Genomic DNA, 144,179 nt, shown 5'->3' with positions numbered 1-144,179 from the left:
TTCTCTATCTCTTCCCACTTCTTTCTTTCCTCTTCTTCTTCTTCCTTCCTACATTCCAAAAAACATAACAACAAATGTGAACTTAGATTTAGTCCAATTTAATTGATCTTCAATCTCTGCATGACCTTCTTATACATGGTTGTCCTTTCCAATTCATTTCTCCATCTCTCAAGAGAGTGTACTCCCTGATCCAGAGACTATATGGAAGGTTATTCCATCTCCTTTGGAATGCTTGTTTTCTCTTAGTCCCAAAAAATATTAAAGTGTTCTAAAACTAGGAGATGACCTATTCTTGGGTAGCCAGGTATCTTGGTGTAAGTTGAGCATCATTGGAAATGATGTTGTGGTTACTTATAACATCCATGGAATTTATTTGTTTTGTTCTGATGTAGAGGGGCTATCTTTCCTCTTTTTCTACTATTCCCTTCACCTCCTTAGCCATGGCCTCCTCATGAGTCATCCATGATGCAAGGACCATCAGCTGCAAGTCCCCCAACTTCGCATTGAGGTCCCACACATTCAAGTCTCTCAAGGTAAGATTGTCTCGGTAGAATTTAGATAATTTATCCTTGACTTCAAGGGTGCTATTGTTACATAGCTAGATGAATTTCCTATAATCTTGGAATAGGATGGTCCCATGGTGTGTGAATGTATTAATTTGAAATTGCATCCATTTATCTTTGAGGTATAGTGCATATGATTTGGGTGGAAGACTACATTGAAGTGCCTCTAGGGAGAGGCTTGCCATGGTGGCTAACCAGTTCTATTTTTCTTGCAACTTCCCCCTCAGCCATGTGCTTCCTACCTACAATTGTGTTCTCATGGTGCTCTCCCTATCTCTCAATTCACTAAACTCTCTGCCCATCTCTAGGTTTTTTTCTTCCATATATCCCACATCTTCTACTTTCTTTGACTTAGAAACTTGCATCCATCGATGTGTACTTCCTATTTATTTCTCAAGTTCAAAGAAGAGAGGGATTGCAAATTTCTATGGTATCACTCTGCCTCCCTCAATAAACTTGTAGTAGGAGCTTAGAGATGGTTTAGGGCTAGGCTCTTGTAACTCTGGAAAATATCCCTCAAATTTCTTTGGAGAAGTTGCACCCTCCTATACCTGTGGTGTTGCTCCATTGCCTTCTTTTTTCCCTTGTTGCTCTTCCTCTGGTCTTTCTGTCTTTCCTGTAGCACTTCTAGTGTTTCCTGTAGCATTGTTTGGGGATCTTGTATCATGCCTTTTCCTTTTTGTTGGAGGGTTACAGGTGCCTTGGTTTTCATAGATGACGTTGAATTGGTGAGAGGCTTCCTGACATAAGTAATGGTAGTTTTTGGGGTTGCTTCTAGTGATGTGACTTTCGCAACCTTCATACCCATGGACTCTACCTCCTCCTACTTTCTTGGTGACTCTTCAATTATTATGGGGGTGTTTGTTTGTGTTTGTTGCCTCCCCTACTTAATCCTAATGCTTCTTCTTGTTTTGAAATATAGGGGAGTGTTCCTCTACATTTTCCTCTTGGACTTGATGGGCGTGCTCAAGGAAACTAAGGCAGAAACTTCCTCCTTTTGATTGGTTTCAGGAGATAGTCTTAGGGATATCTCCTCTTATTCAAGTGAAATATTTTTCTTAGTGTTGTTTTATGCCTTTTGCTCATCCTCTCCTTCTTTCTTTTTCTTCTTCCTCTATTTTTTGTGCCTCTACTTCTTATTCTTCTTCTTCCTCCTCTTCTCCTTCATCTTCTTGTCCTTCCTCTTCCTCATCTTCATCTTCATCACTAGAATTTGGGGTCCCACTATGTTCAATGGCTCAAGTTTCAAAGAATGCTTATCTTTCCATGTCCCTAAATGTGGACCAGAGTATAGGAATGTTCAATTGCCTTAAGGCATGTCCCATTATTAGCTTGATGAGACCATGGTGTGCTAATAGTTGGTGTTTCCCCTCTTTCACCTTCTCACTTGTGTCTATAATGTATTGTAAAGGGAAATAAGGCATAGTGAGCCTTTGGTTTATGGGTACTTAGGCTCTGAATCTCAACTCATGGAGGATTTTGAATTGGTAGCCATGGACTACACTTAGTCTCCCTTCACAATAAATGTACTAAAGGATTTAGTTGTCCACCTCATCCCATGGATAGGGAAAGATCTCCCTTCTAATCCCATTTTTGTGTTCAATTCGATTTTCATCATTTAGGAAGTATTGTTTCTTAGCAAAGGTGTTGTTGGCCTTGTCCTCCTTTATCTATTGAAACCCTAGAGGAAGTGTTGTCACTTTGTTGATCACATCAGGGTTGATGGTAATGGGGAACCCTCTCACCATAGTGATAGCATTTGTTCTTTCTTGAGGTTTTAGTGCCATGACAAACTCATAGGTTATGGCATCATCATATCCCTTGATAAACTCAAGGAAGCCTAATCATTGACACCTCCTGAAGATATCTACCACATGGGTATGAAGGTAAGTTCTTGATGTATCTGTGGGTTCTCCTCTATTGAATCCCCATCCAATTTTCTTCTTTGGTTTTAGCTAAGTGCGGAAGGTTTCGTATGATAATTTATTATGGATTTTAGGGTGGCTGAGAGCTTAACCTTTTTAGTGGATGACTATAATTTATACAATTCCTTATAGCCACAAAGTTTTTGTTATATAGCCCCAAAATCTGTCCAATTCCCAGGCTTAATTTAATTACTAAACAAGTGTAGAATTGATAAGTTATTAAATCATGGAGAAAGGATAGATGGGCCACTCAATTCTCACTATAATTATTGTGATCATCCCAATTGATGACCGAGTTTACCCTAGGCATCCCCTTGCAGACTTCCTATGGAGTTATAGTGCCTTCTATGGTTTCTTGTAGGATTCAGAGTTTCCTATATTTGTTTCCTATAGTTGTCTCTGATAGGATGGCCAAAGCATGGTTTGAATATTTGGTGGATTCCCGACCCTGTCCCTATATATTTGACCTCAAAATGAGAAAAAAAAGGTGAAAGTGGAAGTGGTATGAGATTTTCTAATTGGGAACATTCGCCCACCATTAGTGATCATTCACTTACTCCTCGTAATCATCACCCATTCCCCCTTAACTGATTCGGCCACCTTTTTAATTGATTCCCATTGATGTGACACTCTAACGTGGCATGCTAACTGGGACATCACTTTTTGGCCATAAGCTAAGGGTGGAAAAGTTAACTGACCACCTCCAGCTTATAAAAAGACCTTTCTTCGACATTTATACATTTTCCATTATATCGTACTTATGGAAGAGTTGGATAAGTTTCCATACATGTGCCTACATTTTGTTGATAGATGCATGTTGGAATATTTTGGTTTTGTGTTGCTACTCGGGGAAATTCTCCTTTGCTCTCTTCCTGTGTATTTATTCTTGTTTGTATAGCTAATTGTTTTTTTGTTCATGTGTGCAGGTGCTTGGTATCTCTTTGTTGTTGTTGCTGCTCTAGAACCTGGCTAAGAGAAACAATGTATTCAAAAGTCATGGTACTCCTCCTTGGTCTGGATGGGAAGAAAAATGGAGTCTCAAGCTGGTTGTAGTAATGGAACAGGCTACGACAGGAGATCATGTAGCCGCTAGAGGAGATCCTATAGCTACTATAGGAGATCTTGTAGGTGCCTCCTTTATTCTTTTTACAACTATTTTTTTTCTCAGGGGGATGTTGGGTAGGGGTGTAGGGGTTGGAGGATGATGGAAGAGATATGATGGAGTAGTGAATGGTTGAGGCAAGGGAAAACGTGTCCTCTGATTTTTTCATTATATTTTGGACTTTTTCCCGTGTTTTTTCTTGAATGAGACAGAGCTAAGCATGGGTATAGGGATTTGGACTAGGGATGCATGGCTGATGGGTGAGTTTTTTGATGAAGTGTGAGGTCCCTGATCAACCTAGAATAGGAATGCATGATTATTTTGTTATTGGTTCCCCTTTCCTATAGCATTTCAGGACATCCTATAGTGCTACGAGATCTTCTTGTAGCAGCTACACAGTATCCTGTAGCAAGCCAAAAAATGAAAAAAATGATTTTTGATACCTACAAATGGATATGAGGGGTAGGGACATGGTTTGAATGGATGAGATGGAGTTTATGGAGGGAGAAATGGAATGAAACTTGAAATGTTGTGCCTGTAGCTCCACATATTTTACTACCTTCAAAACCTGCAAAATCACAATATTTATTAATGGACAAGTTTGAGTTCCCTGTCATGGTATCCTTTTTCTTTCTTTTTTTCTTCTTTTCACTCTTTTTTTTTAAAGACACACAAGCTTCCTCAACAGAGGATTTCAACCTACCTGCCTAGCATGGGCACCTAAAGGGATGTCTTCACCTAGGGATTTTTTTATTTTTCTTTTTTTTTTCAACTCTTGGGATGCTTGAAGGATATTTTCAAACCAAGAGTTGGCCTCAGATGCCTCATATAGGATTTCATCAAGCCCTCTTATTTATTTTTTATTTTTTTCAAAAATATAGTTTTTAAGAATTGTGTGACTTGGAATCTAGGACACTTCCAATCGCATTTACCTCCATATTAATGGTGTTGATTACCTCCTCCTTGGACAAAGGTCTTTCGTAAGCTTTCAATCGGTATCCTTTGACAAGAAAGGGAATACATTCCTCATCAATGGTCCTCATTTGAACAACTCCATTGTCATAGAACTTCTCTATCAAGAATGCACCCAACCACCTTTTCATCAATTTTCCTTTGAAGTTCTTGAACCTAGAGTCATATAGAAGAGCCTAATCCCCTTCTTGAAAAACCATGTCCTTGATTTTCTTGTCATGCCAAACCTTCCTTTGTACTCGGATAACTTCAATGTGTAGGACGGCCTACATCTTGAATTCATCCAGACCATTCAGGTGGAGTAGCCTCTCATGGTGTGCCTTTGTAACATCCAAATCCAGTTGTGCTACCATTCTCAAGGTGTTGTACTCAAACTCAATGGAGAGAAAATCCTTCATTCCATAGACCAAGTCATAAGGGGTGAAACCAATGGTTATCTTCCAAGTTGTATTGGACAACCAAGTGGCCTCCACTAGTCTATTAGCCCAATATTTTTTGTTGTTGCTCACAACCTTGGTGAGGATTCCTTCCAATGCTCGATTGGTGACCTATGCTTGTCCATTTGCTTGATTATGGTAGGAATTTGACTTCTTTTGTTTTATCCCATGCTGCCTCAACAAACTTTCAATCAGATGTGATGTGAATTTAGCTCCTTGATCGGTGACTAGTTGTCTAGGGTACCCAAACTTGTAGAATGCATTCTCCCTTAAGAACTCAACCACTTTCTCCTCTGTTTCTACCTTGAGAGCCTTAGTCTCATCCCACTTTGTCAAATAATATCTAATTATGTACATTTATCTCCCTAATGGTGGATCAATGGGCCTAATGAAATCCATGACCCACTTGTCAAATGGGTCTAGATTCAACTGAGGCTACAAGAGAATTTAATCCTTGCGAGTAGGTTTTGCCATCCTTTAGCACTGATCACATTGACTGGTGTATATTTCTTCATATTGGTGGAGAGTGGGCCAATAGTATCCAGCTTGCAATACCTTGAATGTTTTCCTCTTGGCTGCAAAGTGACCTCCACAAGGCCCATCATGACAGGCTAGAAGGATGTCAATGAATTCCTCCTCCCTAAAAAACCTCCTAAAAATATTATCTGGGCCCAGCTTGAAGAGATTTCCCCCAATCCAAGTGAATGGGGCACTCTTCCTTATAATTATTCTCTTCTCCCTGGATGATAGATATGGAGGGAACTTTGAAGAAACTAGGTAGTTGGCTATGTGAGAAAACCATGGAGAGAGAACTGAAATAGAGAATAAATGATCATCTAGAAGCTGATCATCAACATTTCCTTCCTCGCCTACAGGCAAAGCAAGTATAGAGAAAAAAATTGCAACTACATTTTCTCTACTTGGCTTATCAATGATAGCTAAATCCAACTGTTGTAATAAAAGAAACAATTTAGTGATTATATCATTCAAATTAGGATTGTTCAGTAAGTATTTGATAGAAGCATGGTCATTATGCACAAATGTTTGATAACCAATGATGTAGTGTCTAAATTTGTTCGAGTGGACAACAACTAGGAGTTCCTTTTCAGTCATAGTGTAGTTCAATTCAGCCTTAGAAATATTTTTCCTAATGAACCAAATGGAATAAGGAAAATTGTCATCGATCTATCCTAGAGATTCTCCTATAGATTTGTCAGATGCATTAGCATGGATGTGGAAAGGAAGAGACCAATTTGGGCCTCTACATATGGGAGCAATAGTCAACTTGTCTTTCAATATTTCTAGCACCTCTTGGCAACCTTATGACTAGAAAAATTCAAAGCCCTTGGACAACATTCCAGTCAATGGTGAGGCTAATTTGCTGAATTATTTGATAAACTTCCTATAATATCTAGCAACAATGTAAACTTTGAAATGGGAACTATAAACTCAAAACACGAACTCTGGCCAAAAAAACCCGAAAAAACATCAAAAACAATGCTAAAAATTAAATATGTGTATACTGGAACTATGGTTTTTTTTTTAGTGTCAATTTTGAACATGTTTTAAAAAGCAGTGAGAACAAAATCTTTGTGCAAAAACCACCCTGAAGATGAAAAGTGTTGGTACTGGAACGGTGGTTTTTTTTTAGGCTCAATTTTCAACCTTTTTAAAAAATGTTAGTAAAACTGATTTTTTATGTGCAAAAAACCAACTCTCTATGACGACAAAAACACATTAATGTTTTTGGTAGAATAACATTTTTCTTTCCTACGTATAAATTCAACATGTTTTAGTAATGACAATAAAGATAAAATAATGGGATCTGAAATACATTAGAATTCTATTACCCCAGAATCGCCCTGCCACCCCAACGGGCCGTTGGGACACTAAGGTTGGGCGGAGGGCTGTTTGGAATCACCTCGCCACCCTCGTGGGCCGTTGGGCTACTCGAGTGGGGCGGAGGGATGTGGACATCCTCCACCCCACCCAGGCGGCCCAACTCCCAGCGAGGGTGACGGGGCGATTCCGAGAATCACCCTGCCAACCCCGCAGGCTGTTGGGTTTCTAGGGTGGGGAGGAGGGTTGTAGAGAGCCTTCGCCCCACCCCGGCAGCACAACAGCCCACCGGGGTGGCTAGGTGATTCTAGGAATCACCCCATGAGCCGTTGGGCTGCCGGGGTGGGGCGGAGGGTTGCGAACAGCCTTCGCCCCACCCTTGTAGCCTAACAGCCCAGCAGATGGTAGGCTGATTCCGGGAATAACCCCACCCTCTGCCACACCCTAGCATCCCATGGGCCCACAGGAGTGGCGAGGCGATCCTAGGAATCACCCCCAACCGTGGCGGGCCGTTGGGCTACCAGGGTGGGGCGGAAGGCTGCAAATAGCCTCCGCCCCACCGTGGTGGCCCAATGGCCTGCAAGGGTGGCAGGGTGATTCCGGGAATCACCCCACCACCACCGCGAGCCATTGGGCTACCGGGCTGGGGTAGAGGGCTGCAGACAACGTCTGCCCCACTCCGGTGGCCCAACAACCTGTGGGGGTGGCTAGGTGATTCCAGGAATAAACCCGCCACCCCCGTGAGCTGATTGACCATTAGGGTTGGGCAGAGGGCTGTGGTGAGCCTTTGCCTCACCCCGACAGCCCAATGGCCTACAGATTCCATGCCTCTGGGCCATCAGGTTGTCGGGGTGGGGCGGAGGTCTGTAGATAGCCTCTGCACCACCCTAGCGGCCCAACAGCCCGCGGGGTGGTGGGGTGATTCCAGGAATCATCCTGCCCTCCACCCTACCACGGTAGCCCAACGACCCGTGGGGGTGGTGGGATGATTTCGCGAGTCACCCCACCCTCCGCCATGCCCCGATGACACAATGGCTGACGGGGGTGGTTGGGTGATTCCGGGCCATTGGAACACCGAGTTTGGGTAGAGGTTATTCGTAGCCCTCCACCCAGCCCACCCTGGCGGCCCAACAGCTTGAGGGGGTGGTGGAGTGATTCTGGGAATCACCGTACCCTCTACCGAACCCTAATGGCACAATGGTCTCCGGGGGTGGCGGGGTGATTCCAGGAATCACCCCACCCTCCACCACACCCCTACAACCCAATGGTTTGTGGGGGTGGCACCGTGATTCCAGGAATCACCACGCCCTCCGTCCCACCCTGATGGCCCAACAGCCCACGGGGGTGGCAGAGTGATTTTGGGAATTACCTCGCCCTCCGCCCCACCCTAGTTGCCCAATGGCCTGCAGGGGTGGTAGGGTGATTCCTCTGCCCCACCACGGTGGCCCAATGGCTCGTAGGGGTGGCTCAATGATTCTTGGAATCATGCCGCCCTCCGTCCCACCCCAGTGGCCCAATTACCCATGGGGGTGGCGGGATGATTTCGTGAATCACCCCGCCCTCCACCCCACCCCAGTGACCTAATGGCTCGTGGTGGTGGTGGGGTGATTACGGGAATCACCCCACCCTCTGCACCACCCCTCGTGCCCCAATGGCCCATGGGGGTGGCAGGGTGATTCCGGGAATCACCCCGCCCTCCATGCCACCCTGGTAGCCCAACGGCTCGCGAGGGTGGTAGGGTGATTCTGGGAATCATCACACCTTCTGGTAGGTGATTCATACAATCACCCTTCCCTTTGTCCCACCCTGGTGACCCAATGACCCGTGGGGGTGGCGAGGTGATTCCGGGAACCATCCCCCCTCCACCCCACCCATTGACGCAACAGCCTGCGGGGGTGGCAGGGTGATTCTGGGAATCACCCTGCCCTCCGCCCCACATTGGCAGCCCAATGGCTCGCGAGGGTGGCAGGTTGATTCTGGGAATCACTCTGGCCTTTGCCCTCCACCTTCTGCGAAATTCCCCTACCTAATTACAGGGCTTCCTATAGATTTTTTGTATAACATCTATATATATCCAACCACGTTATCTAGTTCCATGGTATGCGCTTTGTGAAAATAGAAAGAATACCAGTTCTTTGTTACAACCAAATTATCATCATTATCTTCTTTCTATAACACTATAATTTTCCATGCTCGATTCTCTGGGGTTCCTTTAATTCATGCCTGATATGCTCAAAAAATGTGGTTGATAGCCCAAGGCTCTAGTGGACTCCATGGACTTCTAGGAGTTGAAACAATTCCACGAAGAAGAAACAAAGTGGATTTTATTACAATTAGACAAACATTTAGAAGACGAAGAATGCACCCCTATTGAGGAACTCGTAGAGGAATTCATGAGAAGCACCAAGGAAGAGATTGTAGTGAAATATTCCACTTCTAATCTCTCATACTCTAGGAATAATTCGTTGTGTTATGATATTTCAACAAGCTACAAAGGCCAAATCCTAGCTTTGAACATGGAGGTCAATCTTTCATATGGTCTAAAGGATATAGATGATGACCTAGGCATTCCACTGAACCTTGTTCTAGACATTAAGGATGTTGCTTGTGTATCTACAAAGGAAACATTTGAGGTTTTTTGAGAGAAGCAAGGTCCTAAATCCCATGGGGAAAACTGGATTTTTGAGGATGAATTTCAAAACTGACAACAACTTGCACTACATCAAGATGCCTGGGATGCGAGGCACCTGTAGGATTATATATAAAAATATTTTTTCAACCAATACATGTTTTTTGTTGTGATTTTTGTGCGCCATGGATTTTGGGAATTAGTGTAAAGGGGCTCTATAGGACTGTATTAGAATTTATATCTTGTCATTCTTTACCTACAACATAAAAGTTGAGTTTGTTCAAAAGGAGTTTTAGTAGTAGGATAAAGGCTTAGTTTGTACAAAGAATCTATACCTGTAGCATACAAACTCACTTGAAAATAAATTATTCTTTCAATTGTCTCCTATACAATATTATTTTGGTTAGTTTTTTTTTGTACCCACATATGACAATGTAAATGCAATTTATTTAACAAGATATTTTTGAATAGCCTTTTCTCATATGACTATTTCCTAAATGTGTTTGCAGCGAAGAAAATCATTTCCTAGCCCAAATCAACTCTATTCCCTTGGGGTAGCATGTTCGTCAATTAAATGGTCCAATTTTCATTGTTAAATTTAATAGTTAAAATGGTTATTACCATAGATTCATTTTAATTTTGGATAATTAAATATTAAAAAATCAAATTGATCAGAATATAAATTAGTTTTTGAATGAAAAACTTGAGTAAAGAGTTGCATTTATTCAAAATAGATTTATATAGGTTCTATATAATAGTATTAATATTATATATAAATTTCACATCTTTATATATATAGTAGCTAGTAAAATATTAAGCTTTAAAGGCTATTAATTAAAACAGAATCCTCAGATCTTTGATAGAAAATATGGCTACAAACTGAGCCAATTTTTGAAGCCCCCATTCATCATATAAATCTTTTCAAAGAGATTTTATAACCTCCACTCTCTCTGTTTCTTTTCTATTATTTTGTTTTTCTTAAACCTTTTTTATCATCCCCTTCCTCTTTTTCTTTATCCCTTGGCCTCTCATAATCAATCTAACTCCCTAAGGTATCAACATTTCTTTTTTTGGGTACATTTTATCTTTATAAGATCTTCATCTTGTGTTTCTTGATACTTTACGTTATAAAAATATTAGGAGTAAATATAGTGCTAGCGAAAATAATCATCATAACAACAATACATAACACACGAGTTTTCTTCCTCTGCAGAACCTAAAACCTAAAGAAACCTTCTAGTAGATATATTATTATCTTATGTATTAAACCCAACCATGCCTTGATTTAAAAGCAATCAACCCCACGAATATCCCATGTAATCCATGGGATCTAATACTTGGGTCCATAAAAACTATGTGCATATTTGAATATTTCAATAATCCAACTTTACTATGAAATTCCACCTTTAAACTTGGCTACAGAAATTTGTATGATGTCCTCCTCTATGACCTAGCTCTACTTTGAGGCTTTAATAATAAGGTTATGCATGCCCAAAAAGGTATTCCAAGATCCATATGAAAATACCTTTTTTATTTTGTTTTGGGAGGTATGCCACCATTTTCTCATGTCTGTATACTTGGCCATACTAGGTGCTCTTATCACCACACTACATCTCACTGTGTTTCACTTGGAAACCTTCATGTATGTTATTCAAATCTTATTCAAAATTTTCTATGTTAGCTTAAACCTCAGCATAGAAAGTGATAGCATTTGAAACGACGACCTCCTTATACATCCAACAATCCCTTAGCATTGATAGAACTCTAAAAAATAAACAGAGTGAAAGAGAAAATAATCATAGTAACAAAAACACATAAAACACGTGAGTTTTATCTTGGAAAAAGTAGAAATATAGATCTATCATTCTAAGTTTGTTTTCTACAAGGGTTTCGAGGATAAAACGTTATGCTTGTATGTGACTATGATGTGCTTATTTCTCTCTACTTAATGTTTATGTAAATAAGCATTTATATTTTGGAATTGGGCTTCCAGACCTTTAATTTAATTATCAATAATTATTAGATACATGGTAGGGATTTAACATCCATAGAATATTATAAAATATTCTTAGTAGCTTACATAAATCAAAGGTTGAGATTTATTTTTGTTGTCGCTATGCCTTTTTTCCCTTTTATTTCATTTCATTAAATAAAAAAATATCACAGAAGCTTAAATTCAAAAAAAAAAAAATATCATATGAATGAGTTTCATATGCAATGAATCTGGAATTTTTGCCATGTGGCATTGATAAGCCATAATATTGGCCCAATTTATTATAATAAAGCCTATTACATAATAAGAATATTCATCATATAGTGGGGTAAGGTTGAATCTACATGCTAAAGAATCTTGTACATGCTTTTTTTTCAAATATATATATATATATATATATATATATATATATATATATATATATATATATATATATATATATATCTTATATATTGCTTTGTTATAAATAATAAGTATAATTATTTCAAATAAGGTTATAAATTAATTAATTCTTTTGATTTTTTTTTTAGTTTTAGTAAACTGAATATAGTTTATTGATTTAGGGGTTGGAATGATGGTTCTATAGTTTGAGAGTTTTCCTTTTTTCATTGAGTTCTAGGTGGAGAAGTTTTGATTAGAATTCTACGAAGGTGGTAACCCTTTTGAGGTACTGAAAGATGGCCATGAGTTCCTCAAGATGAAGGGAGTTGCGAAAATCCCTCTGTAGAGCTGTAACAAGGGTCTCTTTCACCTCTATTTATGCTACATTAATAAGTCAATCCGGGAATGCTTTGTTATTGCAAAGAGTAACTCAATCCGAGGCTATTCGTCAGAGTAATGCTTAGTAGTACAGTGTCTAGAAAATACAAGAGTAAACAGCTGCTAAACCTATGACTAAATTGCTTTTAAAAAGAATAAAAACACACAACGCAATTTATCAGTCAAGGGTACGGAAGCGATAACCCATCCCTCTAGAAACTGATGGAAAGGAAATTAGAGCATGGACCATAGGTCTGGGAGCTAGGCAGCGACTTGCTGAGGCTCACTACAGCCTTAGACCTTCTCTCACACCAAAACAGTAAATGCAAGTAACTGGAACGACAGAAAGTAAAATGGAACAACAAACAGAAAATGGAACAGCAAATCTGAAATGGAACAGCAATAAATGGAACAACAAGAAATGGAACAGCAATCCAATAAACTAAATCTCGCGAGTCAGACTACGCTTGCTCTATTGAATTAAACTCACATCCTGCAATCAAATAGCAATCTTCTCTCTAAAGCAACTTCAATGAATTATACTTTATGGAACAATATTCACAAATGAATTATGGAACAACAATCATCAAACGTATATACACAACACACTTACTATAGCAATCTGATGATTAAAGAGAATATGACTATGTTTCCAAATAGAATAATATTACTTCCGGATTCCAATAACTGAGATTTCAAATGAATCTAATACAACAATGTTCAATATGAAGGCTCTGTAACAGAAACAGTTGGCTTAGTCTGCAAACATGCAATCAACTCCGAAGAGATTCACTCACGCAATACAGAGTCACGACATAATTCTTCTTGAAAGAAACCATTAATGAATTAATTGTAATAGAGCATGGAATAGCATATGAAAGACATATCAGATTACTGAACTGTAAAGATAAACAAATCACACAGAAACCAAATTATAATGATACAAAAGCAAGTGTCCTTCGGAGCCGGGTCCTTAGCTTCCAACGACACACTGCCTTAGGTTACTCCAGACGCAGAGATGAAATAAACACCAAGTCTTTTGTATTAAAACATCAACAAATGTACAGCAAAACGAGTCTTAGTGAGAGTCGATGATCAAAGTTGAATCTGGAATTCACAGTTACATATATGAACAACCAGTCCTCTTACCTAACACTGATGTCCCTTTTTATAAGAGTAACGACGGAGGTATCTAGGTAACAAAAATAAGCAAAACAGTGATCCCTCAGGATCAAAGATCCTGAGGGATTCGCCAAGCCGTTAATCCTTTACTTTTCTTCCCCTGCTCCACCGAGTCGATAATCCTTCTTCCTTTCCAGGGTCATCTTGCTTCGATCTGTTCGATCTTGTTCGCATCCGGTTCCCTCCTAAAGGGACATCAGTTATTGCTTCTTTGTCTTTTCCTTTCGAATGGCAATCCTTCGTTTCCACCGTTTCCTGCATGGAAAAATAACAATTATCAGCGATTAAGTTTTCCATGCTAATTCTCACACATTCTATTAAAATTCTTTATTTCTTTAAGCTTATTATGCAGAAAGGGTTACAATTGTTACTGAAAAGTCACTAAATTGTTCGTCGAAAACATACCTTTCCAGTGCTCCACACACCCCCTTGCTTACCCTGTTTCATGCCCTCATGAAAACATTATAGTTGACATGCAAAGCGGTAAGAGAATAGGCTAGAGAGGGAACTCCGTGTGGAGGCCTACAACCGTGATGAGCAACTAGATCATCAAAGAACTGATCTGTTTGACCTTCAGGCATTTCATACAAGGCCTGATATCCGGGTGCAAGGTGCCAAATAATTGGACTACGAAATCGATACCCTAACCAGGATGGCCCTGATTGCAAAATACGCTCGCCATAAAGGTTCAATCGGCTGGCAGCTAGCTCAAAATTTTCATATCTGAATGGTTCCCTGAGCTGGATGTTTGGGTTCGAAGTCTGGTATCGAAATTTTGTAGCATCGATGGCAAGGTCTTTAATAGTCATAAAATATTCCAGATTTTGTCGGATTAGGTCCTCGTGCATGGGTCCTAATGTCTCCATAACACCCGGGGTTCTCATAAGGTTCCTATGTGCTCTCCATAACAGTACTGGGTCTCTAGGCTCGGTTCTTACCCACAAGTCTAGGCTATTTTCCTGTCTCTGAAAATTGTTATAAGCCCTGAGCCATTTTAGCTGATTAACCCCGAAGGAAACGAAGGCTTGCAATTGGATGTCCCCAACAAAAGGGCCAGGATTTAAATCAGTTTCCTGGTCTAGCACGAGGTTATGCAAGTAAAATTCACATAATAACCTTTGAACCTTAACTCCATAATGCTTGCAACAATCTATGAAATCATTAATAGTATTGATTTGTATAGGGGCACCTGCCCTGACAGCTTTTATCTTTAATCGTAAATATTGTTCAAGAAAAAATAAAGCATAGTTTTTAGCAGGGGCCCTACAGGCCAGAACGTCATTATATAAAGAACACACAGTGTCCATCTTCCTAACAACAATATCTAATCGATGAGTTACCTTTGCAACCTTCTCTTGCTCCTTTTGCCAGCCTTCGAAGGCCTGGCTCTCGGACTAACTAATATCCCGAAGTTGCTGTTGCAATTCTTCATATTTCTCCCAGGGGACTGTTTATTCCTTCAACTGTTCAGCTTCTTGCTGAGCTTGCTTCATCATCTTGTGCAAGGTTCGTGTTTTTGGATCCTTTTTCCATAGGGCCGTAGAGGCCGGGAGTTTTACCTGAACCTTTTTATTATGCTGTGTGGAGTTCAGAACCCAGATCACCCCTGAGGGCGGTGCCTCTGTTTGGATCTCCTTATTCTCCTTTTCTTTCTTAACTCGAACGAAAGGTTGTTGTGGTTCCTCTGTTAATGGAACATCATCCTGTCCCTCTGCCCCAAATGGAACGACAGTCTGTTCTTCATTATCAATTGGAACGACAGTCTGTTCCTCATCATCAATTGGAACAACAGTCTGTCCCTCAGCGTCATTTGGAACAACAGTCTGTTCTTCTGTGACAATTGGAACAACAGTTTGTTCCTCAGTGTCATTTGGAACAGCAACAGATCTTCCAATCGGGTTTCGACCAACAGTGTGACTGTAAGTCCTTCGTCTTCTTGTTTTGCGGGATTTTGTTGCAGTGGTCCTCTTTCTTTTCCTTGTGGTCCTTTGTATCCTCAGATTGGCTTTCAAAATCCGAATTTGCTGTCAGAGCGAGGCTATAGTGTTCAGCAGCCTTTGCTGTTTAGTCCTTAATTTCTTGATTTCCCTTGCTTCAGCAGAGGGTTTTCGACTGGCCCTTAAATCTGCTCCTATTCTATCTAGAGTTTCTTCTGGTGCCTTGGGAGCAGATTGTTCTCGGTTGGTTTCCCTTATTTCTTCCTCATGAATGGGTGGGTTTTCTTCTCCTTCCTTTTCTGCATGTGAACCCTCAGGTATGTCTTCCTCTGGAGGGTCATCGGGAGGACCTGTTGGGCTGGAGTGTTGGCCATATTCCCCCAAACTGGCCAGGATTGCGGCCAATTCTTCTTCGCCCATAGGGTCTCGCAGTGGGCTGCTTTCTGGCTGTATTACTTCCTCCTCCCGATTGTCCTGTTCAGTGACTGCCTTAGGGCGTTCAGCTTCCGTTTCTGTTTCAGAGTGCACTTCTCTCTCCTCACCTCCTCCTCTGGCTTGCTCAGCTTCGCCCCCAGATTGCCCAGCATTTTCTTCAGAAGGTACTCCTTCTGGTTCTGGAGGTTCGTCTATGATCTCAATTGGTTGGCTGGTGCTTTCTCGAATCTTTTCCAGCCTCCCTCGAATTCGAGCTAGCCGGATTGATTTTCTTGGTTTCTCTGGTTGTTCAGGTGTGCAAGCAACAGGTTTTTCTGCTATCACTTCTCTGCGTTTTTCTGGTCGCTCCGGTATACTTGAAGAATGCTTTCATTTTGGAGCAACACGTTTTCCTGCTGCCAATTCTCTGCGTTTCTCTGATCGTTCCGGTGTGCTAGAGGAAGTTTTAGGTGTTGGGGATGGTGCAGCCAATTTCCCTTCAATCAATGCAACGAGCTCCTCCCAGCTGCTCTGCTGTTGAGTGAGACTATCGCTCACTATCAATCGAATCAGTCTATGGTGGCTAACAACTTCTTCTACGTGCTGTGCCATTTTCAGGCTTCGGGCCGCATCATGCAACAGTGAATTTAAAAGTGTAGGCATATTTACAGAACATTTCTCTTTCAAAAGAGCTAAAAGTTTAAGATGGCGTGGTCTTACCACGTCCCTCCTTCCTTCGCACGTAATGTAGCTCTGTATTATCCTTGCTAGTTCGGTCCAGGGTTCTCCTAACGTTGCTGGCAGAACTCCCTTCCCCTTTACTGTCAAGCTTTGGCCTTCGTCCTGAAAAATCTCCATAATCTTGTGCAATCTTTCTTTCTTCAGCGTCCATACAGGTCCGGTGGTTGGTAGGCCTGAGACTTCTGCAATTACATCGTCAGTGACCGCTATCTGCCTTTCTCTTACTATGGAGTGGTCCTCCTACAAGTTTTGCAAAAATTCCAACGCCACTGTCTCGTTTGATTCTTGTAGGCGACTAAAATAATTCAGCCATCCAGCCTTTTCCAGGATCTCCCGGGCAGCAGCAGAGACTATCAATTCTTGAGGTTCGCTTGGTACTGCCTTTGCTCCCATGGTTCTACTAAGGATTTTCAATGGAACAGCAACTGCCTGTGCTATTTTGGGATGCAGAGAAGGTGATCGTCGCAGAAAAAAACAGAGTATGCAGCAAAAATGGATTGCGGATGGCAACTTTTTGTAAAATAGAATTATCATACCGTTAAACCATGTCATACTTTCGTACACTATCTACCCCGAATGGTGTGCTGACACGTAACTCATGGAGTAATGAGATTACCTTCCCCCCCACGATATGATAGGCTGCCCCAGCCGTCAAATAGAGGAGCAGCAGCCATCGTGTAACCAGTCATAAAAGAACAGCATATAGAATTACGCCATGTTTTAGATGGACAACGAAATACTGAAATCGAGGCAAAAAGGTGGATCACGTTTTACATAAGAGCCTGCGTAATATGATGCGAGGCCGGGGGATGGGACGTCTGTCAATCATATGAAATCCCCTGAAGTCATTGTCAGTTCCCTTGCCATGATTGGTAGTAATGAGTGTTCGTGCGATATGTTCATCGGGAAATAAAATATGAATTATTCATAGGATAGAAGAGTCGAATTATCATCCCTATTGGTGTAACTATTATGACTTCGATACCATTAACAGAGCTCTGCTGCCGACAGGTGTTCATAACCTTGGCAGAGTTGTTTATTTCACCCGTGGAACCATGATCCTGTATGTGTATAAAAAGTGTTTTGTCAAAACGCAGGCCATTATCCTGGCTTGGTAACTAGGTAGCCATAATGCCATTCACAAGGAGGGTGTGAATCGTGGGCAGGCCGGCTCGTGATAAGACCCCCTGTTCCAAGGTCTATTTATTTAGTGTACCTTTTGGACCATATCCCTGGTGTGGTGGCCATGTAACAGCGCCAAAATGTAGAGTTGTAACAAGGGTCTCTTTCACCTCTAGTTATGCTACATTAATAAGTCAATCCGGGAACATTTTGTTATTGCAAAGAGTAACTCAATCCGAGGCTATTCGTCAGAGTAATGCTTAGTAGTACAGTGTCTAGAAAATACAAGAGTAAACGGCTGCTAAACCTATGACTAAATTGCTTTTAAAAAGAATAAAATCACACAATGCAGTTTATCAGTCAAGGGTACGGAAGCGATAACCCATCCCTCTAGAAACTGATGGAAAGGAAATTAGAGAATGGAGCATAGGTCTGGGAGCTAGGCAGCGACTTGCTGAGGCTCACTACAGCCTTAGACCTTCTCTCACACCAAAATAGTAAATGCAAGTAACTGGAACGGCAGAAAGTAAAATGGAACAACAAACAGAAAATGGAACAAAAAATCTAAAATGGAACAGCAATAAATGGAACAGCAAGAAATGGAACAACAATCCAATAAACTAAATCTCGCGAGTCAGAATACGCTTGCTCTATTGAATTAAACTCACATCCTGTAATCAAATAGCAATCTTCTCTCTAAAGCAACTTCAATGAATTATACTTTATGGAACAATATTCACAAATGAATTATGGAACAGCAATCATCAAACATATATAAACAACACACTTACTATAGCAATCTCATGATTAAAGAGAATATGACTATGATTCCAAATAGAATAATATTACTTCCGGATTCCAATAACTGAGATTTCAAATGAATCCAATACAGCAATGTTCAATATGAAGGCTCTGTAACAGAAACAGTTCGCTTAGTCTGCAAACATGCAATCAACTCCGAAGAGATTCACTCACGCAATACAGAGTCACGACATAAATCTTCTCGAAAGAAACCATTAATGAATTAATTGTAACAGAGCATGGGATAGCATATGAAAAACATATCAGATTACCGAACTGTAAAGATAAATAAATCACACAGAAACCAAATTATAATGATACAAAAGCAAGTGTCCTTCGGAGTCGGGCCCTTAGCTTCCAACGGCACACTGCCTTAGGTTACTCCAGACGCAAAGATGAAATAAACACCAAGTATTTTGTATTAAAACATCAACAAATGTACAACAAAATGAGTCTTAGTGAGAGTCGATGATCAAAGTTGAATCTGTAATTCACAGTTACATATATGAACAACCAGTCCTCTTGCCTAACACTGCTGTCCCTTTTTATAAGAGTAACGGCGGAGGTATCTAGGTAACAAAAATAAGCAAAACAGCGATCCCTCAGGATCAAAGATCCTGAGGGATTCGCCAAGCCGTTAATCCTTTACTTTTCTTCCCCTGCTCCACTGAGTCGATAATCCTTCTTCCTTTCCAGGGTCGTCTTGCTTCGATCTGTTTGATCTTGTTCGCATCTGGTTCCCTCCTAAAGGGACAGCAGTTATTGCTTCTTTGTCTTTTCCTTTCGAATGGCAATCCTTCGTTTCCACCCTTTCCTACATGGAAAAATAATAATTATCAGCGATTAAGTTTTCCATGCCAATTCTCACACATTCTATTAAAATTCTTTATTTCTTTAAGCTCATTATGCAGAAAGGGTTACAATTGTTACTGAAAAGTCACTAAATTGTTCGTCGAAAACATACCTTTCCAGTGCTCCACACCCTCCTATAAAAATGTGGTGAATGAAAACCGACAAAGGAGTTTTGGTAATCTAGGGGGTAGTTGGACCACCAAGGAAAGCCCAATTTTAGGAGTTCCATGTCAATCAACACTAAGAGGAAGATGCATTGCCAAGGCAGCAAAAAACCCAAAATTTATAATCCCCCCAAATAGTTTGGAGGAGCTCTAAAAGATGATGAAGGACCATTCTTTTATATGAAACTTCATGGGAGGGTGGCTAATGGAAAAGGAAATTGAGAAAAGGATTCAACACAAGTGGCATCCAAAAGGGAGGTTGATAGAAGGCTACATATGAAACAATTCTTTATAATTATTTTTTCTAACCTAGAGGTTAAAAATAGGGTGTTTGAGGGACGACCCTATTTTCTTAACAATGTGGCCTCGTACATGAGACACTAGGAAGAGCATTTCAACCTAGATAAGGAGAAATTTTTGAATTCCCCACTATGGGTCAAGCTTTACTCTTTTTCGACATACCTTTACATTCTGTTAATTCTAGAGGGTATTGAGAACTCCATAAGGAATTTTGTGAAAGAATCGGAAATAAAAAAAGGGAGAAATATGTCACATGCTAGTATTTGAGTGTATATGAAAATCTTTAAGCCCCTCTTGGAATACATTGATTTAGATAGTAGGATAAAGTGCGGGCACAACCTTTAGACTATAATCATGTCCCATTTAGATGTCATCAACGCCACGAACATGGACATATGTTCAAGGATTTTGCACTAAGGGAAAAATAGCTACATGAGATGGGGCCAAAGATATTATAGATGGTATTGCCATAGCGATGATGATGTGTAGGAAACTTGGATTATAGAAACTTGAGGCAAAGAAGAAGAAAATGGAGGTAGAAAATGCTTTTACGATTCTCGAATATATTACCAAAGATTTCTCATTGGTAGAGGATATCACTATGATGGAAACTAATTTGGAATCCCCAAGTGATAAGAAATCCCTAAATATAAATACTTTGGAAGAGGATCCATAGCCAAAATGCTTCTTCGAATTACAAGGGAGTGGTGAAGTCATGTATTTGATTGGGGGGGCTTCAAATCTCTTACGGAGGAAGAGAAATTTTAGGTGGACATCATTAACATATGGTTGTAATAGGACTTGTCAGAGCTTCCACCAAATTAGAAGGATTTATATGCACATGTTTATATACACTCGAAAATTCAAGGAGATTCACACAAAGTTGGAGGTAGCTATGCATGCATTTTAAAGGATGCAAAAGATAAAGGTAAAGAAATAATGGTAAGGGAGGTCAAAAGGATAGGAAGAAGGACGAAAAGAGAATAACTACAAAAGATAAGTGAACAATTGGTCAATTTTGGACAATTAACGATCATCTAAGAGATCTATCCCTCTTCCCAAAATCCAACTCAATGAAATTATATTGTGGAATATAAGTGGGATTAATAAAAAAGGGAAGCAAAGATACTTCATAGAAAGGATTAGCATGGAGAAACAAGAATTGGTTATTTTTTAGGAAACTAAGGTTTCAATGGATAAAATCTAGGAGATATGAAGTAAATGTTAGAAGGATTGCAAAGTTATGAATCGGGATGCTAGGGGTAGTGCAGGTGGGTTAGTGGTCTTGTGGAATCCTCTAGAATTAGAACTATAGGACAAGACGGCTAGTAATAGGATTTTGTCCATAATTTTTATATATATTGGCTTGAAGGAGGATGATAATTTTATGGCCCCCATGTCTCTAGATAGAAGGAGGCATTATTGGAAAAAATGATGTCCCATTAGAGGTTTACCCTAGACTTGTTATGGAACAGTGGAGGAGGTTTTAACTTAACTAGGTCATTAGAAGAAAAAAGGGAGGCATATGGAGATTGGTCCTAGATTCTAATTCCTTTGTGGAGTCTATTCAAAATCTATGTTTAGTTGACAATCAAACTATCAATGAAATGTTCACCTAAAATAATCACAAGGGTGGTAAAAACTAAGTCACCATTATATTAGACATATTATTAGTTTCAAAGGAGGAAATGGAAAATGATATTTTTTTGAAGCCGCAATCCTTCCTTGTCTCAACTCATACCATTCACTTGTAAGTCTTGAGATATACTTAAAGGAATCCCCAAAGAACATTCCCTTTAGATTCGAACTTGTTTGGCTTCAAGATCAATATTTTGTGGCAAATGTAAGATCATGGAGGGAGGAAATCGAGGTTAAATGTAGAAAAAAAAATCCACACCTTACAAATAAAATTAAAAGATATAAAATCTAATATTATGTTGTGGAATAAAGATGAATTTGGGAATTTCCTAGAATAAAAACAAACCTTGGAAAGAAAGGTGTAGGAAATCCAATAGAGAATGATCATAGAAAGGAGGCTGAAGCACCTAGTGTTAGAGGAGCATATCAGTTTGAAAAAACTAGAATAGAGAAGGAAACAAGAAGAGTTGTTGTGGAGACAAAAATATAGAATTAGAAGGTTGGGGGAAGGAGAAAACAATACAGGCTTTTCCATAAGATTATGATTACAAATATTCATCCCAACAAAATATTCTCACTTTCAAGAAGAGATGGCTAGAAGAAGCTCCTTCACGAGGAGATTGAAGAGGAGCTGGTGGATTTTTATAAGAATGTTGTTTCTGAACCATCTCAAAATAGGAAATAGGCTATCAATAGGGCTAAATAGTGCATCCCTGGGTTAGCCAGTAATGAAAAAAATAAAGATATGATCAAGGAGGTTTTGTTGGAGGTGAAGGATGTAGCATTAGCCATGCCTAGAAAAAAAGCTCCGGGCCTAGGTGGATATACTTCAATTTTTTTCAAAGCATGTTGGAGTTTCTTATGTGAGGAATTTCATGTTGTAGTGGAGGAATTGAAGAAAATCCAAAATGTCTAAACAAGGATTAATTCCACATTCCTTAAATTAATCCACAAAACTGGAAAAACAAAAGATTTGTGTGGCTCCAAACTCATTCCATTATGAAATCATTTATAAGATAATTTCATTAGTAATTGTGAATCAATTAAATCCCTTCTTAAAGTACATTATTGCGCTTGAACAAATAAGATTCATGGAAGGTTGATATATCACTAATGGAATAATAATAACTCATGAAGTTATATATACTCTTAAGGCTCACAAGAAGCTAGGTATACTGATTAAACTCAATTGTTCAAAAGCTTTTGATACACTGAGTTGGGGCTTCTTTTCATATTGACTAGATGTGTTCAACTTCTCCCATCACTGCATTTTGTCGATCATATTTCTCATATATTCCCCCTTATTTTCCATTTTTATTAAAATATCTTTATCATGTACTTTTAATGCGTTTAGAGCCCTGAGACAAGGATATGCCCTATATCCATTTTTTTCTTTTTATTTTAGCAGGAGAGGGGTTGGGAAGATTAATGAAAAGTGCATACTCTAGGGGAGAGTTTAAAGGTTTACAATTTTTTTGTAATGATCTCCCTATGACACGCAAATATTTTTTTATGAAATTGGTTTGTTTACATATACAAAGCTCACAGAATATACAAATATCCATTCACTCTTGTTGGTATTTGTGGAAGCGTCAAGTACTATTATAAAAAGGTCACAATTTATTTTCCCTTTTTAATTGCAAGGAGCCGATCTAACATCATTTGATTAATTCAATGGAGTTTTAGATAGCTAGTCTCCCCTTGAACTATCTCAGGTGCCCCTAGTCTTAAATCCAAATAGATATCCTTGTTGGTAGGAGGTTTTAAAGAAAATCTCTAATAAAGTTAATAATTAGGAATTAAGATCTCTAAATTTGGCAGGAAGAGTTGATTTAACAAAATTAGTGGTTCAAGCTATTCTATTATATCAAATAGAAATTATACCTTTGCCAAAATTGATTTCTAAGGAGATCACCACCAAATGAAGAGATTTTTTATTTTGAGGAGAAAATAAGGCGAAGGAACAATCATTTGTGGCATGGGAGATACTCTTCCTTCCCAAGTTGGAAGGGGGTTTTGGATTGAGGGATCCAGGAATCCTTATTGGAGCTCTAGGAACCAAATTTTGGTGGAGATGGGTTCTTAGAGAAAATGGGTTCTAAAATTAAATTTGGAAAAGGAAATATGCCCCCCTGGGATCTCAACCGAATTACCTCCATGATAAATCAAGCATTCCAGAGTGGGCCATTTGGATGTGGGAATATGGGAATAGAAACATAGTGAAAGAGAACAATTTTTGGAAATAAGGTGAGGAGACACTGCTTTATTATTTAAGGATGCTTCAAAGAAAACTCCCAATATTGAAGGATAAATATAAGCTGAAGGAGATCAAAAACTTGACCATAGGATTGGGATGTTATAGGGTGCAATACTTTTGGAAAGAATATCAAGGATTGACTCTATGGATATCTTGGAAATCTGTGGATTGGATACAAAATCAACAAGATCTACCTTAGGAATGTTTGAAAGAGGACTTACTATAAAGGAGAATTTAGATAGCTTAAAACCTTGATGAGATAAGATGGGGGCAAAATACCATTGCTATGTTTACCTTAAGGTAAGTGTTTTACTGCTTGAAAGCCATAAGGATTTAGAGAAAGATTCAATTTGGAAAATAATCATGATTAGTAAGCTTTAGCCTAAAGTTACGCACTTTCTCTTCCTAGTAGGGAGGAGGAATATTTTAACTTGGAACCAAATTAGGAGGAAATAATGTGGAGTATCTCATTGTCCATCATAGTATAAGAGCGAGAAATAAGGTGGTGAATTTGATGGCCAGCATGGGTTGAACAAATAAAGAATTCGATAGTTATTCTAGGTGGCCCACTCCACAACTTAGCTAAGAAAAGTCTTTGAAGTTTATGTTGGAGAACAACAAGACGACCTCCAATGGGTGTGTAAATTAGGTTGATATTGGGGTGACCCTTGCAGGTTATACCCTCCACCCTTAGGACATTATGGGAATTTAAGGAGTGGGGATGTGGTCTTTGCTCACATGCATTTTCATGCAACTCTCCATTTAGATATTTTAATAAAAAATGGTCTTATGGAGGTATTAGGTCGACCTAGTTGTGGTTTGAGTGGAGGCAAGGGTTATTTCATGACCTCCCGCTACATGCACTTTGCTCAAGCTATGTTGGAGAGGAACCATGTGTTGAGTTTTGTTTCTATAATTAAAGAATTTATTATTTCTAGTGTTGGTCTACATGAGAGGTGGATTAAATAATGGATATTTATGATCCCCCTTGTCCATGCATGGCTACTTGGATTACGAAACTATGATGGGTTTGTGAGGGCATCAATTGCTTCTTTAAGCATATTTTTCCAAGTTGTTCTCTTACTGTGTTTGATTTATTTCTTTTGTTGTATCATTGTGTCTGGGCCTAAGATGTTAGGTTTATATGGTTGTGTCCATAATTTTAATCTCATTCAGTGGTTCACCATCTGGTCTATCACTAATAATTTTTGGCTTATTAAATTGGTTTAAGATTAGTCATTCAGGTTTTTTCTAGTTTAAGTTCTTTGCGCATTGGTATGTGAGGCAATTTTAATGGTTGACAAAAACCCTATGGGATGAATACTATTGATGGTTGTGTCCCACATGTGTCGGTGGCATTCAATTTTATTGGTCCTTGCTCTTTTTCTTAATGGTATCGAAGAGTGACTTCTTGGTCAAGACTACCTTGCCCTTTATCTATTTAACTGGGTCTTCTTTTAAGCTTGAGTTTTGTGTTTGGAGTTTTAGTGATGATATTGTGGGTTGGTACCCTATTCTACTAGAATGTGGGTATGGTATTTTTTTCTTTTTTTATTTCCAGGTAAAGGTATTCACAATAGTTTATCGAGGTGTACCCCTAGGTCTTAACTATGTCACTAAACACAGTCACATAGGAGTGAGACCCTTTGTCCACGCTTAGACCAGCACTTACTTTAATGTTGTTCCACATGATACAAAGAAGGAAATCCCATTGAAAATATAAGATTATGGAGGACATGCCAGTATGGGCTCTTGACCCTAGGCACACTAGGGGTGGGAAGAAGAAATATTAGAATTTAGTGGCTTTGCACTAGAAACTGAAGGCCCTATTGGGTTTCCAATCAATATTTTAACTTTCAAAATAATAATTTTTCTTTTTCAAACTATATACGCTATTTTACAGAAACCAAACTATGTATCTCTGTGACTATAATGAATGGAACCAGCATATATATAATAAAATTTTAAGAGAACTAAATCATTATCTATTGAACTTAAATCAGAGTGTGATGCATTCACTAAGAAGTAAACAGATGCAGTCAAAATAGAATAAATCAACACACTTAATAAGAACACATGAAAACGAGGATTTTTTATTTGGAAAACCAATGTGGGAAAAAAGCCACTGCTATCATCGTCTCAGTATTTAATCTTCTTATTATAAAAAGTGTTTACAAGTCTTGTATTGGTTAGACCTTTTTTAGTACACAGGAATCTACCCGCAAAAGGCTAAAACCTTCTCTCATTCTCCAGCTTCTACTAGAAGGGAGCTCCAACCCTCTAGCTCTTGTACTAGCTGATATGTTTACCAGTACGTAGGAGCCTACCTATAGAAGGCTACTACCTTCACTCTTCTTCCACAGACCACATTTCATAAATTCTTAGATTGGATAGTCCTGGTACACAACAACACAATATGTAGGCCACGTTCCATCAAATTTTCACACTGGAGCCATCAATAATGTTGAAGCTCAAAATCAATCACCACTGCAATATAACCATCAAATACAACTACATCTACCAACAATCAGTCAATCTGAACAATCAGATCATTGTCACCAGAACACAGAGTTGAACCCAAATCACTGCATCAACAACTAGAACCAACCGCAACCTCAAAAATCATATGTCACAGTGTATATTCTACTTCAATGAAGCCAGCATGCATGTATATGCTACTTTCTGTAACCCAACCTGCGTATACATCTAAAGATACTGAATCATAAAACCTTTGAACCAAAAATTGTACCAACCAATGACATTCTAAAGATCTAGTGTCATATTATAGAGTTCTAAGTAGACAGCAGCACATATCACCCTTCTTACTCAATCAATCAATCAACCAGACTCAATCTCCTTATACAATCAGGTTTACTTTTAGATCTAATGAAGATATTATTGAAAAATAGTAATAAAATAGCAGCATTGATCAGATAGATCAATCATCTCTAAACAAGAAGCCCTTCCTCTACATACGTGACTTGGAAGTGTCAAACCTTCATGTATATGTGCTTTAATCAAGGAAAACTAGCGTATAGATCTATAAATAATGACTTATAACTTCGCATATTTTCAAGACTTCCGATATATCGAGATGATGTATAAAGGATAAAACATGAGTTAACAATCAGATATAGTCTATCCATTATCAGATCATACAATGATACATCATTTCAAGTCTCATGATCCTGATCCAACATTATATCCGAGGGTGCATAAGATATTTTAGATCTATATCATAACCATAGCCCTTACAACATAAAATATACCTCAAATAGAAGTATTCATGAAAAAACCTTTTTACTTGCACACTTAGCCCTTTGATCTTCTCCTTCTGATAGACTAGAGCCTTTGTCAATACATGCATAAAAGCCACACTTAGAACCTATTGTATTCTTAGACAGGATCAAGTAGTTGTTATTACATTCAATATTGTGGGCTAATACCATGGTATGGACTCTTGGTATTTTTAAACTTAATTTTTCATCGCATACGCGCTTTTCTTTCTGTGAAACTGTGTGCATACGTATACGCTCCTTTTATGTTGTGTACCCACGTGTATACACTACATGGGCTAGGCTAAATAGAGTGTACAACTTAAACCATTCTGTTTCCTTAATTTCTTGATTTTGATCTGTAATCCTTTGTCCCATCATCTTGTTCTTCTATATCATTACGTTGTTACCTCTGAATAAACCTGTTACAATGTGAGTTTCCTTTCATCAATTCTAAACTAACGTGTATGTGGGTTTCCACCAAGGACAACACATGTATCATAATGCCAGCAATCTCCCCCTTTTGACTTGATCACAACCATATTTTTGTTGATCACTTCAAGCTGTAGAACTTGTTAGATATATCAAGAAACATGAATATACTCTCCCCCTTTGACATTAAGGGCAAAGGGCGGACCAAGATATTCTCCCCCTTAGTACATGGTAAGATGCACTATACTGTCCATGCTCCCCCTAAGCACATGCAGAGTCTACAGAAATATTTTTCAAAGGAATAACATGACTCTATAACTCAACTATGTGAGTATTACCTTACTATCACCAATCACTCATGTATACACCAATCGCCCAACCCACTGGGGATACAGCAAATGTGACTGAAAACTACAATTATTACATCATCCTTCACATGGCAAAAAACAATCTAAGGCCACCCGGCAAAGAAGATCATCCATCAGATGTAGTGTATGTGATAAACCCAACCATTTAGTGGATGAATGTTGTGACCTGGGTAATTTCAATGACATCTTCCACATAGTTGTAAAAATTCCACACAAGCATCTCTCAAATCAAGACAAAATCACACGTTTCTATTGTTGTATTTGCACTCAATTACACCATAAAAGGAATTGTCAGTACCTTTCACGTTTTTGCATAGTAGGAGCAACGCTAAGGCTAAACCACACGAGGAAGGCATGTCACACCAATACTAAGGTCTAGAGATGGATACCACCATAGGATATTCCATCTCTTGACGTCAATGGGTCGTAAACATCTTATACTATGAGCAGTACAACCTCCCATACTATAAACTTGGTTATTTCTCATCTGGTATGTGGTATTTGTACCAATACCTCTCATAGCACTGAGGCATGCCCTATTTTACACACATTTTGGGAGCTTAGGATTCAACGTCAACATCCTATCGAGGAAGCTACTTTTTCCCCTTTTACACCTACAAGAGTGTGAGAACTTCTTCCCGCACAGCCTCAATCCACCATAACCAAAACTCTGCCACCACCAAATGTTAATGACACAAAACATCATATATTATTCATTTCCTCATCCATAGGAACCATGAACATAGTTACCGATCAAATGGGAACTATTACCTAAAAACGGGTACTCGAGCACAAAAACCCCCAAAAAAAAGAAAAAGAACCAAAAAAAAAAAAAGTGTTAATTCTGCATCACCAATTTTCTTTTTTAGAGTAAATTTTCAATTTATTTTTTTAAATAACAGTAAAAAACAATAAAACTCATTTAGTTTGGTGCGAAAACACATTGAAATCGAAAAGTGTTGATGCCGGAATAACGCCTTTTTTTCAAGGTACATTTTCATCACTTTTTAATAATGGCGTTAAAAATAAAATATCATGACTTTAAAAAACTTTAAATTTCGAACGATTTTCAAGCATGACATTAAAGATAAAATATCACATCTTTCAAAATCCTTAAAATTCCAATGATTTTTAAACGTGCAATTAAACATAAAATGTCGCTTCTTTGAAAAACCTTAAAATTCCAACAATTTTCAGGCATGGTGCTAAGAAAAAATACTTATAATTGTTTTCAATCATAGCATTAAAGATAAAATATCACGACTTATAAAAACATTAAAATCTTGACAATTTTTCAACCATGGAAATAAAACCAAAGATTATGACTACAAAACAATCTTAAGCTTTCAAAATATTTCAAGCATGACATTATGGAAATATTTATGACTAAAAAAACATTAAAAATAAACACCTGAATGAAAGAGTTATTATACCAAGAGTAATTTTTTTTAAATGCTAAATGTGTAGCGATTTTAAAATCTTAACCTAAGACAACTTGATACATTGCAAAAGCAATATAAAAATCAACTATCAAATTGACACATAGTGTGGGTAAGCTCAACTTGTAGTAATAAAAACTCAAAGACCAACCATGAAATTAACACATCATTGGGAAAACTCAATTCATTATAATGAAAGATTTAAAATCAACTATGAAGTTGCACATAATGGGATCGGGTTGCTAGACAAGCATCGACACAGAGCCTACAACATATATATATATATATATATATATATATATATATATATATATATATATATATATATATATATATATATATATATATACATGTGTGTGTGTGTGTGTGATACATAAGAAAACAAAAATTCAAATATTGAATAAAAAAAATTAAAAAATAACAATAAGTAATAAAATATAAAAAACATGACAAAAAAACCAAATATAAAAAATATATAGAAATGACGTAAAAAAAATATGAGATGTAAAAAACATTAACCATATGTTGTAAAATTTAACAAAAATGGAAAAGAAAAAAAAAAGAGTAAAATAAAATTAAAACAAAAAAAGAATAAAAAAATAAGAAAAATTAAAAAAAGTTACAAAAATAAAATAAAACATTGAAAGAAATAATTAAAAACAAATTTAAATTTCCCTCGCCACCCCAGGCCCAACTGGGGGTGGCAAGGGGATGATTCGTGACAAAAAATAAATCATATATATATATATATATATATATATATATATATATACATATACATACATACACACACACACACACATATACATATATATAAAAGACAATAAAAATGTTAAAAATAAAATAAAAGTAACCTCTATTAATGAAAATTTTAAATAAAAAACAAATAAATAAAAGAAAAAAAATAAAATAGAATAAGAAATATATATATAATTTAAGAAAATAAAATAAAATAAACTAAAAAAACAATCTTTTAAGTTAAAAATAAAAATAAAAAATAAAATCTGCATTTAAAAAAAAAGAGTAAATAATTACCAAAAGAAAATTTAAATAAAAATTCAATTAAAAAAAAAATCAAAACAATTAAAAAAAACAATATATATATATATATATATATATATATATATATATATATATTTTAAAGTTAAAAAAAATAAATTATAAAATTTAAGTGAAAAAAAAATAAAAATATTAAAAAAAAAAAAAAAAAACATTAGAAATTTATTTCTTTTAAAAATATATATATATATTAATTTTTTTTTGTAAAAAATGACACCCCAATGTCACCCCTCAGCCCCACACCACCCCACCGCTGCCCCTCCCCACATCGCCTTGCACCCTCTCCCTCCCCTTCACCCCACCCCGCCCCATCCCTCTCCCACGCCCACCTTCTCCCCCACACCCCTCCATCCCCCAGCCTTCCCTCTCTCCCCACCTGACCCTCCCGGCCTACCCGCCCATTCCCCCAACCAACGGCCAGAGGGTCACGGGCCGATTCCCAGAATCAGCATGTGACCCTTTGGCCATTGGCTGGGGGCTTGGCTGGGCAAGGGATGTTGCGCACAACCCACCCTGCCAGGTCGACCCACTAAGCAACAACAATAGGGTCACAAGACGATTCCCAGAATCAGCTTGCGACTCTTTGGCCACTGGTTGGGGGCCCAATCTAGCGGGGGAGGCTGTGCACAACCTGCCTGGGTCCCCAGCTAGTGGTCAAAGGGCCGCAGGCCGATTCTAGGAATTGGCTTGTGGGGCCGCTGGATAGGTGCCTGGTGGGGCGGGGCGGGTTGTGCGTAGCGTCCCCCTCCCAGCTGAGGCCCAAGCTAGTGGCGAAACAGCCGCAAGATGATTCCGAGAATCGGCCTTTGGCCCTCGGCCGTCTAGCCACTAGCCCAGGTGGGTGGGGCAGGGTGGGAAGGGGATGGAGGGGAGGGAAGGGGGAAGGCGAGGATGGGGTGGGGTGTGGATTGTAAGGGGTGGGGGAGGGGGAGAGAGGGAGGAGTGGTGCCATGCCTCTACCCTAGAGGTAGTCTTTCGACCGCATGAAGGGGGGTGCGACACCACCACCCATTTTCTTTTTAATAGTACTTACAAGTGTGGACTACGCCTAACATTCCATACTTAGTTTATTTTATACTTTTCAAGTATATCTTTTGAAAGCACAATGGAAGACAGTCGTTCGGAGGCACCCCTCGACTCGTCAGTTATGTTCGACCAACTTGTCTCACTATTCCGCTACTTGCCAACTTGTGCCAACTCGTTGGTTAAATGCGCTTACCCAACGCACTTGAATTGCCAACTTTGCAATGATGACTCATGGGCTTTACATCCTCCCCTGCCTAAATTCATTGTCGTCCTCAGCAATTCTCCATCCCAGTAACCGCCCATCGCTAAGATCATCAAACCACACAAACTGTGTATGGGCAATCCAAATCTGTCCACCTTTCGACCTACTTCACACCATAGATATGCCACTGCTCTCCAAGAAATCATGTGCTGGTACCCCTCATGTCGATGATTAGTTGGGTAGCTAATCCAACCATGTATCGCCTCCATAAGAACTCATGCTCCTACACCATCATGACTCTCCGTTGCATGTGGTGAGCTCTAGTATTGCAGCAATAATGCTACAACTCCTGGGACTCTGTTCTTTACTTTTATCAACTCGGTAGTTCGTAACAAACTTGGAAACGACGGTGCTATATGCACAACTATTAGCTCTTGCCGCAGCTGTCACTTGGTCAGCTACCACAAGTCCACTTGGGCTTAAGCCAACTTCTATGAGCTCTGAGAAGAAGCTTTTAAACTGATGGAAGAAACCTAACTCAAAGAAGGTTGTTCTACTTGCAGAAAGAAACTGGAAAGAAAAAAGGAAATGTAAACCCTAGCAAACCCTAATTTTACCAGCTATCCCTACCGATGCAAGAAAGAGGATGCAAGCTACTGAAAGAAATGCCATTGACTTCTAGGAAGGTAAATACATGTATCTAAGCTACTTCTAGAGTAACATCTGAAAATAACATCTTTTTGTATTTTTGAATAAGTTGCCAGAATTATCATGCATGCGATTTGACTGTGGAAAGGTGGATTGGCGAGAGGAAATGCTTAGATGAGGTCGAGAAGGTTCAGAGAGGGCCTAAGGGGTCCCTAAGACCCTTCCAGAGAGTTTGGCTATCAAGAAACCTCATTCGTGAGCTTCTACAGGAAGTTTGCAGGGGTTCTACAGGATGTCTGTGATTTTCTACAGGATGTTCTGTAACTTTCTACAGGATGTTCAGAAATGGGATTTTGGAGGATGGATGGATGGAGAAAGATGAAGGAGTGGGTATGGAGGTAGGATAAGGGTTGGAGGTGGTCCAGGACTTGGTGGATGGAGTTGAGGATAGATGTAGATGGTTGGATTTGTTCAAGGAGGACTGAAACAATGATGCACAAAAAACTAGGGTTATGTGAGCAAATGGAAAACGTGAGGCTAGAAGCTAAGCTGAGGAATGGAGCAGATGGGTTTGATGGGGTATGGGCAGGTAGAGAAGTGGTACAGGTGCTTTGCAAGTTGTTTTTCGAACTGAAGCAACGAAAACTTGAAAAAATCAAAGACCTAGTTACGTTGACCTAATCTGATCTAGCTGTCTGTAAGGAAAATGAACAAAAGTTGAACTGCAATGAAACCATGTATTCTAACTCATGCAACTAAGCAAGCAAATGTCTGAACTTATAACCAACTTCTATACATGAAAATCAAACATTAGTGATTACATGGAAAAGCAAAATCAGTGCTTTTGTGGGCAGCAAGGTCATCCTGATCACAACTCCTGATCCCACTGAGGGAGAGGTGAAACCAGTGATGTTTGATGTCCCTTTTTTGGGGTTTTTCCCTGTTAACAACCTATCAACTAAATCTAAGCATCAAAAAGTCTTTCTAACCATTAACAGTGACCTAGTTAATCATCACGATTTAATCTACTTAAGAGAAATAATTTTGCAAATACATGAAGAACAAATAATCAATACATAAAGGAGGCCTTAGCACTCAGGTTGGGCCCAACCCCAAGAGCTGCAGGCTTTTATAAAGAACTTAGATCTGATGCCAAGTAAAACTGCTTCTCATTACTCAAAAATAATAATCACAATTGTACAGCAGTAGCGAAGAAAAACGAGCTGAAGAAGGGAGAGCACTATAGTGCAAATACCAATAGTTCCAAAAGTAAACTATGAAGGCTGAGGCCTTCTTATTTATACAATACGAGGGGGCTAGCAACCCTCCTAGATTCAAGCGACTCGGCTGTTCCAACTGATAGTAGACATTCACTCTTCCCAAAGCTGCTTGGCTGCCTTTAGAACTCGTTTTGGTGGCCTGTTGAGCTCGGAGCTGAGGGTGGCGATTTCGAGGAAGGGCAATTTAATGCCACAGACAACCTCCCTACGAATCCTCACCTCAAGCTTGGCTGTCACCTGGGCCATAATTGCTTGGTTTTTCTCCAAAATTTGTCCAAAAAACCTGAAATGACCACGTATTAGCCTCCTTGGTATAGTGACCTCCTTTATTCGTTCAGATAACATAAACATACTAGAAAAACATGCATAATCTATGAAAAAATGGAGGATTGAACAAGGACAATTAGGTAAAATGAGCCCAATAAGTTACCCAATTCGGGGCTCATCATCACCCCCGTACTAAATGGGTTGCTCATCCTCTGAGAAACTGGTCCAGCTCATCATCCTTTATGGCTTTGATCGCCTCCCTCACGTTCCAAGCCTCTGCTGTGATATCCTCTTCCGGGTCGTGGAATCCTGCCTTCCTCTCCACTTCCTCTCATTGTCTACCTTCCTCCTCTTCCTTCACTCCTTCTAGCAATCCCAAAAGTAAAGGAGGACTGAATTTCAAGCCAATCCAATGGCCCTGCAAGTTCTGCATCAACTATTTGTAGAGGGGTACCCTTGCCAAGGCTTCCCTCATCCTGGTGGGAGAGTGGTATTCTTTTATCTTCAGGCTATGGGGCACTGTGTTCCACCGCCTTATGCAGGCATGCATGCAGTTTTCTCCCAACAGTCTCTCCATGTCCTCAAAATGGGCAATGGCTTGAGCCTATTGCTCAATGTATTTCGGTATATCCTGAGGACTGTTGGCCAAGTGTTGGTGGGCGCTTATAACTACTGATGGGTCATCCAGCTCTGCTCTGATCATGAGAGGCTCACTGAGCTCTCTACCTATGATATTGCGGACCTCTGCTGCTCTCTTCTCCTCATGGCTCATCCAAGAGGCCATGGCCATAAGCTGGACATCTCCTATCACCATGTTGGGATCCCATGCATTCATGTCCGGAAGGGAAAAGTTGTGCAAGTAGAACTATGATAATTTGGCCCTATCCTCAGATGAACTACTGCCACATAGAGTTGCAAACTGGTGATAATTTTGGAATGGGGTGATGCCCCTTTGAGCCAAGGTATTGATCTAAAACTGTAACCACTGATCTTTGAGGTATAGGGCATAGGATTTGGCAGGCTACCTACACTGCAGAGCTTCCGTTGCCTAGCTGGCCATGCAAGCCAGTTGGGCCTCCTTTTCTTGAATCTGCTATTTCAGAGACTATGTCTGCAATTCTTTTTCCTGTAGCTGCCGATTCAGTATCTCAATTTCAGTCTACATCCCTTCCTTTCTCTGCTGTTCATTAGGGGTATCTTTGGCTGTTGTGGGCTCCTCCTGTTGTTGTTGTTCTCCCAAGATATGAGGCATGTCTTCCTTCCTCTGTCCCTATAATTGTAGCTGCTGTTTAAGCAACTCATTTTCTTCCCGTAGCTTGACCCGTTGGCTGCTCTCCACATGCCGTACTAGAGCCAATTCCCTTCTTGCCTCTTTGATTTGTTCCTCCAGAGGACCTATATCCGCCACACCCTTGAACTTAGCGATTTTCATCCAAGTGTGGGTCCTCACTCTCTCTTCTTCTAGTGCAAGGAAAAGTGGCACTGTCAATTTTTAGGAATGATCTTTCTGGCCTCCAAGAAGTTATAGTAGGAGCCCAAGATGGGCTGGGGGCTAGGTTCCACAATGTTCTCCACCTTTTCTTCCTCCTGTGGTGATTTAGCTGCCTCACCTTCCATTGTTTCGGCCTCCTTCAGCCTAGCCAGTGTTTCCTGTAGAATAATCTCAGCATCCTGTAGAGAGTCCTTTGTGTCCAACATTTTCATTCTCTCCCTCTAGGTGGATGTCTTCTGGATTCCCCATTCATAAGTGATAGATGCCTTGGAGGGGGACCTCTCCTTTTGTGTGGTAGGGGTGTCTACAATTGTGATTGGCTCTTTTGACGGAGGCTAGGGTCTGCCAGTCTTAATCCTCACACTCCTTCTTGCCTTAAAATATAGGGGAGGCTCCCTCTTTCACTTTTCCTTCTGCTTGGGAGATGTGCTTAGGGTGGCCAGCACAGCTGCTACCTCCCTAGCTAACATTTTCGATGATTTTTCCCTATGTTGCTCTGTCTTCAGACTTCCTGTAGAAAGTCCTATGCTGACTATTTTCTGTCTTCCTGTAGAAGCAGTTTTCACTGTTTTGGCCTGCTTGGTTGCAGGTGTCTTCTTCTTCAATTTTGCTATGGTTTCCTTGGATGTGCCCTCACTTGCTTGGACCTTTTTAGTCCTTTTTTCCCTGATTTGCAACCGTTTCTCCCTTGGCGTTTGTGCTTTTATTTCACCCACAGCTTTGGCCTCAGTAGCTTGACCTTTTTCTTGTTTCTATTTTTGCTTTTCCTGTGGTGGTCTATCCTGGGTTTTCTTACCCTTAATTTCCTTACCCATAGTTTGCTTCTCTGCCTCAATATGCTCCTTTTCCTCACTGCTGGATGAAGTGAGTTCTTTGGCCAGAATCCGGATATCATCATCCTTGGTCATATTGCGAAAAATCTCCCAGGAGAGAGGGACAATATAAGTATGGAGGGCATCTTCTACTAGAAGCTTGATATGCCCATGATGGGCCAGCTGGTCTGGTGTCCCTTCCTTTAGTTTTGTGCCACACTCAATCAATGACTATAGGAAGAAGTAGGGGATGCTTAGCTTTTGTTCTGTGGGTAAATCCATCTTATGCTTGAGCTCAGTTAACAACTGGAAGACGTAACCATATGCAATACTGAATCACCCCTCACAGGTAATGTATTTCATAATCTGAAGACTGACCTCGCTCCAAAATGGATGTAGGCTAGCTCTCTGGACCCCATTTTTATCCTCTAAAAACTGTTCTTCTGGTAGGAAGAATTCCTTTTTGGCCTTCTGGCCCAATTTCCTTTCCTCTTTATCCCAGGGTATCCCCAATGGTAAGTCAGTGACCTGACTAATGAGTTGTGGGGTGAGTCTTAAGGTCAATCCCTAGAAATTTACAATGGCCAGTATCTTGGATTTGGGCTGCAGGGACCTTAGGAACTCCTATGTTATTTCATCATCGTGACCTTGAATTTTGTCCCAGAAGGTCATCCAATTTGCACGGGTAAATAGGTCTACCACCTCACGAGTTTCTCTCAACTTCTTGGAATCCGAGGGTTCCTTTCTGATAAACCCTCCTGGCATGGTGAAAAATACTCAAATACTCTGTTTTGGCTTGTGCTCTGATCAGAAAGGGAATTCTGTTTAAGGTTTCCTCCTTTGATTCTCAGGACAGGGTTTCTCAGATGTTTGTATCTCCCCTTTCACCAATTCCCTAGTTATAATATTGCTGCTGCCCCAAAACTTGACTGTCAAAAGGAAATTAGGCTCTCACAGACAGGGTGTAGAGCTTAATTTTCACACCAACCATATACAAGTCACATTTTTTAATGCACAGATCAGTCCTTATAGAGGTTTATCATTTCTACAGGAGGAATTCGTTAACCAGCACCATGGAGGAGAATGTAACACATAACCATTTGAAAGAAATTTCGTGTATCATACAAGCAAACCACGATTCTTGACCCATAGGCAGACTTGTTTTAACTTTCCCTACTCCAAACAGTTTAATTTACCACCTTTTGAAATTTCATGCACAGGTATGTCGTTTTTCGAGCCTACCTCTCTTCCAAACTCCAATTCTGATGCAGAAGATCCAGATTTCTCTGCTCCGGGAGGCTATGCTATGCTTCCTGTAGAGAGCTTTGCCAGCTTCTGGACGACGTCACGGTACTTCTGAGCAAGCCTGGGATGCGGGAGAACCTCAGGCTAACGAACTGCAGACGAGGAGGATGCGTACGTTGCTGAACAGTTTACAATAGTAAATGGCAGTGGTTAATGTGAGTGTTATGGCCAAAGAATATTGAATTATGACGCAATTCATGGCGGGGGGGTGAGGTGTGCAGGCTGATCCGTTGGCTAACGTCACGGCCATCATTCTCCGGCGCGTCTCTGACCGCCATTTTTCTATCTCTGGCATTACCCGTCGTCATCACTGCCCATCCACCGATTTCACTGCAAATCCATAGATTTTCCTCGTTTGGACACTTCACACGTGTCGACTTCACGGCCCTTTGGCAGATTTGAGCATAACCGAGCTCGTTCGAATCCCACGAGGCCATCCGACTAACTGTGGGTGGCCAGTTGATTGGCCACCGAATTTTTTCAACCCGCACCATTCACAGACATGCAAGTTTTGTAGTATAGTTCATGAAATTTGACAAAATAAGGTTAGGCACTTACATGTGTGGCTGTGGACATGCTCTGCAGGTTTCTGGATGTGGAATGATGGCTCTGCTCATTGCTGCTTCATGCAGAGGTGCTGGAATTCCTTCGTTCATTGGCTGATGCTACATGCAGGCTTCAAAATTCGATCCACTGGTGGGGAAAGTTGCATGCACAACTCTGCCTTTTCTCAGCTATCAAGGAGGTGTTCACATTCAAACAGAGTTGGTTACATGCCTCTTGCGCTGATTTCAACTGCTATTGACTCAATAGTGTGTATTCCGGGTGGATCAGCTGCTACAGGATTCCTGTAGGACATCTTGTAGCTGCTTATCCTCCTGGGCTACATGCTGAAACGAGTAGGGTTGCATTCACGATTCAGGGTCCTGATGAAGCTTTAACAGGTAGAGTGTGCAGGCCTTCATGTACTTGATTTGTCCCTTTGAAAAAAAATGGCAATATGAAGAAAACAGGACTCTTTGCATGACTGTGCAGGAATGCAGGACCAAATTGTGGTAATGGCGGTGGAAAGAGATGAAACAGGTGATGGATGGGAAAAAGGGGTGGCTGCATGCCTCATCAACAGATTTCAAGCTTTAAAACCCTCTTCAGAATAGATTTTGGCTTGACCAAAGGTTCTACAGGATGTTTCCTATAGAAATGCAGAACTTCTTGTAGAAAGCCTTGAAACATGATGTAGGACGTCGAATCTTGACTCGAATGTGTCCAAATCCTAGAAAACATGAGTGGCCATGGAGGGAGTGTCTGTGAGGATGTCTGGTGACTTGTTACAGACCCTTGTCCTTGTTTTGCGTGACCTTCTTTTATCTGCACTGTATTCCCTGCAACGTGCAATAATTATTCAGAGATTAGACCTGTTTCTTTTCTTCTTTTGTTCTCTTTCCTCTTTTTCTTTTCCTCTCTTTTTTTTTTTGAAAGACAGCAAGGGCGCCTTCATGAGGTTTTCGCCCCCACTATCTACCCTGGGCACCTCAAAGAGGTTTTCACCCAAGGATCTTTTTATTCAAATTCTTTATTTTCTGAGAGACAATAGGGGTGCCTCCCTGAGGTTTTCACCCTCACTGCCTGGTCGCCTCAGAGAGTTTTTCGTCCAAGGATAATTTTAGGGGCGAATGTTCCCCCTTTGGGGGAATTAAGGGGTTTTAAATTTTTAGTGGGGGAATATTTTGTATCATAGTACATTTTTACAAATCACCTCAAATAGCCCACCTTATTTTAAGGGAGAGGGTAAAAAAGGTAAATTTAGCCCTTGATATTAGGAGTTACAACCTTCCATTCGCCCATTTTCAAGAATAGGTTTTATTTAAGTGAATCTATTCGGCCATTTTCAAGAATAGGTTTTATTTAATTGAATCCTATGGGCCAAATACCATATTTATAAAAGAGGTATGGTAAATTAATAAAAATATAAATAAATGAGAGGTATGGTAAATGAATAAAACATTTTTTATATTTACTCCATAAGTCACGTGGTGTAAACAAATAAAAATATAAGTAAAGTGGAGGTACGGTAAATAAATAAAACGTATTTTTATACTTACTCAAAAGGTATGGTAAATAAATAAAAATATAAATAAACTAGACGTATGGTAAATAAATAAAACCTCTTTTTATATTTAGTCCATAACCCTCGTTCTATTTATGAAGGCTCAAGAAAGAGGTTTTATTTGAGTGAATCCTACGACCCAAATACCATATTTGTAACAGAGGTATGGTAAATTAATAAAAATATAAATAAACTAGAGGTATGGTAAACAAATAAAACATTTTTTTATATTTACTCCATAATTCACCTTATATTTACGAACAGTCAAGAAATGGGTTATATTTAGGTGAAACCTATGGGAAAATACTATGGGACAAATACAATGGACTAGATTGCTATTAATACCATGCAAAAAACCATTATTAACCATAATATTAGAATTATTAAAAATAAAAATGGCACATGGTATTGACCCATGGTATTCACCAAAATGGCACATGGTATTGACCCATGGTATTCACCTGGAATGTGGCCTATTTAAATGGGGGGATTAAACCAACATAGATCCATTTTTACTCTTCTCTAAGAGTTCACAATGCTAAGATTCACTAGGACTTTACAAAGTTTTATTATTTAGTTAAAGACTCGCCAAGATCTTACAAGATTTTACAATTGAGTGAAATATTCGCCATGCCTGGTGAGAGATTCGCCAAAAAATTATATATACATATTATATTATTGATAAAATCGCCTTCCATTTTTCCTATATACCATGGAGATTCTCCCATTTATTATATTTATAAATTTAGGGGGGGTTCTTAAAATTTTCCCTGTTTTCGTCTAGGGATCTTTTTATTTCCTTTTTTTTTTTTCATGATCAAGGTGTGGCCGGAACAGAGGCAGAACCCTGCTCTATTACCAACACTAATTTTTCCAAAGTTTTAATGAACTCCTGCCTTGAAAGGGGTTTCTTGTAGATTTTCAATCGATGCCAATTGACAAGCATGGGAATGGCTTCTTCATCAATGGTCTTGATAAGGACTGAACAATTGTCATTGCATTTCTCCACTGTATACGGTCCTAACCATCTTGTCCTCAACTTTCCTTTGGAATCCTTGTACCTTGATTCATACAACAGCGCCCAATCTCCCGGCTGGAATTGCTTTTCATTAAGGTGTCGGTCATGCCATATCTTCCTCTGGAGTTGAACTACTTCTGATTTGAGGAGCGCTTGCATTATTTTCTCATCTAATCCATTCAACTACAATAATCTTTCACATTGAGCATGGCTGAGATATAGGTCCAGCTGAGCTGCCACCCTTAATGTATTGTACTCGTACTCTATGGACAACAAAGATTTTTTCCATAGACCAGCTCATAAGGAGTGAAATTGGTTGTAGTCTTCCAAGTGGTGTTGTAGGGCCAGGTGGCCTCAACACGGCGATCTGCACAATCCTTTCTGATGCTGCTCACAACCTTAGTCAAAATCCCTTCCAATGCTCTATTAGTGACTTCCACCTGCCCATTTTCTTGAGGATGATAGGGGGTGGAAGTCTTGTGCTTGATCTTGTGATGAGCGAGAAAATCTTCAATCAGGTTTGAGGTGAACTGGCTTCCTTGATCTGTGACTAACTCTCTTGGGTAGCCATACTTGTAGAAGATATTTTCCCTCAGAAACTCAACCACCTTTTCTTTTGTTGTTGCTTTGATTGCCTTTGTTTCTGCCCACTTGGTCAGATAGTCGGTGCACACAATGATGTAAGACTGTTGCTTTGAAGGAGGGTTGATAGGACCCACAAAATCCATGCCCCACTTCTCAAATGGCTTGAAGGTCACTTGAGGTTGGAGAGGCATTTCATCCCTTGGATTCGGTTGTCCCATCCTCTGACATTGGTCACACTGGCTGATGTATCTTCTCACATCTTGATGAAGAGTAGGCCAATAGTAGCCTACGTGTAGAATTTTGAAGGCAGTCCTTTTGGCTGCAAAGTGGCCTCCACAAGGTCCATCATGATAGGTTTGGAGGATGTCAAAGACTTCCTCCTCCCTAACACAACATCTCAAGATCTGATATGGGCCAAGTTTAAATAGGTTGCCCCCAATCCAAGTGAACGGGGCACTCTTCCTTACAATTCTGCTCTTCTCCTTTGAGGATAGATGCGAAGGGAACTGTGCTGAGACCAAGTAGTTTGCTATATCAGCAAACCACGGAGAGAGCACTAAGATAGCAAACAGATGTTCATCTGGCATCTCGTCATCCGCTGTTCCTTCTTCACCTGCGGGCAAGTCCAATCTAGACAAAAAGTCAGCAACAACATTTTCCTTACCTAGCTTGTCAACAATCGTCAAATCAAATTGCTGCAACACAAGTAACCATCTAATGATATGAGCATTGACATTAGGATTATTCATTAAATATCTAATCGAAGCATGATCAGTGTGTACAAATGTTTTATAACCAGTGATGTAGTGTCTAAACTTGTTTAGGGAATGGACTACAGCTAGGAACTCTTTCTCGGTTACATTATAGTTCATTTCTGCCTTGGACATGTTCTTTCTGACAAAGTATATGGCATATGGGAGTTTCTCCTCAACTTGTCCTATGGTTGCCCCTATGGCTTTGCTCGAGGAATCAGTGTGGATGTGAAAAGGTAGGACCCAGTTTGGACCTCTCAAGATCGGGGCGGACACCAGCTTATCTTTCAACTCATCCAGTGCCCCATAGCAGTTGTCAGTCCATTTAAACTCAACATCTTTCCCTAAGAGTCCAAACAAAGGCGAGGCTAGCTTACTGAAGTCTTTAATGAATCTTCGATAATATCCTGCTAAGCCTAGGAAACTCTGAACATCTCTTACCTTTTGAGTAGGTGGGACCTTTTGGATGATAGCATTTTTATTAGGATCCACCTATAATCCTTGCCGAGAAATGGTATGACCTAGCAGGGTCCCTTCAGTCATCAGGAATTCACATTTTTCGGGACTGAGGGACAGGTTCGTCTCAATGAACTTGGTTAGAACTTTTCCCAGATTAGTCAATGCTTCTTGGAAGTTGGACCCATAAGGAGTAAAGTCATCCATATAGATTTATACCAAATCATTGACCAATTCAGAAAATATGCTCAATACTGCTCTCTGGAAAGTGGTAGGAGCGTTGCATATCCCAAAGGGAAGGACTCGATAGGCAAAGGTACCCCAAGGACAAGTGAAGGTGGTTTTATCTTGTTCTTCCGGGCTGATTTGGATCTGGTTATACCTGTTGAACCCATCTAGGAAAGAGAGGAACTTCTTCCCTGCCAGTCCATCCAACACCTGATCTATGAAAGACAAAGGGAAATGGTCTTTCTTAGTGGCTTTGTTAAGTTCTCGGTAATCTACACAGATTCTCCACTTCTCGTTCTTTTTGGGCACAAGCACTAGAGGGGAGACCCTGTAGGAATTTACAGGGTAAGTTCCTCAGACAGAACACCAAAGGACACCACTCACAAACAAATCACAGATCAATACACCAGTATTTTGACGTGGTTAAAACCCTCAAAGAGGGAAACAGTCCACGGCCTGAGCCAACACAGCCACTTCAGGCAACTTATTAATAAAAGAATGAAAATTTACATATGCTTCTCTCATAGATGGATTACCCTACAAATGACCCTCCATGCACTTTAAATAGAGATCATGGACCAATCGGGTGTTAAGCCACAGATCAAGTGTCGGTAATACCGAGGAGAGAATGAATAGTCGGATCACTACATATCGTGACCGTCAGATTGTAAGTTACAAAATGTACATAGTAAAGAAACACACTTTACCTAACTCTATACCTAACTCTATACTAGACCAAGTTGTACTTAACTCTTTCCTATGTGTCAGAATATCCTAACATCCCCCCTTAAGAATAACTTGGGATAGGATTGAAGGATTTACAAATATGACACAATAGGAGAAGGAAGGAGGCACTAGAGCCTATCCCCCCTTAGTGACAACTTCATCGACTCCAACCATAAATCAAAGTTTAGTGAACTTCGCCTCTGTGAGAGCCTTTGTAAAGATCTCTGCAACTTGATCATCTGTTGAACAATATTGCACTTCAAGAACATGGTCATGAATGAGCTTTCTGATGAAGTGCATGTGCAGTTCAATGTGTTTGTTGCGCTGATGTTGGACTGCATCTTTGCATAGCTGAATGGCACTTTGATTATCACACCAAAGTGTAGTCGGATGCTAATGCTGAAAGCCAAACTCTGATAGGATCTGACGAAGCCACAAGGCTTCCTTACTAGCTTCTACGGCACCACGATACTCTACTTATGCAGAAGAAAGAGAAATGGCACCTTGTTTCTTGCAAGCCCATGTAATAGGTCCTGAACCAAGAGTGAACACATAACCTGCAGTAGACTTCCGATCATCAGGGTCACCAGCCCAATCGGAATCATTGAAACCAACCAATAGAGGAGATGCTTCGGCACTGTAATGAATCCCAAACTGAACTGTACCTCGAACATAATGAAGTATTCTTTTAGCTTCTTTCCAATGACTTTCACGTGGGTTTTGCATAAACCGAGCAACAAGGCCAACAACAAAGGAAAGGTCAGGACGAGTATCGATTAGATACAAAATTTTTCCTACAAGTTGACGGTATAAGGTAGCATCAACTTCAGGAGAAGTACAAGTGACTGAAAGTTTGACTCCAAACTAAAAGGGAGAAGGGGCTGGCTTACAGTCTTCCATGTGAAAATGGCGCAGAATATCACAGGCATACTTGGATTGGGAAAGGAAAATACCTTCCTTGGATTTCAAGACTTGAAGACCAAGAAAATAATGTAAGTGTCCTAAGTCTGTCATTTCAGACTTCCTTTTAAGGCTAGACTTCACATGGTTTATAAGGTTGGGATCACTACCAGTCAGGATAAGATCATCAACATAAAGAACAAGAATGATAAGAGACTTGCCCACTTTCTTGGTGTAGACAGTATTGTCAGAATGACACCTAGAAAAGCCATTTTCTAAAAGAAAGTTATCCATTTTGGCATACCAAGCTCGAGGAGCTTGCTTGAGACCATAAAGGGATTTCTTAAGCTAACATACAAGGCTGGAGTCTGTTTGTATAAATCCAATATGTTGTTCCATATAGGTTTCTTCATGCAAGTCCCCATGCAAGAAGGCGGATTTAACATCCATCTGATGGACTTCCCATTTGAAAGAGGCAGCAAGGGAAAGAACAAGGCGGATAGAGTTCATTTTGGCAACAGGGGAGAAGGTTTCAGTATAGTAAATGCCTTCAACTTGTGAAAAGCCCTTAGCAACAAGACGAGCTTTATGTTTATCAACTTTCCCATCTGGTCCATACTTGGTTCTGTAAACCCATTTGCATCTAACAAGTTTTTGTCCCTTTGGTAGAGGAACAAGATCCCATGTATCATTTGCCAATAATGAATGATATTCTTCATTCATAGTTGCTTCCCAATCTGGATGGCCTGAAGCTTTTGCAAAGGTGTCAGGATCATAATTGACTAAATCTTGAGCTAGTAAAGAAGAGGCTCTATCGAATTGAGAATGTGTACGTCGCTGATCTGTAGGATCACCGACAAGATCACCTGCTGCATCCCGAGTAGCACGGACCCATTTTGGAAGCTGAGGAGCTGAAGGAGGATCCTGAGAAGGTGGGGGAGGATTTTCATCCTCACTTTCATCATCTGAAGAAGAAATATTTTCAAAAGTGGAAGAGATAGGGAGAGGTGGCACATCTGCTGAACTAGGCTCGCAGGCCGATACATTTTCAGCAAACTTTACATCTCTTCTAATGATAACATTTTTGGACTTAAGTGGAATAAGTCTATATCCTTTGACATCTTCAAAATATCCAACAAAAATACATTTTTCACTCTTAGGTTCTAAAGCTTTATGTTTCTCATCTGGAATATGGGCCCATGCTTCACTTCCAAAAACACGAAAGTGACTTACATTTGGTTTGATTTAGCTCCATGCTTCTTCTCGAGTGATATTCTTTAAAACCTTAGTAGGCGTGCGATTTATTATGTAATTTTCACAGTTAATTGCTTCTTCCCAATAATTAAGACTAAATCCTTTAGATTGAAGCATACAATTAGCCATTTCCTTTAAGGTGCGATTCTTCCTTTCAACTACACCATTTTTTTGTGGAGTATATGGAACAGTATGTTGCATTTGAATTCCATTCTCAGTGCAAAAGTTGATGAATGTGTTTTTAACATATTCTCTGCCATTATCAGATCTTAGCTTAAGAATTTGATGTCCAGATTGTTTTTCAACAAAGGCCTTAAAGGCCAAGAACATTTTAAATACTTCACTCTTGAGTCTTAAGAAGTTTACCCAAGTGCGTCTGGAGAAATCATCAATGAAAGTTAAGAAATACTTGTAGCCAGAGAATGAAGCAACTGGAAGTTGACCACATAAATCACTATGCACGAGCTGTAAAGGGGCTGAGGCGTGCCAAGAGGCACATTTTTCAAAACTTTCCTGATGATGTTTTTCGAGTACACATCCGGAACAAACACCATCTCTGCAAGATACCATTGGAAGACCTGTCACCATATCTTCTTTACATAGATTCTGAAGAGAGCGATAGTTTAAGTGACCAAATCGCTCACGCCAAAGTTTGCTCACTTCATCATTATGAGCAACAAATACTGAGGGAAGATTTGATGACCCAAATTTGTGAAACTTATACAACCTTGTAGAATCATCAGCAATGCTAGTACCTAAAATCTGTCTCGGATCTCTTAGGTCCTTGATTACAACATCATGAGGTGAAAATTCAACGATTTTACCTTCACCTGAATGAGTTCTCTGATATACAGATAGAAGGTTGCAGGATAAGGTTGGAACACATAATACATCATTAAACTGACCATTGTCTGTATGAATAGTTCTAGTCCCTACAACGCTAAGAGATCTATCATCACCAACATATATATTTTTGGTGTTACAATCATTTAAAGAAGAAAACATGGCTTTGTTTTTGGCCATGTGATAAGAAGCTCTAGAATCAATGAGCCACTCATGAGAATGAGAAGAAGAAGATACATTTAGTGCATAGCCAGATTGAGATGCTTGACAACCACATGCAGAAAGGGCCATTCCTGAAGATGAAGTTGAAGTTGAAGACTGCTCCAAATGGATGTTATGCTTCTTCATTGCTGCTTCCAAGGCTTCCATCTTCTTAAAGCATTTGGATTCTAAGTGGCCATCTCGATTACAAAAGTTGCAATGTCTATCAGTCTTCTTCCCTTTGTTTTTATTTGTCTTATCATTTTGTTGAAATGATTTTTCATTTTGAGGCTGAAATTGCTTAGGACCCTTGTTTGGTTTAGGACCATTCTTTTTAGGATACAACTTCTTACGATTCTTTGGATTTGGTTGCTGCTGGGTGGCTAACGCTTTCTTAGAAGAGTTTCCAAGATGAAGAAGACCAAGGTGTAAGAGTTTTTCTTGTTCTCTTATTAAAGAATCACAAATAGAATCAAAGGAAGGGGACTTGTAGGTTTGTCCTTGAGAAATGAAGGCTTCTCTTGTAGAATGGAAGGTGGAAACAAACAAAGAATAGGCTGGTCCCAACTTAGTAAGAATGGAGTAGATAAGGCTACTATCTTCTTTCTTAAACTTAACACCTTCCAAGAGAAGTCTAAGGGTCTTGAACTTGGACAAAAAATCTTCAATGCAAGAAAAATTATTAGGGTCCAATGTAAGCAATTCATTTTCAAGTTTATGGGCTTTAAGTTCATTTTTAATTCCAAAGACTTTAGTAATATGTTTCATTGCTTCATTAGGAGTATCAAGTTCTGCAATATGGAATCTAAGATCTGGAGAAATAGACATCCCTATCAACCCACGTTCTTGGTCTTGTCTATTTTCCCATTTAGCTACCTTGTCTTCATCTTTCGGTTTGGTCTCTTGGCCTGTGGCTATTTTGTAAAGACCTTTACTTCTAAGTAAATCCACAATGTAGGACCACCATTGGAAGTAGTTGGTGCTGTCAAGAATAACTTGGCATGGACTTTCCATTTATTTTTTTTTAAACTGAAGCTGAGAGAGAGAGGGGGGGGGGGGGGGGGTTGATGCTTTGGGTTGCGTGCTTGCTTTGAGAAAGATCTTTTTCCCTACAGAACAAAAAACACAAAACCCAGCACGGACATACAAAAAAAAAGAACCTTGCGGCTTGAAGTTAGCTTTAGCCGGAAACTAAATATTTTCAAAAACGAACCTTGCGGCTCGAAGTTAGCTTTAGCCGGAAAATAAATATTTTCCTTAATGTTTCTGATTTTCCGAGATCACACTAAGGCGCAGTGGAAAAGGGCATATGCATGAGAAAAATCCTTCCTTTCTGTTTCTGATTTGCCCAGATTGCACAGAGTCGCAGGGCAAAGAACATACGCAGAAATGAAAGGTATAGATCTGGTAATAAAAAAAGCTAAATAAACCAAAAACTGAAATAAACAGAGAGAAAATGACTGTAAACTGCAAATAAACACTGTATACCTGCAGATCTTAAAAATGACACCGCTAGGGCTACCGGAAACCTTTTTTCGTGAAAAGAAAGGGGTTCCTCATTGGAACTGATGCTCCCAAAACAACAGAGCAGTCCTCTTGGCCCGAAAGTAGTCAGAAACTGTAGATCTAGGAAACAGTTGTCGGATGTAGTTCTATTGGCTTCAGATTTGGATCACCAACGGACGCGACCCTCAAATAGCTCTGATACCATGTAGGAATTTACACGGTAAGTTCCTCAGACAGAACACCAAAGGACACCGCTCATAAACAGATCACAGATCAATACACCAGTGTTTTGACGTGGTTAAAACCCTCAAAGAGAGAAACAGTCCACGGCCTGAGCCAACGCGACTACTTCAGGCAATAATAGAAGAATGAAAATTTACATATGCTTCTCTCATAGATGGATTACTGTACAAATGACCCTCCATTATCTTTAAATAGAGATCATGGACCAATCGGGTGTTAAGCCACGGATCAAGTGTCGATAATACCGAGGAGAGAATGAACAGTCAGATCACTACATATCATGACCGTCGGATTGTAAGTTACAAAATGTACATAGTAAAGAAACACACTTTACCTAACTCTATACCTAACTCTATACTATACCAAGTTGTACTTAACTATTTCCTATGTGTCGGAATATCCTAACAGACCCAATCACTATCGGAGATAAGGTAGATGAATCCTGCATCCAATAATTTTTGCAATTCTTCTTTGACAATGTCCTTAAGGGCTGGATTCATTCTCCTCTGAGGCTGCCTGACCGATTTACAATCTTCTTTAGTGTATATGTGATGGGTACAGACCGAAGGATGGACTCCTTTCATCTCCTTACAGCTCCAAGAGAAAGCATCTAAATGATTGTTCAGTAAGCTACACAGCTCCTTCTCCTAGGAAGGAGATAGGGAGGAGCTGATCTTTAAAGTTCTTTCAGGACCAAACGCCACATTCTTAACTCTAGGATAGGTTGGATCAGTCACATAGAGGTCCACTAAGGTGTTGGCTTCGGTATCTTCCACTAATTCCTCTAAGGACAATGCACTGGGAGGTGGATTTTGAATCAAAGTCTCAATCAAATCATCCTCGGTTTGAGGACCCCCCCTAATGGTTTCTACTGTGCACAATGGTGCAGAGTAGACCTCATCCTCATCTCCTTCTTCCAACCATAGTGGTAAGTCATGTTCTAGCAGAGGTTGGGCAGGAGGATATAGGACTAGCTGCTTGGACATAGGCCCATTCTTGATGGTCATGCTTCCTGCTCGGAAACTGATGTAAGCATCCGCAGTGGCTAACCAAGGCCTTCCCAAAATGAGGGGGTATCCAGTGAGCTTTGCCTTTGGATGAAGGACCAGGAAGTCCGTAGGGTACTCCCAAGAGTCAACAGAGACAAAGACATCTTCCACAATCCCTTCGAGAGTCACAGTGGAGAGATCTACCAATTGCAAGACTGTCGAGGTCTTCCTTAAGGAATTATGAAGGTTGAGTTTAAGCATGGTGTCCTTGGTCATCACATTAATGACAGCCCCAAGATCAATCAAGGTATGGGTAATTATGGTGCCATTGATGTGGACATCAACTACAGGACTCCCAGGGTCCAAATACTTTGGACACATTACTTGCCCCAATATTAGATCGGAGAGTTGTCCGATGATATTGATAGTCGAGGCATCTCTCTTTCGCCTGCCTGGGTGACTGAAACACTTCTCCTTAATCAATTTGTTGTATATCGGTACATATTTGATGGCCTGGATAAGTGGTATTTTCACACACAACTATTTCAGTTCTCCCAGAAGTTTAGTCTCCTCTGGGTTTGGTTGCGTGGTTACTGTTAGTCGCTCAGGAAAGGGTGGAATGGCTTTGGGTTCACTTTCCTGTTTCTCTTCCTCGTCCTTTGGGGGAGGAGGTTGGCAATCTGGAAGGGTCTTTCCGGATCGCAGGTTGATCTCTTGGATCTCCACAGCATAGGTAGGACATGTTGTCTCCCCAGTGTATACCTGCTGGGCCTGTCGGTTGTTGGGGTTCGGGTTCGGTTGAGTAGGCATCTGGGGTTGTCTTGGAGGAGCAGTAGGTAATGGTTGTGGTTGAGTCGGTGGTGGAGGCAGAATGGCGGGAGGAGAGTTGTATTGGGGCCTCCACCCTAGTTGAGTTTCAGTCCACTGAGGCTGTGGCTGGACATGTGAGTGAAACAAATGAGCAGTGGGTGGAGTATGGTATTGAGGTGGATAGGACTACGAAGGAGGTGCAAACCAGGAAGGATGAGAAGGGGGACCCCAAGAAGGCATGTGAGTAGATTGGATGGGGCTATAATAATCTTGGGATGTCCCTTGCATCCGTTGCTGGTAAGGTCTGTGTCCATGCGGCCCCCTTTGATTGAGGAAGTAGAGAGGTTCAGTGGGTGCCTCAGTCCCTTGGTACATGGCTTTGAATCCGGGCAAGGTTGGGCATTGGTTTGTGGCATGGTTCTCCTCACAAACGAAACATACCTCTACTGAGTGCAATGGACACTCGTTCTTAGGGTGCTTCCTCGTACATCTGGGACAAAAAATGGCCAAAACCCTCTTAGCTTCCTCTTTCTTTTGTTGGATTCAGAAAGTATCAAGTTGCATGGCAATGGTCTATCTCATCTCACTTTTGAGGTCCCCCATATGATTAGCAAGCTTATGCTTGGAGAAGGTAGTATTAGTTGAAATGGATTCCCCCTACCTCTTTTCCGGGTTGCCCTAGAGTGGTTTCTAAACACAGTCTTAATGTCCTCATAAGGTAGTTGGTAAATGTCTCCTCCTGCTAGCATGTGAAGGGTATCTAGAAGGTCTTCAGGTACTCCTCAGAGCAAAACCAACTTTAGAGATTCAGGGTCAAGTGTGCACCTGACCCATTTATAGCTGAGTTGGAACCTTTCCTCGTAGTCCCATTTCCCATGGTCATCCGAAATATTTCTCCCTTGGTTTCCTTTGACCTATAGTAATCCTGGTATTTGTTGTTAAAGGCTTGCTGCATCTGAGCCCAAGTAGTGATACTCCTTCCAGGTAACCCCATGAACCAACGTAATGATGCATCATTGAGGGTAGAGGGAAAGAGTTTCAACTTTTTCACATCTTCTATATAGTCATAAGTTCGACAAAGGACAAAAAACTCAAACAGGAAGGTAACAGGGTCTTCAGTGGTCAATCCATGGAAATGAGGTAAGGCAGAGGGACTTATGTTCTTAATTTTCATGTCCTCGTTGGTCTCTTGGATGGGGAAGGTACCTTCTATTCTATCATCATCGTCTCTACCATTTGTGTTGTCAGCCATGGTCTTAAAAGGAATGTTTTCTTGCTCTTCTTCTGTTATAGGATCTTCATATATCTCAAGAGGTTCACCTATAGGTTCTTCTAGATCACTGCCACCAAAGAAGAGAGAAGGGTGACTCAGTGAAGTGGTGGGGGTGTTGGGTAGGAATTTTCCGGTATTATCTCTGTTCCTACAAGGCATGAAAGGATTTTTGGTTTCTTTTGCTTTTTTCTGCTTGTACCTGCAAAACTAAAACAAATGGAATTGCAACTAACTAAAATATATCTTGCAGAAATGAAAATGCGGAATTGAAATGAAAGCAGGAAAGGACTAATCTACTTTGCTGAAATCAAATTGCTAGAATGAAATGCTAGACTACGCTTGCAGAATTGAAATTGCAGAATTGAAAGGCTAATCTATGAAAGCAGGAAATGTCCAATTTACTTTTGCAGAAATGAAATTACAGAATGGAACTGAAATAAATTACTTAGCAAAAGGTTAGAGTAGGAAAATAGAAGAAAATAAACAATCACAAATACTCTAACAATTCCCTGGCAACGGTGCCAAAAAGAGTGGTGAGCTCCAGTATCGCAGCAATAATGCTACAACTCCTGGTACTCCCTTCTTTACTTTTATCAACCCAGTAGTTCGTAACAAACTTGGAAGCGATGGTGCTGTATGAACAAGTACTAGCTCTTGCCGCAGTTGTCACTTGGTCAGCTAGCACAAGTCCACTAGGGCTTAAGCCAACTTCTATGAGCTCTGAGAAGAAGCTTTTTAACTGATGGAAGAAAGCTAACTCAAAGAAGGTTGTTCTACTTGCAGAAAGAAAATGGAAAGAAAAAAGGAAATGTAAACCCTAGCAAACCCTAATTTTACCAGCTATCCCTACCGATGCAAGAAAGAGGATGCAAGCTACTGAAAGAAATGCCATTGACTTCTAGGAAGTTAAATACATGTATCTAAGATACTTCTACAGTAACATTTGAAAAGAACATCTTTTTGTATTTTTGAATAAGTTGCCAGAATTAACATGCATGCGATTTGACTATTTTGACTGTGCAGAGGTGGATTGGCGAGGGGAAATGCTCAGATGAGGTCGTGAAGGTTCAGAGAGGGCCTAAGGGGTCCCTAACGCCCTTCCAGAGAGTTTCATAGAGTTTGGCTATCAGGAAACCTCATTCATGAGCTTCTACAGGAAGTCTGCAGGGGCTCTACAGGATGTCTGTGATTTTCTACAGGATGTTCTGTAACTTTCTATAGGATGTTCAGAAATGGGATTTTGGAGGATGGATGGATGGAGAAAGATGAAGGAGTGGTTATGGAGGTAGGATAAGGGTTGGAGGTGGTCCAGGACTTGGTGGATGGAGTTGAGGACAGATGTAGATGGCCAGATTTGTTCAAGGAGGACTGAAACAATGATGCACAAAAAACTAGGGTTATGTGAGCAAATGGAAAACGTGAGGCTAGAAGATGAGCTGAGGAATGGAGCAGATGGGTTTTATGGGTTATGGGTAGGTAGAGAAGTGGTACAAATGCTCTGCAATTCGTTTTTCCAATTGAACGAACGAAAACTTGAAAAAACCAAAGACCTAGTAACGTTGACCTAATCAGATCTAGCTGTCAGCAAGGAGAATGAACAGAAGTTGAACTATAATGAAACCATGTATTCTAACTCATGAAACTAAGCAAGCAAACGTATAAACTTATAACAAACTTCTACACATGAAAATCAAACACTAGTGATTGCATGGCAAAGAAAAATCAGTGTTTTTGTGAGCAGCAAGGTCATCCTGATCACATCTCTTGATCCCACAGAGGGAGAAGTGAAACCAGTGATGTTTGATGGCCCTTTTTTGGAGCTTTTCCCTGTGAACAACCTTTCAACTAAATATGAGAATCAAACAGTCTTTCTAACCATTAATAGTGACCTAGTTAATTAGCAAGATTTAATCTACTTAACAGAAATAATTTTGCAAATGCATGAAGAACAAATAATCAACACATAAAGGAGGCCTTAGCACTCGGTTTGGGCCCAACCCCAAGATTTACAGGCTCCTATAAAGAACTCATATCTAATGCCATGTAAAACTGCTTCTCATTACTCAAAAATAATCATCACAAGTGTACAACAGTAGCTAAGAAAAATGAGCTGAAGAAGGGACAACACTATAGTGAAAATACGAACAGTTCCATAAGTAAACTACGAAGGCTGAGGCCTTATTATTTATACAATACGAGGGGCTAGCAGCCCTCCTAGATTCAAGGGACTCGGCTGTTCCAACTGATAGTAGACAGTCACTCTTTCCAAAGCTGCTTGGCTGCCTTTAGAACTCATTTTGGTGGCCCGTTGAGCTCGAAGTTGAGGGTGGAGATTTCGAGGAACGACCATTTAATGCCACAAACAACCTCCCTATGTATCCTCACCTCAAGCTTGCCTGCCACCTGGGCCATAATTTCTTGGTTTTGCTCCAAAATTTGTCCAAAAAACCTGAAATGACCACGTATTAGCCTCCTTGGTAGAGTGACCACCCTTATTCGTTCAAATAACATAAACATACTAGAAAAACATGCATAATCTATGAAAAAATGGAGGATTGAACAAGGACAATTAGGCAAAATGAGCCCAATAAGTTACCCAATTCGGGGCTCATCAGCATGCTACCTATCAATCTATGTTATCTCACCCCTAGATGCCTGCTCAAACTGTTGGAGACTCACTACCATGAGAAGCTAACGATGATCCTCATATCGATGACAATGTAAGAGGAAAAGGAGGGAGTAGAGCCTAAAGGCTCTCCCTCACTGATCAATTCAATCCACCTATCCAGATCCTCCACTTCTAATCTCTGTAGATATGCTTCCCGATCCTCTGTCTGAACATTCGGTCTAACATCCTCATCATCATTCATCTCACTTCTCACTTCTCATTCTCCATAGTCATCACTATCAGTTTATATTCAGTCTTGGTTACTCCTACAATTGGAACATCGATAGGTACATCCTCTCGTCCATTGTAAATGTATAATTTCTTCATATGGGGAATAACCATAGCTTCAAATTGCTTCATAAACTCCATGCCCAATACAGCCTCGTAGTCATCTATCTGCACTATAGTGAAATTAACTTTCCCTATCAATTCACTAGGTGACACATCCACTCTCTCAGCTACAGCGATCACAGAATCTGGAGGAGAATTCACTGCCTTCATTTGCACCTACACTCGTACAAATCTCAGTCCAATTCTTCTCGCAGTATCCTCGCTCATAAAGTTGTGAGTTTCCCCACTACCCACCATAGTGAGTTTCATCTCGACATACTCTAACTTGTTTCTTTTCGGGTCTCTTCGTGAGATAGCTTTCGTGGCCACTGCAGCTCCCAAAATCTGCATAACCACTACAAAAGTTTCTTCTTTCTTTTTTGCATTGTTTTGTGGTAAGGTAGCCACTTTTGGCCCTAAAGGACAATTCTTCACCATATGTGGTTGCTCACAAATCCATAACTTCAACAATTCTTCATCTTCATCTTATCATGTGATCTCGAAGGCTCCTCTTTCGTAGACTTTTCTTTCTATTTGTCATTATTTTTCCTCTTCTCATCAGATCCTTCATCATAGTGTTCTACCAAGTGATCCACAACAAGAAATGCTTCTTCAAGTGTTTTTATCTTTCACCTCTTCACTTCATTCCGTACCCAAGGTTTCAACCCTATGATAAAATTGAACCCTTGTTACATTCTACCATGTCTCGAAGTTCCAAAACTACACTTGGGAGCTTTCACTGATAAGGTTGTAGACTCCCTATTTACTTTATGTATTTTATCTTCATCCTCGCATCCCATGTTTCATCTTGTGGACTAAAATGAGTTTGAAAAACCTTCTTCATGTCATACCATGAAGTGATGTCTGTAGCATTTCCATTGGCAATCTGGTCCATCCTTCTTTGCCACCACATCTTAGCATCTTTCCTCAAGTATTGAGCAGCTACCTTCACTTCGGTTTCCTCATCGGACATCCCAAAACCATCCATGTACTGTTCCATATCCCATATAAAGTTACCAAGAGTTTTCACACTCCTCATCACGTCATGAGAATCTGTCTCTTTGACTTTCACATGAGCCACACCTCCACCTGAGTTGTGCCCAACATCCCTCTTCAAAACTGTGATCTCATTCCAAGCATCCTCAAGATATTTTTTCAATTTCAAGATTTCTGCCAAACCTTCATCTATTGCTTCACCAATCTTCTTGACTTCTTCTTTCTGTTGTGTATACTTCCATTCAGTATAATCGTACTGGACCTTAAGGTCTTCAAGCTCCCATTTCACCTTCACATAGCCTTCCTGATCCTGCATGTTCTCAGCCTTCATTGAAGCCATATCAGAAGCTAACTCCCCCATTCAATCCAATACTCTAGCAAAGAAAGCTTTTCCGAAATCCTTGCTAGATTCACCCATCACAACTTGAGGTTCTTGTGCGATCTTTGCCATCTACCTTCTTTATGATCTGGTATAAAATTAAACCACTATCACCTGCAAACCTAAACAACCTGTCTCGAATGCCAAGTATTCAGACTTCTTTGTCTTGTATCAATAGGCTCTGATACCACTTATCACACCCCTGCCCTGGCAGTAGTGTTTCAACCGCATGAAGGGGGGTGTGGGACCACCACCCCTTTTGTTTTTAACAATACTCACAAGTGTGGACTACTCCTAACATTCCATACTTAGTTTATTTTTCACTTTCCAAGTATATCTTTTGTAATCGCAGTGGAAAACATACATTCACAAAAATTTCATCATGATTACTTTTTCAACACAAGTGCACAATGGATAATTAACGGGAGGGGAAACTCCCTAAAGTATGAGCCTATCCAAAATAATAATGATAATATCAATTTACATCAAATTCACAGTCGGAGAGGAACCCCAAGTTCCAACTCTCAGAAATAAGAAAATCTTACAAACTCGCCTGCACCACCGTGCAGCCTTGCCCGAACTATCATTTGGTGCACCCTCCCTTCACTTGGTCAAGTTGCATAGTTCACAAGGCAAAGGTGCCCACGGGCCAACCTCCACCATTCACCATTCACCCACACCTATCGTTCAGCCAGACTCATGTAACGCTTCCCGGTTGTGTCACCCACCTGGCACACACCCTGCGGCCTGCCTACATCATGTCAACCCAAACTCCACGTCCAACCTTAATTTCACCCGACTCGTGGGTCACCTGTCGTTCACCTGGGGTACTCCTTCCTACTCGTTGAATTACCATGTCCTCCAACTCGTGGCGCCCTCCATTCATAGCTCACTTGAACTTCCTGTGTGCACGAGTTGTGTGCACACTGGTCACTTGGAATGTCACCCTACCCCAGCTCGTCACATGCCCACCGTTCATCTCGTCGCACCTCATGTGCACCCGCCTACTGACCTGTAGTTATGCCGCTCACCCGACCTACGATTATGCCTCCCACCTGACCTGTGGTTGTGCTGCCCACCCAACCTTCGTTCAACTCGCCAGCTCACCCTGTGGTCATGCTACCCGCTTGCCCTATGGTTCCACACAACCACATTTTCCTTGGCTCTTTGCTTCACCCCAACCACTACCTGCACTTCACCCTCCTTACTATTTTGACCAAGTCTGCAACTCACACCTATTGCTTGCTCATTATGACTTGAAGATTTTCATTATGCCTTCCTCCACCAACCAACTGCTAATATATATGGTTGTCCACCCATGGTGGGGGCTTCGACCACCTTTAAGCTAACCCTCCATTTCATCGTTTTTCCACGTCTAATGTCAACCCATGGTTTTGGGCGCCCATGTGTGGGATCCCCCACCCATATAAACTCACCACCCGCCAACACTTGGTCATTTTCATCACATGACTTTGTGCAACTGATCTAGGTGGATGTTGGTGGCCACCCATCTATCCCATTTGGACCCCAACAATTTTCTCTTTCAGTTTTTTCAGTTTCCTAACTTGTAGCACAATTTATTATTTTTAGCAGTTTTTTAGGTCCTAAACTTCTGGAGTCGTTTTGCGGCCCTAAATGACATTTTTTGGGAAATCTAGGGGTAACATGGGTCCATGGATTGGCATTGCCCTTCCCAAACTGGTAGTGCTCGGATAGATATTTCTAACGAGCTATTGTACGTGTCAAACGGGGATCATATGCCAAAGTTACGACCCCGGGAAATTGATGTACCAAATTTACCCAAATGGGGTCCACAATTTGGTGTTTCATCTTCTAGGGTTAGGTTTTGGCATGTGAAGGGTTTTCCATTATTTCTCAACAATAAATATGCCTTCAAGCCTCATTGTAACACAGTTCAGAGGCATTTAGCCACCACATCTCTTCTCATAGATAAGCTACCATTGCCACAGCTAGTTTATTTCCATTTCTATTTGTAAGAATATTTCAGTATTTTACAGTAATGAAATGAAGTATTATTTCCACTGCATATCTGTCTCTATGGTTATCTCAGTATTTTGTTGCATTCTTGTTTAAATCTGGATCAGTGAAATTAGAGTGGTGTGCTTTTTCTCTGTTTTTCTTTGCATGTCCCCAAAGAGGTTGGGATATAAGGAGTTAGGGCTCGAACTGGTCGAACCTTTGCAAGACCAGCCTCGCAAACCCCGATGGCCTCCCATGACGTACGAGGAGAAAGATGAGGAGGAAGAAGATCCTATCAAAATCTTGCTCGAAGAAGCCCTCGAGCGATAAAGGAATGCGATGATGGACAGCTTTGCCTAGATCCTTCAACGACTACCCAGAGCCGACGCATCAACTTCCAACAGCTACTCTGGAAATGCCACACCTTTTAAGGTACAAGTTAATTTTGAAATGCCCATCTTTGAGGGTAAAATAGATGTAGATGCCATAGATAAATGGTTAAAACTGTTAGATGGGTATTTTTCTGTTCATGAATTTTTGAGTCAAGAAAAGATTGTTTTCGCTCTTCTCAAAGCAGCCCCCCACGTCAAGGACTAGTGGGAAACCTACTACGAGTAGAAGAATGAAAGCACAGGCTCACTATTTTCAGCCACACCAACTTGGGATTCATTCCGGGATGCCATCAAGGAGCAGTACTACCCTGTCAAAAGCTATGAGGACAAATACATCAAATGGGCCACACTACGACAGGGATGGAACCAAGATGTGCCAGAGTTCACAAACATTTTTCATACCCTTTGAACACAGTTGGGTATCAAAGATTCTGAGCTGCATTTGGCACTCAAATATCATGGTTGCCTACACAGATACATCCAAGAAGAGATGGAGTTCCTGAACATCTCCTTGCTTGGCATAGCGTACCGATACGTCGTCAAAATCAAGCAAAAGTTCAAATAGAAGAAGCCAGACTTCAGATCTGCAAATCCGAAGACCAAAAGACAAAGCTAAAGTGGGGTGACCCAAGACAACCCATCGAAGTTGCAAGAAAAGAACAACATCACGAAGTCGAAGAAGGACACAGGAAAGTGGTGTGAGTTCCACAAGAGTCCCACCCATAACACAAGTGAGTGTCAGACCAAGCAATCGTTGGTGGTCGAGTTGAAGGCTTCTGAATAAGATGCATGTTCTGACCCTGAGCCAAAACCCGACAAGGGGAATGACAAAGGGAAGCAGATCATTGATGCAGATCCCAATGCCACTGTTGCCACTACCAAGATCTAGAAAAATGAGATCAAAGAGCCAAAGGAGGGGGAATGTCTTTTCCACTCACAGATGTGGGTGAAGGGTTCACCGCTACAATTCATTGTCGATAGTGGCAGCCAAAAGAACCTCATTTTAGTAGAGGTCATGAAGCTGTTGGGCCTATCGACTACACCACACCTACAGCCATACAGTATTGGGTGGCTTCATGAAGGATGAGATCTCAAAGTTCGCCAGCAGTGTCGCCTTCCCTACAGCATCAAGCCCTTCACAGATGAGGTATTGTGTGATGTTACACTTCTGGATGTTTGTGATGTACTATTAGGCTAGCCATACTTGTGGAGGCGACATGCTGTGTATAAGTCAAGGCCTCGTGTTGTCATTATTTATTTGCGTGATTCATTATACAGGATACCGGAGGGAGCCCCACATACTGCCACCTCTTTAAGCACTGCCAAGAAAGGCAACAAGCTCATCTCCCAGACTAGGAAATTCATTTTCTGTCTGGTTCGCTCCCAAAGTAAGGGGAAGATCGTTGCTACATCCATGACCCCCGCAAAGGGTTCCTCCACGCAGCAGCAACAGTAAAGGGATACGGTCATGACAGAACATAGGAACAACTTATCCTCACCAACAAGGGTACCACACAAGTTTTAGGTGGGTGACAAAGTTTGGTTACACATGCAGAGAGAACGCCTTACCAGAACTCATCAGAAACTCAGACCACTCCGACATGGTCCTTACGCCAGTACCAACGCTACGAGAAATAATGCTTTGAGGCAAAACATTCCTCCATTCCTTCACTTACACGGATTGTTCAATGTGGACTGTCGTCGACCATGCTTCCCACCATTACTGGACACATCACAGATTGCAGAACAGCTCACCAGAGACCCAACTCAGCGGAAGCTTCTTCATCTCACGGGGAAACTCAACGGAATCGCGACCATTGCTTCCTAAGGGGGGAGGAATGATCCAGGTGGATGTTGGTGGCCACCCACCTATCCCATTTGGACCCACACAATTGTCTCTTTCAGTTTTTTCAGTTTCCTAAATTGTAGCACAATTTACTATTTTTAGTAGTTTTTCGAGTCATAAACTTCTGGAGCCATTTTGAGGCCCTAAATGACGTTTTTTGGGAAATCTGGGGGACCGATGTTGCCCTCCCCAAAGTGGTAGTGCTCGGATAGAACTTCCTAACGAGCTATTGTATGTGTCAAACAGAGATCATATGTCAAAGTTATGACCCCGAGAAATTGATGTACCAATTTACCCAAACGGGGCCCACAATTTGGCTTTTCATCTCCTATGGTTAGGTTTTGGGATGTGAAAGGTTTTCCATTGCTTCTCAACAATAAATAGGCCTTCGAGCCTCATTGTAACATAGTTCAAGGTCATATAGCCGCCACAGCTCTTCTCATAGATAAGCTAACATCGCCCTAGCTGGTTTATTTCCATTTCTGTTTGTAAGCATATTTCAGTATTTTACAGTAATGAAATGAAGTATTATTTCCGCTGCATATCTGTCTTTATGGTTATCTCTGTAGTTTGTTTCATTTTTGTTTAAATCTAGATCAGCAATGCTCCTTGGCTCGTTCAGTTGGTCCAACTCATTTTTCCGATGCACCCCTCAACTCGTCGGTTCTGTGCAACCAATTTGTCTCGCCCATCGTGCACCCGCCAAGTCGTGCCACCTCGTCGGTTAAACGCGCTCGCCCAATGTGCCCGACTCGCCAACTTTGCGATGATGACTCGGGAGATTTACAGGTGGGGTGGGTAGTGGAGGGAAGGGATGTGGGGGTGGGTTATTGTTATAGACATTTTTGGGCCATATAACCCCAAGCATGAAATGTCCATAAGCCAAGGGCTCCTAAGTCCCTAAAAGTGTTGTTCTAACCCCTAAAGGAACAAGGTCAACACATTACAGCTTCTCCCAGAAGTTCTCCATGAGAAACTGCTCAGAATTGGTCAAAACAGGATCATTGCAGCTGCTCCACTCGCTAGGTGTGTTGCATCTCACCCAAATACACTATGAGGGTGCGTTGCATTTCAAAAGTCCCTTCTGTGGGGTGCGATGGGCGAGAAATGACAAATGGCAGTGTCATTCCGCGAGGTGGAGAGGCAATGGGAGCTTCCAGAATCTTCTCCTGTGACACTTGCCTCACTGAATTCGACCAAGGATGAGTAAGAGGCCCTCAGTCTCCAAGTGGAAGCAAGAACTATCAGAGAGAAGAAACTAATGATCGGCACCTGGGTCAAAAGGCCTTCCTCAAGGCTAAAAAGGAGCCGTCAATCCGTAGGGATCCTAATGATTGTGTCATGGGAGTTAACCTTCCTTATATCCAAGGGACCACGGATAGGATTGCGAGGATTCTGAAAAAATTTGATGTGCCCGCAACCTTTAGACCTCTTAATACTATCCGTAGCTCCCTCAGGTCTGTAAAAGATCCTATTGACCCTAAAGACATGAAGGGCATCTATGTCATCCCTTGTTCTTGTGGGATTCCATATATTGGTGAGACAGGACGCTCTATCAATCAAAGGATTAGCGAGCATTCTGCCGACCTGAGGCATGGTAGGACCAAATCCTCAGCCTTGGCAGAGCATGCCGAGAAGACGATGCATCATGTATGTATCGAAGAGGCTCAAGTCATTGCTAGAGTTGCTCAGTTTCACCATCGCAAGTTTAGGGAGGCCCTGGAAATCGAAAAAAGGCCGAATAATCTTAATAGGGATGATGGCTGGAAGATCAGCAGCTGCTGGGTCCCAGCCCTATCTTCCTAGCCTCCACGGTCCTTGCTTGGTATGGTCTCTGTGTTTCTTGTTTCCTTTCCTTAAGATTTGTTTCCTCTGTGTTTGTGGTTTATTTGCTTGCTTTTCTCTTGATTTGATTTGTTCTCCTTTTAATTATCGCCCTTATGATCTTGATTTAGTCCCCTCTTTTTCCCTTTATATTTGAAGATTATTAAATTTGGCAACCTGGGAATATTTAACATAATATATGATTGAACTATCCTTAGATTGTACGGTAATTATTTACTTTTTATTAACCTTATATTTTTAACATCCTTATGCTATAAATACATGTATAATTAAAATATGCATTTTTCTTAACTAATCAATATTACTTTTCATTTATTCATTTGATTAATTTTGATTTTTTGTTAGTTCTAGTTAATTGAACTAACCTTAAGAGATAGTGTAGGATAAAAATTTTAAATTTTTTTTTAATTATATAAATAGAAATTGATATAATATTTTAATATCTATACTTTAAATAAAAATTTTATTAGAATGATTAGTTATTAAAGAATTTTAAATTGATATATTTATATATATATATATATATATATATAATTAAAAAAAAAAAAAAAAAAAAAAAACACACACACATATATATATATATATATATATATATAAACATTAAATATAATATTATTAGAATGTTAGGTATGGTAATATATTAATTTATATATATACTTATATATATATATATATTTATATATATATATAATATTTTAAATAAATAAATGATTTAGTTTGATAACTAACCATTGATCTAATTCAATTTTTAGTAAAAATTATAGTTTTCTAATAATTTAAAAACTAAATATTAAATATAGTATTATATTAGATATTGAAAAAATATTATATATAATTATATATTAAATATATAAATAGATTAATAATCTCTGATCTAGTTAATTTTTACCCAGTTTACTTAGCTCTAGTAGTATAATAATAATTATAAAGAATATTAATATTAATTTAGTTAAAGGGGTTTGACTGGGTCCTTAAGTTGAAAAATAGCCGTTAGTCTTTTTAGCCGTTGGAGTCTCTGCTTGGACTATTTAACTCGCTATACTGGATCTGTATCTTCAACTTGTCCTGACGATGAACCACACTAGTTGGTTCGAAACGCGTCGACAAATGATCAATTATGTGATTTCGCCAAAGATTTTTCTAAACAAACGTTATGGATCACAGAAGTCTAAATTCCTTGAGAAGAAACTAGTCAAAGCACAAGCTGACTCATCCCCCTTGCAGATATCTATATATGGATCCTTCATCCCAGAGATCGAGAGGCTGGAATTTTGCATATTGTAAGGAATTGTTGTTGGTTTTCTGAGACAAACATCAGATTTTTGGGTGATCTAAGCTTTGTTTGAGGTGAAGAGGGGCTTCTTTGCTGGGAGGTTGATGCTGGGTCAGAACAACCGGTTGTAACTCCTCTTGACTCTTTTCTTTTTTATCAATAAAATCTATTTGAGTTTTCCTCCATGCTTTTGTGTCATTGATGCTTGTTACATTTGTATGGTCAATTTACATCTGACCCTAGATTGTTTATGATTATAGATCCATGTCTTTGTATAGTGCTATGCTTCTGTGATCTTACAGGTACTTGGTGAAGCTGGGCATGTAAGGGAGCAGGTAGCTGATGACTATCAAAGAAGAGAGGGATCGAATCAAGAGATTAGCACAAGATAGAGGTTGGTATTTCTGTTCCTCTCTATCTATAATTCATAAAGAAAAAACAAAAGTAGCTTTTCTCTATTTGTTTCTAAGGCAACTATCACACCTTAGTGGGATAGAGCAGTTCTAAATAGACAGTTTTCTATGTAACAAAATGGTCACTCCACTGGGGAGCTAATTAGTTTGTTTGTTTATCATTCTTTGTTGTTTGTTTCATAAACTTATGAGTAGCATTCGAACTGCATTTGCCATAACAAATGCAAAGTAGACAACTGCTACTTCAGTCTATCTACTGGATCTGTTTATGATTTAAACAACTGATTCACAAACTATCTGATTGCCCTTGTGATAGCTCTTAGATCCTCCTTAGATCTACCCCTAATTGTTTCATTACTGATTGCTTTTTACTCGGCGAAAACCCAAGAACTGAAGTGCAAATTGTGACCTGGAACCCGAACAGAGCCTCGTTTCTGGCCCAACGCAGGTGCTGTTTAGAGATTCTGAATTTCAGCGCACTTCCCGAGTGGACAACCTGCGCTGCATTTCAGATTCTTTGTGTTACAGGTGCGCTGATCAGACTAGCTCAGTGCAGTTGTGGCTTCTATGATTCATTCTTTCCAGTTCTATTCCTGAATTTTGCTGCCTGTGATCAGTATATGTCTGTTTGAAACCCGTTTTCCTTACTGTTATTCCGCCTCCTTTGTAGAAAAGAACTGTAGATGTTTTGTGTGTTTGTTGAGTCGTTTACAGTTCTCCTTTGCAAAAGTAACGTAATTGTACTATCGTCCTTTGATTTGAATCTGTCGCAAGTGTTGATTTCGATCTTAGGAAAGAGTTTGATTGCTGTTGATGGTCGATTATCCTATTACTATTGCTTTTGGTATGAATTTGTAACTTTCTAGTGTCGAAAACAAGTATTCAGTTCAAAATCGTAAAGTGTTGTGATCATCTCCATTTTTTTTTTATTTCGAAAAGAAACTTGTTGATATTTGTCGCTTGAAAAGAAATTCAAATTTTTGCATCAACTTTCTTTTTAGAATTCATATAAAGAAAGTGGAAAAAAAATACATGCATGTGCATTTGTATATAGACAGTCTGATTGGCTTGATTTAGGAAAGTGCATTTAGAGTGTGCTCTTTGCTCTCTGTGAAAAGATTTTGTCTTTCTTTTCCCTAGTAGCTAGGATTTTCATTGCATAAAAGAGATAAAAAGTTTGTTTATCATCTTCGATTGCATTTTAGGAATTACATCTACATCTCGTGGTGAACCCGAAAGGAAAACTTCATAAGCAAGATCAACTTAAAATAAATTCAATGAATCTAACAACGCTTTGGAACTTAACGCACAACATTTAGAAGTCTAGGCTAGAGATGTATTCTGGCGTCATAAAGCCTGGTAACTGTTGTTCTCATTGATGGTTGGGTGATTCCTCCACTTTGAGACGATAAGTGTCAGTACGGACTTGTGCTCCCATGTACCGTTGAGTATATTTTGGGAGACCCCAATAGGCTTAATCCTTTATCCATAGGAAGCCGTGTCTGCCACCCTATCGATCGCAATGCACTGAACACAGCATTCGGGAAGATTGACTGCCGTACCGTAAAAAGTATTCTGCAGTTTAGCGATTGGTTTGGTAATCCCTCTACCTAGATTTCCAGAGCAGTCCCTTTCGTTCCTTTTCAGACTCCTTAACGGAAAAGGTCCATCTGAGCACTTGTCACTTCAGGCTCATTAAAAATCGAAGGAGACTGGAGTCATCTTTTGTTTTTTCTCGACTCTTAAAAATTGAAAAAACAAGTTGTGTCAAAGTGTCTAAAATCTATTTTAAACGGAATATTCATTACCCTTTCCTACGTTGATCTTGGGTTGAGAAAATGGATTCCACCAACCAAGGAGTTCCCCTTGGAGGAAATCCTAGTCCCTTCTCCTCTTGGGGAGATGTTGATGCACCCCATATGGCCACATTGTCGCTTCCAGGACTGACAATTGGTTTGCCTGTATGGCTCTTCTCAACCTCTGTCATTTAGAACACCACAATTCTTGAACAATCGAATCAGTAATTAGACGAGTCCAGAGTTACCCACCAACCTTCTACTTCCTCTAATTCTTCCTCTCCTCCTTCCTCTTCGCTTGATGGGGCTGGTAAATCCAAAAGTCAAGTACCTAAGGAGAAGAAGGAAAAGAAGAAGAAAGAGAAGAAGAAGAAGGAGCCAAAAGCGAATGGGGGCAAACGAGTGTCGTCTAGCAAAAATCCACACACTGCACCAACCAGGCCTAAATCGCCATGTGTCATCTGCAAAGGAGACCACTATCACAGAGATTGTCCTTGCATCCCTCGGATCTTAAGGGACTGGTCTCCTCGTTTGCACAACCCGGTGTCATCAACCTCTGATGATCATGTTGGAAACGCACCGTCAACTAATGAAAGTGAAGCCCCAGGACAAAAAGGAAAATATAGATTTCCTTGTAAACTGTGCGAAGACGATCACGCCATCCACCGTTGTCCCTTATTAGACGAGGCTAAAAGAGTTTTGGACGATAGTCCGGTTTCACTATTACGACTTCCTCCTGGATATAAAAAACTCTTGCCGAGTCCGTCACCAGTTGAAAACCTGGCTGGCCTGCTCAGGTGGTCGGCTGAAGCAACTATCATTGAAGATAAACCATCTGAATCCATACCAGATGAAAGTCAAAAGGTCGAGGCGGCAGTTGACCCGGTCTTGCCTTGAGAGGTTCCATCTTTAGATGATACAGTCACTGAAGAGAACAAGGATGACACCGTCCAAATTCTTTTCATAAGCACAGACTCCAATGAACATGGGGGCAATTTACCCGTTCCTTTAACACAGGAAGGAAGTTCGTCAGAGTCGTACCCGGCCGTCTATTCGGTCCCACCTCCAAGCAACCTAGTTGTCTCCTTCGACTGGAACCAACTAGGCAGACCCCATTTACCAGCTAGTGTACCATTCCGAATTATTGTTCAAATATATAGAATGGTTATGGCTGGTACCATCATAGATGAGGGAGCTTCTGTGAGTATCCTTTCCTCAACTGCTTGGAAAGCGCTTGGTTCGCCATCGCTTTTTCCTGAGATGAGAAATCTAACAGGCTTTGATAAAGGAACCAATCGACCGTTAGGGATCCTTCCCAATGTACCCATAACATTGACAGGGAACACCGTTCACATGAATGTAATGGTAGTTCAAGGACCCCTAGATTACAATCTACTCCTTGGACAAGACTATACTTATTGCATGGGAGCAATTGTCTCCTCACTCTTTAGAGTGATGTGTTTTCTGCACGAAGGAAGAGTGGTCAAGCTCATAGACCAGCTTTCATTTCTCGGATCACGCATAACAAATAGTGATATACCATCCCTAAATGGTCTTTTCACACAAGAAATGTCTCAATCCCCAGTCCATCCACCCGATGAGCGCGAGTGATTCGGGGGACATGACTGAAACCCAGGGGGCATGCACCCTGGTCTGCTTCGGTAGGAAAACTTCGGGTATAGGGTAGGTTTCCGCGAGAGAATATGACTAGTCTGTACCTCCATCCGTGATTGGAAGAGGGGGTTATTCTAGAACAAGATTCTCTTGTCAAAGTTATGTGAGTGGAGTAGCCTCCTTCACCCACCTTTGTCTATTTTGGTAGACATCGCCGAAGAAGTGTTTTGTTTGCGCTGTGAACAGAACGATCTTTGGGTAACCTGTAAGAGGTAGGCCTCTCTCAGTAAAACAAATGTTTTAATGGACTAAAGAAGGGGTAACCTTGAAACTCTATTTTATACCTGGGGGCATGCAAACCCTTTGGAGTGCAAGCAAAGAGCGATCATTTATCTCTTTTTTGGATTGGTCGTTTCCTAACTTGCATAAAGAAAAGATGTGGGGCAAAACTCTAAAAGTTGTCGTTTTATATGAGACATTCTTATCACACGACTGGATTAATCAATCAGTTTTAGCACATAGATCAAGCTCGTTAAAAAATAAACATAAGACATGAGCAAATGTTTCCCCCCGCGTTTAAGCTCGTTAAAAAACGAACTATTCCCCGGTAAATAACCATCGTGAATGTAGTACTTCAGCCGTTAAAGCCTTGGTCGTGTTTGCACCATCACCTCCACTTTTTCATTGGCCGATCATTCACCTCCATTTGATTGTTTACCCATTTTGAGGAACAGCTGCGAAGAGTGATTTCACTAGCCATCCTTGTGACACTGCCGTGATTGGAAAATTCCAAACCTTACCTGGAATCAGCTGCTACCCGTTTTATCACTCGTTCCTCAAAAGACGAGTCTCCTTTAAGCTCTTTTCAACTGACTCGTAAAATATGAAAAGATTGTCGAGCTATTGGCCTCTCCAGCTCGTTAAAGGGACAGGAAGTGCTATCCCTCCTCTAGATTTTAATCTTTTTGGACCTGAGGGATTATTACACAAAAAGATCGAGCACTTGTTTTTTTCGGCTCGTTAAAAGTATCGAAAATTCATCCCTTCTGTATTGTTTTATGCTTTTTCGGACTTAAGGGATTAGATGACAAAAAAGGAATTTTGGAGTTACCTTTACGTTCCTTTTCAGACTCTCTAAAATTGAAAAGGACCGAGTTATCTTTGTCGTTAAACTCGTTAAAAAGATTAATAGCGACAAACTTGTCTATAGATGAGAACGAGTTTCACTATCGCTAGGCTCGTTAAAACATAGCGATGGGTTTGCCCGAAGGGCAAATTATAGAACAAGCATATGTTATCCTCCTCAAGCTTGAAAAAAATAAAGAGGTACTGGTCAGTAATGACTGGGGAAAATTGGGAAGAAAACTCCAAGAAACTTTTTTGGTAGCAAGTCGCTCTTGAACATGACACTTCCACTCCGTGTCCGAGTCGGGTTGGGTTGTTTCATTCACCAGTCACATCACCATGGTCACGCCATACCATCCAAATTTGGGGTTAATGCTACCAATCCATCACATCAGTGTCGCCGATATGTTCAAGAGAAGTCATTCAGAGAATTCACTTGTGTCCCACCCACTACCATACATTATACTCCATTCTTTCATGACCGCCACCCTGAACCTTATATCACCAGATCGTTTTCACCTCCATTAAAATCATTTGCTCCATTCCGTGTCATTGATGTGGGATTCATTAAGGCCCTCCTGTGACAGATCACTTCTTGTCGACATTAGCTCATTATCCAAGAAGTTGATCTAGGAACACCCCATTTAGTACTTTGAAGCTTGCATGCCTCAATGGCAAGTTTCTCACTTCCGGCGACAGGTTTACATCAATGGCCTTCGACCGAAATATTTTGCGTGGTGTTAGACACCAAGTCCTTTATTCACACCACATGAATTGTACTGCAGTACCTTGAGGGTCATTATCATTATCGGTGATTCCTCTCGCGCTTGTTAACAGTTTACATCATTGACTGGTAATCAAGCGATGTCTTTCCATGTTCGACTTCAGAACATTTCTCACATGGATCGAATTGTACTTCGAGTAAAGATCGAACGAGATTGAAGACCCCAGATCTAGTTTCATCCATCCGGGCTGTGATATATGTTCAGGGAAATAAAGACATTAAATGTACATCATTGCTGCACAGATAATCGTCCACTCAAAAGGATGATGGCTCTATCAGAATCATCAGTCTACACTCAGACGATTGTCTGTCCTATGTACATGAAAATGAATTTATAAAGCTGAGCATGGGAATGCCCGCCTCAGCTAGATCATGAAAATAGTATGAAGATAATGTATTGTATTGTATCTTATTACAGGTCTCCTCCCAGCATTGAAAGAACTTCGGATCCTCATAATAAAGCATTTCACCTGACACTAAAAGATTAACGACCTCATACTTTAGGGGGCAACTGTTATAGACATTTTTTGGCCATACAACCCCAAGCATGAAATGTCCATAAACCAAGGGCTCCTAAGTCCCTAAAAGTGTTGTTCTAACCCCTAAAGGAACAAGGTTAATAGATTACAGCTTCTCCCAGAAGTTCTCCATGAGAAACTTCTCAGAATTGGTCAAAACAGGATCATTGCAGCTGCTCCACTGGCTAGGTGCATTGTATCTCACCCAAATACACTGTGAGGGTGCGTTGCATTTCAAAAGTCCCTTCTGTGGGGTGCGATGGGTGGGAAATGACAAATGGCAGTGTCATTACGCGAGGTGGAGAGGCAATGGGAGCTTCCAAAATCTTCTCCTGTGAAACTTGCCTCACTGAATTCGACCAAGGATGAGTAAGAGGCCCTCAGTCTCCAAGTGGAAGCAAGAACTATCAGAGAGAAGACTCTAGTCAAATCACAAGCCGACTCATCCCCCTTGCAGATATCTATATATGGATCCCTCATCCCAGAGATCTAGAGGCTGGAATTTTGCATATTGTAAGGAATTGTTGTTGGTTTTCTGAGACAAACATCAGATTGTTGGGTGATCTAAGCTTTGTTTGAGGTGAAGAGGGGCTTCTTTGATGGGAGGTTGATGCTGGGTCAGAACAACCGGTTGTAACTCCTCTTGGCTCTTTTCTTGTTTATCAATAAAAGCTATTTGAGTTTTCCTCCATGCTTTTGTGTCATTGATGATTGTTACATTTGTATGGTCAATTTACATCTGACCCTAGATTGTTTATGATTATAGATCCATGTCTTTGTATAGTTCTATGCTTCTGTGATCTTACAGGTACTTGGTGAAGCTGGGCGTGCAAGGGAGCTGGTAGCTGAGGACTATCAAAGAAGAGATGGATCGAATCAAGAGATTAGCGGAAGACAGGGGTTGGTCCTTCTGTTCCTCTCTATCTATAATTCATAAAGGAAAAACAAAAGTAGCTTTTCTCTGTTTGTTTTTAAGGCAACTGTCACAGCTTAGTGGGATAGAGCAGTTCTAAATAGACACTTTTCCCTGTAACAGTTATGGTGGGGTGGGGCGGGAGGGAGAGCGAGGCGGTGTGGGGCCAAGCGCTGGCGGTGGGGTGCGATTTTTTTTAAAAAAATTTTAATGTTTATTTATTTTATTTTATTAATTTAATTCTTATAATTTAATTTTGTTCTTATTTTTTATTTTTATTTTTTTTTAACTTAAATTTTATAATTTTTTTTTTTTTTAATATATATCTATATATATATATATATATATATATATATGATTTGATTTAATATAAATATTTTTTAAAATATAATTTTAATTGATTTTTTTTTAATATTTTTCCTTAACTTTTTTTTTTTCTAATTTTTATTTAGTTATTATTTTAAAAAAAATATGAGGTTTTATTTATTTATTTTTGTAACTTAAAATATGGTTTTAGATATTTTATTTATTTATTTATTTATTTTTTAATTTATTTTTCGATATTTTTTTTTTCTTCGTTAATTTTTTATTGAAATTTTTTATTTTTGAAAGTTAATTTTTGTTTTTTTTTTTTGTTGACATTTTTATAGGTCTTTTTGTTTTTCCCTTTTCTTATATATATATATATATATATATATATATATATATATATATATATATATATATATATATATATATATATATATATATATATATATATATATATATATATATATATATATATATATATATATATATATATATATATATATATTTGTATTTGATTTTTTTCATGTTTTTCTATTTTTATTTTTATGTTTTATTACCAACATGAAAATCATCAACATTTAAAAAAACGTGTACTCTGAATCACCATTTTTCAAAAGCGAGTGAGTTTTTGCTATCTCAAAAGAACGGGTACCAGGTAATTTTCATGTTTGATCAGTAACTATGTTGATGATTCGTGTCATCTCACATCATCTTTTGGTGTCGAGACTGAAAAATATAATTTAACAGTGGTTACACCACCCACAGTGCAGAACCATCCCATATTCACTTTACCAACCTCTCTTGGTTCTACAACATCAACCAATGAATAATATTCTTGCTTGTGGACTAGCAGAACCAGGTCTAAACCCCAACTTCAAGAACTCTCGCAACCCAAGTCAACACTATATAATATTTTTGACTTAGATGAAGATATTCTAGAAGCAATGATGAAAGATGAATATCCTTGGGACGCCATGCACTATCGTTAATTTTTTCTACCAAGAAATGCACAAAGTCACAATATCTACGCCATTGAATCAAAAAACTTCCTCCCACCAGGAAAGGTCGATTGGTTCAAAAAGCCAATCCCAAGACCTGATGCATTTGAGGAAGTGAACATGTTCACCATTTCACCCACCATCAAGGCGAATATTTCAAACAAACCTAGAAGAGTCGAAGAGATCTCCTTGGGGGCAACATGCTCTCCAGAAGAAATAACTTCATATACATCGTTGTTCCAAGAATACATGGATATTTTTGCATGGGATTACTTAGAGATGCTAGGCATCCATCCCACCATAGTCGAACATGACATTAACATGTGTCCTGATGCCCACCCCATCTCATAGAAATAACGTCAATTACATCCTTATAAGACAACCTCAATCAAACAGGAAATTGATAAAATCCATAAAGTTAGGCTTTGAAAAAAGAGGGCACCATCCGCATTCATACTGATTTTAGGGATTTGAACAAATCATGCCTTAAATATAATTACCAAAATCCGTTCATCGACCAAGTCATCAATACTTGCGCCAATCATGAGGCCTTATCCTTCATGGATGGGTTCTCTGGGTGCAGCCAAATTTAGATTCACTATATGGATGAGCACAAAAACACATTCGCAACCCTTTGGGGTATGTTTCCATACCAAGTTATGCCTTTTGGTATTCGAAATGTTGGCACCACCTTCCAGCAGGGCATGAAGTACATCTTCCATGATCTAGCTCATCTCACACTCATATACGTGGATGACCTAACTGTAGGTTCCAAAACATGTGCCACCAATTTTGAGGAGTTCCGTCAGTTTTTTTAGAGATGTCTACAATATAACCTACACTTGAACCCTCTCAAGTGTGTTTTTAGTGTCAACACTGACAAAGTACTGGGTTTCATATTTTCCCAGCAAGGTATTAAAGTCGACCATTTCAAAGTCCAAGCCATTAAAGAGGTACCTACCCAAAAAAATTAAAATAATTACAAATCCTGCAGGGTAAGTCCATTTTCTTAAGATTCTTTGTCGCCATTTATGCTATTGGCACGCAAGGTTTCCTGCATCTCCCTTGTCGAGATATACCCTTTCATTGGGATGATCAAGCTCAAAAAACATTTGACACTTTAAAATATGCATTTATTCAAGCTCCTTTGATTAGATCCCATGACCACAACAAAGACTATACTATATACCTATTTTCACTAGAGGTAGCCATTGTCGAGGTGTTAGTCCAAGATGGACCAGACCACAAGGAGCATGTAATTTATTACGTTAGCAAGAAATTATCTGAACCTGCATTGAAATATGAGCTAGAAGAAAAAGAGACCTTAGCCCTCATACATTATGTACAAAAGCTTCGACATTATATCATCCTTTGAACCACTACAATAATAGCAGCCATTAAATCCATGACGTATCTGCTAACTTGCCATATGATGAACAACAAGTATGCTTCTTGGATTTTTATTCTACAAGAATTTGATCCACAATTTAACCCTATTAAAAGACAAAACACACTCATCCTTTCTTAGTTCATCACAGACCTCCCAACAGAGACTCGAGGCTCTTCCATTAGTGAAGCTCTTCTTGATGAACATATATTTTTGGTATCGATGGATGACCCCTGGTACGATGATATCCTCCTCTTTTTACGAACTCAAAAGTTCAAACAATAGTAGACTCGTGACGATTGGAGGCGTATACGCGACCAAGCTCCCCACTAACTCTTTTTGGGGGATGTCCTCTATCGAAGAGGCATCAAAACCACCCTACGCTGATCCCTCAATCACCAACAAGATGATAAATCCTCAAATGATTTCCGTAGTGGGGCTTGTGGCAACCAGCTCTCAAGGATGGAAACTACCCAAAAATGTTGGGTTGTGTTATATTCTTTCCACGACTAGCCCACGTAGTTAACCGAGGGGTTATAGGGGGGGCAGAGCGCCCCCCCTTCGTTGCGCTGATTGCGTAGCAGGGGGGTCATAGGGGGTTTGAGGGGCGTGGGTAGCCCCCCTCTATGGGGTCGGGGGTAGTGCCCCAGAAAATTTTATTTTTGCACTGTACATTAGGTTGGGTGGACCTACCTATGGTTTTGTGCATGATTTTAGCACATGGTTTTGGACACGATGGTTTTCAGTCCATGGTTTTGGACGCGATGGTTTTTCAATCCGTGGTATTGGATGCCTCGGCATGTATAAATATGTATTGTAACATTGAAAGGAAAATAATGAAAAATGAAGCTGGTAGTCCCGGTTTTGGGATCCAAGGGAAAATCTTTATGTATATATGTTTTATTTGTTATGCTCTTGCATTGTTTATTTTCTATGTTTTAGAATTCGTATGCAAGTAATTTCTGTATGGGGTTAAAACCTACATTTGGTATCAGAGCTGTTTTGGCTTCAAGGGGACGCCTTTGTTGCTCAGGGGTTTCACTCAAGCTTGTGGTATACCTTGTTCAGTGGGAGATTTGCGAGATCGATTCTGGTGGTGAAAGAAGATGGCGAGCTGTGGAAAGATAGAGATCAAGAAATTTAATGGTCAGAGTTTTGAGTTATGGAAACTCAAGATGGAGGATCTGTTGGTGGATAAGGATCAGTGGGTCGTGGTTGATATAGGTACTAAACCAAAGGGAGTGTCCGATGAAGAATTGAAGAAGTTGGATCGGAAGGCTAAGAGCACAATACGATTGTGTATCTTAGATTCAGTATTGATGAATGTATTAGGGGAAGCTACAATGAAGGCTTTGTGGGAAAAGTTACGGACTTTGTACCAATCTAATTCTCTGGTGAATAAACTATTCCTAACGAAAAAGCTATATAACCTAAGGATGAAAGATGGATACTCAGTGACAGAAAATCTGAACACATTTAATACTGTGGTAAGTCAGTTATTATTTGTTGATATTAAAATCTTAGACGAAGATAAGTGCATCAGTTTCTTTGTGTTCTCTACTAGATTCGTGGGATAGTCTGGTTATTGCAATAGGTAGCAATGCAACTGCCTTTCAATTTGATGAAATAGTATTATCCTTACTGATGGAGGAGATGAGATGGAAAAATATGGAGTGCTAGAATAGTGATGCCTTGTCTGTACGAGGACGATCCTAGGACAAAAACAAAAATAAGTCATCGAGTGGGATATTTAAATCTAGAGGGAGATCTAAATCTCCAGGAAAACCTGTAAAGGTGGTGTGCTAGAAATGTGGAAGGGAAGGGCATTGCAAAAGGGATTGTCAGTCTAAAACTCTTGACAAAGGAAAGGGATCTAATGATGCTCCTTCTATAGAGGTGAAAACCAAGTGAAATGAAGGTGGGGATGTGTACCTGGCTTCTTCATGTACACATGAAGATCATGAGGCATGGTTGATTGACTAGGGTGTATCCTTTCACTTCACTCCCCATAGAGAGTGGTTCTGCGAGTATGAGAAATATGATGGTGTTGATGTCTTCCTGGGGGATGACAAGAAGGCTAGAATTGTTGGTCAAGGAAAAGTAAAGTTGAAGTTGCAAGATGGAAGGATTAGAACACTTCCAGGTGTTCTACATTGATCCAGGGGGATATTCAGACACAATGCCATGGAAAAGCTCAAAATTGAAAGTGTTAGAAAAGCAAGTATCTTGACATCAGATTGAAGCTCTCGTCACCCTAATTCAAACAGTGTGAATGAAACTCCAATCCAAGCCCACATGATGAAGTTACCATGAAAAGAAGATTGCCTTGTTCCTTTGGAAAATGAGGTTTTTTCCTTAAAAAATGGGATTTTATCCTTAAAAGGGAAAATCGCAATCGGAGGGTCCAAAGGGGCAGACTTAAGGCAGGCGGATGGGAACCCCGATCAGTGATCTCTGATTAATCAGAGTCGAGGGCATGCTATGTGCGATATCAGGACTTTAGAACCACCGACATGTGATATAGCGATTGCAGATATTGGCATCGGCGATCGCAATCGGCGATCAGTGTCGGCAGATGCTAAAGGTAGGACCCATGGGCCGTAGCAATGCAATATGCTAATGCCAACGTGCAATATTAGCTGTTGGATCGGAAACAGATCAACGGTTAGGATCATTTGGCGTATCGGTGATCAACGATCAGCAATCTCCCAATATACAGAGCCACTGACAGAGCGATATGTGATTGCGATATAGCATGGACCCGATGGGTTTATAAGCCTGATTGCATATATTTAAAGTTCGGTTAAGAGGCTCTTGGTTGGATTTTCTTATGTTTTGTGTATTATCTCTTTAAACGATAAAAATCTATCTTTGAGGTTTTATTGTGCCCGCCGAACCTTCCATCTGAACAACTACTATTCTAATGAAACCGACCTCTGATTTTTAAGCGGAATTGCATTATAAAACTTGATGGGCATGGAAAAGTACAGGGAGAGGATTTTTGGCACGCATTTTGAGGTAGAACTTGCAGGAAAGTGAAAGAGGTCATTTTGTTTGAATTGGGCAAATTTTATATGGTTTCTGCCCTTCTCAACACCACGAACGCAGTGGTGCTATCCATTTCTCCATCTGAGTTCTCCATTTCTCAGCCATTTTCCAGAATGGAGGTATAAGACTCCTTTTAGGTAACTAATGACCGTATTATCTTCTTTTCATGCCATTTAATGAATGAAGGCCTCCCCATTGATCAAGCAGGGCCTAGAGACATAGTCTGAGTTGGAAGAACTCTGTTTTCAAGTCTTGTTGTCTTCTTATCATGCGTTTATGTGTTTCTTCTTCTTTCTTGTGTGCACATTAAATTTCTATGTTAAGCTGCAATTTCTACATGTGATTCTTTTGATACATCTATAAGAAAAATATCACTGGATCAAGTGGTATCAGAGCAGGTCTTTTTAGATGTGAATTGCATGTTTGTATGCTAATAAGAAACAAGCCCCAAAGAGGTGAAGGGGAATTAGAGCCTTTCAATCCCGAAGTAGGGCATGCACATCGAAGGGGAAACATGGCAGAAGATGAAGGTTATCTTGAAGAGGATTGCAATTTCCACCAAAACTTCTATTCAGTGGCAAAGAATGTCGGTATGTTAGTTTTAAGGCTGGCGAAAGCATAAGAGAAAAACCCAGAAGAAAAAGGTTAAGCACATGGAAATGGTGGAGAAGAACCCCCTCCTTCTCCTTCCATGAGTGAAAGTTCTTCTTCCTATCACAACCATAATCGTATAAATTCAGGGGATGCATTTAAGAAACCTTTCTATAAATTAGATGTTAAATTTGATCTTCCCATGTTTGATGGTGAAAGTAATGCAGAGAAGCTTAATAATTGGATTAGGCAGATTGATGTCTACTGTAGGATTCAATAGATCCTGGAGGATGAGGCAAAGATTCAACTGGCCTCTCTACGACTGAGCAACACCACTCTCGTTTGGTGGGAGAGGAAATTGCAGAGCAGTAAGAATATGGGTAACCTCTTTTCCTCATGGCCTGATTTTATTTTTGTGTTAAAGGAACAATTTTATCCCTTGGGTTACAAGAAAAACAAATTAATGAATTGGCAGTATGTAAGGCAAGGCAAACGTTATGATGTTCAGAGTTTTACAGAAGAGTTTAGAAAGCAAGCACTGAATTTGGGTATTGCAGTTGATACACCTGAACTAGTAACTAAGTACATTGGATCATTACATAGTTACATTAGGCATTCATTATTGTTGTTTGAACCAACCATTATTGACTCAGCTAGCTGTTAGGATCCCATATTGTCTATTTTTGACCTTATATTTTGTCATTATATTACCCTCTTCAACCCTTAGTTGAAATCCTTTGCTAGTATTTTGACTTAATCATTCCAAAAGGTATATAGTAACTCTCCTCATTGCTATATGTTTAATTATTCAACACGTAATCATGCTATCCTTATAATTGATCCTTGAAGTTGACTAAGTTGTTGAACAATTGTTGAAACTGCCTAACTGGTAGGACCACATTTTGCAGTTGCTGAAACAGTGGAAACAATGCAAATCGCGAAGCTGAAACAGCAAGAACAGCACGAACCTCGAATCTAAAACAGAATGAACAGCATACGAACTTCGAGGAGACAGTTGAGATTTGCGTAAGAAATCTGCAATAGCAAAGGAGTCTGACCAATCACTACATTGGTCATAATGATCATGATCCACATGACTGTAACAACATTCTGTTAACGAGGACTGATTTTCCTATTTTTGGTACAAAGGGTTGAACTATAATGTATAATGAAAATCTTTTGTAATAGATGTCTCATCTATAAAGAGGAGACATCTACATTAGAAGGGGATATAGATGTATGGAGAGAGGATGAACAAGCTGTAACACAGGAATTGTAGTGAAGGGATAAGACTGAATCTTTCTTGTAATATGGTATATTGAGAGATGAATAAAGTTCTATTATGAGTATTTCATCTTAGTTTCTGTGTCTTGGGGAATCTTGTGAGAAGGACAGGGCCCACCTTCATCAATAGATTCACCCATCTTCTTTCTGTTGTGTGTTGTGTGTGATTTCTGTTTATATCTTATTCACGAGTACTGCTTCTAATGATATTTTACTTTTGTTGAGACTCTGTTTTCCTTTTAACTAATTGATGTTGTATATGAGTGCCTCACCAGTGATTAGGATTTACAGAGTGTATTAGTGAACAGGATAACGAGGGCAGGTGCTGAAAGTCCTTACTCTAAGGATAGGGTCCTGATCCTTTGTTACAGGACAGCCATCACTCCCTTTTGCATATTTGTTTCTTTAATTAATTATCTGTTCTTATTCCATTCCTGCAACAGGTTGTAACTGCTGTAACACAAAGTAGGGGTTTAATAGAGAGTGAACTGTTTATACTACAACTTTTAATACTATTAAGATTGAGTACATATATTACGTAGTCACCTTTCAGGAATAATCAGACTTTCCCGGGTTGATAATTTATGTGGCACTCGACTATTTTATTAATAAACAATTAAAGTGACCAACACTAGCATAAATGAAATTCATATTAAGAATAGGGGAAAAATGAAAGAGATGATCATTCCATAAAACCACCATTCAAACCTCCCAATAACAAATCTAAAGCGAATTGGAAAGGAAAGGAGAAGAAAATGGCAGTAGCCAAAGAAGGAGAAAGGTCATATTGAAATCACTACAAAAAGGAAGGTCACGATGACGATCATTGTTGGAAACAACACCCATAAAAGAGACCAAAGAAGTATGGAGGAATAGCCAAGCAGAAGACAGTGGTGATTGCGCAGCAAGACCTTGGATCTGATTTGGAGATGAAGCATTAATCACAGGTGCAAGAACAAAAGGTACTCTTACACCTCATGTTAATTCTGAATCGCATGAAGGCACTAGTTTAATAAATGAGTCCCTTCCTAATGATCAAAACAGAATTGAACTGTTTCATATCAGATTTTTCATAAATCATACTAAAGTAGAAACTATGTTTGATACCAGATCCCAAGCAAAATTAATTGCAGAATCCTTGGTAAAGAAACTTGGCTTAGAAACAAAACCACATCCGAAACTTTACCCACTTGGATGCATACATGATAAAGAAAACTGAATGTCACCAAGTAGTGTAAAGTAAAATTTTTCATCGCTTCTAAGCTAGTGGATGAAGTAGAACTTCATTGGATATCTGTGGCATGGTGTTGGGGAGTCCGTATCTATATGATAGAAAGGTAGTCTTTTTTCCATCATGAAAACAAATACCAAATCAAAAAAGATGTGGTAGAATATATAGTAAGGGCTCATCAAACTAAAATCAATGCTAGCCTTATAAGCACTAGACAAATGAGAAGGCTGGTGAATTCCAGTAAGGGTTGCATGTTGATGGTTGTAAGGGGAAAAGATGCAGAATTAGTCGATGCTTTCCAGGGTTGTGATTAGGAATATAAATAGGAATTATGTGAATTAATTTCTAGTTATGATGAGATGTTTTAGGAACCGGAGGGATTAACTTTGAAGAGGGAAATCCAACATGAAATCCATTTCCAGCATGATGCTCCTTTACCAAATATTAGCATGTATAGGATGTTGAACATTGAGATGGAGGAAATCAAGAAGTAGGTGCAAGAATTGTTGGACCAAGGGGTCATCAGGCCGAGCACTTCTTTGTGTGGTTCATCGATTGTCTTAGTGCCAAAGAAAGATGACACATGGAGGGTGTGTGTGGATTACTGCACACTAAACAAGATCACGGTGAAAAATCGTTACTATCTTCCACGAATTGATGACTTATTAGATCAATTAAAGAATGCTATTTATTTCACCAAATTGGATTTGTTTAGTGGTTATCACCGGGTCAAAATTACAGAGTACGATGTGTGGAAAACCACCTTCAGGACCAAACAGGGGCTGTTAGAATGGATGGTGATGCCATTCAATCTTTGCAGGACTCCATCCACTTTCATGAGGGTCATGAATGATCTCTTTCAGCCTTTCATTCATGAATTTGTTCTTGTATATTTAGATGATATACTTGTCTTCAATAAAAGTTGGAATGAACATGTGTGTCATGTGAAGAAAGTGCTTGATGTATTAAAAAAAGAAGAACTCTATGTAAAGTTGTTAAAGTGTGAGTTCGGGAAAACCTCTTTGGGTTACATAGGTCATATTGTTAGTCATGGTCAGTTAAATATTGATCCCTCTAAAGTTGAAGCAATTGTAAATTGGCCTAAGCCTACTAATGTAACTGAGGTTCCCAACTTTTTAGGTGCAGTCCAGTATTGGAGGGGATTTATTTCTAATTTCTCTATTATTGTAGCACCTTTGCACACATTGACAAGTGTGAAATAGGTCTTCCAATGCGGAGGAAGATAGAAAAATTCCTTCAAAACATTGAAGGAAAATATTAGCACTGCACCAGTCTTAGCCTTACCTGATCTCCAACATCCATTCGAGATCGAAACCGATGCCAATAGTTATGCCATGGGAGTTTTATTGATGCAGCAAAAGAAGCTGATTTGTTACCATTCTGAGAAGTTTTCTTAGGCTGTGATAAGCTATCCCACCTATGACAAGGAGTTTTATGCCTTGGTGCAGAGTGTGAAAAAGCGGAAACACTACCTGATTGGCAAGGAGACCATCATCCATACAAATCATCAGCCCTTGCAGTGCCTTCATTCATATACCAAATTGCAGCAATCTCGTCATTTTAGGTGGATGGGTTTTCTTCAATAGTTTCATTTGTTAATAAAGTATAAGAAGGGCACTAGCAATAAAGTGGTTGATATGCTATCTCGCCCTCCTATTTCTACTTCTGATATATGCTTCATTGTCTTTTGAGAGTTATGCTAAACAATATGCTAACAATGACGACTTTAAGGAGATTGCAAAACTAACCCTTGGTTCATAGGTGGACAACTATCCCTTGCAGGGGAAACTATTGTATCACCTTGGAAAATTGTGTATTCCCACAAGGGAACGAGTACATGTAATCCGAGAGGCCCACACCTCTCTTGTGTCTAGACACTTTGGTGTCGAAAAGACTTTATCTCATGTACAAAGATTTTGTTTTTTGCCTCATATGAAGAACATTGTGACTCGCTATGTAAAGGGTTGTCTGATGTGTTCTATTTCAAAGCCCTCTAATAGAAAACTTGAGCTCTACACACCACTCCATATTCCGAGTCGTCCATGGGAAAGTGTGTCGATGGATTTTGTAGGAGGTTTTCCTTTGTCTAGAAAGAGTCACGACCATTTGTGTCTCATCACTGAACATTTTAGCAAGATGTGTATTCTAATGCCTTGTAAAAAGAAGATCACTACAAATCAGACTGCTTATCTTTTCTTTCAGCATGTTTGGGTCCATTTTGGATTGCCCACATCGATTGTGTCAGATCGGGACTCTCGCTTTCTCAGAGAGTTTTGGACCAGCTTGTGGAAGATGATGGACACCAAGTTGAAAAGAAGCACAACATTTCATCCACAGACTGACAGACAGACAGAGGTTGTCAACCGCATCGTGGTACACTTGTTACGAGGCTATTGTGGGAAACATCCTAAGTTGTGGGATGAGCATCTCCCATATGTGCAACATTCCTACAACTGAGCAGTGCACTCATCTACACAATGTTCACCATTTGAGACATGTTTTGGTTACCTGCCAAAGGACCCTTTTGATATGGTCTTTGGAAGGGAAGATGACTCCAGTGGACGTAATGATAGGGACAAAGCTCAATAGTTCATTCAGTGAATCCAGTTGATTCACCAAGAAATATAAGAGAAGTTGGAGAAAATTCAAGCCTGTTACAAGGCTCGGCATGACAAACACCTAGTCGAGCATCAATTCCAAGCGGGTGAAAAAGTGTGGTCCCACATCAGTAAGGATAGGATGAAGGAAGAAGGGAAGAAGTTGCGACCAATCTAGTATGGTCCATTCACCATTTTGGAGAAGATTGGAAACAATGCCTTTCATATTGATTTGTCGATATATATGCAGATGTACTCAGTAGTGAATGTGGAGAACTTAAAGCTGTATAAACCACCATTGATCATGGACACCGATGAGGTCGACACAGTTCCTACAGTTCATGATTTTGCACCAGAATATCTCGATGAGTTACCTGAAGGCATCATCCTTAACAAAAGAACCAGGAATTCATGGTGAGGAGATGTGGAATACCTTTGAGTTCGTTTCAAGGGGATGCACCCCAACAAGACAAAATGGCCAGAGAAGGAAAGGGTGAGCGAACAATTCCCTCACTTTCCAGTTGACTAATGAAAGCTTTTGGTGGTCCAAAAGCTCCTCAATGGGGATGATTTATCCAGGTGGATCTTCAGACACAATGGCATGGAAAAGCTCAAAATTCAAAGTGGTAGAAAGGAAAGTATCTTGACAACAGATCAAAGTGCTCGTCACCCTGATTCCGACGGTGTGAATGGCACTCGAATCCGAGTATGGATGATGAAGTTACCACAAAACGAAGATTGCCTTGTTCCTTTGGAAAATGAGGCTTTTTCCTAAAAAATGGGTTTTTAGCCTTAAAATGGAAAATCGCAATTGGAGGGTCCAAACGGGTGGACTTAAGGTAGGCGGATGAGAACCCCAATCAGCGATCTCCAATTTATCGGAGTCAGGGGTATGCTATGTGCAATATCGGGACTTTAGAACCAACGAAATACGATATAGCGATTATTGATATCGGCATCGGCAGATGCCAAAGGTAGGACCCTTGGGCAATAGTGCTGTGATATGCCGATGGTGACGTGCAATCTCAGCTGTCAGATCAGAAATAGATCAATGGTCAGGATCAAATTGGTGTGTCGGCTATCGGTGGATTGGTGTATCGGAGATCAGCATATCAGCGATCCCTCGATATATAGAGCCATTGCTAGAGTGATATGCGATTGCGATATAACGTGGACACGATGGGTTTATAAGCCCGATTGCGTATATTTGATGACTAGTTAAAAGGATTTTGGTCAAATTTCTTATGTTTTGTTTATTATCTCTTTAAACGATAAAAAGCTATCTTTAGGGTTTTATTGTGCCTGCCGAACCTTCCATCTAAACGGCTTCTATTATAACAAAACCGACCACCGATTTTTAAGCGGCATTATATTATAAAACCCAATGAGCATGGAAAAGTATGGGGGAGAGTATTTTTGGCATGCAGTTCGAAGAACAGCTTGCAGGAAAGGGTGGGAGGTCATTTTGTCTGAATTGGGAAATTTATATGGTTTCTGCCCCTCTCGATTCCATGGACACAGTGTAGCTATCCATTTCTCCATCTGAGTTCCCATTTCTCAGCCATTTTACAGAATGGAGGTATAAGACTCCTTTTATGTAACTGATGATTGTATTATCTTCTTTTCATGCCATTTAATGAATGAAGGCCTCCCCATTAATCGAGCAGGGCCCGAAGATGTAGTCCGAGTTTGGTGTAATCCATTATCAAGTATTGTTGTCTTCTTGTCGTGCCTTTATGTGTTTCTTCTTCTTTCTTGTGTGCACATTAAATTTCTATGTTAAGCTGCAATTTCTACATGTGATTATTTTGATACATCTATAAGTAAAAGATCCCTGGATCATACATATTCCTGCATTGGCTAGAAATTTTATTTCCGTAAGCATGATGGATGATGCAGGTGTAAAAATAGTGTTCGAGAAGGATACCTGCAAAATGGTTCGGGGAGCACTAGTATTGATACAGGGAGTTTAGATTGGAACTCTATACAAGATGCAAGGTAGCACTGTTATTGATGGGTGTAACAGTTTTGTGGTTCCTAAAAGTGGAGCAGAAAATCTAGTGTTCTCTGGAGAGAAGAGCATGTTGTGGCATCAAAGGCTTGGAAATATTGGTGAGAAGGGCCTACAAATACTTCATGGTAAAGGTATGGTAGAAGGTATGAGTAATAGCTCTTTGGATTTTGATTTTTGCTAAAATTGTGTATATGGGAAGCAGAATCGGGTGAGTTTCCCCTTTGGTGGTAAGAGGGCAAAACATATATTAGAACTTGTGCAGAGTGATGTGTTTGGACCTATGAGCATTCCATCATTGGGTAAGTCTGTGTACAATGTATCATTTATAGATGACTTCTGAACGAATACATGGATATATTTCCTTAAGAAGAAATCTGAAGTCTTTGATAGGTTTAAAAAATTGAGGGCTCTAGTGGAAAACGAAATAGAGAAGAAGATAAAGGTGTTGAGGAAAAATAACGGTGGAGAGTTTTGCAACAAGGAATTTGAATAATTCTATAAGAAGTGTGTTATAGCACAGTAGAAGAGGACTGCATACACACTTGAGAAAAATGGAGTTGCAAAAAGAATGAATAAGACGTTGATGGAAAGGGCAAGAAGCATGCTCAGTGGTGCTGAGTTAGGACAGGAATTCTAGGCAGAGGCGGTGGAGACAACATGTTAATTGGACAACAGATCACCTTCATCAACGTTGGAGGATAAGACCTCACAAGAGGTATGGACTGGAAAGAAACCCTCTCTTTCACGTCTGAGTGTATTTGGATGTGATGCATATGTACATGTTCCAAAGCAGAAAAGAACCAAGTTGGAGAGTAAATCTAAAAAGTGCATCTTTATTGGGTATAAGGATGGTTTAAAGGGTTATAAGCTTTGGAACCCAGTAACAAGGAAGGTTGTGTACAGCCGAGATGTGGTGTACAAAGAGGTGAAAGATGTTATTAAACATGAATTCCAACCAATGGAACCTGAGAAGATAGAGTTTGAGCTGAAGGAGGAAGAATCAAACACTACAGCAGACTAGGAATCAGAAGATGAAGAGCCACAAACTCCAGGTGTGAGAAGATCAGTTCGAGAAAGAAGGCAACTAGAAAGGTATAGTCGATCTTCTTTCTATTCAAATTTTGCTTTATCTTTTACTAATGATGATCCCAGAATTGTGAAGCAATCAGTAGATTCAGACGATGGAAAACTCTGGAAAGAGGCCATGGTTGATGAAATGGAATATTTGCACAAAAATGAAGCTTGGGATTTGGTCGAGTTTCCAGCTGGAAGGAAAACCATTGGTAGCAAATGGGTTTTCAAAAGGAAGAGAAATGTAGAAGGAAAGGTGGAGAAATACAAAGATCGATTGGTAGCGAAAGGTTATTCCCAGGTGGTGGGAATTGATTTTGGTGATATTTTTTCTCCTGTTGCCAAGGTAGCTTCTATTATATTACTTTTATCTGTTGTTGTTGGTTTTGATTTTGAGGTAGAACAGATGGATGTGAAGACAACATTTCTTCACAGCGATCTGGAAGAGGAGATCTACATCAAGAAACCTGAACGTTTTGCCGTGAAGGTTAAGAAAGAAATTGTATGCAAGTTAGAGAAGTCTCTGTATGGGTTAAAACAATCACCAAGGATGTGGTATCAGAAATTTGATACATTTATATGGGGACTTGACTTCACCAGAAGCAAAGCAGATCACTATGTGGATTTTAAATTAATTGGTGACCGTGTTATTTATCTAGTCTTGTATGTGGATGATATGTTGCTGGTTGGAAATGACAAAGAAATTATCCAGGATTTGAAGACCCAATATTCCTCCAAATTCGACATGAAAGATCTTGGTGCTGCAAACTATATTTTGGGCATGGAAATTAAAAGAGACTGGGCAATGAGGAAGCTTTGGCTAAACCAGAGGATGTATGTTGAGACAATACTGTAGAGGTTTAATATGTAGGATAGTAAACAGGTGATGGTTCCTATTCCTGTAGGTGTGAGGTTATCTGTTGAACAGTGTCCCAAGGCACAAGAAGAGGAAGAGGACATGTCCTGTGTTCAATATGCAAGTGTAGTCGGTAACCTGAAATATGCAATGGTCTATACTAGACCAAAAATTGCACATGCAGTGGGAGTACTCAGTAGCTTTATGTCAAAACCAGGAAAGGAGCACTGGACAACAATGAAGTGGGTTTTCAGGTATTTGCGCGGTAGTAGTTATTATGGTGTGCTACCAAGGAATACCAAGATTGGATAGAGTTTTGGATATTCATGGATTTGTTTATGCAGACTGGGTTGTAGATCTAGATCAAAGAAGATCTACAAATGGGTATGTGTTTAACCTATTTGGAGGTGGAGTTAGTTGGATGAGTAAGAAACAATCTGTAGTGGCACTATCAACTACAGAGGCAGAATATATGGAAGCCACTCATGCAAGCAAGGGAGTAGTTTGGTTGTAGAGATTGTGTTCAAGTATGGGGTTAGTACAGGAAGCTATAAGGATAGACTTTGATAGCCAAAGTGCAATTTTCTTGGCAAATAACCTTGCATATCATCCAAAGACAAAGCACATTGATGTTCAATATCACATTTTGAGGGATATTATAGAAGAAAATAAGGTGTTGCTGGTAAAGGTGGACACTTTGGAGAACACTACAGATGCATTGAAAAATTCTGTGAGCTTTGAGAAGTTCTCTTGGTGTAGAGAAAAAATGGGCATTACAGGGCTGGATAAATGACTAAGCTCTCTTGTGGCCCCCTGTGGAAAGAAAACAACAATCAGGAGAATGTTGGGTTGTGTTATATTCTTTCCACAATTAGCCCATGTAGTTAAGTTGGGGGTTAGAGGGGGCGGCGGAGCCCCCGCCCCCCTTTGTTGCTCTGATTGTGTAGCGGGGCGGTCACAGGGGGTTTGAGGGGTGAATGGCAGCGCCTTGGATTTTTTTTTTTTTGCACCCTATATTAGGTTGGGTGGACCTACCTATGGTTTTGTGCATAATTTTCACAAATGGTTTTGGATGCGATGGTTTTTGGTCCATGGTTTTGGACTCGATGTTTTTTCGTGCATGGTATTGGATGCTTCAACACATATAAATATGTATTGTACCATTGAAAGGAACATAATGAAAAATCAATTTGGTAGTCCCGGTTTTGGGATCTAGGGGAAGATCTCTGTGTATATGTGTTTTATGTGTTATGATCTCGCATTGTTTATTTTCTATGTTTTAAAATTCCTATGCAGTTAATTTCTGTATGGGGTTAAAACCTACAAACAAATCCTTCGTGTTAGTTGTTTCTGGTCTACCCTATTCCACGATTGCATACAAGAAATCAAACAATGTGAGCGATTCCAATGATACGCTCATAAGGAACAATAACCACTTGCTCCCTTACATCTAGTCATAATGTCTAGCCCCTTTTGAAAGTGGGGCATCAACTTCATGACCTATAACCCCGCTTCATTAGGAAACCACAAATACATTGTGGTCATTGTGCACTATTTCACCAAATGGCAGAAGCCATTCCCAAAATATAATAACATTTCACAAACAACAACATGATTTTTCTTCAACCATGTCATAACATGGTTTGGTGTTCTCAAGGAGTTGGTTTCGGACCATGGGAAGCATTTCAAGAATGAAATATTTCAATATCTATGCCAACACCTTGGTTTCTCTCATGAGTTTGTGTCACCATACTACCCACAATCCAATAGACATGTAGAAGTCATTAACAAGGTCACCAAAACCATATTACAAAACATGATGAACACTCATAAAACAAATTGGCACCATATGGTGTTCTTGACCCTATGGGAATACTGCATAGCAGTCAAGGCATCTATAGGGTTTACGCCCTTCCAACTAGTATATGGCATAGAAGTAGCACTTCACATTGAGTGTAAGACCCCCACATTAAACTTAGCCATTCATATTTTAACTGACACCAAACCTTTGGAACAAAGGTTGGTGCAGCTGGAGGATTTTGATGAACACCACCAAGAACCCCTCTAGAATAATGAAGCACACAAGCAGAGGGTCAAAGCCTCAGTTGATCGCAAGATTACCCTCAAACCTTTACTGACGGGGATTTACTCCACTGTTATGATGTTTCCCAATCAATGGTAGGAATAAAGAAGTTCAAAACCCTGTGGAAGGGCACATACATCATCAAACATTTCCTCCTCAACGAGGCATACATATTATCAGAGTCCGATAGGAATTGCCTAAAAAATATTGTCAATGTTATCTACCTAAAAAAAATCACCCATAAAATGCTAGAATATACATTGATGCACCATGAATTATTTTTTATGATGATCACATCGTCATGGATTCATTCTCAACATCACTCTCTCATCATGTGTCAATAGATGGATCACCCACTAGGTTATCACCATGGGTTTGGTGATGACACATCTCGACAGTTGCAAAAGCTCGCTACTACAACCTGGGCCATATACTCTTCTAACCAAACATGTCGTCTCTCTAATGGACTTTGTATCGGGTCATCCACAAACAATCAAGTTGAATACAACGTCTTCATATCTCCCTTGGCCAATGGCAACCACCTAGGTATCTATCACCTGCATGTGTTCCTTGATTCCCAGCTAGTCCTAATAGTTAAACAAGACCTTTCAGGTCTGTGATACACCCCTGTTTCAGAGGTATCTTCATGCACAAAGGTTAGTTCAACATTTTGATCATATTGCATTTACGCATGTAATAAGGGATCATAATCATACAGCTGATCACATAACTAATCAAATCTGAGACTAGCATGCATCACATATATATATATAACCATCAAGATACACAAAGCATGAGGACAAGGTACATCTCAAACAAAATTAATAAATACATCAAAAGGTATAGAAACATGTGACATACCATGAGAGGCACCAAAAAATCATCTCGTATATACATATCAAAAAATATCCATATTGTCCACTAGCCCACGACCAACATCAATAAGTCAAACAATATAGGGGAGAATCCTCATAATAGGTGCTTTCCATGGCACATACATATTTGCATCAAAACGCTAGACCCATAGGTCTATCTAGGGCTATAGCAGACCAATTTCTACGTCACGAGAAAAAAATTAGACCAACCGTAACCATCGCCATAGCTATATGGCGCAAAGTTGTTCAATGTGTCACTCAAGTTCCATCATCTCCACAATGACCTCCACTAGGCCTTCCCAACCATCAATGGGTAACCCTCTGGTCAGGGCCCCTTCTCTTCCCTAGGTGTCCTAATAACTTTGTAGCTCAGCCTCTACAGCTGCCAAATGCTCATCTGCATCCTCAGCAAGCTCACACCACCACTCTATGTCACCACTCACCACTGAAATACTACCCTCACGAGAGGGACCACCAATCTCTAGCCACTATTATTTCACTGATCAGTCAAGCCCAACCTCACATCCCTCGGTCTCTGTGTCTTAGGTGTTGCCCCTGTGACACCCATATGTCTCAGATCATGACCTACAAAATAGGGCAGTGGTCACCCCCGTGCTCCTACATCTGAATGTAAACAAGAATGGTATCCACATCATCATATATAAAACATCATACCTATACATGAAAAAAACATGTATATACAAAATGTAGTAAATAAAATATACCTGCTGATCCCCAAGCATCACTCAGAGGAAGCCCCATGTTTGGATCTCCCTAGAAGTCCACGCCATGATAGGGAAACTCAAAAATCAGCTGAGGATTTTAGTTAACCCACTCCTATATAATGGAATTCAAATAAATCCCTGCCACACCACCCTGAGCTTGGAGCATTGCAAGTTCCCACCCTCGAATACGAGGGTCACTGGAAAGTTCGGCCAACATTGCTAGAACAAGATGCAACATGAAAAATCTCTTATACATAATGATTTATAGGACACTCACATAGCAAAAACTCTGGACAGTGCCAAGCCACACCCGTGTCAAATGGGACAACATTCCCCTATGCAACAATCGAGCATAGAAAAAAACCTTGCTGACATATAACTGTTGAAGGACGACTATATGCGGCCCTGATATTCTCTCGGGGGATGCTAACCCCACCAATCTCACCATCATCACCAACACCGCTCCCTTAGCGAGATCCAAAATGGTCACAATACTGATCCAACCCTCCCCAAAAGGGTTAGGCCCACAATGAGCCTCACCCTCAACCTCTGCCCACTGATGAATATCCACATGCCCAGCTGGAAGTGGATATAGAAAAGCCTCCCCACGATGCATCATACCAATTAAAAAATAAATATCGGTACAGACTGATACCAAAATCTCTGTTAAGTGGATAACCATCACATGTCGGTCCATATCCTAGCACTAGAAATTGGCTAGTAGATGGATCCCCTACCAGATCCACACATAGGCGCACAAAGTATCGCTCCCTCCAAATCATCCTGCCATCAAGGATACTATGCATCAAATTTATAACTCCCTAGGCTATAAAAAAAAATAGAGAAAACCCATTTTTTTCTCATAATCATGCATCTATGAGCGTGAAAGAAGTGTTGACACACGTCTATTTTTTGAACAGATGCGCAGACATGAATCTATCAAGACTTATATCCTGACATCCAAAGTGTCGAAGACTCTGCACCTATTCTAAAAATAGGCACACAATCCAGGCATCTGTGTTTCACATAGACCAGTGGACAATGTGCAGTCTGGTGGCCAAGCCGCGGTAACCCCCAAAAGGATTCACCGCAACATATCCCACCTCAGATGCACAAAATATGCATTTGAGACTCAATTTTTTGTGGCTTCACTGCGTCAAACCCTAAGTTTTGTGTGGCGATCCTGGAGTCAAGTTTTGCACATCAATCATGCGACTCAACATGAGTTACTCGTGTCGCTATGAAAAAACAACCTTAAAAGGTCATACAAGGGACCCCTTTATAACTTATCTACACTAAAACCTATCAAAATCACAAAGAGTATGGTACAAACCCTTACGTATCTATCCCTGTGCATGTCCCTGGTGCTCTAGCTGACTACAATGGCAAGAAACGGTCTAATACTTAGCTCTAGCTTCTCTAGTCAGTAGTACAAATGAAGTGATATTTGGCCCCCTTTGCCCTACCTATCACCTTTTTTTCCATTTTTTAGTGCCCATTATAGAATCTTGGGACCTCCATTGACAAAATTGGAGGAGACACAAGGATTAGTACCGCGACGTCTTCATCATTGAACTCCATATTCCAGTAAATGCAAAACCCATTTTGTGGGCCCACCGTACACTCATAAATTCATTTTAAGTACTCCTCTTGTTCTTTGATTCATCTCATTCAATCAGTGATAGATTATGTGTATGTTTTGAAAATATGATTTCACTTGGGGTATTCGTAGTGTATATTATAGGTATGTCACACATGGTGCACTTCAACCAAAACCATGGTAGGAACATAACGGAGTAGGTATTATTCTCCACTTAGCATGATAGGCTTCCGCCTAAGATTTTCATATCCTGATATCATTTCTCCAAAATGCACCATAGGGTCCATCATCTCAGCCATGTTTATCAATATATCACCTTGGCATATGATAAAAATCTGCGACAGTCGATAGATCCCTCCAATTCATGGCTCACTTCATGTTTGTAAATTCAAGAGATATGACCACTCACTCTAGCCTGAGAACCACTCCACTTACATGCCTTGAAGATTAGCGTCATTATGATTCCCTCATTGCACATGCACTCTATTTTCCAGGCCATCCGTGGTACATTACGATAGATCAAGATGGATGCACCTCAACATCCTACATTTGGCCTATCGTTCACCCATATTGTATAACCCATATGTGTCACTTCATCTACCTCACTAACACAACACGAAGACCAACTAATGGGGCCCCCACCCTCAGAAAAAAAACACCACACCTCCATGCATGTCACCATTATGATATGGAACCCATCTATTGGGCATGGAATCCCCCCAAGGCATGTTTTGGGGCTTAAAGCCCAAGCTTTGACCGAATCTTGTTGTAAAGCTCCGCGAATTGTGGGAGAGGGGCACGAAAGTATGATAGAGTCATAGGGTTTTCCACCCTAGTTTTGTAACATAATGTCGACCTACCCATGGTCCGCGGACCATGGGATTGTATAAATAGAGCGAGTCTCTAAGTTGTAAAGAGATCAATAAGAGAGAGATAAGATGAAGGCATAAGATTGAGTCTAAGTGTGTAGGTGTGTCTTTGGGTCGGAGATTAGGAGAAGGCTCTGTAGCTGAGTGTGCAGAGGCCTAGTAGTCCACAACTGAGTGCGCAAACCCCTGTAGCTCAGTGCTCAAGGAAGAGTCAAGTCTGTAATCGAGAAAGGGCTTAATCAAGAGAAGTTTGGTTATAATTCTGTGTATCTGTTCTTGGGTTAATACTTGATTGATATAATCTACAATTATATGATTTATTTATTGCGCACATTTGTATGAATGGTTTATGTTGTTAAATATAACTTAAATCACTCAACTAACTAATGTTGGAAAATACAAGTAAGATCCTGCGTAATAAAATAGAGCGCGACATTCAGCCCTGAGTAAGGACTGCGCAAAGGCCAAACATCAAGCAACGAGCTATGGGAAAGTGCGTGAGGCGAAATTCCTGTAGGGTCGAACATCAGACCAGTTAACCTCATCAGACATCTCCAGGGTGCGGAAACCTTGTTCTAGCACCCTCCCATAGTACTTCGGGTGAGACCTCAGTCTGCGCTCCGCAAACTATTTCCGAGAAGGCCAGTAGTGTCACACGGAATAAGTCGATCTTATGGACAAGATAGACCTTCCTAGAATCTAAAGAAAACCTAATGACAAGCAAACCAACCAGACACTACCTTTCTCTAAATATGCTTTAATAAACAAAGGCACACAAGTGTTTTTAGGGCCTACCTTAGGTCCAACGCAAGTTTGTGGATGCCCTCGCTTCTTCGATCCAAATGAGTTCCTTTGTCACGAATCTGCAAACACAAACAAGCAAAGAAATTAAATAGCACCTGAAAAGCCAATATCATAAAACATATTCAACATGAAAGTCTAGGATTCCATGAAACAAATAACATGAGATACTTGTTGAGAAAAACGAGTTTGATTGTATTAATTCAAAAGAAGAAGAACTTTAGAACCTTTGCCTCGACGCTGTACAAGCTCCTCCCAGGGTCTAGCAAGAAGTCTCCTCTACTTTGACAAGTTTCACTCACTCCCCAATGAAGCCAAAAAGGTATGCGATCTCTCCTCTTAAGCTCAACTAGGAAGTCTTGATTTCACCAGCATTTACCCTCAAAAATGTTCATCTTCTAACCTCTCCAGCAACCAGCCCAATGCCTGAATTTATAGTGCAATGGAGGGAGGTTACCAGGTCCTCCTTCAAAGGGATAAAGCCCTCCTTCAAAGGGATAGCTCCTCTCATCAAGGGATTAGCTCCTTCTCTTTTCGGATGCATGAACCACCTCAGAGCGAACAACCCACGTCAAAATTCCTTCTAGAATCCTCTAGTAACCCAAAGTGAGTTTTTTTAAGATAAAACTTGCACCTTTTGACTTTCACAGGGGTCCGCACCCACACCTTTAGGGACAGAGCGGGCAGGTCCGCAGTTTTTGTAAACAGAAGGTGCGGGACCGTAGGTGACAGTGAGAGAAAGTGTGGAACCAGAGTTTCATTGATTTTTAATGTCTTTCTCCCATTTTCAAAGCTTGACTTGAAGAGCTGAGGTCTGAGACTTGCTTAGGAGGACAGTACAAGTGATGATAGACCCATACTGACTACAAATAATCATGGTGATGATATTTTTGTGTAACAGATTGCCCCCTAAAGTGTGAAGTCTGTAGTAGATGAGGATTCCATTGATCATTTAGGAAGAGTGAAGTACTTTATCATTTCCAGGATCATCTTGTGGAGAGCCCGGTTGGAAACTGTAAAAAAATTCAATGCAAGATATATATATGAGATCATATCATCACTGAGGTAGGCATTCCCATAATCAAATCAAAACTGACTAGAAAAACTAACTACTGCTCTGATATAGCAATGATCTTGTAAAACATCACAAGTATAGACTCAGGTGGACACAGTATGGACGCAGCCATCTGTTTATGAATAGTCCATTATATAATGAATACAAACTTCCTCGCAGCCTAGATTGTGGAAACTAGATCCAGGGTCTTCATTTCTACTTCCCGAAACAGTACGATTCTATCCATGCGAATGAATGTGTTGATGTCGAACATGGTAGAAACCACTTGATTACCAGTCAATGATGTAAACTGTTAGCAAGTGTGAGAGAAACCACCAGTGATGTCAATGGCTCTCAAAGTACCCAGTACAATCCATGAGATGCGAATAAATGTGTTGATGTCGAACATGTCACGGAATCCTTTGATCGAAATTCAATGATGTAAACTGTCGTCAAAGGCGAGAAACCTGCCATTGAGGCATGCAGATCTCAAGGCACTAACGATTTCTAGATCATCTTTCTAGATAATGAGCTGATGTCGATAGAAAGCGATCCGTCGTAGGCAAGTAAACAACACGAAATCATAGATCAAGTTGAAGAAATTTAGTTGCAAGGACTGAATCAGGGATGGTCAAGATGGATGACAGATATTTTGCAGATGAATGGTTTATTGGCGGTGACCTCTTGAACACATAACGACACGACAAATGGTTTGGTGACAATTGACCGAAAGTTAATACCGAGAAACCGGCTGAAGACTTTCAATGTGGTTTGATCAACCCTTAGGCAAAGGATTTCCCAACCCAGGTGAATAAAAATGTCGTGTTCAAGAGTGGTTACAAAGTATGACAAACAGACTCATTTTCTCTCTTTTCCCCCACCATTTCTGGCAAGTACCTCTTTATTTTTGACAAACTTGAGGAGGATAGCATTTGCTTGTTTATAAGCTCATCCTTCGGATGAGTCCAGCTTAGTTTAAATTCGAACCCTAAGAAGGAGTGGTTCGTTCCTGTTTGTAATTGAACAGATCCTTTACTGTGAAATTTTAACAAGTCCAGGATAGGAGAAACTCGGCGTTTTTCAATTTTAGAGAGTCTGAAAAAACTTAAGAAGACTCCAGGGTTGACCTTTTTCGTAAGTTTGTGTCTCCCAAGCCCGAAAAAGTATAAAATAATACTTGAGAGAACCGCTTGATCTTTTATGACCAAGGAGTACTTTTCGTCATTAGTTCCCTTGATCCGAAAAAGTAAAAAAGCGATCAACGACACGTCGTTTTATAACCGATATCGAATTTGAATCGACAAAAATACGGCAATATTTTCATGGTTTTACGGTCGGAAAAGAGCTTTAAGTGGACCATATTTTAATTCCGTTTTAACGATTTTAAAAGAAAAGCTCGGCAATCTTGTCATGTTTCAGGAGTCAGAAAAGAGCTTAAAGGTGACTCTAAATGTTTCACTTTCTCATAAGTTTTAACGAGTTCGAAAAAATGATAAAAATGTACTCATGGTTTTCACTTTTTCGTAAGTTTTAATGAGTTTGAAAAAATGATAAAAATGTACTCATATGGCCGACTTTCAATTTAATTTACGAGCAAGAAAAGACGGAAAGAACTCGGCATTTTCATTTGTTTTACGAGAATGAAAGATAGCAAAATAATCTTGGGATTTTCATGAGTTTAACAAGTCTTGAAAATAACTGAAATTGACCCGAGATAGGTTTCATTTTTACAAAAGCTTGAAACAGAGAAAAACTATGCTTCAAAGTAGTTTCATTTTTACACAAGCTTGAAATAGAGAGAAAACTGTGCTTGATGCCCCCTAAGCATAACTGCTAGAGCGCATGCCCCCCAGCTTCATTTCATTCAACTAAGTACATTAATTAATAGCTGGATGGAATGAAGGTTCAGTTACAAGATCATTTGAAAGACTCAAACTACAACTGTAAGAAAATTATGCAAAAAACTTAAATAACTAACCTAAATATACAACTTAACATTTATGAGATCTAGTCAAACTCTCGACTCAATTAGAGGAGGATTTGTTTCATTTTTTAACGAGCTTGACACAGGAAAAGAACTATGCTCGGATTTGGTTTCATGTTTACGCAAGCTCGAAACGAAAAACTATGCTTGTTATAAGTTCACATGCCCCCAGCATAATGACGCAAAACAAGTTACATGCCCCCCAAGCTTCATTGCATTCAACCAGGTGGATGAAATGAAGGTTTACTTTCGAAATCTTGGAAAGACTCGTGGGAGTTGTTTCATTTTTTTAGTGAGGTTGACACAGGAAAATAACTATCCTCAAAACCCTTGTTTCATTTTTTAAACGAGCTTGACACAAGATAAGGAACTATGCTCATAACTACTCTCTACAATCTACCTATATAACCTACAATCTACCTGATTCATTTTTTAATGAGGTTGACTCAGTAATAGGAACTATCCTCTAACACCCTGTCTCATTTTTTAACGAGGTTGACACAGGAACAAAACTATCCTCGCTTCTACTCTCTACAATCTACTTATATAACCTACCCTTGTTTCATTTTTTAAAGAGCTTGACACAAGACAAGGAACTATGCTCAAGACTCCTTGTTTCATTTTTTAACGAGCTTGACACAAGACAAGGAACTATGCTCCAGAAGTTCGCATGCCCCCAACATAATGATGCAAAGCGAGGTACATGCCCCCCAAGCTTCATTGCATTCAACCAGGTGGATGGAATGAAGGTTTACTTTCAAGATTTAACTTGAAAAGGGAGTTGCTTCATTTTTTAAGGAGGTTGACACAAGCAAAGAACTATCCTCATACCTGATTCATTTTTTAACGAGGTTGACTCAGTAACAGGAACTTTCCTCTGACACCCTTGAGAGAGGATAACATTTATTGCCCCCTAAAGTGCAAAGTCTGTAGTAGATGAGGATTTCATTGATCATTTAGGAAGAGTGAAGTACTTTATCATTTCGAGGATCATCTTGTGGAGAGCCTGGTTGGAACCTGTAAAAACATTCAATGCAAGATATATATATATGAGATCATATCATCGTTGAGGTAGGCATTCCCATACTCAGATAAAAATTGACTAGAAAAACTAACTACTGCTCTGATATAGGAATGATGTTGTAAAAAATCACAAGTATAGACTCAGGTGGACACAGTATGGACGCAGCCATCTGTTTATGAATAGTCCATTATATAATGAATACAAAATTCCTCGCAGCCTGGATTGTGGAAACTAGATCCAGGGTCTTCATTTCTAGTTCTCGAAACAGTACGATTCTATCCATGCGAATGAATGTGTTGATGTCGAACATGATAGAAACCACTTGATTACTAGTCAATGATGTAAACTGTTAACAAGTGTGAGAGAAAACACCAGTGATGTCAATGGCTCTCAAAGTACCCAGTACAATCCATGATGCGAATAAATGTGTTGATGTCGAACATGTCACGGAATCCTTTGATCGAAAGTCAATGACGTAAACTGTCGTCAAAGGCGAGAAACCTGCCATAGAGGCATGCAGATCTCAAGGCACTGACGATTTCTAGATCATCTTTCTAGATAATGAGCTGATGTCGATAGAAAGCGATCCGTCGTAGGCAAGCCCACAACACGAAATCATAGATCAAGTTGAAGAAATTTAGTTGCAAGGACTGACTCAGGGATGGTCAAGATGGATGACAGATATTTTGCAGATGAATGGCTTATTGGCGGTGACCTCTTGAACACATAACGACACGACAAATGGTTTGGTGACAATTGACCCAAAGTTAATACCCAGAAACGGCTGAAGATTTTCAATGTTGTTTGATCAACTGTTAGGCAAAGGATTTCCCAACCGAGGTGAATAAAAGTGTCATGTTCAAGAGTGGTTACAAAGTATGACAAACAGACTCATTTTCTCTCTTCCCCCCCCCCCCCCCCATTTCTAGCAAGTACCTCTTTATTTTTGACAAGCTTGAGGAGGATAACATTTTCTTGTTTATAAGCTCATCCTTCGGATGAGTCCAACTTAGTTTAAATTCGAACCCTAAGAAGGAGTGGTTCGTTCCTGTTTGTAATTGAACAGATCCTTTACTGTGAAATTTTAACGAGTCCAGTATAGGAGAAACTCAGCGTTTTTCAATTTTATAGAGTCTAAAAAAACTTAAGAAGACTCCAGGGTTGACCTTTTTTGTAAGTCTGTGTCTCCCAAGCCCGAAAAAGTATAAAATAGAGAACCGCTTGATCTTTTACGACCAAGGAGTACTTTTTGTCATTAGGGCCCTTGATCCGAAAAAGTAAAAAAGCGATCAACGACATGTCGTTTTATAACCGATATTGAATTTGAAACGACAAAAATCCGGCAATCTTTTCATGTTTTTACGGTTGGAAAAGAGCTGTAAGTGGACCGTCTTTTAATTCCATTTTAATGAGTTTAAAAGAAAAACTCGACAACCTTTTCATGTTTCAGGAGTTAGAAAAGAGCTTAAAGGTGACTCTAAATGTTTCACTTTTTCATATGTTTTAACGAGTTCGAAAAAATGATAAAAATGTACTCATGGTTTTCACTTTTTCGTAAGTTTTAATGAGTTTGAAAAAATGATTAAAATGTACTCATATGGCCGACTTTCAATTTAATTTACGAGCAAGAAAAGACGGAAAGAACTCGACATTTTCATTTGTTTTACGAGAATGAAAGATAGCAAAATAATCTCGGGATTTTCATGAGTTTAACGAGTCTTGAAAATAACTGAAATTGACTCAAGATAGGTTTCATTTTTACAAAAGCTTGAAACAGAGAAAAACTATGCTTCAAAGTAGTTTCATTTTTACACAAGCTTGAAATAGAGAGAAAACTGTGCTTGATGCCCCCTAAGCATAACTGCTAGAGTGCATGCCCCCCAGCTTCATTTCATTTAACTAAGTACATTAATTAATAGCTGGATGGAATGAAGGTTCAGTTACAAGATCATTTGAAAGACTCGAACTACAACTGTAAGAAAATTATGCAAAAAATTGAAATAACTAACCTAAATATACAACTTAACATTTATGTGATCTAGTAAAACTCTCGACTCAATTAGAGGAGGATTTGTTTCATTTTTTAATGAGCTTGACATAGGAAAAGAACTATGCTTGGATTCGGTTTCATGTTTACGCAAGTTTGAAATGAAGAACTATGCTTGTTATAAGTTCACATGCCCCCACCATAATGACGCAAATCAAGGTACATGCCCCCCAAGCTTCATTGCATTCAACCAGGTGGATGAAATGAAGGTTTAATTTCGAAATCTTGGAAAGACTCATGGGAGTTGTTTCATTTTTTAGTGAGGTTGACACAGGAACAGAACTATCCTCAAAACCCTTGTTTCATTTTTTAACGAGGTTGACACAGGAAAAGAATTGTCCTCATGAACAATCTGTTTCATTTTTTAATGAGGTTGATACAGGAAAAAACTATCCTTGCTTCTACTGATCATGGCTTCCAACTGGAAGAAAGACATGTCAATGGACACACCTTGATCATGGCTTCCAAGAGGTCTTCATCAGAAGGAAGAATAGTTCTCTGGAAGGAACACATTTCAAGGGACTCCAAAGGGATAAGAACATCGTGTTCAAATAAACCCATAGAGTTTTCCATGTCAATTAACGGATCTAAATCAAAGGAAGATGAGCAAATTGTGAGAGGCTCACTTACATCGGTAACTAAAAACATGGGACCAGTTGCCACATAATTATCCCGTGGCGGGGTAGATACCACTTTAGAATCAGGAACATTTAGGGGTGTCATACTATTGGTAGTTGAAACAAGACTAGGGAATGAAAGCTGGTCTACAGTCACAATATTTCCATTGTGAGGGAAAGACATCACGCGAAAGAGTGTCGATACGACAGCTTTCATTGCATAAACATAGTCTCGCCCAAGGAGTAAATTGAAATCCAAGGGACCTCAAACTACCATAAGATCAATACAGACAGTTTTACCTTCCAAGGTAATGGAAAACTTAGGAAGGATCCATAAAGGTTCACTAATGGTTCTGTTAAAAGCTTTCAGATTCTGCGTAATAGGCGCAAGCTGAGGGGAACCCAAAGCTTTCCAAGTAGTTGAGGATAAAATACTAATGGAAGCACCTTCATCTACCTGTGTGCGATGCATGTCCCTACCACCAGCCTTGACAATGATTTGGAAAGGGATGGAGGAAGGAAGACGAGGTTCTGTCAGTCTATTCCAATCAAAGGAAAATACCTCAGTACTTGGAGGGGGTTCTGTAGAAACAGGTGAAATGCCCCCCGTCATAGAAGAATATGATGTAACAAAAAGAACCTGAGCAGTATGAAGTTCACTCTCTAAAGGGAAAGTGGGATCGACTGAATGTGAAATTGAATCTACCACTTGATCAACTAATGGATCATCAACCTGAGTGACATGAGTTTCACTCTCCAATGGAAGAGTGTGATTGACTGTACTTGAAATTAGATGAATCACTCCGTTAGTTGACGGTAGGTTGGGAGAAAGTTAATGGTAACCAGTTGGAAATTCTTGTTGTGGAACAGTAGGGTTTTCCAACAATTTTGAGGCTTCATCCATGTGAGGGCAAATGAGAGTTTGATGACTCCCTTTGCATAACTTATAAGGAAACCTAACTTTACCCTTTTTCCCAGGAACCTGACTATCACTGGTTGATGGATCAATGGAGAGTTGATGAGATTTTTCTGACCATACTTCTAAGACCTTTGGAATACCAGGACAATTGATAAGGAATTGGTCACCCTTACAAAACCTGCAAGGATATTTGGGTTTACGATGCATGTCGGAGTTTTCCTCAACACAACTAACACTTACAGCCATGGTTGGTTGGTTGACTTCTTTCTTATCTTGCTTCTTCTTCTTCTTCTTATTCTTCCCTTTCTTCTTCTTCTTAGCTACCTGGTTAGTAGCATCAAGGCTTTTACCAAGCGAAAAGGAAGAAATGGAGGAAGAAAAATTAGGCAAAGAAGGTAAAGGGTCAACAGAAGGTTGGTGATGTTGAGATGGTGAACTCTGTTGAGGTGAAGCATTCGGTTGAGGTGGAACAATTGGAGTATTTGGGGCCAAAGAAGTTGAAAATAACCATATCGGTAAACCTATTGTAAATCCAGGTAATGACAAAGTAGCCATATAAGGAGGACCAACATTTCCAAAATAAGGAAAGGTACTAGGATTCTCGTTAAGAGGGGTTCCTTGGTCGGTAAATTCCGGAACACTTGCCATTATATTCAACTTCAGTGAATTTAAAACTAAAATTAACAATTCACAATTCACACCTATGGTCTCTAAAAGTAAAAACAAACAAATTAACACGCGCTATCAAATCTAGGAGTCAAACCACACACATACAGTAACTTTCCGTACCAAAATCACTAGTTGGTGATGAAATCCAATGTCGCAGAATTCAATACAGAAATGGTGGTTGGAACAGTTACCCCAACAACCTGCTTAATGAATAGACTGGCACAAGTTTCTCCACTAAACTGTCTCGAGTGAAGAGAACCCCCCAGAAAATCCAAGTGAGTCTAGTGGATGTCTGCTCCAGGTACAGTGGGATCTTCCCTCCACCGTCACCTTAGGAAAGAATCCTATAGAATATGGTCACTAAGGTTACCAACGGAAACAAATATACCTAGGGGAACAGTCTACGATCCGATACGCACACAAGGGCAGAGTAACAAGCTCAATCCCCTTGAAGGCTCCTTGACATAATCCAAGGTTTACCAACAAGTGACCCGAGGCTCCTCGACAATGGTTAATCCGAGGTTTACCGTTTTTAATACGTGAATATCTGGCGTCATTCCTAATGAGGAAGGATTGATTCCCACACTGGTTCGGACACGATCTCGTGCTTCTCCTTTAAGAGGAGATTTCCCAAAGCATAAATGCAACAATCAGATTTCTTCCCTACCACAACATACAGCTACTTGTTTGTTTTTACTGTCTTGGAGAGTTAACTAAACCTATTCCAAGGCATTATCCTAAGCTAGATTGGTGGAAAGAGCCCTAAAAATGTAAAAATTACTAGATGAATTTTAATTAAGCGTTGTGTTATTTAGGCTGTTATTACTCAAAAGGGTAAATGGATATGAAACCAATGGTGTTATGAACCGACTCAAAACTGAATGCAATCGAATATGATAATGTAATCCTTTCAAATCGATGAATCCTAACTAAAGTAAGGAGAGCGTTTCCATGCACTTCCAACAATGCAAAAATTGATCTCTAAGAGAAAATTTAACAAATTCTCTAATGCGCTAATTTCATCAAGAAAAACTAATGCAAATCAATTTCAAAACATTTTTTATTTTTATTTTTATGTGTTAAAAACAAGCATAAAAATATGTAAATTCAAATCAAAGAAAATTGATCTAAATCTACAATTGATTTTTCAGAATGTAAACTATGCACAATTCACTTGAATAGTATGCAAATGTAATCTATGCACATTTTTCATTCATATTCTGAAAATGAGAATTCTAATTATGCAAATGTGATCTATGCAAGAGAATTCTCAAACACAAGATGATTCTAATGTAATCTAAGAACCAATCAAGTGCAAGTCAAGAAAATCGGGTGAGAGTTCCAAAGATAAAAAATAAAAACACTGAAAGGCGATTAACACTCATACAAAGATGAAAAATTGTGAAAAGACTAAGACAAACCTCTAAGTAATGACCAATGGAAATCAAATTAAGAATTTCTCAAAAAAGAGACTCAAAACACCCAATTGATAAAATATTAAAATAGGAATGCTAATGGAATTAACCTAAGAAAAGCTTCTGACAAGTTACATGTAGGTCTGGGCAGGGGATAATAACATCTAAACAAAAACTAAACTGACTGAAAGAGAAAATCTTAAGTTTTTCAAAATTTTGACAGGGTCCGCAGGTCCACAGTTAACACAGGTGCGGTACCACTCTATGCTAAAAGCAAAAGTGCGGATAAGTACGCACTGTGTCAAAAGGCTAGGGTGCGGTCCTCTCCCAAAGCTATGAAAAACAAAAAATAACCCTGGATCTACAAACTCTACCCAATTTTACACACAACAAGCCAAAAACAGAAACAAAAACACAGTTTCTCAGGTCAAAGTAAAAACAAGGAAAAAATCAAGTCCCCAGTGGAGTCGCCATTTTGTCACATGGAATAAGTCGATCTTGCGGACAAGATAGACCTTCCTAGAATCTAAAGAAGACCTAATGACAAGCAAACCAACCAGACACTATCTTTCTGTAAATATGCTTTAATAAACAAAGGCAAACAAGTGTTTTTAGGGCCTACCGTAGGTCCAATGCAAGTTTGTGGATGCCCTCGCTTCTTCGATCCAAATGAGTTCCTTTGTCATGAATCTGCAAACACAAACAAGAAAACAAATTAAATAACACCTGAAAAGCCAATATCATAAAACATATTCAACATGAAAGTCAAGGAGTCCATGAAACAAGTAACATGAGATACTTGTTGAGAAAAACGAGTTTGATTGTATTAATTCGAAAGAAGAAGAACTTTACAACCTTTGCCTTGACGCTGTACAAGCTCCTCCTAGGGTCCAGCAAGAAGTCTCCTTTACTTTGACAAGTTTCACTCACTCCCCAATGAAGCCAAAAAGGTATGTGATCTCTCCTCTTAAGCTCAACTAGGAAGTCTTGATTTCACCAGCATTTACCCACAAAAATGTTCATCTTCTAACCTCTCCAGCAACCAACCCAATGCCTGAATTTATAGTGCAATGGAGGGAGGTTACTAGGTCCTCCTTAAAAGGGATAAAGCCCTCCTTCAAAGGGATAGCTCATCTCATCAAGGGATTAGCTCCTTCTCTTTTGGGATGCATGAACCACCTCAGAGCAAACAATCCACGTCAAAATTCCTTCTAGAATCCTCTAGAATTAACCCAAAGTGAGTTTTTTTAAGATAAAACTTGCACATTTTGACTTTCACAGGGGTCCACACCCACACCTTTAGGGACAGAGCGGGCAGGTCCACAATTTTTGTAAACAGAAGGTGCAGGACCGCAGGTGACAATGAGAGAAAGTGCGGAACCAGAGTTTCATTGATTTTTAATGTCTTTCTCCCATTTTCAAAGCTTGACTTGAAGAGTTGAGGTCTGAGACTTGCTTAGGAGGACAGTACAAGTGATTATAGACCCATACTGACTGCAAATAATCATGGTGACGTTATTTTTGTGTAACAAGTAGTACTAGGATTTGTTTGGCTTATTAACTCTAGACCTGGGTCAGGCCCCAACAAGCCAACAAATGGTTCCATTGTCGGGACTGGGATCTGCATAAGAGATGTCTGATGTCGTATCACTAGAATCCAACAAAGAAATAGATTGAAGATTGGTTGGATAGGAAGATTCACGAGTTCACAGTGTAGGAAAACATGAATCTGCAGTTATCAAAAGAAAATCAGTTAAATTGCTACTTATATACAGAAATGCACGAAATTTTCTTTGCATCCTTCCCTGTTGAGTTGTATGAGTGGATCACGATGCTAATAGACAACCAAGGAAGGTATAAACTCGACAAACCAATTGTGTGGACTCCAGAATTGGTGAGGAAACTGGAACCATCAGCGGATAAAATCGCCCGTGTTGTCAATCATTGGCTTGATCGAATCATAGGAGGATTCATCATCGAATTCGTGGTAGATACTTCAGTCAGTTATAGCAAGGCAGAACGACGCTTACTCAAGGGACCGCGGGGTAAGTACATTAAATCTTTACACATTTGGAGTAAAATGGTACTATGTGAAAAGCAGGTTATGCGAATAAATTTATGTTTGGGGCTATGCAAAGTGGGAAAATCTACAGAAACAAGGTTTGTGTAGAACCAAAAACTAGCCCTTTGATTTCACCTCTACAAGGGGGCAAGGAAGAGGTCACGAGAGTCTCACAAAGAAGTGCGATCAATCTGATATGACAGAGGATTCTGTGCCTACCAACTCCACCTATGCCACCTCTAGTTTCACCCCTGCTTCACCCATACAAGACCTGCCACCACCGTGAAGTAATATGGAGAGCGCGATAAAGCTACCAGTATTCAAGGGAGTAGGAAATGAAGATCCAGACCAATTTTGGTTCATGATAAAAGTTGTATGGGAAGCATAGGGAGTCATGGATGACAATATAAAGAAGGCAACGTTGGTCAGCGCTCTGCAAGATCATGCACTGACCTGGTACATTAAGAATTCCAGTGATAATATGAATGCAGGGTGTTGGCTTAGTGGTCCTTGACCCAGGTTCAGAAGTGATTTAGCCAAGCGAATCCCAATACCACTAGCCCTTTCGGCAACAGTCCGCGGAGCATAGACTAAGGTCTCACTAGAAGTAGAATGGGAGGGTGATGGAACCAGGTTTTCACACCCTGGGGATGTCTGATATGTGGTGATTGGTACGTAGTCCAACCTTCACACTTACTGCGCTAAGCACGCCTGCAGGCACCATGCACCTTGTGATAATGTCTTTGTGCAGTTCTAGCCACAGTGTTACCCATGTTATTTACTCAAGTCTTCCTTATTTAGTCTCTCTGTTAGCCGATTACTTAGGTTAAATTCACTTATAAGCAATCATACATGTGATTATCAATTGCATGCAGTAAATAACAGAGTAAAGTAATGCATAACATCAACATACAGATTTGAGAATAGATGCATAGAATAAACTTCTATTTATTAGCTTTCAAGTCCAAGTACAATCCACTTGCAAACTCGACTCTGCCCTATGCACTTAGCTACAGGGGTCCATGCACTTAGCTGCGGCCTCTACTAGGCCTCTGCACACTCAGTTGTAGAGCCTCTTCCTACTACTATAAGCCAATACACTTCACCTTTCACTCTATGCTCTGACCATGATTTCACATCTATCTATTACTTGCTTACCAAAAAATTATCTTTACTCTTGGAGCCTCGCTCTATTTATGCAATCCCATCGTCCGTGGAGCATGGGTAGACTGACAAAACTTTACATTATTTTACAATTCTTTAGGGCAGACAACCCTACGACTCATATTAGACTTTCACGCTCCTCGCCCATACTTCATGGAGTCTTTACATTACATTGAGAAAAACTTGGCTTTAAGCCCTAAAACCTACTATGGGGGATCCCATGCCCAATGATCATTGTGACTCATCCTGAGTCACTCTACTGGTGTGGAGGTTTTGGCACAAAGCCCCTCCAACTGTGCTTGTGCTGTGTGAAGGTCTGCAGCGCACTATTCTACCATGTGCTGAATCTGCTCTAGTCCTACTTCTGAATCATTTGCATCTAACTCGTGTCTCTTCTTTGGTACCAGCTTTTGGTGCTTGTGTTTATAGTCTTGTTATCACTCAGGTTGTTCCCCAAAAGAAGTGAGAAAAGGGAATACAGCCGAGGTAACCACTAACCAATCTTTTAGATGCAGATTCTAGCCAATCTGCAGCCAGAGAGGGCTCTCTCTTTATGATTTAGCTTTGTCTTGCTATATGTTAGGCTAGTTATGAAGTACAAGTATTTGTTTGAGTTTTGGATGGTGACATTCAATAGAAAGGGGCTGCAAAGTAAGAGAAATTCAGACCATTGGGTCAATGGAGTCAAATGAAAATAAACTTTTGGGTATGGTTTCTTTGACAAAAGAAGGAACTACAGAGCAAGATAATTAAACATGGAACAATTTTCAAGTTGTAATCAAGTGAAATGGAGTCAGGGGATGAAAGGCAACTAAGAATCTTTCACCATGCTAACAGAGGGAAGATGGGAAAATATTACCAAGGAGCGGCTAAGAATTCCTTGCTTATATTCAGGGCGTAAGAACTAGGGAAACAGGACTAGTTAAGAATTCTTGTCTATGCTAGTCCTGAAGAAAACGTAAAAATGACAGGAATTTAACACAGAGTACAGCAAAGTAAATTCTGGGCAATTCATTTTTGCTGCAATTTAGAACATGATACTTAGATGATATATAAAACACAGAGATAGTAAAACAAGAGTTAAAAAGACTTATTGGTCCATGCAATAATTCAAGTATTCTGCAACATATTCTTTTGCCATTAATTCCATAACCAGAGAGTTCATCAGCAAATCATTCTAGCAATCTTTATCCAGAAGGGTTCTCAAATTTACAACGTAGTTCCAGAATGATATTCACCAACCAACACACCCAATACATCTCTAAGGGAGGTATTTATACAAAACGAGCTACAAAATATCTCATAGAGAAAATATCAAGCAATAACTTTATCCATCTACTTCTACAAAGGAAGTAAATGACATTGAAAACAGAGGGAAATGAATGTAGGAGTAATTTCTGCTGTGCTGGCTGCCTTAGGTGGTCAGATATATTTGACTTTTTAACTCAACAAGTCGACTGGTAGCTGTCTCTTTATTTTGCGTTCCTGTGTCATTGTCCCGACCCTTTCATTTATTCCTGATTCCTCTTTAATGCGTTTTGGCGTGACTTCCTTCCTCTGTTGTTTTCATTTTTACGATATGTGGCACGTGCATTGAATTTGATTAAATTCAGATGATCAAAAAGAGAACTAAAACTACATTGGTAAAACCTCTAACATGCTCTGCCACCATTGGTCTATTTGCAACTGGTGTCATTGTAGTTTTATCAATATTTCATCAACGTCAGTATACCTGTAGAAATTGGGCTGGATTTCAAAAAGATGTGTTATTTCATGCTCAATATAGAACAGATTTTCCAACTTGTCATATAAGCTCTATCCAGAGGGAGGTACTATGTCCTCTGAAGTGCTTGATGATGTTGTGATCTGATTGGTAACATATGTATGCACCCTGTGAGCATATTGTTCATGTGTTAACAGTCTCTGACTGTTGGTTAACAAATTGGGTAGACCTTTTTGCTGCAAGACTGTAAACTTTTCTATAAAAGAATTTATTTCTATCTTCATTTCTTGACACTTTCTCTCCAGATTTTGTATAAAATTCCTCATAGTCAACACCTTTTTAACTGTCGAAATGGTACATGTTCTGTCCCTGATATCTAGAGCTGCTAGTTGTTCTTTGGTATGAGTATTCAAAAAATGAATTAGTCTATTGGCCTATTCGGGCATGTTTCCCAATAATGCTCTGGCCTTTTGAATCTCTACTTGGGCCATTTCTATCAATTCAATTTTCTCATGGATAGTCTGTATTGATCTCCATTGATCAGTGATGGACTGGCCAATTTTAGTCCACAAAATTGTTTTGATTTCTGATAGAGGTTTATGAAGAGTAAGATCTTTCTCTAAGGATTTTACCTTATTTTCCAAGGCCTTTGCCTCTCTTGTTTTCTCAGCCACAGTTATTTTAGATTTATCATAGCTTACCTCTAACTTGGCCAGTTTTTCTTTGGCTTCATTTAGCTCTACCATTTTGAGTTCTAATTCTTTTATTTCCTTCAACATCTCTTCCATGCTCATGCTGGTATCTGGTACTGTTATTGTTGTTGCTGCTAAAGTATTTGTGACTGTTGTACCTGTTGCTAGGACAGTAGGAGGTACAGTTGTTGTGGTTGTAGGAGGATCTGTTTCTGGTGGCTGGGAGGTCGACACTCCTTTATTCTCTTTTCTTGCTTTATCCAATGCCTACTATGTTTCACTTAGCCTTTGATTCATTTTTATTAACAACTCCATCATGTCTTCTTCTTCTTTTTCTTTCACTATCGTTGTGGTCTGCGGATGCATAGTAATTGGCAGTTTTAACTACTTCTTGAGGGTGGCTATGTCATCCTCCTTTTTCTTTATTAGTGATTTTATTTCCTTAGGATCCTTGGGATTATGTCCCAGCTCAATGATGATTTCTTCAAAGGACTTTACCCTGTTGTCCTTGGCCAGACACGATGCCTTTTCCAACTCTAATTGGGCAGATGTGTTGTTTAGTGAATTCTGCAATTGTTGAGCTTGTATGGCTTTGTCTGCCAAAGTGGAATAGACCATTTCACCAGTTTGCTTGTGCAACTCAATCTGGTCCAAAGGGTGAATGTCTTTGGCAAGAGCCTCCAGATTTGTTCTAATATAATCGGCAGCTGACTGTGGCTGCTGCACTCTAGGCTTGAAGTGACTCAAGATCATTTTCCCTTCCTTGATATCATATGCAGACATCAATCTCTGCTATTTGGCAGGGGTCATTTTGAGGAACTGATCGTAAAGCTACATTCTTATTGGCTCATTCTGTGCTTTGATGTCCATGAATGGCCTCTTAATATCAAAACTTTGTTTGCTTTGTGGCTGTGCTGATGAAATTTCCACACTAGGCTGTTTTCCCAACTGCTACCCATGAGAACTGGTAGGTGATTCTATCACTAGGGAAGTTAGTGGGCTGGCTGCCCTTTCACTTCTTGGACTTTCAATGATCTCCTCTATAACTTCCTCTTCAGGTAGAGGATCCACTCTCTACCTCTTTGCTTCTGGCTGCTCTGCTAGCCCACTTATGGGTGTGGCCTCTTCTCGATCCCTTTTTTTGCCCTTCTCGTCATTGAGAGGAGTCTGCAATGCTGGTATCTCTGGTGCGTTGGTCTGGGTAGGAGGAATTTTCCCTTGGCCTTGTTGCTTTGATGATGTTGGCTGATCTGTCATTTCTTGTTGCTCTGAATGCAACACTTCTTTGGCTTCGGATGTCCTTGCAGGTGGAGTACTTTCTTGGGCAAGTTTTTGTGAAGTTGTAGCAGATGATGTGCCCGCTCCAATTTGTTGAGTCAATTTGAAAGAGACCTATCCAAAGGAGTCTAAGGCAAGAGTTTTTCGAAGGTTTTTCATTGCCTACAACATTTTCTCTTCCTCAGTAATCTGTTCTACCAATGTGCCCTCTACCCATTCATCTTGATTAGCATACTGTTCTATATCAGGGATTCTACAATGATCATAGCCTGATAGCCTATTTTTTATATTTCTATCATGGATGAATCCATTAGGGTCATAGGGTACCCACCAAAAACTCCTTTTTAGTTTGAATTGCTCACCTAATATCTTTTCAACATCTTTCCACCCTTCCTTTTTGTTAATAATGAAGGGACCTAATTGGTTTCTTAGCTTCAACTGAGCCTTCTTCTTGGCAGCATAAAAATGAGTTAAATCCGAGCTAATAAATTGCCTAAAGTATTGAAGGGCAAACAGTCTCATAGGTACATACATTGGCAGCTTGTAGGGACATAATTCACAACCCTAAATTCTGATCTTTGTGTGATTCTGGTAAAAGTACCAGTCACCTATTTTATAGCTTTCGGACAGCTAAAAATTTTTCTTCATGTCACCTGAGAGTCTGGGAGGGGGACTTCTCATCAGCAGAGATGAGACTGGATATATAAATAGATCAATGAACTCACAATAAGTGTAAGGAGAATTATGGACTAGATGGAAGACTGAGGTCCAAAATATGACAGATCTCCTTTCTCCTTTTGCATCCAATTTCCTGAGAGGGAACTGAAAACTATCTGTTTGATAGTACAAGAATAGATGATATATGTATGTTGTATACTTGAAGACTCCCTCTCATTTTAGACACATGAATTGTTCATGGATTTTGTTGCTAATGAAGGTAGCAAAGTCAAATTTGATAGTGGGAGGGTGTCCTGGAATAAATATGGACATCAGAGCGAAAATGGTCTCATCAACATACTCACTTTTTCTAAAACCCAGAACATAGGATATCATATGAATAACAGTTCTCCCAACTTCATTGAAATAGACCTGGTGAAAAGGAGGTGAATCTCTGGGTTGGGAGTCTGGGCTCATGAATAACTTGGTAATTCGGCCTATTTCTGTAGTGGATAGTTTGGAGCCTTGGTCCAGCAAATATTTCATGGATGGAGGAGCTAGAGGATGACTAGGTTTGAAACGCAACATCTCATTGACTGAGTCAGGAGTTATATAGAAGAGGACAGTGCCATTTGGAGACATAACTGCTGTTTGAGTAGGCTCATAGTTAGCACAACACAAGCAGATTATGTCTGGAAATACATTAACTGATGGAAGATAACATATGGGCATATTGGACTCCCATATCCCGTAGAGATCAGTTTTGCTCAGGTAACTGTTTCTAATTTCACAAAATGTATGTAGATGGTCTTTGATACCCATTAAGTCTTGTATTTGGAAGTCCTTATCAGCTGAGGGCAACCATTCCAGCTCCTTGTGGGGTGCATTAAGGGAAGCAACATTGAGGGCCATTGGATCCTCCATTTTTCAGTCTTTTGTGATTGTTTAATTTTAAATTTGGGTTATTACAGTAATAACATGTAAAATATAAGTTTCAGGGGCTTTCTGCGGGAATTGCAGGACGAAATGAGCTTGAATTTTAGCTAAATGGGTGAAATTGCAGAGGGAGACAAATTCTAAGGAATTTATTGGATAAAATGGGTAGAACAATGGTTAAAATTTGCAGTTTTTCAAAGGCAACATAGTTTTTAATCAAAATTTGGGTTCACCAGGCAATTTTTCAGAGAATTTAAAGAAAAATGGGGTTCAGGAATGAAATGTAGGTAAATACCTGCTTTATCTGGTGGTTTGTATGATTTGCAGGTGGCGGGCCAAGCTTGAAGACTAGTTTGCAGGTTGGATTTAGCTGGGTGGCAGACTATACAGTGAAACAACTATTGTGGTCGAAAATCGCATGAATACGTCGCATAGAACAAACAAACAGAAATGGACAAAAACAACCTTTTTACGCCAATTTGACAAAAAATTTGGTTTTGGCGGGTTTGGCGCGCTTTGGTTGGTTGACGTTAGCATGACGCAATGATTTTTTCGTATGGCGGGGGTACGGAGGCCGAGTTGGCAGTGACATGGAGGGTGACACAGAGGATGATGCGGAGGCGGGGTGGTGGACGACGTGTCGAATGATGAGAGGGTGACGAGTGGGTGACGTCAGCGGGGCTGGGGCATAGGTGGTAAGCGATTTGGCCCCCGCATTGCCTTTGGGCCATAGTGGTATTGGAGGGGGGGCAGCGATCACCCCGGGCGCCCGCCACGTGTCTTCTGTATGGCGGAAATACCGCCCATCCCCCGGACGCTATCGTTCGGCAAGCGGAGGGGTCGCGATATGGCTGCGGACCGTCCGATCTGGGGGATCGGATCCAACGGTTGACACATGTCGGAGCTGCGGGGGAGTATGGCGTGGGTCCCATGTTAAATTAACCACTTTTTCAAAGGTTTGGGGGGTTGCTTTATTGTTTATGCGGGCGGCCTTTGGTTATTTGTTTAACCAAATGTTGAACAAATCCCGATGGAGTGCGTGGAGGATTCTTATAGGTCCAGGGTGAACCTATAATTTCCGACAGACTATATGTTGATATTACCACCGGGGCAGGATATTAGAGTGTTTTTAGGGTTTTTTATATATTTTATGTAATACGGGAATGGGGGAAAATGTAAGGGTTTATATAATAAATTTAGTGCGTTAATATGAAAAATATGTTTAAATAAATAAGCGCGAAGTTAAAGGTGAAAACTTGGGCATAGGGAGATGAAAGAATACCAAGCTATGAAGTTTTGGGAAACTTAGCATAATGGAATAAAAGCATTTTACACGAGATGTGGCTTCCTTTGCTTAAGTATAAACACAATTTTACTTAATCTTTTTCATGAAATGAAGTGAACTAGGAGCACTGAGCAGATCTCAGTGTCCTTGGGGGGGAGGTTAGTAATTGTCTTTTTGGAGAAATGAGAAGGGAAATTAGTCATGTTTCAACTCTTTTGCAGCCACTTTGCCATGGTACTAATGATATCCATGAGATAGATCATATTCAAAAAGACAAAATTGATCACAAGCTTGCCTCTGCAACATCACACTGCCTACCCAGCCTAATACACCTAACACTTTTCTTCCTTTTGATTGGGTGCATTTGAACTAGCAATCCCCTTCTCTCTTGTTTTCTTTTTACTGCCCTCCTATCTAAGTCTGCCCTTATGTCTTCTAGGGGCTCAGATTTAGCTATTGAGCACCCTTGCTTCGCTACCTAACTATTGACCTGCTAAGCTTAAACTGCTTGACCAGACCTTATTCTCTAGTTCTACAATAAGAAATTTAAACATGGAGAGGCCCAGATTGAGCTGTTGGGCCATCCATCAAGTGTGACAAAATCACTATTTGCACAGTTTGAAATTCTTTGCAAAAATAGGATAGTAGTGGCATTTTGACTAGCACACTTTCCTGGTCTTTTCTTTGGGGTTCATTTTCTTTCTCTCTTGACCAATTCATTCTTCTTGCCCTTTGATTTTTCTTTTAGGGCATACCCTCTTTTAATTTTTTAATTTTTTGATTTTTTGGAAAATATGGAACCTTTGCAGCATGGAAAGGATGATCATATTTGGCATTTCAACAGTCAATCATGAAATATGACACCTATTGGTATAGGAACCTAACAATGGCTCCACTTGGGGATGGCTTTTTGAGGTGAAAAGCCAAGATCAGCAGGTCAGATGGCCTTACATTCAACTCTCGCTGCAATGTGAAATTTCCTTTTGATGTAAACAAACAAAACCCTATCTCTATAACATACATGCTTTTCCCATAAGCTGGTTTGGACAATTACAGCTCGGTATCTGATCGTTAATCTGAATGTTTGCCATTAGCTGCTCAACTCCCAAGTCTTCTTCTTCAATTCTTCTAATAAACTCACAAAGTAATACAAAAAGTGGCACAATTCCTTGTCCTTTCTCAAAATTTGCTGCATCTTATTCCCTATCTTATTGTTGTAATAAAGTGTAGAAAATATACATTATTATGTACAAAATAAAGTCCTACTATATCAGCAAAGTGGATCAAAATAATGCTTGAGCATTCGACCATTGACTGGCCCATTCTCTGCTATTGTACCATCCAAGCTTCTCAAAAAATAGGTGTTGTTTCCTTGTACAGCCTGAACAACAAAAAGTACTTTCCATAGGAAATCAAATTTTCCATGTTTTCCTTTATCTTCCCTCCTAGAATCCCATTTCAGCACTTTGTCTCCTATGAAGAAATCTTTTGCCTTTGTCCTTTTATCAAAAATCTTTTTAAGTTTCTCTTGTAGAATCTGATTTCTATGATACATTTCTTCTCTAGTCTGCTGTAAGTGAATTATTTGATTGATTCTTCTCTGAATGTCGTTGGGTTCTTCCTATATTTCTTGGAGCAATTTTATCACAGGGATTCCCAAGGATTAAGGGAATACATCCTCCATGCCATAAACCAACTCATAGGGGCTTGTTCCAATGGATCTTTTTGTAGTTAACCTATCTGCCCACAATGCATTAATAAGCTTTTTGTGCCAATTTTTCTTGTTTTCCTCCAATTCTTTCTTTATGATATTGATCAAGCTTTTGTTGGATGACTCAGATAGACCATTACCTTGAGGGTAATCAGACGTGGAGTGGCCTAAGGTAATATGGTACTTGTGGCAAAAATTGATCATTCTTTTGGATTTAAAGGCAGCAACATTGTCAGTTATTATCTTTTCTGGACAACCAAATCTAGATAGGATATTGGTTTTTAGGAATTGCATGATGATTGAGTCATTGGCTTGTCTACAAGGGATGGCCTCTATCCATTTGGTGAAGTAATCTGTGGCAGTCAAAATCCACTTATGCTAGCCAGAAGAGGGAGGGTGAATCTCCCCAATGAAATCTAAACCCCATTGTTGAAATGGTCTTTCAGTGGAAATGGGTTTTAGGGGTAAAGGTAAAAGTTTTCTCTTGCCTTCAAAGATCTGACATTTATGGGAAGAAACTACAAATTTCTTTACATCAACAAACAAAGAGGGCCAATAAAACCTATCTCTCAAGATTTTATCAGCAGTTGACTTCCAATACAAGTGTCCACCACAGTCCCCTGCATGAAATTCCTTAAGCACTTTTTCAGTTTCATCCTTTGTTAAGCAATTTAGCAAAATGCCTTCATGATTTTTCGAAAACAAAACATTATCTAGAATACAAAACTTTGAAGCTTTCATTTTGAGAAATCTCTTTTTAGTTCTGGACAACTCTGGAGGAGCCTGTAGGTTTAATAGTACATAGGCTATATCAACATACCAAGGTGATTGTAAAAAGGCATGATTGATCTGTGGAGTCGCCAACTCTTGTTCATTATCTAGTTCATTAATGTCAAGGGCTTGAAAATTGGTTTCAGTCATAAGTTTAGCTAATCCTTGTCCTTTTATCAGCTTTGTTGGTTTAATTTCAATGTCATATTCCAAGATGTTAGCTATCCATTTGCCTCTTTTGCCTGCATTTCCTTCTTGTGTTAGAATGTCTTTCACTACAACATTTGGGAAATAAGCTATTGCATGAGAGTATCAGATGTAAACTCTGAAATCCTTGATGGCTTTTACAAGGGCATAAGCTTGTTTCTCCATGATTTGATATTTTAAAGGTGCATCTCTAAGTGCTTTGCTGAAAAAAGCAATAGGCTTCTCACATCCTTGATCATCCTTTTGCAATAGGACATCAGCAATAGTATGCTCAGACGCGAAGGAAAAGATTATAAAATCTCTATCAAATTTCAGGCTTGTGAGGACTGGTGTTTTAGTTAAAGCTATTTTGATTTCTTCAAAGGCTTGCTTAGCTTCTATTGTCCATTTGACTTTGGAATCTTTCTTGAGCATGTTGTTCAGCAATCTTATTAGTTCAGCCAAGTTGGGTATGAATCTTCTTAGGAAATTGATCTTTCCTAGAAAATCTTGTAGTTCTTTGATATTTCTTGGGTGAGGAACTTGGAGAATGGCTTGTATTCTATTTGGGTCAATTCTGATGCCATCTTTTGAGATTATGTGACCTAAGAGTTTGCCTTCTTCTAGGCCAAACAATGATTTCTTTGGGTTCAATGATATGCCATATTTTCTGCAAATTAGAAACACTTGTCTGAGATGTTCTAAATTTTCTTGATTTGATTTGGAAAAGGCAGTGAGATCATCAAGATATATGACTAGAAAATCATGAATCTCTTTTGCAAAGGCTATGTCCATGGCTCATTGAAATGTTTCCCCTGCATTTTTAAGTCTAAAAGGCATTTTCACAAACTTGAAAGTTCCCCAAGGTGTTGTAAAGGCAGTTTTGTCTTGATCATCCGGGTGAACTAAGATCTGATTAAAGCCTAAGAATCCATCTAACAGTGAAATCATAGAAGCTCCCACTACCCTTTGTAAAATGTGATCCATCTTGGGTAAGGGGTAGTGGTCTTTGAGAGAAACTTTATTGATATTTCTTAAGTGAACACACAGTCTTATCTCTCCCGTTTTCTTCCTAGTGGGCACTAGATTAGAAATCCATTCTGAGAACCTGATGGGTGCACTTATCCCAGCTTGGTACATTCTTTTGACTTCCTTTTCAATAAGGGGTAGGAGAATAGGATTCACCCTTCTAAGCTTTTTTTTAAAAGGTTTTTGATTTTATTTGAAAAGTATTGTATGTTGGATCACAGAAGTATCATAGGACTTGAGGTCTTCATAGCTCCAAGCAAAAACATCTTGTATTTCTTTAAACAACTCAATGTATTTCAGTTTTTGGTCAGGAGGCAAGGCTTTGGACAATTTCACCATCTTAGGGTCTTCTATAGTTCCTATATTACAGTCCTCAATTTCTGCATTTAATGGCTGCATTTTTGGCTTTCTTGGAATATCATTTGAGTCAAAAATATCCTCCAAAGGAGTCAAGCCTGTACGTAAAAAATTATCTTTCAAATTAATTACTTTGGCTTCTCCCTCAGCCATTTCATCAAGGTCCATTTGTTTCAGTTCTTGTAAATTTTTGCTGGTAAAGATTGTTGGATGCAAAATTTGATTTGTTGTTTCAGCTGAAATATTAGTTTCTATTTTGTCTACTTACTGTTCTTCACAAATAGTGCTTGTATCTATGTTTGTGCTTGAAATTCCTCTTTCAAAGTTAGGAAATTGTTGATTTGTGTGTCATTATCAAACACTTGCCAATTTTTTACATTGTCTAGGACAACAGGCCTGTGTTTAATTTCAGCAGTAAAGTTATGATTAGGCTCAAATGGCAGCTTACAAGTGCTGGCAAATGTTGCCAAACTATGAGCTTGTAAATTGTGGTTTCTTGGAATTTTGGTGAGCTGTGATTCCAGGAAGGTATTAAGTATTTCCATTGCTTCCCCTCTATAAGCTCTTAGCCTGAGATCGTTTGTAACAAAGTTTCCCTTCATCTATTGGATAATTAAATCTGAGTCCCTTAAAATTGAAATCTTAGTTGCCCCTAGATTTTTAATCAGTTTGAGTCCTAGCAAAAGGGCCTCATATTCGGCCATATTGTTTGTACATATTAAATTCAGCCTATATGCATGTCCTTCTACATAATCATTCTGCATGTTGTGTATCGAAATCCCTGCCCCTGCTCCTAGTTTATTCACTGACCCATCAAACTCTAAATGCCATAAGATTTCTTGATTACAACTATTATCAAGAGTTTTAGAAACTGTCTTAGTGGGCAGATTTGGATTTTTTAACTCATATGGTTTCCCTTGTTTGTTTGTTACATCAATCACTTCAACAACTTTTAGATCTTGAGCAATGGATTCTTCATTATGCTTCTTTCTTGTTCTGATTCTAGGAACTTGTCATCAGTTTTGGGACACATTTCACCATTGTATAAGATGAACGAATCCATATCAGAATGCATGGAATAAATGGGAAAGCTTTGGGGTTTCTCTTGAGTACTGACCACATATTTCATCAATGTTTCCTGATACAATCTCTTTGGCTGGCCAAAGACTAAAATGGTGGCATAGGACATGTCTAGCTGCAAAGATCCTTGGAGCTTTGCCCCCCAAGATCTGGACAAAAGAATTCCATACTTTGGTGGGATATCAACTACCGCTACATCCATTAAAGTTGTCTTAGTAGGTTATTGTACTAGAGATACACATAGATCTTTGATTAGGCCTAGACACCTGACCTGGCTGGAATAAATTGAAAACAAGTCTTTATATGGCCTTGTGATATCTAGGTCCAATCTTTCCATCACAGACTTAGGCATTATATTGTGGGAAGCTCCCAAAGCAAACATTGCATTATGTAGTACTTTGTCATGAATGTTTAAGCTTACATAGAATGGAGGACTCCTCCATCTACTGTTTTACCATTTACCTCAAGACCAAAAATTAGTTCCGGTTGGTCTTCTAAAACGTTCATTGCATCTCTATTCTCTGATATTTGAAGGGACCTGTTGATTTGTTCTCTATATATCTCATGTTTAGCCAATTTGGACAGTGGAATGGCTATTTTCAACTTGCCTATTTCGGTTTCTAAGTTGAAAGGTTTTTCCACTTGAATTTTTGCATTCCGGGCAGCAAGATTTTCATTTTTTGTTGTATTCTTAGTGGTTTTTTCTCTATCAGAAGTGCTATTATAAACTGCATCTGCTTTAAAATCAATTTCAGCAGATTTGTTTGCATTTTCTTTTGGAGGAAAATGGTGGATGGCTAATTATTTGATGGTTGTAATTATGATATATCCTCAACCATGGGCTCTTTTAGGTTGAGATATGTTTTAGCAGGGAGTTCTGTAGGGGAGGTTTTATCCTTTGCTTTCTTAGGCTGCTTGGTATCTTTCTACTTGTTGGGCTCAGGCACATCGATTGTTCTACTTCTCAATTTGTATTGTTTATGAACCTCATAGACAGCTACATCATATCCCTCTCTGAAATCAAATGATTCTCCAGATTTGGTTTGAAATTGATTGAAAGCATGAGCCTCTTGGTCGTCTTGGGTTAAAAAGATTTGTTGTTCATTATTTAGATCCATTAGGTTGATTTGGGTATCCTCTGTTGGTTCACTAGAGGTAGAAGCTTTAGCATAGTTTTCTTGAAATGGAGGTCAGATGTTCTGTTCAGGACTAGCCCTTTCAGTATTAGGATTTTGATTTTTCCTAAAGTTTGGATTTCTTGTTGTGCTACTTGGTTGACCTTCCCAGGAAGGTTTTCTTTCAATGGTTTCCACTCTATCACCCAATCTATCCATTCCTTTGGTAATTGCATCTAGTTTTTGCTCAAATGCATAAGGATCTTCTTTGCAGGGAGTCCTTCTTTCAGCTCTAGCACGAGCTCTTTTAGAGATCAAATTGGCCTCTACACTAACAGCTATGCTCTGCATGTCTTCTAAGCTTGGAGGAGCTCTTTCTCTTAGCTGATATGCCATGTCGAAATCAAATCCTTCAGGGAATTTGATCAAGGCTAAGTCAGGTGGAGGTCTAAGGTTTTAAGGAATAGCATTGTACACATTATTGAATCTGGCACAATAGTCTTGGACAGTTTCTTGTGGGCCTCTTTTCAAGCTTTCATATTCAGAAAGGATATGCAATGGGTCCTTCTTCTTTTCCCATCTGTTTGAAAAGGTTTGATAAAGGGCATCTGGATCAACAGTTGTGTTTACAGGAAATGCCTTGAACCAGGGCCTTACATCACTGGTTAAACTTTGAAAAAAAAATTCATTATGACATCATTATCATCAATTTCATAGTTCTCAAAATAATCCATCATTTTCTTTGTATGTTGTTGTGCTATGTAGGAGCCAGTACCATCAAAATATGTAATTTTTCTTTGATAATATTGAGGCATAGCCCCTGGATTTTTCGGTAATTGCAGAGGAGCATATCGGTTTGCCATGTTAATAGGTATAAATGGGACAGCTGGAAGCACAGGGATGATAGCTGAGATAAGTGTAGTGGATGGAGGAGTGGAAAAGATGCTTTGGAGTGATGATGGTAAACTAGAAGATGTTGTAGCAACAGTAGAAAGGACTGCTGCTTTTCTTGGAGAAAGATCAGATTTGGTAAGGTTTTGCTGAAGTATATCAAGGTTTAAGTCAGCAGAATTTTCTAGACTTTCTTGTCTTCTAAGGCTTTTAGAGATCAAGTTAGGGTTTTCAAAAATAGCTGGAGAATTGGGATCTAGATTTGATCTAGTGTAATGAGTTTTCTTCTTTGGAGCCAGCTTCTAAATCTGTTTTTGTTGTTTTCTGGGAGTATTTGAAGAACGTTGCTTTTGACAATATTTTTCTAGGAAAGTATGAATTGTGAATGTCTTGAATTTCCTAAAGATCTTTTGTTATAAAAAAGGAAACTGATTAAATTTTGAGACAGTTGTTTAAAGCCTAAAGCTAGACTGGAGATTGACTGAAGCAGCTTTTATTTAGTCCTGTAATTGCATAACAAAACAGTTTCAAAGGCTGCTTGGCTAACTTCAGGCTCCATCTGTAGCTTTGGAAAATATACAGTAGTAACAAACGCAGTCATTCAGTTCCCCAGTGGAGTCGCCAATGATGTCATTCAGTTCCCCAGTGGAGTCGCTAATGATGTTATCACTTAGGTTGTTCCCCAAAAGCAGTGAGAAAAGGGAATACGGCCGAGGTAACCACTAACCAATCTGCAGCCAGAGAGGGCTCTCTCTTTATGATTTAGCTTTGTTTTGCTATATGTTAGGCTAGTTATGAAGTACAAGTATTTGTTTGAGTTTTGGATGGTGACATTCAATAGAACGGGGCTGTAAAGTAATAGAAATTTAGACCATTGGGTCAATGGAGTCAAATGAAAATAAAGTTTTGGGTATGGTTTCTTTGACAAAAGGAGGAACTACAGAGCAATATAATTAAACATGGAACAATTTTCAAGATGGAATCAGGTAAAATGGAGTCAGGGGATGAAAGGCAACTAAGAATCTTTCACCATGCTAACAGAGGGAAGATGGGCAAATATTACCAAGGAGAAGCTAAGAATTCCTTGATTATATTTAGGGCGTAAGAACCAGGGAACAGGAGCAGTTAAGAATTCCTGCCTATGCTAGTCCTTAAGAAAACATAAAAATGACAGGAATTGAACACAGAGTACAACAAACTAAATTTTGGGCTATTCTTTTTTCCTGCAATTTAGAACATGATACTTAGATGATATATAAAACACAAAGATAGTAAAACAAGAGTTAAAAAGACTTATTGGTCCACGCGATAATTCAAGTATTCTACAACATATTCTTCTGCCATTAATTCCATAACCAGGGACTTCATCAACAAATCATTCCAGCAATATTTATTCAAAAGGGTTCTCAAATTTACAGTGCAGTTCCAGAATGATATTCACCAACCAACACACCCAATACATCTCTAGGGGAGGTATTTATACAAAAAGAGTTACAAAATATCTCATAGAGAAAATATCAAGCAATAACTTTATCCATCTACTTCTACAAAGGAAGTAAATGACATTGAAAACAGAGGGCAATGAATGTAGGAGTAATTTCTGTTGTGCTGGCTGCCTTAGGTGGTCAGATATATTTGACTTTTTAACTCAACAAGTCGGTTGGTAGCTGTCTCTTTATTTTGCGTTCCTACATTGCTGTCCCGGCCCTTTCATCTGTGCCTGATTCCACCTTAATGCGTTTTGGCGTGACTTCCTTCCTCTGTTGTTTTCATTTTTATGATATGTGGCATGTGCATTGAATTTTATTAAATGTAGATGATAAAAAAGAGAACTAAACCTACATTGGTAAACCTCTAACATGCTCTGCCACCATTGGTCTGTTGGCAACTGGTGTCTTTGTAGTTTTATCAATATTTCGTCAGCTTGAGTATACCTGTACAAATTGGGTTGGATTTCAAAAAGATGCGTTATTTCATGCTCAATATAGAACAGATTTTCCAACTTGTCATATAAGCTCTGTCCAGAGGGAGGTACTATGACCTCTGAAGTGCTTGATGATGTTGTGATCTGATTGGTAACATATGTATTCACCCTGTGACCATATTGTTGATGTGTCAATAGTCTTTGACTGCTGGTTAACAAACTAGGTTGACCCTTTTGCTGCAAGACTGTAAACTTTTATGTAAAAGCATTTATTTCTATCTGCATTTCCTGACACTTTCTCTCCAGATTTTGTATAAAATTCCTCATAGTCAGCACCCTTTTAACTACCGAAATGGTACCTGTTCTGTCCCGGATATCTAGAGCTGCTAGTTGTTCTTTGGTATGAGTATTCAAAAAATGAATTAGTCTATTGGCCTGTTCAGGCATGTTTCCCAATAATGCTTTGGCATTTTGAATCTCTACTTGGGCCATTTCTATCAATTCAATTTGCTCATGGATAGTCCGTATTGATCTCCATTGATCGGTGATGGCCTGGCCAATTTTAGTCCACAAAATTATTTTGATTTCTGATAGAGGTTTATGAAGAGTAAGATCTTTCTCCAAGGGTTTTACCTTATTTTCCAAGGCCTTTACCTCTCTTGCTTTTTCAGCCACAATTATTTTAGATTTATCATAGCTTACCTCTAACTTGGCCAGTTTTTCATTGGCTTCCTTTAGCTCTGCCATTTGGAGTTCTAATTCTTTTATTTCCTTCATCATCTCTTCCATGCTCATGCTGGTATTTGGTACTGTTGTTGTTGCTGCTGCTGAAGTATTTGTGACTTATGTACCTGTTACTGGGACAGTAGGAGGTACAGCTGTTGTGGATGTAGGAGGAGTTGTTTCTAGTGGCTGGGAGGTTGACAGTCCTTGCTTCTCTTTCATTGCTTTCTCCAATGCCTGCTCTATTTCACTTAGCCTTTGATTCATTTTTATTAACAACTCCATCATGTCTTGTTCTTCTTTTTCTTTCACTATCTCTGTGGTCTGCAGATGCATAGTAATTGGCAGTTTTAACTGCTTCTTGAGGGTAGATATGTCATCCTCCTTTTCCTTTATTAGTGCTTTTATTGCCTTAGGATCCTTAGGATTATGTCCCAGCTCAATGATTATTTCTTCCAAGGACTTTATCCTGTTGTCCTTAGCCAGAAAGGATGCCTTTTCCAACTCTAATTAGGCAGATGTGTTGTTTAGTGAATTCTGCAATTGTTGAGCTTGTATGGCTTTGTCTGCCAAAGTGGAATAGACCATTTCACCAGTTTGCTTGTGCAACTCAATCTGGTCCAAAGGGTGAATGTCTTTGGCAAGAGCCTTGAGATTTGTTCTAATATAATCGATAGCTGACTGTGACTGCTGCACTCTAGGCTTGAAGTGACTCAAGATCATTTTCCCTTCCTTGATATCATATGCAGACATCAACCTCTGCTGTTTGGTAGGGGTCATTTTGAGGAAATCATCGTAAAGTTGCATTCTTTTTGGCTCATTCTGTGCTTTGATGTCCATGAATGGCCTCTTAATATCAGAACTTTGTTTGCTTTGTGGCTGTGGTGATGAAATTTCCACACTAGGCTGTTTTCCCAACTTCTCCCCATGAGAACTGGTAGGTGATTCTATCACTGGGGAAGTTAGTGAGCTGGCTGCCCTTTCACTTCTTGGAGTTTCAATGATATCCTCTATAACTTCCTCTTCAGGTAGAGGATCGACTCTCTACCTCTTTGCTTCTGGCTGCTCTCTTGGCCCACTTATGGATGTGGCCTCTTCTCGGTCCCTTTTTCTACCCTTCTCCTCATTGAGAGGAGTTTGCAATGCTGATATCTCTGGTGCCTTGGTCTGGACATGAGGAATTTTCCCTTGGCCTTGCTGCTTTGATGATGTTGGCTGATCTATCATTTCTTGTTGCTCTGAATGCAGCACTTCTTTGGCTTTGGATGTCCCTGTAGGTGGAGTACTTTCTTGGTTAAGTTGTTGTGAAGTTGTAGCAGATGATGTGCCTGCTCCAATGTGTTGAGGCAACTTGAAAGAGGCCTGTCCAAAAGAGTCCAGGTCAAGAGTTTTTTCAAGGCTTTTCATTGCCTGCTCCATTTTCTCTTCCTCAGTAATCTGTTCTATCAATGTGCCCTCTATCCATTCATCTTGATTAGCATATTGTTCTATATCAGGGATTCTACAATGATCATAGCCTGATAGCCTATTTTTTATCTTTCTATCACGGATGAATCCATTTGGGTCATAGGGTACCCACAATAAACTCCTTTTTAGTTTGAATTGCTCACCTAATATCTTTTCAGCATCTTTCCACCCTTCCTTTTTGTTAATAATGAAGGGGCCTAATTGGTTTCTTAGCTTCAGTTGAGCCTTCTTCTTGGCAGCATAAAAATCAGTTAAATCTGAGGTAATAAATTGCCTAAAGTATTCAAGGGCAAACAACTTCATAGCTACATACTTTGGCAGGTTGTAGGGAGATAATTCACAACCATAAATTCTGATCTCTGTGTGATTCTGGTAAAAGTACCAGTCACCTATTTTATAGCTTTTGGATAGCTGCAAGATTTTCTGCATGTCACCTGAGAGTCTAGGAGGGGGACTTCTCATCAACAGAGATGAGACTGGATATATAAATAGATCAATGAACTCACAATAAGTATAAGGAGAATTATGGACTAGATGGAAGACTGAGGTCCAAAATATGACAGATCTCCTTTCTCCTTTTGCATCTAATTTCCTGAGAGGGAATTGAAAACTATCTGTTTGATAGTACAAGAACAGATGATATATGTATGTTGTATACTTGAAGATTCCCTCTCTATTTAGACTCATGAATTGTTCATGGATTTTGTTGCTAATGAAGGTAGCAAAGTCAAATTTGATAGTGGGAGGGTGTCCTGGAATCAATATGGACATCAGAGCTAAAATGGTCTCATCAACATACTCACTCGTTCTAAAACCTAGAACATAGGATATCATATCAATAAGAATTCTCCCAACTTCATTGAAATAGACCTAGTGAAAAGGAGGTGAATCTCTAGGCTGGGAGTTCGGGCTCATGAATAACTTGGCAATTCGGCCTACTTCTGTAGTGGATAGTTTGGAGCCTTGGTCCAGCAAATATTTCATGGACAGAGGAGCGAGAGGCTGACTAGGTTTGAAATGAAACATCTCATTGATTGAGTCAGGAGTTATATAGAAGAGGACAGTGCCATTTGGAGACATGACTGCTCTTTGAGTAGGCTCATAGTTAGCACAGCACAAGCGGATTATGTCTGGAAATATATTAACTGATGGAAGATAATATATGGGAAGATTGGACTCCCATATCCCATAGAGATCAGTTTTGTTCAGGTAATTGTTTCTAATTTCACAAAATGTCTGCAGATGGTATTTGATACCCATTAAGTCTTGTATTTGGAAGTCCCTATCAGCTAAGGGCAACCATTCCAGCTACTTGTGGGGTGCGTTAAGGGGAGCAACATTGAGGGCCATTGGAGCCTCCATTTTTCAGTCTTCTATGGTTGTTTAATTTGAAATTCGGGTTATTGCAGTAACAGCAGGTAAAATATTAGTTTCAGGGGCTTTTTGTGGGAATTGCAGGCCGAAATGAGCTTGAATTTTAGCTAAATGGGTGAAATTGCAGAGGGAGACAAATTTTGAGGAATTTATCAAATAAAATGGGCAGAACAACGGTTAAAATGTGCAGTTTTTTCAAAGGTAGCACGATTTTTAATCGAAATTTGGGTTCACCAGGCAATTTTTCAGAGAATTTAAAGAAAAAATGGGGTTCGGGAATGAAATGTAGGTAAATACCTGCTTTATCTGGTGGTTTGTACGATTTGTAGGTGGCGGGCCGAGCTTGAAGACTGGTTTGCAGGTTGGATTTAGCTGGGTGGCAGACTGTGCAACAAAACAACTATTTTCGTCGAAAATCGCATGAATATGTCGCATAGAACAAACAAACAGAAATGGACAAAAACGACCTTTTTACGCCAATTTGACAAAAACTTTGGTTTTGGCGCACTTTGGTTAGGTGACGTTAGCATGACGCAATGATTTTGTCATATAGCAGGGGTACGGAGGCCGACTTGGCAGTGACGTGGAGGGTGACACGGAGGATGATGCGGAGGTAGGGTGGTGGATGACGTATCGAATGATGAGAGGGTGATGAGCGGGTGACGTCAGCGGGGCTGGGCATAGGCGGTAAGCGGTAAGCGGTTTGGCCCCCGCACTGCCTTTGGGCCATAGTGGTATTGGAGGGGGGGGGTCAGCGATCACCCCAGGCGCCCGCCATGTGTCTTCTGTACGGCAGAAATACCGCCCATATCCCAGATGCTATCGTTTGACAAGCGGAGGGGTCGCGATATGGTTGTAGACCGTCCGATCTGGGGGATCAGATGCAATGCTTGACGCATGTCGGAGCTGCGGGGGAGTATGGCGTGGGTCCCATGTTAAATTAACCGCTTTTTCAAAGGTTTGGGGGGTTGGTTTATTGTTTATGTGGGCGGCCTTTGGTTATTTTTTTAACCAAATGTTGAACAAATCCTGATGGAGTGCATGGAGGATTCTTATAGGTCCAGGGTGAACCTATAATTTCCGACAGACTATACGTTGATATTACAACTGGGGCGGGATATTAGAGTGTTTTTGGGGTTTTTTATATATTTTATGTAATACGGGAATGGGGGAAAATGTAAGGGTTTATATAATAAAGTCAATGTGTTAATATGAAAAATATGTTTAAATAAATAAGCGCCAAGTCAAAGGTGAAAACTTGGGCATAGGGAGATTAAAGGATACCAAGCTATGAAGTTTTGGGAAACTTAGCATAATGGAATAAAAGCATTTTACACAAGAAATGTGGCTTCCTTTGCTTAAGTAAAAACACAGTTTTACTTAATGTTTTTCATGAAATGAAGTGAACTAAGAGCACTAAGCAGATCTCAGTGTCCTTGGGGGGGAGGTTAGTGATTGTCTTTTTGGAGGAATAAGAAGGGAAATTAGTCATGTTTCAACTATTTTGCAGCCACTTTGCCATGGTACTGATGATATCCATGAGATAGATCATATTCAAAAAGACAAAATTGATCACAAGCTTGCCTAGGCAACATCACACTACCTACCCAGCCTAATACACCTAACATTTTTCTTCCTTTTGATTGGGTGCATTTGAACTAGGAAACCCCTTCTCTCTTGTTTTCTTTTTACTGCCCTCCTATCTAAGTCTACCCTTATGTCTTCCAGGGGCTCAGATTTAGCTATTGAGCACCCTTGCTTCGCTACCTAACTACTGACCTGCCAATCTTAAACTGCTTGACCAGACCTTATTCTCTAGTTCCACAATAAGAAATTTAAACATGGAGAGGCCCAGATTGAGCTGTTGGGCCATACATCAAGTGTGACAAAATCATTATTTGCACAGTTTTAGATTCTTTGCAAAAATAGGATAGTAGTGGCATTTTGACTAGCACACTTTCCTGGTCTTTTCTTTGGGGTTTATTTTCTTTCTCTCTTGACCAATTCATTCTTCTTTCCCTTTGATTTTTCTTTCAGGGCATACCCTCTTTTAATTTTTTAATTTTTTTATTTTTTGGAAAATATGGAACCTTTGCAGCATGGAAAGGATGATCATATTTGGCATTTCAACAGTCAATCATGAAATATGACACCTATTGGTATAGGAACCTAACAAGTACCACGCCCCTGTTTGGCTCCTTTGGTCGCAAAGATTGTGCTTCAGTTGGTTAGTCAAATAGCTGGCCCACTCGTGTAAGGCTTCAGGTGGCTGCCATTTACTATTCTTGGGAAGGGTTCCCCATTAAGTTTGACTAGCTAGACCACACCTCCATTTGTAACCTCTTTTACCACATATTGTCCCAATCAGTGCATTCTGAATTTTCCGAGAAATTTTTTGAACTTGCTGTAATACAACAACACTAAATCGTTTACCTTGAAGGTGAGTATCTTGATATGGTGGTCATGCTAGGATTTATCACACTTCTTTTGTACCTGCTGGTGAAATCTGTCTAGAAATCATTCTCCCTTGAGTTCTTCTAATTGCGTGAGCCTTTCTTCCATAGCTTCACGGTCCAACATGCCTATGAGTGCCGCTATTTGCAGACTAGGTATGATATATTCCATTGACATGACTGCTTCCATACCATAGACCAACCAAAATGGTGTCTGTCCCATCAATTTATCGCACGTTGTCCTTTACACCCATAAAATATTGGGTATGTGCACGTTCGAGTCATTCCACTATGTGTTACATATTTTGGTCAACACAATCTCCAGTATTTTATTGAAAGCTTCTACTTTTCCATTAACCTATGGGTGGTATGGTGTACTTTTCTGGTGATAAACCTGGAACTCTTCCATGAGTGTGCTGATGGTTTCATTCAAGAAATGTGTTCCACGATCACTCATTAAGATTTTCGGGTAGCCAATTCATGTCAACTCGTTTTTGAACAAAAACTTCACAGTCATGGCAGCTATGTAGTCCATGACTAGTTATGCTTTCGCCCATCATGTCAGGTACTCCATTGCGCTGATGACGTAGCGCGCATCCGTCTTTCCATGAGGTTTGATTGGGCCTACAAAGTTGATTTCCCATTTCTGAAATGGTTGTAGTGTCAATTGGGGATTTAACGGCATCTCGTCCCTTTGTGATGGTTTTCCTGTCCTTTGACATATATCACAGGCCTTACAATGCGCGTTTGAATCCTGGTGCAGGTTCAACCACCATAACCCTACACGAAGAATCTTTTTTATTGTCATGTATCCTTCATAGTGTCCTTCTGTAGCACCTCTATGTGCTTCTGTGAGGATTTGATCCCTTTCAAATTCAGGTACGTACCTTTGCAATATCTCATCATTGCCCATCTTGTAAAGGTGCCCTGTGATGACAGAAAAGTCGGTCGCGTGCACCACCAATTCCTTCTTCTGTTGGATTGAGTACTCCTTCGGTGCAGTCCCTGTTGTTAGAAGATGGATTATATCCTCAAAGTTTCTGTTCGTTACACGTATTGTGAAGAGCTGTGCATTACGTAGTCCCTCCTCCAAATTTGTTGGTTCCTCGTCCTTCTCAATTCACGACAAGTGGTCTGGTCTTACGTTTAAGCTTCCTGGCTTGACTATGACCTCAAAATCATATTCTTGAAATAGTAAGAGCCATCTGCATATGCACCCCCCCAACACAGGCTTGTTCACCAAGTATTTCAATGCCTAATTGTCGGTATACATCTTGAAATGTCCTCGGAGTAAATAGTGTCGGTATTTCTAGAGCATGCACACCATTGCCAAGTGCTTGTGTTCGGTGGTAGAATAATTCTTTTCTACTTTGGACAATATTCGACTCGTAAACGTGATCGGGTGATCCACACCCTCCACGCCATCCTGCATGAGTACGGCCCCTAGTGCGATACACGACACATCAACATGTACAAGAAATTCCATGTCCCATTTCAGGAAGACGAAAATTGGCGTGGAGGCTAGTTTTCCCTTTAGGAAATCCAAAATCTTCATGCAATCGTCATTACAGTAATATGTCAAATCTTTTTTCAATAGCTTTTCCATCAGTGCAGTTATTTGGGCATAACTCTTGATAAAATTCCTATAGTAGCCAATGTGTTCCAAAGTAGTGCATACCTGTTTGGCACTGCATGGTGCTTCTAGATTTGGAATAACTACAATCTTCGCAGGGTCCACCATCAGGCCATGTTTGCAGACCACATGGCCTAGCAAGTTGCCAAAGGGAACGAGGAAGGTGCACTTTTTATGGTTCAGTGCAATCTAGTGTCGACAGCAAGTATCCAACATCAACCTTAAGCTCGCTACATGGTGCTTAACTAATCAAAAGGCAGTCCAATCATCCAGATAGACCTCCAAGAACTTGTGGATGTATTCTTTGAATTCCACCACCACTATGCACGATAATATCGCTGGCGTGTTCTTCAGTCCAAAGGGCATAACGGTGTATTGAAAGCAGCCCCATTCTGTTGCAAAGGTTTTTTTTCTCCTATCTTCTGGCATGATCTTGATCTAATCGTACCCTGAGAAACCACCCGTGAATGAGTAAGCTTCCTTATCGCCAACATTCTCCAATACTTCATCTGTGAACGGTGTTAGGAAAGGATCGTGAACACAGTCGTCGTTAAGCTACCTGAGGTCCATGCATATTCTTATTTTTCCCTTCTATTTTTTCTCCTACACTACCATAGGACTCACCCAATCGGATTCTTCCATTGGTTCAATAATTTCGGCTGCGAGAATTTTTTCTAGTTTATCGTGGACCTTTTTTTTATACTTGGGATTCAAGCGATAAGGTCATTGCTTAACTGGCTTCGCGTCTGGTTCCAGGGTGATCTTCATCATCCCTAAGTTGCCAATGATCCCCTTTAAGTCTGTGATTTTGGTCAGGAACAAGTCTTGATATTTGCGAAGTAACTCGGCCACCTTATTTACTGTATCATCATCCCAATAGTTGCCGAGTGTCATGTACTTTGGCTCTGCTTCTATGCCAATGTTTACCTACTTTATTTTGAGTAGCACGGTGATGTTGGGATCCTCAATTGATGGTCCTCAAACCTCGTGACAACCTTCAGTTTCTAGAATATCAATATTTCGAGGTTTGTCATCATCCTACTCCACCTGCACATTATAACACTCCAGCGTGCTACTTAACTCTAACACCCATTTTGGCTGCAACATTTCCAATGGCTCCTGTGTTATTTTGAGGATGGCGGCTTTTACTGCTTGTAGTGCATCATTAAAAACATCCAACCATTAGTCTTCAAATGTGAATGTTAACAAAAATCCTTCGTGCAAGACATCCCATTCGCCTGTACCATGTCGGATTTCTATCTCAGTATACTAGTTCATGGGTATTACATCCAAGGTATGGTAGAATAAGTGTACCCATTCAGGCTGTGGTTCTTCCCCATAGGCATTGGCCCATTTCATGAGGTGTGTGCATGGGTCATATCATCCATCGTATTTGTCTTCTAACCATAGTTGTGATTTCCCAAATCATAGGCACATCATCCTTCTACATCTATGCCAGTCCTCAAAACTTACTTGATGTGTTCCCCACCAGTGTGCAGGTGTTGCGCAAAGTGCCCACTTCAATGCATTGAACCATTGTTGTTCCGGTACTACGCTTTCAAACTTGCTCAAGAATTCATTTACCACTGTCAATCCCTCATATGTCGGCAGTTCTTGGGCCTCTGTTGTTACACAACGCAGTGATCTAATCATCATGTTGTAATTCAGTGTTGTCACTTCGTTCAACTGATACTACGAGCACTCTACTTCTTCGTCTGAATCGGAAGTGCAGGAGCTTTCACACTCCCACGAGATCCTCCCATCTACAGTTAGATTCACCCAATCCTGGTCTTATGCAGTTATCTTGTAAATACAATCAAGATCATCGTTGCTTCCATCGTCGCGCACTGGTTTAGTGCAGCGCGCTCCTTCGACTGGGTCCAGTGGGACTACTACGCATAGCGAATTTTTCTCGAATATCTTCTTCCGCTTTTTCATGTTGACGACTCCATTCATATCAGTGGCCCAATCTATTCCTAACAACGTGGGATAGGGATTGATGTCATCAACAATATCTATCACCTTAAAGTCCTTTTGTGTGCTCGTGACTTCAATATCAACTGTTACCCCTTCCAACCTTCCCATGGGAAAAATCTTTTGTTGGTTCACCATTCATAATTGAATAGGGGACCATTGTAACGCGAGCCTGCCCATGCGTTACCATGTTTGCTTTGGTAACATATTCGCATCCGAACACAGATCTAGGATTACCTAATCCATTTCATACTCACCAATCTATGTAGTCAATATCATTTCCCTTCCAGTGCGTAATGCATGCTTCCCCAATTTCTAGACTATGTGCAGTTCCCCTAAACCCACGCACCTGTTAATCAGTTCCTGTAGTCCTTTAACCTCCTTGTTGTCACGCAGCAGTTTCATGCATGTCTCCAAAAATGTAGTAAGCATTGAAGGATCCATTCCTGGCTCTAGTTGATCCTTACTACCTGAAGTGAAGGCCTCCGTGAAGCTCTTCTTAGCTTCCATGAATGTCTCCTTTGTGTGTTCTAAGTCAAACTCAAGTTCCTTTGTAGGAGCCTTGCGAACCCATGTGTCTTCCTCGCACTGCTTCCCCTTATCCTCCCCCATGGTTGCACCACTTCTAAGCATCATGTTCACATTCGGGTCTTCTTCGTGTGGTGCAGACCTCATCATTTGTATATTCTGAGTCGGAGGAGGCTGGAGTACCCCTTTTTCATGCATCTGTGTGATCAACGTAGGATAATCTATTGTTTCATGATCAAACTGAGCACAATATGAACAATATATCATCGTCAGGTTGGTATAATCATAGGCATAGTACCCTAGTCCTCTGAAATTATAACAAATTAAATATCCGCGGCTCCTTCCTGGTCCCATTCCTCCCCGTCCTCAACCTAGCCCCTGAAATTCAATTCGCATCACTGCAACTGGGTCAAGGGCTTCCATTCCTGTCTGCATTCTATAGGCTGGGGTCTGATCCATCATTAACTCGTAGCTACGACGAGTGCGCTCGTAGTGGCCTACAGACCTATAGAAATTACAAAACAATTGTTGGGGAGTTTGTGTATACTTCTAACACAAATGACAATTATAAGTCATGTGTTTTCCTCCTATCTGACATATCGCACACCATAACGCGGGTGTCACACTTGGCCCTACCTGTGCCTCTGTTCTCAATGGCAATGGCCCCCCTCCTTCCAAGTAATTCACGAACACTAGACAGTGATCCTTGTCAAGGCTCTGGCGTTTGCATTTTATGCACCATACTTCCTCATGCACCTCTAGCCATGGTGCCCTATCTTGCTTCAAACTTTGCATTTCTAGGCATAGATTCTATAGTTGCACGTGGATTTATTGAACTCCCAACCCAGGGTCCCGTATTGGGGTCTCATGTAACCTCATCACCATATCCAACGCTTCGGCCTGGGTAGAAATTTTTTGCTATGATAGCGTTGTCCTCAAGTGTGGTGTCAGAGATGCTACAAACCATGTGCGATGTTGTGCATCCATGAGCATCATATTGGCCTCACGGATCGTACTCTTTAGCCTTTGGTCTAGATCCCATGGGGTCTTGCCTGGAAGCATCACGATCTCTTTAAACCCGATGGTTGACTGTGTCTCTAATTTAGGCCTACTAAATTCTCTATTCAACGAATTTTGTATCTCTACTATCCCTACATTTGGGTGGTCGTTAGAGTGCTTGATGTACCATGTCAATGCGCGATCCTACATCACGCTCACCAATGTAGTCTTCTTAATATTGTCATCTGTGACACCTTGTGCTTCCCATACTTCTCTTACCACGAACCAGAATTGGTCTGGATCCTCATTCCCTACTCGTTTGAATATTGATAGTTTGATCGTGCTTGCCATCCCGAACTGTGGAGGTGGTGGAGGTGGAGTGGGCGGGGATGGAGGCAAGGAAGGTGAAGTGGGTGGCAAGGTGGGTGGAGGTAACTGCGGAATTCGCTGCCTTACCAAATTGACTTCACTTCTAGGAGAAACATTTGTGAGCTCATCCTCGCTCTCCCACGAGGGTGAAATTAAGGGACTGTTTTCTAATTTTTCACTACTTCTGCTTCTATAGATTCTTCCACTCCACATAGTCCCAAATATTAATTTCTTCGCATAACATGTTTTTCACATAAGAGCATATTAATCTAGGTATTCAAAGATTTAATATACTTACCTCGTAGTACCTTGAGAAAATGACATTCTGCCTTGCTATAACTGACGGTCATGTCCAATGCGAACTCAGTGATAAATCCTCCCCTTATTTGGTCGAGTTAGTGGTCCACAGCGTGGGCTATCTTATCCTCTGAGGCTTTGAGTCTGCAGACTAGCTCTGAAGTCCACACTATCGGTTGGTTGAGCCTATACCTTCCCTGGCTATCGACTAACCTCGCGATCCACTCATACAATTTAGAAGGAAATGATGGAAAGAAAATCTCATGGATTTCTGTATACACGTAGTGATCCAACCACCTTTTCTCAGATACTTGCAGAGTTTTGTTTTGTTGTGTCGTGAACTTGTGAATTTTCTTATCCAACCACTCTTCAATTTCCTTATTTGTTGGGTTATAGTGGCATGACATCAGACATCTCTTATGCGAATCCCGGTCCCGGCAACGAAAGCATTTGTTGGCTTAGTGGGTTCTGACCCGGGTTTGAAAGTGATTTAGCCAAGCAAATCCTGGTACTACTAGCCCTTTCGGCAACAATCCACGAAGCGCGGACTGAGGTCTCACCTGAAGTAGTATGGGAGGGTGCTAGAACCAAGTTTCTGCACCCTGGGGATGTCTGACATGTGGTGATTGATACGCGGTCCAACTTTTGCACTTATTGTGCTATGCACGCCTTACACTATTTATGCAATCCCATGGTCCTCGGACCATGGGTAGGCCAACATAACTTTACATTATTTTGCAATTCTCTAGGGTAGACAACCCTATGAATAATCCTAGACTTTTGTGCTCTGTGCCCGTACTTCACAGAGTCTTTACATTACATTAACCAAAACTCAGACTTTAAGCCCCAAAACCTGCTGCGGGGGATCCAATGCGCAACACAAGGATCGCGGATATTCAAGCAGCGCTGAAAAAAGAATTTAGAAGGTCAAAGTCAGAGGCACAATCAATCATTGGGTTCAAGGAAATAATAATGCTACCAGGCAAAATCCCATGGGATCTAGACCAAATGCTAAAGTACAAAATTCGCGAAGCAAACATGATGTTGACATATCGACAACACCGCACATGGTTTATATCATCGTTAACGCCACACCTACGAAACGTGTTGTCACAACAAAAGCTGACCACTTAGGCTGAGGCCTTGGAGGTCGTGATGAGATTGCACGAGACCCCGATACAAGACACTAACTTGGGAGTTCAGCAGATTCATGCACAGTTGTAGAACTTGTGCTTGGAAATGTAGAGTTTAAAACAGGACAGGATAACTCGCCCAGAAGCACGCAAGGAGGTATGGTACATAAATTGAAAAGGCCGGGGACATGACAAGGACCACTGTCCTATGTCTTCAAATTGCCTGGCGGGAGGACGACCAATGCCCTTGAGACCAGAGACACAAGCATGACCGAGATCGGAACCTGCATTATGGTGCGTAATTTTCCAAATAGGAGGAAAGCATGCTACAGATAGTTGCCATCTATTACAAAAGTACACTCAGAATTCAGAATAGTTGTTTAGCAATTTTTGTAGATCTGTAGGACACGATGAGCACAATTGTAGGAGTTATGAACTGATGATGGATCAAACCCCCACCTATGGGGTCCAAGCTGGAACAATACCCCTTTACCAGAATCTAAGGTTAGCGCGAATTGGGTTCCAAGGGTGCGGCCAAGCATGGGGATGAGGAGGACTAGGAAGAGGTCGCGAACAGCTAAAGTATATATTACAACTACAGAGGGCTGGGACATTATACCTGCGATTGCACAAGTCCAACGTGGCCCTCATGTGTGTTTTGCACAATGTTTGACCATGAGGCATAGGATTGTTCCACACTGATAGCAAGGTTGCACGATAAGGTAACACTTCAACCTCCTCAAGCACAGAATCTGCAAATGATGAGGTCTGAACCCTGCAAATAAGACTTGAATGTAAATATCGTGCTCTGAAGTGGTATCACAAGAGGCGATGACAAAGGTAAGCAACCTGAAGAAAGTACCTAGGTTCGCAAGGCTCCGACAAAGGAACCAGAATTTGATTCGGAGTGCACTAAGGAAACTTTCATGGACGCTAACAAGAGCTTCGCGGAGGCCCTCACTTCAGGAAGTAAAGACAGACTGGAGCCTAAACTGGACCCATCAATGCTTACTACATTCTTGGAGACATGTATGAAGCCATTGCATGATAGCAAGGCTGTGAAAGGATTGCAAGAACTCATAACTAGATGTACTGGGACCACGCCGAGAGAACTGCACATAGTCCAAGGGCTCGGGAAACACATGATGCGAATAGGAAGAGAGATGAGATTGACCACGTAGATTGGGGAATATGAGATGGACTAGGTAATTCATGATCTAGAATCAGATGTGAACGTCCCGCCAAAACAGTGATGGGAGTGCATGGGTAGGCCTCCTTTGAAATGTTCTCCTATCTAGCTAAGAATGGCGAACTAGAATATACTAGCAATGGGGGGATTGCAGGGAATCACAGTAGATATCGAAGGAGCAAGCACACTAGCCGATTTTGAAGTGATAGAGATTGTGGATGACAACAATCCATATCCCACACTCTTGGGAATATATTGGGCCACTGACATGAATAGAGTGATAAATCTGAGAAAGTGCCATATGATCTTTGAGAAAAAGTCACTACGCGTAATGGTACCTCTATACCCTACAGAGGGATCATGCTACACAGAGTTGGTGCGCGACTACAACAGTGACGATGAGTTGGACTGCATCTACAAGATAACTGCGTGGGAGCATAATCGGGTAAACCCAACTATGGATGGCTGAGTCTCTTAGGAGTACGAAAGCTCCTGCACATCAGACTCTGACAAAGAGATGGAATTGTGGCAGAACCAGCTACATGAACTAACTACACGCAATTGTAACATGATGACAAGATCACTATGCTGCGTAGTGATGGAGGTCAGAAATATGCTTACTTATGATGTGTTAAGCGAGGTAGATGACTTCCTGACAAAATTTGGAAAAGAAGTACCCGAGCAGCATCATTTTGACGCGCTGAAGTGGGTACTGCGTGCTACACCCACACAATGGTGGGGTACACACCGACAAAGTTTTGAGGACTGGCGTGAATGTAGAAGGGTGATGCGCATATGGTTTGGGAAGCTACTAAGGCTACTCACAGATGAGATCGTAGGATTAATCCGCCTACGCTTCCACTCGTGCAGGTTGATATCGGTGTTTGGTGCGATAAGAAACAAGATCCGTAAGGAGGTGCATGTAAGGAAACAACAAGAACGACCCCTCCGGTTGGAGCTAGGGAGTATGGAAAGACCTGGTGCCCTGAGGGACATCCACTCAGAAGCCTTTAATGAAGTATGAAAAGCACTAAATAAGGTCTAAAGCATGAAGTGAAGTTATTGGGACCTGCACATACCCATAGTTCTATGGGCTTATAGGACTGCGTGCAAGAACCTGATGGCGCAGGCACGTCCAGGGTTGGAATATGAGGCAACCGCATGAGCCCCCATGGAGCAGCAAGCACCTAGTCCATGAAGGACAATGCTAGTAGCTATGACAGCCCACGACGCCTTGAAGGAAGGGCTTGCAGAGTAAAAAGAAGTCGAATGCTTTGGACTTGAGGATGAAGTATAGCAGGGAAATTTCAGGCTCTAAGACCTTGAGAAGGAAAGGGTTTAATTAAGGAGGAAGAGAACGCTGATAGAGGCAGAAGTCAAGAAACTGGAAAACGAAATAAAGAAATATTTTCTCAATAAGAAGACTAGGGTGCCAAAACAGGGTGCGTAGGATCCCACCGATAGGTTTGAGGACTCTCGACGTGAATTGATCAACCTGATGACTTGGGTTGGACCACAAATTACTAGGCGAATCAACCACAATGGCGCATTACTGATGGTAAAGAGCGCACTGCCATCTGTAACATTGAAAGTTGGGTATTTCCTTAGTAAAGTGATAGATGTCAGGGCAAATGTTTACACAGGTGGTGCACCCACCTGACTAGTTGAGGATATTAAGTTCTTAGCACTCCAGGTAGATTAAAGGAAGTGCGGGACTATAAATTACTCTGCCCAAACACTGCGCGACATGGGAGCTATTTGCAGAAGTGCAGATTCACAAAGTCCGCGACTGCGCATGGGTGGCTACACTGCCATGTGGGTTAGCCAGAATGTGATCATTGAAGTCACTTTTCACGATGCGATGCCTGACTTGAGGCCAAATGGAGCGGGTGTTAGGTATTTAAGACGCAATTTATGGACAAGATTTTGGAAAATATGTCGCCAAGGGAGCACTAATGAACCAGATTTTGGGGGAATGGTCGAATTCAAATTCAAAAGGCACTATAAATTACAAAGGGCTACCTAGCGAACAACACTTGGTCATTTGTGAATTGAGCTATTGAGCAGAGTTCTGTTGGTTTGTATCGAGAGTTGATTGAGCTCATAGATTTGCGAGTGATAGATTTCAGGGCAGACATAATGGCTACATCTGAAGGAGTTCTGGTAACCCCAGCACTAACCTCCGAAGAAGCTGCGCAGACCCTGACTGTGGGGGATGCACTAGAGGGCACCAGGGCCATGGTATAAATCCTGAAATCACCGCGTACATCAAGGCCTAAGAAGGACAAGCAAGAAATGGTTCCCGTATGCATGCCCCCATGGAATCTGTTGCACATCAAGTTAACCATGGAAGGGAAGGGAAAATATGTTACCGTGGAATTTGATGAAGAAGAAATAAACCTAGAGGAGCTAATGGGTGGAGAAGATGAGGATGAAGCCATGGAGGTGGATACTTAGCCTACGCACGCTGCAAAAAAAATTAACACCTATACCCCCCTGTAGAAAGGGAAGGCAAAAGTGCCCAAGGACCTAGACGAGACCAAGAGCTCGCTCCAGACCCTGCTCCTGCCGGATGGCATTACGTTTGAAGATACGCACCTAGGCCATGTGTCGAGCCTGAAATTCAAGGAATGGGACCTCGATGACCACAACAAGTTCCCTCATCTTGCGACTGACAACCTCATGATGTAGAACACCATGGGGGGGTGGGGGTGTGGTGACATCATTAGATACGCAGAAGTTATTACGCGGAGTGGAAGAAACCAGGCTGCTCAACCTACTCTAGGTGCCACATTTCCACCTTGCTCCAATAACCATTTTCATCATCAGGCAGTTGCTCTACTTGGTGCATTATGGGTGGTTATGGCTGCAGGAGCCCATCCCCATCATGGCAGAGTTGGTCCATCGCGTCTCGCGACTTCCTTGCAAAGGGGAGGATGTCACAGCGATATTGAAAGGAAAGGGCAGTGATTTGGCCATCACGAAGGCAATGAAGAAAAAGTACAAGATGGAGAAAAATAAAGGGGGCTACGCCATTTCAAGCATTAAGGACAAAGAAATACACGTGGCAACCGAAATCCTGGGAGGAAAATTTATGCGCAAGTGTCGTGCAGACGAGGTACCTACACTGGTGATCACACTAGCTAAGCAGTGTGTTGCGGGGGTCCAGTTTCATTGGTCTGAATTCCTCTACACAAAATTTTTAGAGAATTGTTGTGAAGCCTAGGAATAGGCTAAAAAATTACACTATGCATCGCTGTTTTTGTCCATAGTGCTCGTAGCGGTAGAATTGTTGGAGGATAGTCAATTCCCCATAATTAATAGAGATTTATCGGAGGCCATGAAGTACACTTCACTCTGGGCCATGAAGGATGCTCAAAGGGTTCGCAACTGCAAGATCTTCTGGGTGCTCATGGAGATGGACCTTAGGATGTGGATCAACCATAAGCTGCAGTTGTCACCCACGGTCTACAATAGTCTGCAGAGCTTCGCAGAAATTAAGGCAAACATGCATAACATATATATCAGGGTGCGAAAGGACCCAACGAAATAGTGGACAAAGTTACCCTTTGTAGCCACTGATGATGCCATTTTCAATGTCCTGGAGGCATGGCTGCCGGAGTGGCATGCCCCTGACCTCGCAAAAATAGAGAAGTCGGTAGGTCATAGGAAGAAATATGAGACCAAGCTACGCATTGCACAATTGGCCAAAAAGAGAAGGTAGGAAGTAGTAGTAGCATAAGTGCAGGCAACGCGAGACACAACACAGACAGCAGCCGAACAGGAGAGGGTTGTAGCAGCAATAGTAGCGCAGGAGGCAGTTGCGAAGGTAGGCATAAACCAAACAACAGAGGGATAAGAAGCAGAGGAAGAAAATACCGCAGAGGAAGTTACAGACCCACAACCACATCAACACAACTGAAGCGCCAGCACCCAACAGAGCGGGCAGGGTTGCATAAGAAGAGCAAGGCTTTGAAGTTGTCCATTGACCCAATCACCTTGACCGAGGGTGATCTACATGACATCGGCAAGACAATGCGTGATGTCACCACTAAGGCTCTCCAATATTTCATGCAGAAGAGACAAGTTGTGTTGGAGGCCCTCAAAGCATAGCTCTAGGAATTACAGGTGCACCCTCCTTAGGTTGGTACCCTCTTGACCACCCTCATAGCCATTTCAATAACAGCTGAGCAGATTTTTCACGCACGAATGACGAACACCATAGTGGTGCTAGAAGGGGAACTCGTACCATCGAATGCAACCGACAGGCCTTTGGTTAGCGCGGTGAAAGGTCTTGGTCTCAATCTAGCTGCACTTATGTGCACGACCTTATTTGGGCTGCAGGATGGGAGAACTGCAGAGCTGCGAGCTAGGGAGAGCCGCGCACTCTAATTTCTTAGTCAACAAAAGATAAATATGGAACAAATAATCATTCAGTGTGAAGAATTAGTATCACAGAATCAATAGTTGGTACAGGTGATAGATGATGCTTGTAGGAGCATCCTGGAGCTGGCCACCCCAACAGACATATCAGTGGAGGCACGGATCCACAGTTTGGCAGTAGGGGATCATGAGGCGAAGGAAGAAACGAAAAAGGTTCAGTTGGAGCTGAACCTTTAGATCGCTAAGCTGCCGTTAAAGGTGGAGCCATCCACTCCCTCGGAAGTCAGAGAACAACACGCTAAATTGGAGGTGTAGTGCAAGACTGCACCAGAATGTTAGCCGAATCACTTGAGGTCCTCACAATGCTGCAGGAGGACCCCAATATCGAGTGCTTAGATATAGATGCACGAGAACTCTAATGACAATATGACAGTGTCTGGGGTACTACACAGATGGTGGTCCCTGCTGAGAGCTTTGCTAGGATTCAACAGGCTAAGGTGCTAAAAGAATATGTGGACACGACATGGCATAAGGAAGAAATCCTAAAAGCATGCATCTAGCCTTGGATTGATAAGGCCTTCACCATCATGACAGATATCGAAGGTAAGCTCGCGCACATGCAGGGGATTTACACATTCAGGCAGGGATGCACTCCTGACACTAAGGTCTCAAAGGAGCGCATGCAGTAGGTCTAACAAATAGTAGCTCAGTGCATTGTAGACCTTTGCACAGCTCGAGAACAGTTGGAGGGACTCCACACAAAGATAGATGCGCTGATAGAATGACTCGAGGGTGAGTCATGATGTTTGTGTTAGGGGCCGGTTGGGCATGGAATCCCCGCAAGGCATGTTTTGGGGCTTAAATCCCTAGTTTTGACTGAAGTTTGTTGTAAAGATCTGTGAATTGCTAGCGTGGGGTGCGAAAGTATGATAAAGTCTTAGGGTTGTCCGTCCTAGTCTTGTAATGTAATTTCGGCCTACCCATGGTCCACAGACCATGGGATTGTATAAATAGAGTGAGGTTGTAAGTTGTAAAGAGATCAATAAGAGAGAGATAAGATGAAGGCATAAGATTGAGTCTAAGTGTGTAGATGTGTCTTTAGGTTGTAGAGTAGGAGAAGGCTCTACAACTGAGTGCACAAAGGCCTAGTAGTCTGTAGCTGAGTGCGTGGACCGTTGCATCTGAATGCACAGGGTGGAGTCTAGTATGTAACTGAGAAAGGAATTAATAATTAGAAATCTGGTTTTAATTCTGTGTATCTGTTCTTGGGTTAATACTTGATTGATATAATCTAAAATTATACTATTTATTTACTGCGTGCATTTGTATGAATGGTTTGTGCTATTAAATATAACTTAAATCACTAAACTAACTAATATTGGAAACTATAAATAAGATCTTGGGTAATAACATAAAGCGTGATGTTCAGCCCTGAGTAAGGATTGCATGAAGGCCAAACATCAAGCCGCGAGTTATGGGAAAGCGTGCGAGGTGAGCTGCGTGCAGGGTCGAACCTCAAACTAGTTAACCTCATCAGACATCTCCAGGGTGCGGAAACCTGGTTCTAGCACTTTGCCATACTACTTCGGGTGAGACCTCAGTCCACGATTCGTGGAATGTCGCTGAAAGGCCCAGTAGTATCAGGATTTGTTTGGCTAATTAACTCTGAACCTGGGTCAGGCCTCAACAAGCCAACACCATCTCTGTGTTTGTACATCCAAATCAACCTCATATTCTTTTGGAAAGTATACAAATACTTTTTAGAAAAAAGATTCTGACCCATATTTTTTCATGTATTTTACCCGGAAGCAGTTTCTAGTCACCTTGGTCAGAGTTTTCACATCACCCATAGTCATGTACCATCCAGTTGGAACACACTCACACCCACCTTGGAAATCCTACCGACTCTAGGGCCATCCCTATCAACAAACATGTTTCTGACTGCCCTCATTAGCATAAAAGCTCTGACCTCGAGTGATTTGGCCATATCCTCTCATATCGTGAGCTCTCACTATCATGCCTTATCTAACCCACACTATTGAAGTTTGTTTACAACTCATATTTTTTCCCTAACAGAGCATGTCAGGTAGTTAACACTCCTTTCCTATTGACTTCAACATTTGTATTCCAAGATGGAGGTAGTACTTTTAATACTCCCCCCTTGAAGGGATATCCTTAGGTGGCATAATGGGAATCAGTATTGAAAATTGACTTCATTGGTCCCCTTGACATTCAATACCATCCAAAGTTTTCATGTCAAGGAGGTGTCATACTTAACTGCCATTGTAATTATCTAATTTAGTGAAGACTTGCATCACTAAGTACCTCATTCAACAGTGCTTACACCATGATACGGGGGAGGTACCCTAAGTCAAAGACCCATGCATACTAAAGCAACTCATTCAACAGTACTTCACCTCTGTTATGCATGGTGGAATAAAATTCAATCTATTTTACCAAGAAGTGCCCTTGAGGGCATCAATAGTTATCATCATCATCCATTTGCATGTCAACCACCAGACTGTGTCTTGGACCAGACCATTCTTTGTCTGATTGTACTGATTTAAGATTAGTCATCATAAAGATCATGGGACACGCCCACCTTGTATAGACACAATTTTCACTCTTTATGTGTTTACAATAGCATGGTTACCATTTATACTCGGCCAATGGGTTTCTCTACTCATTCCTGTGAAAATTTATCCTCTCTCTCGAAAATTTGATTAGACTATCCGTCAGAAAAGAAAATATCGTGTATTTTGGCTATACGTTTTTTCCTAACCTCATCCATCAGGGGGGAATTGTTAACACCAGAAAATCATACACCTATTTGCACAATCCATAAGATGCTAAAATCCTTCCAGTAGAATGCAGAGTTGAATATTTTCCAGCTGAATACATCATGAAGTTTAAAAAATTAAATTTCTCCTAAGGTCCAAAGTGTACAAAGATAAAAAAACTGATGTTCCTGTGGATATTTCTTCGATAGCTGCGTGCACATGGAAAATCCTTCAAAACTTGTCTGGTGATACAAATGGATGACTCAACGATTCAAGACCACTCCACACACTTGGAACCAATTCTTTGACATGATATTAGTCTAGGACAACCAAATTTGAGTCACCCTAAAGATATGCAACCCTCAATGGAATCATCTCGTCCTATTGATTTGTCATTATCATATATGAACTAGGAGGGGGAAGACCGACTCAAAAAATTGTATATAAATAGGCCATGGGAGAGCCAAAATATGAGATGTTATGCTGGCCAAATTCCTATTAAAGCAAGCCACCATTCCATTGTTGAAACCAAAGAAAGGAAGATAACTAGCATGTTGGCCATATTTCTTCTAAGAAATCCATCATACTAGTGAGCAAAAAGGAATCCACATTTGGAGAGTCTTCATATTTCTTTGAGAGAGAGGAGAAACTTACAAAGAGATTGAGGAAAAAAAACCCTTGTTGAGGATTGTTTAGCACCATACCTTAGAGAATTCTCTTCAAGCATCTAAGATTCATCTATTGTATTCAACCTCTACTACCAATAGTTAATAAAGGGAGTTCTTAAATTATTTTGTTGACTTGTTTGCTCCATTGAGGATTGTTTATTTATTTACCTCCTTCTTTAGTTTATGTTTATGTATGCATTGTTTCCACTATTTTCAAGGTTTTGTTTATTTAAGTCTCTCTACTAAGAAAACCAATTCTATTTTTGATCCTTTGCAGGGAACAATCAATTGTTAAGGAGGTGCCTTTTAGTACACCATTGCCACAAAAAGGATTACCACATCCACCAAATATGAAGCATGTCAAAAGGATTGTTGAGTGGTCCATAACCTATAACATTTACTAAGTGACTCAACACAAAAAAATGATAATTAGAGGAAGGCATTGGGTCTACTTGGTTAGTTACTTTTGGAGAGTGATTGAGTATGCCATTGTGAGGGAATTGGGAGTGAGTAGAGATTGTAGTAGCTGGTCACATAGTTTTGAAAAGTTATATCAAAGCAGTGTGAGCAGAAATCAAAATAGAGTTGAGAAGAAGATTCAGAATTTGTGTGTATTTTGTGGAAGGATATTGGCACCATGTGGTGTGTTTTAGAGTGGTTTCTTGGTGTGTGAAGTAGTCAATAATTTTCCTCCTTTCGAGTTAGTTTTTGATTCATATTTGATGTGCATAAAAATGGTTTTTATCGGTTGCTCGTGTTGAGTGAATTGAGAACCCACTATGAAACATTTATGAAACGTGGCTTTCGTGAAGGAACTAAGCGCATGGAGGTTTCATAGTAGATAGTGATTTGGTGGATTTAATAGAAGGAAGAGATTCCTCCATCCAATAGGATTTGGATATTCCAATGTTATTTGGAAAAGATCATTGGCCATGGGTGCTTCCAGTCGACTGTAGTCTATAGATCACAGAGAAAAACATATATCGTGTCTGATAGGTGCCATCATACTATGAAGGAATTCAATTCTTTTGGATTATGGGTGTAAGCTAATCCATGTAATATTTTTTCAGAAACTAATAAAGTAATTGACCAATGCAGTATCAAGAGGGTCGTTTCTCCCATAAGAATTTCCACCAGAAATACTTGTGTTCTTATGTGTGCATGATTTTATTGATATTTGTCATGGTTATTATGTTTTAAGTCTATTTATCCCTAGAAGTTTTGATGAGCTAATGTTGTGAATGTGCACTGATATTTCAGGTTG

This window comes from Pinus tabuliformis, chromosome 4_2 (assembly GCF_031772625.1).
Source record: "Pinus tabuliformis cultivar Carrire ecotype Pingquan chromosome 4_2, CPIR1, whole genome shotgun sequence".
Lineage (NCBI taxonomy): Eukaryota > Viridiplantae > Streptophyta > Pinopsida > Pinales > Pinaceae > Pinus > Pinus tabuliformis.
The sequence above is the reverse complement of the archived record's forward strand: the minus strand, read 5'-3'. Positions refer to the sequence as shown.